Genomic DNA, 144179 nt, shown 5'->3' with positions numbered 1-144179 from the left:
TATACATGAATTAATTATTATCAACACGGTCCTTACTACAAGACTTCTTTTCTCCCTTACCCAATTGATGATCCTCAGTCTCATCCACCATTTACCTTAGACTTCCCTACTAAGTTATCGCACAGGAATATTCTTCACCATCACATCGAAATCATACAAAATGCACATACAGAATTCGCAAGAAATCCATCATCCACGATATAGGTGTTGCAGCTGGAAGCTAGCACCACCCCTCGCAAGCGCAAACACACTCCTTTAAATTAAGGTACTCTTGCTTCTTACAACTTATTTGATTTAATTCTTATTTATTTATTTTAATTCCTTAATCTTTTAATTTGAATAGTTCTAATAAATGGAGAATATTACTCTCGAATATTTTGCTATTATAACAAATACAGTTTCTTTTTAACAAATTCAGTTCAATTTTAAATTAATTAAGAATAAAATAAGATTTATATTTTTCTTTAATTACTGTAACTTAACTAAGGTAATTATTATCCTTTATTTAATTTATAAAAGTTAACTTCAATATTTAATTTTTCACTATTAGTATTTTATCTATTTTCATTGCTTTCAATAATAAAGTAATTTTAATTTCTTTTGTTGGTCAGATGGGGTGGATGAAAGCTTTTACAAATTAATACCAATAAATTCTCTGTAGGTTGTAATAAGTATTTCTTTTTCATGGAAAACAAATTTAAACTCTTAACTTTTTTATATGTTTGTGGTGATGTCATGATTAAATTGAGTTAAATCTAAACATGTCTATTTTGTTTTTAGGCGAAAGAAACATTTCATGATTATTAGGTTCCCTTAGTTGAGGAAACTACAGTAGGTCAAAATCTCGACCTAATTTTTAATTTTTTTATTTGAAACTCACATTATAAGGATTGAGGTGTGCACTAGGTCAATCGGATAAGGTGAGTATAGAAAAGAGCTTTTTGACATCTTAATTGCATGATACAATAAGCTTAGCTGTAGATCATAGATTTTATTAATTTGCACAACTAGAAAAGTAAAAGTGAGAAATCTTTCAAGAAAATTTGAGGAAAAGTGAAAGTGAAAGAAAAGAGATAAAAGGGAGAGTAATAGAGAAATGTAGCAATAAAATAGGATATAGTAAAGGAGCTAAGAATTTATAAAGTAAACATAGGATGATATCATTGAAAAAGTGAAAATAGCCCCTAACATCCATTAACATTGGAACATGCATTTCAAGCACAAAAAATGCCCCCATTAAAGTTTGTGACAATTGTTCATTTACCACAATTAAGCACACACTACAATGAAATTTTTAAGAATTTTCATAAATTATCATAAACATGGTGTTTGAACAGTTAAGATTCTTACATTTTTCTTGAAGACAACAAGTCTGAATCTTATTAAAATGTAAAATCTATCTATTTTTAGATGTAATTATATGGATTAATTATGATTTATTTATAATATTTGATTCAATAGAATCAAAAGATTTAGCTTATGACTGCGTTGGTAGAGATATAGTAATGAAATTGTATTTTGTCCTAAAGAGTCATGACATATCTAAACGAAAATAATATTCTGTAACGACTAGATTCTTTTAATTAGAATAATTATAATAAGCGAAAAAATCTAAATTAGCTTTTTTCTTATATTATTTATTAACATAAATATTAAAGAAGAAGAAATAGAGTTGTATTTTATCCTAAAATATTTTTTATTATTTATGCTATCGTTCATGAATGATAAATCTTTTTTCACATAAGAACTCTTCACGAAAGAGGAAAGAAGAAAGGATTAATTTTCTTTTAAAATTCTATTTTGATTCTCGGTCACTAACTCATCATTATATTAATAACTTATGTTATTAATTATTTTTTTATAGTAATTATTTTTCATTTATAAATTTAAACCAAACAAAATATTATAATTTTATTTCCTTTATTTTTCAACTTTTAGTTATCAGAACCAAACAAAGTATTTTTTTCTCATATATATATATATATATATATATTTACTGATTCTCATATATGATACGACAATCATTATCATCATATCCACTTTCTATTATAAATTTTACTGAAAACTTTGTAGTGATTTAACATTATATCAAGTTACAATGGCCCTTTAAATTTATTAAATGCACACACACACACATATATATCTATGTGTTTGTGTGTGTAGTTCTAAAAAAGATCTAATGATAAGAAAAGTTAAATAACTATAGTTACTTTTACTGGGTATGTATCAATTATCAAATCGTAAGAAAATATAAGTGAATTCCAGTTTATCGATTAAGGTGATCAGCAAATTCTTATTTCATTCAATTACGAGATGAAACGAATTAGAAAATAATAAAAATTGATAGAATTTAAAATTTTTATTTTAGTTTTACATAAAATTAATTTTTATTTCTTAAAAATTATTTTAAAATTTTACAATTTAATTAAATATAAATTTATAAAGGTTTAATATTTTTTAGATAAATCATTTTTACTTTCACCATTATCTATAAAAGTTATATTTATAGTTCGGACTATAAACTATACATTCTATATATTATTATTAATAAGTTGTGTTATTATTAGTGGATAAGTAATATATAATTAATAAAATGTATAAATTTATAATTTTTAATAAAAATTTGAAGAATCTCCCTTCTTTCCCAGTTTGGCCGAGATACTCGTCTCTTCCTTCCTTCCCCCTATCCCCGAGATATTTGCCGGGATATTTGCCCATGATTCTGTCAGTTTTCCCCCTTGTTCATCCTGTAACCATCTGCTCCTTGGAGTAGGATTCCCTCGGGGATTTGCGCGGAGAGACTCATCCCACCCCGGCTGCAGCGGCGCCGCACTAGAATGGATGGTGAGTTTGTATAAAGATTTGAATGCCCCACCCGACTGCACAGGAAGCAAAATAAAGGCTAGCGTTCATACTTGAAGATTGCAAATGTTGATTCTCCATTTCTTAGGTTGAGCCTATTTCTTCTGAACAGAGGCTTTTAGACATCAATGGTCGCCCAAACACACAGACAACCCCCCATCCAAGCCATAAAAGATGAACGCATGTCATAGTCCACAAAGCCCCCCAATTGGTTCCCAAACTGCCTATCCATTGTCTTTGATACCCAACCTGGTGGGAGTGAGTAAATCTGTACCCAAAAGAGGCTCATGTCAATGGCTACTTTAATTGGATGTTCTCCCTCTCTAAGGTGGTGCACAACCAACAAGTGGTTGTAAAAAGTTCATGACCCTCTGTTGAGCACGCTTTGGATATCCACTTCGTATAAAAATCTATAAAAGTAACGACCAAAACTGAGATCTATAATATTTACTCCCCCTATCGGCCTCCATAGGTGTGCTAGTGTATTCCTCATCGATTCAAACTTCACAACCGCTTCTATCAAGAATCTTTTTATAAAACATAGATAATACGACTCTTGTTGTTCAGGGACAAGTTCAGTTAAGTCCCAGCTCCCATCCTCCTCCTCTACGATCGACAACGATGCCACGCCATCCACCATATCCATCGGTCACTCTTTACGTGCCAATTGATATACTATTGAGAGAAACAACAATAACTTGTCTATGGTGAAAAAATAGAGAATAGGGTCATCCAACACTGACTTGGTACTAGACCAAGTCAATTTTTATTGACATTCAATTTACATTTGTAAGTTTCAAAACCTAACCCTCTTAGTAAAAAGGGAGGTAATTAACTCTATTATGTGGAATGAAGGAATCATCAGGGTAGATTCGTTTTTTATTCTAACATTTATTTGAATTGCCATATTTTCTCATCAATTGTTTATTTCAATCAAGGAAAAAATTGTCTTTATTGTTCATTTAAAATGGTATTCAATTTTTTATTTTTTAGTGCTTGCAATTTTTATAGCAAAAGAGTGGTTATACAAAATAATTCTGCACGTGGTGTAATATGGGCTTTTTGCAGCAACTATGGTGGAAGTGAAATTATAAAACTAAATTAATTCGAGAAACAATAATGGAAGTTTAAAAATAAAGCTAAGATTAAGTACTTGACAAAATTGAGTTAAATTGATATCATATCTTGGTGCCTCTCAAATGAGTTTCTAGCAGGTGTAATAAGTATATGATTCCATTCTAGTCGATTCAGACAATGTTCAATAATTGGAATTGTTGCTCATTGTATTTTTTATTTCTTCCAAATGGTGCAACTCCCCAGAATGATAGAGATTGTATAGTTTATAGCTTATATTTTTTTAGATAGTTCATAGCTTACATGTTTGACACCATGGAGATCTAGTTTGTGCATTAAGTATGTTTGTAACATGTTGGTGGAAACAGGAGATTATGATATGATAGACTAGCCTACATGAATTAGCTATTATTTAAATTTATAAGTTGGTAACTAAGAGATCTTATTTGTTTACCTTCTTTTCTTGTGGTATCTCCAGTTAATCCTTTTTTTTTTCTTGCATGCATGATTTTATTATGCGTTACCTTGTGCACGTGAAATACTTACTCCAGAAGATGGATCAGCTGATCTTATCTGGGCACTGAATAATTGCCTACTTGCTCTTTCATTCCACATCAAGGAGTATTATTAGACTTATTTGCGAAAACTAAATGAGATTAATCGTTACAAGACTGAGGAGTACTCATATGATGCAGTTAATAAGTTCAACATTTACCCAGATCAAATTTTTCCTTGGTTGGTGGAATGGATGCCTAATAAAGGAGGTTGTTTATTTGGAAACTTACATGCAGCACATATGGATTTCCAATTTTTTCTCTAGGAAACATGTGGTCTGTTCTAAGCAGTCTTGCAATAGTTGATTAGTCACACGCCATACTTGATTTTATTAAAGCAAACTGGGCAGATTTTGGAGCAGACATGCCATTCAAGATATGTTATCCTACTCTTGAAGGTCATATGTGCCAAATAATCATTTGTAGTGATCCTAAAATCACGTAAGATATCTACTCTCGTATTATTTATTTATGATCTATTTCATCATTATCTTCAACATTTCTCACTATATTTCCTTCTAATATAGGCCTTGGTCTTACCACAATGGTGATTCTTGGCCAACTTTACTATGGCAGGTTAGTTTGTTATGCTTAAATATTCTCTCTGCTACTAATGTTTTGTTCATTGCTCTAGACCCTTTGTAGAAGTTATATTTAGGAATAAGTTTCTTGAGTTGTCATGCTTGGATCCAATAGGATATGGCACCTTATTGATGCTTTATAAAATAAAGTAATAATGAAGGAATGTTGGCAGTGCGGCTTAAGAATTTAAAATTAGACTTTTTATGGCTTACTATTATAGCTATAAAGATGAAAAGGCCAGAAATTGCTGCAAGAGCTGTTGAAGTTGCTGAAAGACACATATTAAGAGATAAGTGGCCTTAATACTATAACATGAAAAGAGGAAGGTTCATTGGGAAACAAGCACGGTTATTCCAAACATGGTCAATTGCTGGATACCTGGTGGCTAAGCTTCTACTTACAGACCCAAGTACAGCCAAGATTCTGATAACTAAAGAGGATTTTAAGCATGTCAATGCCTTCTCTTGCATGATAGGTGCTAACTCTAAGAGAAAACGTTGTCAGAAGAACTCCTAAAAGACTTACGTAATATAAGATTCTAAAGCTGCTTTCATACAAGGATAGGTAACTTCAATTTGTGCCTCAACTTACCTATCTGAACAACTTAAATGTATAAAGGTGATGATAATAGTGGTTTATGTTTCATTTTATTTAGGGGTTAAAGCTTTTGAGTAGTGATTCGGGTATGATAGGATCTTAATGTAAAGATGATTTGTTGATTTAGCATTAGCTTGAAACATCTTCCTATATTGGAGATTAAACAAATTGTTTCCTGTTTACAAACTTTAGATCATATACATAGTAGCATTCTTTTAAAGAGTTCACTGTAAATCAAGAATACCCTTACATTATTTTAACTCCATTTTTCGATTATGACGTTTTTTATATCTTGTAAATCATTTTGGATTTGTTATGGTATTTTTCTGTCTCATAAATCATCACCATGTCATCTAAATTAATGCTTGACAATAGAACTTTTTAATACATTTCCTCTGTTGATTCTAGATCAGTTAAAAAAATTCAACTGGTATGTAAAGCATTGTCTCAGAGAGTGATTAGAGAATGATGACAAGATATTTCTTGCAAACTCATATTTTTATTCATTACATATTTTTGCATTACTACAAACTTGTAAGTTTTTAATTCTTATCATGAGCTCATAAAGGAAACTAAACATATAGCATTCAACAACTTTTGCTTCATCTGGTTCTAGCATTAGCCACAATCCTTCTCTCAAACTGTACCACAAAAAATAAATATATTTCCAACAACAATAGAAATTAACCTCATATATATGTATATATTTTTAATTTGTAAATGAAGACATTACATAGAAAGTTTTAGGTTGTGGGTCAAATTACACTACTCACTGAGAAACTATATTGTAAAAATAGACAGAGTATAGTATAGTATTAGAAGTTAAAATATTTGTATATGTATCTAATTGTCCCATTTGCTTTAATTTCTAAACAAGCTTCATCATTTTCTTAAGAAATTTAATTGCTAAATTTTTCCTATATTTTATAATTTAAAAATATATCACAATTTTAATATTTAAGCTCTTTTGTTTATGTTTTTTGAGAATTGAATTCTAATTGATCTTCCTATATATGAAGGATTGTGATATAAAATTTTATTCAATGAATTCAAGCGAAAAATATAAGTGGTCCAAAAATAAAATTAATGAATATATACCTAATTCAGTATGTAAAGGATTACTAGTAATTACACAAATGGTAAAAATTGAATCAAATGAATAAGATAGATTTAATACCGCTTAATGTAAGTACACGTATATACTTTTGGACATATTTAATTTAGTTTGTACTTTTATATATTTTTTTTATTTAGGGTAAAAGGTAATTTCATTAAAAGTCAAATATGTGATTTGAGTTAGTTCACAGTTTGAAACTTAGGAATCGTTGGAAGAATATGACTCCTTATAACGAATCTATTTTATAATTACTACCTAATTGAGCGTTATGCATTAGGTAAAAAAAAAGGACTTAACTCTATGATGCCTCTAGTCTAATTATTTTCTAACTCTTCTTAGCATTGTATGGAAGGCTTTGTCGTTCCCCTACTTGCTGGAGTGAAGTCAGGAACCAACACCACTTAAGACTAGACTTCATTCAGAAGACCATTCAGAAGGTTGCAATCATCCACAAGAAGTTAGCAACTGCCCAAAGCCATCAAAAGAGCTACGACGATAATCGTAGGCGACCCTTGGAATTTGCTGTAAGAGATCAAGTTTTCCTAAATCTACCCCTACAAAGGCAAGATGCAGTTTGGAAAGAGAGGGAGTTGAGCCCTCGTTATGTGGGACCTTTTTTTATTATCGAAGGCATTGGACCCATGGCATACCGCCTTACTCTATTTTGAGAGTTCGCGGGTCTACATGATGTCTTTAATGTCTCGATGTTTAACAAGTACCACCTTGATCCTTCTCGTGTTATTCCTCGTGATGAGGTGAAGGTACAAGCTAATATGACCTATGAGGAGGTTCCCGTGGAAATCCTCAGGTGGACCGATAAGATCTTACGTAACAAGACAATTCCCATGGTGAAGGTACGATGGCAAAATAATACCCCGGAAGAAGTGACATAGGAGTTGGAGGATGAAATGAGGAAAAAGTATCCAGACTTATTCGAGACAAATTTGGAGACCAAATTTTTTTAAGGTGGGAGGGATGTAACACCCAGCCCATCACTATGCTAAAATAATTTGGAAATCCTACTTATTCGGGCATTTGGCCGTGTTAACCTTAATTAATTTACACAGCTTGATATTTATCGTAATTCATAATTTTGGTTGATTTTTATTTTTATTTAATTTTATTTTAATTAATTTTATGTTATTTCATTTTAAATAATTTTATTTGAACCCATTTAAATTAAATAGAAAAATTGAGAAAAAATCAGAAAACGAGAAATCGGGAAGAAAATCTTGCAAGAAAAATCCCACGAGAAGGCTGAATGCCCTCGTGGGTGCTGGGCACAATACGCGCATGCATGTGCACACAGTGGCCACCGGACTTGCGCACAGCATGCACCTGCCATCTGCACCCATGCAAGCAACGGACATGCGTCTAGCGTGCACTTCCAGTCCACGCGCACGACATGGGGTCAGGACTTGTTTGCGCATCCTATCGCGCAAAGGTAAGCTCTCTTGATGTCACCTCATGCCTAGACAGGCACCGCACACTATGTGCACACTGTCTGTCCTGTAGGCCTACGCGGATAGGCCCTGTGCGCCTTGGGTCTACCGACGAGACGCCTAGCGCGTCGAGGCCCTGCGCATGCACATGCTAGCACCTGTGCACGGCAGGATACTTGTGCGCCTACAGGTTAGCCTGCAGCACACTGGCCAGAGCATTGCCACTTCAGGCTATACACTGTTGCTTCCTTGGGTGGCGCACCGCCACCACCGACGGAGGAGGCCCTCCTTCCTTATTTTTTCATGTTGCATATCTTTTTCTCCTCTCTCTTCACCAAAATTTTTCACTTGGCACGAATCTAAAAGTTTCAATATTCTATAAATTTCCCTCGCCGCTCCCTTACTTTCCACACTTTCATTCATCCATTTTTCAAAGGTTTAGAGAGAGAGAAAAAGATAGTAGTCTAGTGAAAGAAGAAGAAAAAGAAAAGAGAACAGTGAGGGAGAAAACATCAAGATTTTTGTAAGGAATCTAGTATTTTTTTTCGACGTCTTAAAGAGCATTTTTAGATAAACTAATTTAATATGATTGTTATGTTGCATGTTTTGTATGCCTTTGTATTCAGATGAATCAAATTGTTCTTGTTTTTGAGCATGCTATGTGAATTGCAGATATTTGATGAATTTATATGTAATAAATATAACATGTAAGCAGTGAAAGTAAAAAGTATGAAAGAAAAAAAAAGAAAAAAGTAGAATGAAGCCTATATGGTCCGAAGTGTATATGTATTGACATGTATGTTGCATCAGGTGTCTTGTTGGGCTTTTTATCTCTGAGAGGTATCTGTTCTCCTTGCCCTTTGGGGTATCTATTTTCCCCTCTCCTATTTAGTCTTGAAAGATGTAAGAGTACCGCTCCCAATGAAGGACGACATACCCTCTCACGAGAGTGGTGTCACACTATCTGTAGGGATCACCCGTGGCTAAATAATGTCATGACTATAGATATTTGTTAGGGCTATTATGGCTGATACGACTGTGGTCATAGATCGTACCATGGTTTGACAAGTTGGAAATGAGCCTGAACAAATTGTCATATCTAAATTTTGATCTAGTCATTTCACTTGGGTAGTTGGAAATTTGTATCTACCCTCAGAGACGGAAGTTGTAACGACTTTGCAAAGCATGACACAAAAATATGAGCATTTCATGATTTATTTAATTTTCTCTATTATCTTGCATGATGTATATTTGGTTGTCTGTATTAACGTATCGTTTTCTTAACAAATAAATAGTTCTTCATAATGTGAGATAAGTAAATGAGAAAGTTAAAAGGTAAGATAAAATAATTAACTTCGAAATCTTACGATGTTAATTTAATAATATTTTCTTTACTGAACATATGGAACTCACTCTTTTCATGCCCCCCTAGATGAGGAAGATAGTGAGGAACTGCATGCTGACTTACCCTTGGAAGTCTACCAGGATCCCGTGGATCCACAAGCCTGAATGCATGACTGTTCCTGTACTCTGATGAGTCTAGTAACATAGTGAAAGAAGTGACTCTTATTTTTTGTATTTTATAGCCACTTCTAACCTCAGTATATATATGTATTAGAAACTAAATATATTTGTAAGGGATTTGTAATGGTTTTGTTCCGCTGTATAAACTTTTATCATGCACTCGTTATTCTGAATCTGTATCTGACACCCATTTGCCTTAATTAGCATTTGGGATGTCACACTCAGAATTTCTCAAATTATACCTTCTTTTGCCAAGTTGAGCATTCAAAAAAAATCACCTTAAATCCTTATCTATATGTTAGCCTCAATGAAACAACAAGGAATTCTAATGGGATCTCAGTTCTAAAAGCTCAAAAGTAAGCACATAGAAGAAGGAATTATGCACTTTTAATGGAGACCAAGTAACTATAATCAATTAGCCACTTAAACGTGTATTAGGAACAAAAGTACAATTGAAAAATAGAATATAATGAACAAGAAACAATTATAGACTTAAAGTGTAAGGGATCTAATCAATCCCGATGGATATAACCAGAAGGTTTTTCCTAGTTATACGACCCCAATGATGGCTATGCTCTATAACTGGTCAAGTTTTCCTATACAACATTTATGCAAAATTATGGGATGCAAAACAAAAAATTAAATCTGAAGCAAATAGTTTTTGCTCATGGATGTGAGTTAATCTTCCTTTGCTTATGCAACAGAATGGGAAAGTCATATTTGGGAAAATTTTAATTGGGGTTTTCATCAACTAGTGATCCCTGGATTTCATCCAAATGTTCTAGGTCATTATTGTCCCAAAGTAGCCGATGACATGATGATAAGGAAGTTAGGGCTCGCCAACTAGTTGGGCATCTGGCCATCACAGCTAGGTGGCTAGGAAATCACCACAAGTGTTGTTAGTGTCATCAAATCAAAGCCCAAGCCGAAGGACACTTGTTCATCGGTTCAGCTGTTCGCAGGATGGTTGTTTGTAGGCTACCATGCTGTGTCATTTGCAAGCTCACAAGCAAGACATGTGATTCCTTCTTGTTTGTTCGCGACAAGAACACTTGTAGGTTGACACGCACTTTCCCATTGCATGTCTACGAGTTGACAAGCATGCGAGGTGGTATGCCCACGGGTTGACATGCTTGCAGGCTAGGGAATTTTAAAATACCGCAATTATTTTGATATTGTTTAGGGGAAAATAAATTTTATTTTATAATACATTATTTTAAATTCAAACATTGTGGCACCCTAGAACCTGTTAATATTTAATGGCGGTTTTCATGTCCACTGGACAATGTGCGTGGCTCTGCGCGTGTGGTCACTTAGTGACCGATTGATGGACGGGTTATCTAGTCCGTCCATCATGTCTGCCCAGCCAGGTCTGTATGGCCACCATGTGGCATGCACACACACCGTATGTAGGTGGCCAGATGACAACTTGGCTGATCAATAGCCACCGAACGCCCATACAATCTGACAACCCCCGTTTTCCTAAAGAATCTATTTAAAGACCCTCCTCCTTCTTTTTACTTCATACATTTCTTCTTCTTTATTTTCTAGAGAGAATTTAGGAAAAATTTGTAGGATAGTCAAGGGGGATTAAGAGTTCCAATTTCTTCATATGGTTCACGAGTCCCCAAGCAATTTTTTGATCTTTCTCCATTAGGATTTCAAAAAATTTAAAGGTTTCAATAAAAAATTTCTTAATATTTTCTGATACATTCTAAGCAAATTTTTAGATATTTAATTTATCACTATCGATTGGTCTTGATGCATGAAATTGAACATTGTTTATTGATAACTAATATATATTGGTAGCCTTATTTAAAAATGAAAAGGCATGTTTAGATCAAACTTCAATGATACATGATGTTATTTGGCCCTTTGCCTTACCATTTAGTGATGGTGGAGAGGGTTATTCTATTGAGACACAGCACGAGAAGTGACTCGACGATGAAGTCCAGGTATAAAGGCCTATTTAGGTCAAAATAGGTTATTGGACCCCTTTTAGTTCTAAATTCATAATTATTTGTGAATCAGAATCAATAAAGAAAAGAGGAAAAAATTAAAAATTCATTTGACCATTATAACTTGGGGGGTTTTTGTTTCTGTATCTGTATCTGATTTGAATCTGTTGGTGAACCACTCCCTATGAATTATAGTAGTGTTCACATTAAGGAAAGTAGATTCAGGATTGATTGTAGGGGCCATAATGGCGAAGTACGACCGTGGTCATTAGTTCTTATCTGTTGCATAGTCATTAGTTTTATCTCTAAACTATCTGATATTGAAATGAATTTGTTTACCCATTCACAATGGTAGTTGGGGATCTCTTATGCCCTCAGTTGATATAAGTTAAAGCATCTTCGCATAAAGATATGTAAAAGAGTTAAACAAATTAAAGCATTTGACGACATAGTTAGGACAGTTGATTAATTTCCCATGCTTTAATAGTTTTTCGTGAATAGAATATGTTTCTCACTGTTCCATCATGACATTGCCATGCATTTAGTTGGTTTAACTAGTTTTTGTTACATTGCCCCATCGTATCTTTGACTATTTTATGTTGCACTACTCCATTTTTATTTTTTACTATGATTTGAATATCGATGTTTTTGTTTTAATTTGAAAGAAAAGTAAATGTTTTCTCAACATTTCGAATGAACATGTTCTATTACAAGTCTAAGAGGTAAGTCACTGTTTCTATTATAATGACATGTTTTGAAAATAAATAACCTTTAAAACATTTGTAGTGTAATTTAAATACTATTTCCTTTACTGAATTTATTGGAATCACCCAAATCCATGTCCCCTCTTAGATGATGTCGAAAGTGACAATTTGCTCACTAAGTTGCCCATTAAAGCTTGCTTGGATCCATTCTCGGATCTTTAGAAAGATTTTGAGTGCATTATCTATCCACACTGTAATGAGACACCCTTGTAATGGAAGAAGTGGCTCTTCATAAACTTTTGTGTATATATGTATTTTGGCAGCCATCTTCTTGGCCCCGATTGTAAAATTTGAAACTTAAATTTTTGTAAGGGATTATATTTTTTTATGTCTATATATTGATATTTTATGCACTCCTATCTGTTTTGTTATTAGGCATCCTTTACCCCACCAAGTATCGAGATTTCATACCATCATCGTGCACATGCAGCTCGCACGTAGAACAGTGCACGCACTTGCACCACACATTCGTAGTGCGCCCATGATTCCCGCAGGATTTTCTCTGCCATTGTTTCTCCATTTTTTTCTAAAATTAAATTTAGTTATAAAATCACATAAATAAAATGATTTTAAGTAAATCCTTAAAATATGTGGAATTAAAACATCAAATTAAGTAGTTAATGGCCTTAGGAGCTGAATAAAAAGAGTTTTACACAACATTTGAGCACAAAGTGCTGACTACGATAGTTCTTTTGGTTCTCTCTACTAATGGTCTCCTTTAAGTCATTTGTCCTACATTAAAGAAAGGAAGACAATGAGTTGGTTGACTAGTTTCAAGAAAGAGGAAATCTCCTAAGTTTTCTAGAGTTGTTTCCTAAACCATAGCCTCAGTGTAAGGGATTTTTTTACGTAATTGCTCTGATACCATTTGTGACATCCCAAATACTAAATGTAACACAAGGGAGCGAGATATAAAAATAGATTATGACTACTTTAGAAATAGTTTAAATGCTATGAAATAATTTTTTTATAAATCCCTTACTAAATAAAATTTGAGTTCCAAATTTTACATCATTCAGGTCGAAAGTGCCCCACATGAATGGGATGTATGCACAGGTGCACATCCAACCAACTACATGCATGCACATATGTCCAGCTTGCAGGGACACACCAAGGCAGAGATTTTTCCCATGGTTCCCGTGGGATTTTCCCAGTTGTTTTTTCTCCATTTTTCCTAAAAATTAAAATTTAGTTATAAAATCATGTAAATAAAATAATTTTTATGTAAATTCTAAAAATATGTGGAACTGAAACGTAAAATAGGAGTTTTACGCAACCACATTTAAGCATGAAGGTGCTGGGGTGTTGCAGGGACAGACTTGAAGGGCTAAAAGTTGCTTAAAGAAAGGTCTAAACTAGATCCAACTAGGCTTGGAGATCCAAGGCAAGATAAAAGAGTGGGCTTGAGGCCCATTAAGAAATCGATGGGCTCGAAGAATTGCTAAGAGTCCAAGAAGATATGGGTTCAAGGCCTTTTCAGCCAAGGCAGCATTCAACGAAAGAGAAGGCCTAAAAGAGGCTAATTGGCCTTGAATAGAATGATTGACCCATTCTCGGGTCCTCAACATTTCCCCATCTAGACTCCAACCTTGGCCATCTATTGTCTATGGGAACCATAGATTGACCTGACATGTATCCTCTCTCGTTAGAGGAAACATCGATCATCATAGAGAGCGATTCACCAACACTTATTCAAAGGAGGGAGAAATAAAAATCCCTCAGCGATAATAGTTGAATAGAATTTTCCATTCTTTCCACTTTTTTATTTCATGCTCACAACAATTTCATTTTCATTTTCATATTCATACTACTTGTTCAATGCAACCATTTCTAACTCTGAAAGGATTCCATAACTTATCCGGCCTGTAGGCCCCTTTTTAACATATTTTGCCTAAAGGCCCATGTCTGGCCCAAAGACCTATCTTACCCGGACTTGACTTTTGGTTCATTCTCTTGAACCAAGGTCCACTAGAATAACCACCTATCTTATACGGACCAAACCAGCATGCAATTTAAAATCATCATATTTTAATGCGTCATGTTTACTATTTTCATAAATAAACAATACCAAACATTAATCCTTGTAAGAATTCATGCATCATAGTCATACACACTATCATGTATCGTACCTCACGTCCAAAACCCAGTAGGGGTTCAACAATATATTCAGTCAACTTGTCAATTATACTCAGATTTAGCTATTGGGTTATTCTTTAAACCTGGAGCTCCTAAAAACAACCTTCTTTACCATTACTAATGGTAAGACAAAGGGTTAATACCACATGTATCTCAAATCATCATTATAACACATTTATCGTGAAAAAATAAAATACCAAACAAGCATAGAAATCCATTTCAACAAATATCTTGTAACACCCCGCTTGTCACTGTGCTTAATTAATTTAGAAAACCCTGTTTATTCGGTTCTTTAGGCCACATTAAACTCATTTAAATTACTCTGCATATTATTTATCGTAAAACATGAATCTTGTTGATTTTTATTATTTTGATTTTATTTAATCTTATTTTATTTTAATTAATTTAATTTAATTTTAATTTAATTGCATTTATGTTATTTATTTTATTTATGTAAAAAATTGGAAAATTCAGAAAAATGGCAAAACAGGAAAAAAAGAATTCCCATTAGCAAGAAAAGCTGCCCGCAGGGGATACTTGCTCATTGTGCACGCACACACGTCCCATCTGCGCGCACGGTGTAGGGTCTGACTCTATTCGTGTTTTGTTGCACGCAGGTGTGCCGTCCGCACGTCGTCCAGGAAGAAGGCCTGCGTAGATAAGCCCCTGTGTGCCTGGGACTTGCACGCAGTAAGCTTCCGCGTGTGACAACTAACGTCCCTAGGCCCTATACGTGCATAGGCTAGCCCCTGCGTGTGTGGCAAGTGACCTGTGTGCCTGCAGGCAAGCCTGCAGCACGCCAAGCGAGCCACTACCAACTCAAGCATGTGTCGCCATTGCCTCGGGTGACACACTGCCACCACTTCTGGGGGAGGCCTTCTTCCCTTATTTTTTGTGTCGATAATCTTTTTTCTCTCTCTTTTCACTAGATTTTGCCACTTGGTACGAATCCAACGATTCCAAATTTCTGTAAATAGGTTTTCCCTTCCCATTCTTCCCCACACTTCCATTCTTCCATTTTTCAAGACTTAGAGAGAGAAAGAGAGAGAAGGTGGGAAAGAAAAGAAGAATAGTGAAGTAAAAAATATCAAGGCTTTGGTAAGGAATTTAGTATTTATTTTAATATCTTAAGCAGTATTTTAAGATAAAGAAAAATTATTAAATTATGATAATTATGAGTTTGCATTTTTTGCATACTTGTGTGTTTTTAGGTCTTATAAGCTGAATTGTTTTTGTTTTCAAGCATACTATGTGATTTATAAACACTTGATGTTCTGCATGTAAGAAAATTAATATGAACTCGATATTGTTATCTGGAAAGATAAAAGAAACAAAAAAAAAGTTGAATGAAGCATGAACGGTCGCAAGTATGTATCTATATTGACATATAATGCATCAAGTGTCTCGTTAGGTTTTTTATCTATGAGAGGTATCTATTCCCCTAACCCCATCCAGGGTATCTGTGTCCCCCTCACCCATCTTGTCTAAAAAGATATTTTAGATCACCTAAAATTGATCACATTGTAACACAATAACAAATGTGAGGATAAGATTATGAAGAAATTATATTGTGGTGAAGAAATTAATAAAGTGAATTTTATATAAAAAAACTATTTTATTGTTTTCTATCTAAATATTTCATCATAAATATAAATCATAGCATTAAAGAAAGATTGAAAGAAAAGCCAAAAAATCAAGAAAGAAAAAAAAATAGAAGTGTCATAATCTATTTTTAAACTCATGTAATCAAATATTTCAGAGTTTTAACATTATTTTTCATTCTAAAGTATGTAATCTTCAAAAGAATTATTATAAGATTATACTTAAATAATATCTAAATATAGAGAATTCAATAGTTACTAGGAGTCAAAATTTAGAGATCTCTTTCTACATTAGTCTTTAAAATTTAAAAATTAAAGAGATAGAGATCATATTTTCATTATTTTGAACTTATGTAATCAAATATTGTAGAGTTTTAATATTATTTTCGTTATGTTAACTATAAAAAAACTATTATAATAATAGACTTAAAGAATATCTAAATTTAGAGAATTGAATGCTTATTAGAAGTCAAAGTTTAGAGATTTCTTTTCTTCATTAGTCTTTAAAATTTAAAAATTTGATTATTACTTAAGCAATTAAAGAGATAAAAATCTTCTTTTCAAAAAGTAAATATATAATTATATAATTATATTTAAGAAGATGTTATTAGTTTCTACCTTAATTATTAAAAGTAAAAATATTGATTATGCCTCAATTATCAATAACTATTTTGTAATCTCTATTTAATTTAGGGATTTCATTGCCATCTTCAACAGTTCTGATGGTTCCTCCTTTACTTTAAAAGAGGATGTCGGGCTGCAGGAGAAGAGGGAGAGGAAGAAAATTCGCAGCTATCTGAAATCACCTTATCAGACATGGATAAACAAAGGATGTTTTCTTGATTTTAAATAGATGTAACGGTTAACCCTCACGGGAAAGGAATGTAAACACTGCACTTGGATGTACTTATTTTTATTTGGCGATAGAAGTTTATTCTATTTTTTGTGTTAAGAATGTATCTTACGGTACCCCAACTCCCTATGCAGGTATGGGTTGTTACAGCTCTTACCCAATCATTTTGAATAGGAGGATCAAAGCACTCAACTCCTCTACATGATCCACTCGATGGAACAAGAGGTTTAATACTTAATATTTGATATATTTTTCTCTTATTAGTTTACCGATCATGCATATATATCGATGTCATTGATTGATTTGCATTCAATTTTTGTTAAAGGGATATGGTAGATCACCTTCTTACAGCAATGTATGAAATGAAAGGAGATTTTAGTTGCGATCCTAATTATTTCTATGATCTGCTTTCCACCTTCATGGCTGAATCTGAAATCACCTTATCATACATGGATAAAGCTTTGTATTTATACATAATATTTATCTCGATATAGATTTGAGTAGTTATTAACTATATTTGATTAATTGGTGGGTTTTAGTTATTCGGTCTTTTTATCTTAATTTGCAAGGAAAAAGTATCTGATGTGGATTTTCCTATGATTTGTGCACTTTGAATCAAGATTAAAAGAGCCTCCTCAAGGTATATAAGTAAAATTAATCATCATAGCTCAAAACTCTTTAATTGGGAGTATGTGTGTTATTATTGATCTTATAATATATATTTAATAATAAAAATTCTCAAATATAATTTTTGCTAGTAAAAATTCGTACATTTATGTAGTTAAATGATATATCATGATATGTATAGTCTGATTTGAACTCATACTCTTCTAGATATTGTAACAAACCTGGAAATCCAAAAGGAAATATATAATAATTTAATTGCAGAAGCGAAATAAAAGGTTAAGGTTTACATCCCTTACACAATAACTTAAAAGTACTAAACAAACATTACGGAATGAATTCTCTAAAAGAAACACGAGAAATAAGAAAAGTAATGGAAAATAGAAAGTATCTAGCATCTACTCGCAATCTTCTTACGGATTGGGCTCTAAAACCCGATCCTCTTGATCTGAAATGGTTAAATAAAGGATGAGCTACACTAGCCCAGTAAGGATATCACACTATATCACTGGCAAAAAAATAAAGGTTGGTAGAAAATCAAAATAACTAATGGATACATTTAGCAAATTTGTTTATCAATCATAAAATCATTTACCGTTCACTTACCATTGTGAAATTTATGAAAATAACCTATAGAGACAATAATACCATATAGATCATAACTTCATGCACAATCAGCAACATAGAACATATCATAAATTCATATTCATTAATAATAAACCAAATCATAATGGTTTCACGTTTTACCAACCTACTAGTATCCATGGGGGTTCATAGGAGTGTCCCCGCTACATGTGAACCTTTTCCTTAACAATCTCAATTACAGGGCCGTCCCCATACCCCGTCTGGTATGAGCGCCAAATTACCAAGTCTCCATACCCTGTCCGGTATGAGACAGCGTTCACGGTAGGGTTCCCTATGTACCTAGTCCGTCCACCATCTCCCAGAATATCTAGTAAGGTTGTTATTCTATCTGTTTATTTGATCACACCCCTTTCCTGTTTTTCCTTAGTCTCCATTACCAAATCAAACATAATCACATAAATAAATAAACATGTATCCGGTAATACAATCATGTCTTAAATACCAAAATCAAATAGGGGTCAAGTATGGCAGTAATACATGCATTTAAACCATAAAATAGACAAAGTAGATACTATCATACTTTTAGACTGTAAAATAAATCACAGAGAATAATGTCCGGTTCGGGCTCCATTAATGATCCGTAATTAATTATGCATATCTATTTAATTTGTACAAAATATCGTATTATTCTTTATTTAAACTTCAATTCTATGATAGGAAATAGGGTGAGGGGTCCTTACTTGATTTGACGCCGAAAAGCTAAATGGTTTACTGCGCCTACGGGCGGTCTCTAGGTTCCTTGAATTTTTTTTCAGGAACTGTGACCCGCTTGTAGCACCTACAAATTTCCTAAATAAACCAAAAATTAGTCCCAGGGCCTACTCAGCCAATTTTAAAAATCTGGCACGGCGGCGGTCCACCTTGAGTCAGCCGTTTTCAACTATTTTTCAGCTAAATTCGGTCGATTTTTCATCGATTCCTGCGAGCACACACGCTAAAGGGCCTCGGGGGGCCGAAAAAATATGAAAAATTGAAACTCACCTACGGCGGGGCTCTCCAGTGCGGCAGCTCCTCCGACTCACATTGCGGTTGGGTGTTTTGCTTCGGTCAACCTATAGAGAAGAAATTGGTGATCACAATGGTGAAAAAAATACACAAAATGGGAATCGGGAAGGGCCTCATCAGAGGTGATTTGTGAAATTTCCTGCGACGTCGTTGCCGGGCTTTGACGGTATTTTCCAGCCAATTGGCCAGTTCTTTCACTCCAATTTAGCCATGGGTGGGTTTAAAATTGAATTTCGTGTAAAAAGAAAATTTTTTACCGTTTTGGGCAGTCGGAAAGGGTTTCGGTGCGGCGGCGGGTGGCGGCGGTCGGCTCCCCGGCGGCTGGGTTGTCTTCTCCGGCGAGGGTTTCGGGCAGCTAGGGTTAGGGTTTGGGTGCAAATGGGGTTATTTATACCCATTTCCTTTTGATCTAGGCCGTCCATCACTTTTGATTTAGACTGTCCAATCACGATTAAATAGGGGAATGAATCTGGCCATTCATCGCGATCAAATCTGGACCATCCGTGCGCGCAGGAACGGACCTCAGCCATTCGATCACGTGCACGCGGATCGCCCACGTGGCTCCCCTCGCATGGCCTCCCACGTTAGCGCCTCTGCCACTTGGCGCATCCTGGTTTATTGGGGCTACTGACCGTCTAACGTGGTGCATTTTTTCTAAATTATATTTTGACCCCCAGTTTCTGATTTTTCTTTCAAAAATACTCCCAGAACCCAAATTTTCACCCCTTTTTCTCAAAATTGATTTTAATTTAATCCTTTATCAATTTACTCAATATTTTTCATTTAATTAAAATAAAACAAGATATAATAAAATAAATTGAATAATTAAAAAAAGTATATTTATTAATAAAATATAAAAAAAGAAATTTTAGGTGGGTGTTACAGATATGGATAAAAGTACTTAGATATCTACCCAAAAAATAAATAATTATTAATGTAATTAACTATATATGTGTATACTTAATTAATTAAATAATTAGTTTAATAGTTGATGTGTTTATTCTTTTACAAGAGATTATAAGTTCAAGTCAGATTGTATTTTTATGTGTGTCATCATTTGAAAGTTATTTGTATTATTTTGTAATTACTGTATATCACTTGACTAATCTCGAGTCAAACTGTATTTTTATGTGTATTCTTACGTAGAGATTATTTGTATTGTATTATGATTATCCATATCACTTAATTAATAGATGTACCAAGTTTTTGTTTTTTGAAAAATAATTAGCTTATATTAATTGCAGCCTTTGCGCTTGTCAAATGGAAATGTGAGGAATTCGCGAAGGCATTTCATAAAAAGAGTAAGGAAGGGTAAGCTTTTATATGGAATTGACGTCATAAATCAATTAAGAATCTTTATATATTCATGTAATAAATGAACATTATACTTATTTTTTGTTGCAGATATTACTAATATATCTCGTTACTGAGTTTTTTTTTTTTAAATTTCCTTTTTTGAAAAAAAAAGTGCATGGAAGCATTAGATGCAATCAAACATGAATTCTCATTAATGAAGGAAAAAATGAAAATCTTTCTTAAGGTAATATTTTATTTTATATATTCTGTAAAATTTTATTTTCATATATATTTGTTTTCTTTTGGACTTTGTGAAAATTTTAACTGAATTTAAATTTGCATACTTATACAGCATGAGTTTTACTTCATTGGAAATCTGTTTTGCCCGCTGCATAATTATAGCTATTGATAATTATAACGAATTATAACAAAATGATAGTAGTTAAAACTCTTATGTTCTATTTAAAATTTATGAGTTTAATTTCTATTAAAAATATGGAATATTTTATACTGTATAAGTCTGTAAATTTAAATTTAATTAAAATTTTTACGAAATCTATAAGAGAAAAATGTATATATGAAAATAAATTTTATAAAATATATAAAATATAATTTTACCCCAAGAAGGATTTTTATTTTTTCCTTCATTATTGAGAGTTCATGCTTGGTTGCATTCACTTCCTATGCACCTTTACAAAAAAAAATTTTAAAAATTTAAAAAAAAAAACTCAGTAAAAAATATATAAATAATATGTACAATAAAAAATAAATATGAAATTCATTTACTATATTCACTAATTGATCTTATTTATGACGTCATCAATTATGTATGAAAGTTTACCCCTCCTTACTCTTTTCATCACATGCCTTGACAAGTGTGTATATATATATATAAACATATAATTCATACATATGATGGTGTATGAGCAATCATATGTGGCATAGATCATATGTGGCATCAATAGACATGAAATTCATTTGTGATCGATGGTTGTGTTTACTCACTGAGTTTTGTCCCGGCGTCAATCTTCACGTCCTCTGTCAAAGGCTACCGGATAACAGCTTCAATGAAGCTATTGCCTGGTATGTATGTATAACAGCATTAATTATGTGTATGTATAAAAATATATTATAAGATTATACGAATTGTTAATTTATTATTATAATATTCAGCGCAATTAGTATTGCGATATATGTACATACATTATCTATATACACATGCACACACATATATATATTGATAAATTAAGAGGGTTATATATATATGTAGACACACAAACATTATATATTTACATATTTTCCAATTATAAGTATCTTCTTTGAAGTTTCTAACCTTTCCCCTTTGCACCTTCTTGATTCTATCATATTTCTCTATAAATATATATATGTGTATATATAGATACCATCTTCATTTTCATCTTTATTAATTAATAAATTTTTTGTTTCATATTTTAATTTGTTCCCAAAATGTTAAAGTATAAGAGCCAAATTAAAATATGAAGGAATTTGGTTTACAAGTTCACAAACCTGTCTATATATTAATAAATTAAATATATTATATATTTTTAGTAATCCGGATAATATTATAAGAGATAATTATATTTCAATAGTATATTAAACATATTCTTAAATATATTTAATAGAATAAAGTATTAAAATTTTCAACAAGCTATTCACATAACTTAGCTGTAACGACCCAGAACTTAAAAAGAAAATAAATAATAAATTTGAATGCGGGAACGAAATAATAGTGTTAGGATTTACATTCCTTACACAATAATTCAGAGTACCTAATAGGCCTATGGGAATGACCCTTTTAAAAGAACAACGAAAAATCAAAGAAATGAATGAAAAGTAAACAATTGAACATCCTATTCACAACCCTCTTGTGGATAGAGATCTAGATCTTGCTCCTCTTGATCTGAAATAGTTAATGAAAGAGTGAGCTACACTAGCCCAGTAAGAATGTCACACTACTTACCGATACAGAAATGAAGGTTGGTAAAAATTATGAAAACAACTAATGGAGCTCTTAATTTAAGTAAACTCATTTATCATAAATAAAATCATTTATTGTATACTTACCATAGTGAAATTTCTAAAACTGACAGATAGAGGCAATAACACAACCAATATAATAATCTCATATTCAATCATTCGGAATAATAACTTTCTCTTTTACTTGCCTACTGGTATCTATGGGGTCCATAGGGATGTCATACCCTATCCGGTATGAGCACCAAATATACCATCCCTCAATACCCCGTATAGTATGAGGGTGAAACGAGCTGTCCCCATACCCCGTCCGGTATGAGTGTCAAAATACCAATCCTCGATACCCCGTTCGGTATGAGGCAACATTCACGGTAGGGTTCCCTGTGTATTCAGTCCATCCACCATCTCTCAGAATATCCAGTAAGGTTACTATTCACCCATTCACTTAATCAAGAAATTTTTCGTTTACATTTAATTTTCAGATTCCTAATTTAACTATAATCACAGAAAAACAAGTAATACATTCATCAAGAAAATACAACCAAATCATCTTGCCAATTCCAGTGTATTATCGTGCATTCAAAATTGTGGAATCAAACAATCAGTTAAAACATAACAAACAGTAATAAAAATTTGGTTTCGGCTCCATTTGTAACCTGTAATTAATTATGGATATTTTTTAAATTACGCAAAATACTGTATTATTTATAATTAAACTTCAATTTTATAATAGGTAATAAGGTGAGGGATTCTTACTCAAATCGATGTCTGAAATGCTAAGCTTTCAACTGCGCCTACTGGCGATCCTCGGGTTCCATGAATTTTTCTTTAGAGATTAAAACACGCTCCAAATACCTGAAATACCCCCAAAAAACCTAAAATCGGTGTTACAAACCCTTTCTGGCCAATTTTAAAATTCTGGCACGGTGGTGTCGACGTGCTCCGGCGCACTGCTTACAACGGTGATTTACCTCGGGCTTGCCTTTTTTGGCCAGTTTTAACTGATTTAAGCCAGTTTTGTACTCATCTCTACAAGAAAACACGTTAAGGGGCCTCGGTTGGCCAAACAAAGTCAAAAAATAGAAGCTTCCAATGGCAGGGTTTTCTAGTACAGCGGCTCCACCGGCTCATCTTCGTAATTGGGCATTTTTCTTTGGCCAACCTGTGAAAAAAAATGGTGAATACAATAGTGGAAAAATTGCACAAAACGAGAATCAGGAAGGACCTCATCAGAGGAAATTTTTTATTTTTCTCGCAGCGGCGGCAACGGGCTTTACCCGCAGTTTCTGGCTCATCTGCCTATTCTTTTACTCTGATTTGGCCATGGGGGTGTTCAAATTCAAATTTCGAGGGATTGGATGAATTTTTACCTTTGTTTGCGGTCGGAGATGGCTCTAGCACAGCGGCGGGTGACGGTTGGCTCCCTTCTCGGTGACTGATTCTTTTTCTCCACGCGGCGTGCTACGATTCATCGAGGCTGCTGACTGGGCTGTCTTACGTGGTACATTTTTTCTAAATTATATTTTGACCCCTAGTTTCTAATTTTTCTTTCAAAAATACCCTCATAACCCAAGTTTTCACCCCTTTTTCCCAAAATTATTTTCTATTTCATCCTCCACCTATTTTTCTTAATTTTTACATTAAATAAAAATTTATAAATTTAAAAATTATATTTTATACATTAATTTTAAGTATTTTAAAATTAATTCTGGGTATTATAACTCTCCCATCCTTAAAAGAAGTTTAGTCCCTCAAATTTATCTCTCCCTCACTCAATCAAACAGTTAGGGATACTAGGCTCTAAAGTCTTATTCTAGCTCCCATGTGGCCTCTCCCTGTGCGTGATTCTGCCATAGGACCTTAACGAAGGGAATTTCCTAGTTGCGAAGTACTCTACTCTTTCGGTCCACAATACCGACTAGTACCTCCTCGTAGGACGGATCCTCCTTGAGTGAAGGAGACTCGTGGGCCAAGATATGAGAGGAATTCGGGTTTGTACTTGCATTGCATGGACACATGAAACATATTATGGAACCTAGAAAGTTATGGAGGCATTGCCAGTGTGTAGTGACCTTAAGGAAGACCCAATCACCTTTGTCAAATTCCAAATCCCTCCTCCGAGTATCCGCATAACTCTTCTGCATGCTCTAAGTCGTCTGGATGTTCTTCTTGATCCTAACTATTTTAGTTATAGTCTCCTCCACAAGATCTGGACCGAACAATTTTTTATCACCCACCTCTTCCCAATAGATCGGTGATCTGCATGGGTGGCCATACAATGCCTCATACGGAGCCATGCGGATACTTACTTGGTAGCTATTATTGTAGGCAAACTCTATTAGGGGTAAATGATCATACCAATGGCCCCCAAAGCCAAGAAAACAAGCTCAGAGCATATTCTCTAGTGTGTGGATCATCCTTTCTAATTGTCCATCAGTATAAGGGTGGAATGCAGTATTAAGGGACAGTTTCATTCCCATGGCCTGCTGAAAACTAGGCCAGAACCGAAAAGTGCACCTGGGGTCCCTGTTGGACATTACTGTCATTAGCACTCCATGTAACCTGACTATCTCCCGGATATATATTCTTGCTACCTTGTCCAAGGGTTCGGTCATCCTGATGGCTAAGAAGTGGGAAGACTTGGTGAGCCAATCAACGATTACCCAAATGGCATCATGTCCTGAGCGTCCCCTAGGCAATCCTGTTACAAAATTCATTGTGATATTTTCCCACTTCCACTCCAGAATTGGCAACGGCTGAAGTAGCCCACCTGAGCATTGATGCTCTGCCTTGACTTGCTGACATACCAAACACTTAGAAAAAAAGTCAACCACATCTCTTTTCATCCCATTCCACTAAAATCGGGGTCAAAATCGGGGTCGCATACTTTGATACATCTTAGTACTTCTAGGATGCATTGCAAACTTTGAGCTATGGGCCTCTGTCATAATGTCTCTTTTTTAGCTCACTGTCACCTAGAACACACACGATATCCTAAAATCTAAGCAATCCATTGACAAAGACTCAAATTTCTAAATTAACTCCCTATTCTGCATCTTTCTTGAGGGCAGCTAGGGTGAAATTAGCAGATTGGGCTTCCTTTATTTTCTAGATCAACTCAGGTTGAACAGTCAGGTGGGTCAAACATGTGACTCTCTTCAGGTCCTGAAGTTATACCTGTTGTGCGGCCCTGCATTATGAAACCATTAGGTGAGCTAATATACCTGCACTTTTTCTGCTAAGTGCGTCAGCTACCACGTTGTCCTTACCCGGGTGATAAAAAATGTTGCAATCGTACTCTTTGAGGAGTTCTATCCATCATCTCTTATGCATGTTGAGATCCTTTTAAGTGAATATGTGTTTTAACCTCTTATGGTCAGTATAGATCTAAAAGGTCTCCCTATACAAGTAATGGCACTAAGTCATCAAGGCGTGGATAATCGTGGCAAGTTCTAAGTCATAGGTGGGGTAGTTTTTCTCATGACTCTTCAACTGTCTAGACCCATAAGCTATGACCTTTCCATGCTGCATCAGAACACAACCCAACCCCAGGTAGGAGGGAACACTATAAACTGTATATTCTCTGTCCCATTCGGTAAGGCCAACACAGGTGTGGTAGTCAACTGCTTCTTTAGCTCTAAAAAACTCCTTTCACAATCCTCGTTCCACTCAAACTTGAGATTCTTCTTTGTGAGCCGAGTCAAAGGAGTAGCTAGACTAGAAAATCCTTCCACAAATCTGCGGTAATAACTTATCATTCCCAAAAGCTATGAATTTCTTTGACCGAGGTTAATTTTTCCCAACCGAGCACTGCCTCAACTTTTTCAGGATTCACTGACACTCCATCCCTTAATATGATGTGCTCTAGGAAGGTAGTCTGCTTGAGCCAGAACCTACAGTTATTCAACTTTGCAAACAACTTCGTTTCTTTGAGAACCTGCAAAACCTAAGTCAGATGGTGAGCATGTTCTTCTCTGCTTTTTGAATAGACCAAGATGTCATCGATAAATATAATGAGAACTGATCCAGGAATTATCTGAAAACCCTGTTCATCAAATCCATGAAGATGGCTGGTGCGTTGGTTAGTTTAAATGGCATGACCAAGAGCTCATAGTGTCCATACTTGGTTCGAAAGGCTATTTTGGGAATGTTTTCTACCTTGATCTTTACCTGATGGTAACCTGAATGCATATCTATTTTGGAAAAGACCTGGACACCCTGTAACTTATCAAAAAGGTCATCAATCCTGGGGGAGGGGGTACTTGTTCTTGATTGTGGCCCTGTTCAGTCCTTTATAGTCAATACATAACCTTAACATCTCATCCTCCTTCCTTACAAATGTGACTCTGGCATCCCAAAGGGATACACTATGTTGGACGAATTCACTATCCTGCAATTCATTGATATGTTTTCTTAACTCCTCCATCTCAACAAAACTCATGCAGTAAGGCGCAACCGAAATAAGCTGGGTACCTGGTTGAAGATCTATGGTGAATTCAACTTCTCTGTCCACTGGCAATCTAGGTAGTTCATCCGGGAGCACATCCGGGAAGTCTCGGACTACCGGAATCTCTCGAATACAAATTTCTTTCTTAGGTTTAGCTAGTTGGAGAAAACAGCCGAGTTAAAACACTTAATAATAGGAAAAATTTCCATGAGGGAATAATGTTTAAAGAATTTTATTAATTTGACTTTTAGTGACAACCTCTATCGTGCGCTAAAATTGTGTCATTTATTGTCTAATTTTTAGTTGTATTTAAAAGTAGCTTTCATTCAACATTTTCTTTCTCTTTTTCTTAATTGGGCGTAAACGTGTAATCAGATAGTATATAACATAGCCAGAGATGTAATAAGGACTTTTGAAAGATATATAGTTATTCATGAGTCATAGTTTTTTGTTCACTTGTTTAAGAAGAATGGTTTTTATCCATGATTTTTTTTAAAAAGGAAAAAGTAAATGTTATATTGGATGTTATTGTACTGACCTACATTGTTTGCTGAGAAACAATGCTAGAAAGAAACACGGCTAAATTTGTAGTTCTGTCAAATAATAAAGTATGATTTAAATTAAAAAAATTAATTTCATACAAATGAGCGAATCAAGTAATGTAAATTTACTATTTAAAATACAGTATTTAACGACTGATAAGGAAAATTGATACTTCAATGAATGATGAGAGATGATGGGTGATGACTGCAATAAGATGCAACTAACAAAGAGAGAGAAGTTTTGGTGTTTTGCAACAGAGGAGATTGAATTTTCTTTAGATTTTAGAACATAAAGGTAAACTATTTTATTTCTGGTTTCTTTTGTACTTCTTTTTGTCAATATAAAAGTTAAATAATTTTTTTTTCAAATAAAGAAATGGACGGGTTGTGCATAAAATGGATAAGTGGTTTCCTCTATTTGCCGCAAATTTACGTTGCGACATTTTTACTTTTTATGACTATAAATTCGTTGGTAAAATTTTATTGTCTATTGTCTAATTTTTAACAGTAATTAACTGTTCTCAATGGTGCCAATATAATGCCTTCTATAAGTTGAAGTAATTTATTCAGAGAAAAACCATCTTTGTTGTTTATACAACATTAAAATGGATTAAATTAAACTCTTCTTTTTTAAACAAAATAGTTTTTCTCATAAAACTGTTCGCAAGATTAATCAAAACTCAGAACACAAAATTTAAAAATATGCTGGTTCATTAATGCATACAATATTGATAACCTAAGTATTAATCACTAGATTATTAGAAATCTATTATAAATACAAAACTCATTATAACTCTCTGCCACTTCGGTAGCACTGTAAATTCAAAAAAATAAAAAACAATCTCTCTCCTCTCAGCAAAACCATTTTTCTCTTCTCTAATCATTTCGAATAGGATGGATCGAAGCACACAGCTCCTCGACATGATCCACTCAATAGAACAAGATGTTTAATGCTCAATATCTTATTTATTTTTCACTTATCTGTTTACCAATCATATATATATATCAATATTGTTGATTGATTTGCGTTCGATTTTTGTTAAAGAGTATGGTTGATTACTTTTTTGGAATAGCATCTAAAATGAAAGGAGTACCTAATTGCAGTCCTAATTATTTCTCTAATATGCTTTCCACCTTCCTAGTTGAATCTAAAATTACCTTATCAGATATAGCTAAAGCTTTATATGTGTACATAATATCTATCTCGATATAGATCTAAGTAGTTATTAACCACGTTTGATTAGTTAATGGGTTTTAATTATTTAGTCTTCTTCTCTTAATTTGCAGGGACAAAGTATCTGGTGCAAATTTTCCTAACATTTATGAACTTTGTTTCAACATCAAAGGAGCCTCCTGAAGGTATATAATTAATATTAATCATCACAACTCAAAACTCTTTAATTTGGAGTCTTTATGTGTGTTATTATTGATCTTATAATATGTATTTAATAATAAAAATTCTCAAGTACAATTTTTGTTTGTAAAAATTCATACATTTTAATAGTTAAATGATATATCATAAGATGTATAGTTTGATTTGAACTCATACTCTTATAGATAAGGATAAAAGTACATAGGCATCCACCCAATAGATAAATAATTAATAATTTAATTAACAAAATATCTATTAGCCGAATATATATATATATATATTTGACTGGTATATGTGTATACTTAATTAATTAATTAATTAGTTTAATAATTGATGCATTTCTTCTTTTATAAGAGATCATAAGTTCGAGTCAGATTATACTTTCGTCTGTATTATCATTTGAAAGTTACTTATATTGAATTGCAAGTAGTGTATTTTCCATAATTAATCTCGTGTGAAACTATACTTTTGTGTGCATTCTTACTTGAAGATTATTCGTATTGTGTTATGATTGATATATATAACTTAATCAATAGATTTGCACAATTTTTATTTTAAAAAAATAATTAGCTTATTTTAATTGCAGCCTTGCTGCTTGTCGAATGACACTGAAATGTGAGGAATTCATCAAAGCATCTGATGAAGAGAGTAAGAAAGGGTAAGCTTTCATACATAATTGACATCATAAATCAATTAACATATCTCTTTATTGTGTTTTTTTTTCTTTATTTTTTTTAATTTTTTTCTTTAAAAAAAGGTGCGTAGTGGCATTGGATGTAATCAAAAATGAATTCACATTGATGGAGAAAAAAATAAAAATCCTTCTTAAGGTAATATTTTATTTTATATATTTTGTAAAATTTTATTTTCATATATATTTTTTTCTCTTATGGATTTTATGACAATTTTAACTGAATTTAAATTTGTAGAATTATACAGAATGAGTTTTACTTAATTGAAAACCTATTTTATTGACTACATAATTATAGCTATTAACAATTATAATGAATTATAACAATATGGTAGTTGTTAAAACTTTTGTATTTTATTTAAGATTTACGAGTTTAAGTTTCACTAAAGATGTAAAGTTTACATTTTAATAAAAAATAAAACTATTTTTTTTAAATATAAAACATTATTGATTTTGATTTGAAAATCTTTATTATTATTATTATTGTTGTTATTATTATTATTATTATTACTTATTTTCACTGAATGGGGTATGAATGTTGATGCAGTTGGAAACAAGCACCACCCATTGCAAGCGCAAGCCCACTCTTTTAAATTAACACAAATTTGGGAAACTCATGGGTCCTTGTGTAGTGCTTTAGGACTCGTTACCAAATTTGGGATAAACAATGCTAAGGTTCAAGGGTAGTTTAGGATAAGAAAACTTTTGGCTTCTAGAGTTATTTTGAGATACCTATGAGGTTACAAGATAGCTTTGCCAAAAGGTTGTGTGGGGTTTTAAAATTGTTCTCGTGTCTTTGACCTATCTTAAGACAACTATGAGGTTTCCATGTATTAGGTCTTAATAATGCTCTAAAACTGCAGTGCTACATCTAAATCTTAAGGTTTTAGTGTTTTCTTTTTTTTTTAATGTTACGTCACACTAAGAGACAAATTTTTTGTCCTAAAATTTAATGTAGTATAGATTTTATTTTACTTAGTTATATGGCAAATTTTGTACCAAGTATAAATTTTATACTTTGTGAATATTTCTCTGAGTTTAGGTTATTACTTGAGGATGTTTAAGCTTTCATTCTGCATTTTCTTTCCTTTCTTCTTAGTTGGATTCAAAAGTATTAGAAGAATAATACATTGCTTAGCTAGAGATGAGTAAAGACTTCTAAAAGATAGATAAACTGTTCATGAACCTCCTCAGTTTTTGCTTTAGTTACTTGAGCATGATGTTTTTTATTATTAATGAATAATGATTTTTCCTTAAAAAAATCATAGTTGATTCAGTACTAAAAACAAATACTACTAAATTTATACTTCAATCAAATAATAAAGTAGAACCTAATTTGAATGAATTATAATTTTATAATAAATAAATGAATTGAATTATATATATTTATTGTTTAAAATATAGTATTTGACGACAACTTATGAGAATTGATGCTTTAGTGAATAATTAGAGGCAATTGATGGTGACTACAATGAAATGCAACCAACATAAAGATAAAAGCTTTGGTATTTTGCAACAAAGTAGATCATATTTTCTTTAGGTTTTAAGATAAAGTTGAACTATTTTTTTTTAAATTTTTTTTTGGTACTTCTTCTTGTTGATGCAATAGTTAAACAAGTTTTTTTATCAAGTAAAGAAATAGATAGGGTGGGCACGAAATGGACACATGAGTTCCTTTATTCGTCGCATATTACCTAGCAACATTTGAACTTTTGTGACAGTCTGAATCAACCACTAAAATTATATCATCTATAGTCTAATTTCTACCTGTAATAGGACCCTTATTAAAGGTACCAGATACAAATTTTATACTTCATGAATATTTTTCTGAAGTTAGGGTTGTTACTTGAGGATGTTTAGGCTTTCATTCCATATTTTGTTTCTTTTTTTCTTAGTTAGATTAAAAAGTTTAATCGAATAGTACATAACTTAGCAAGAAATGTAGCAAGGTTTATTGAAAGATATATATTTATTCATGAGCCTAAGTTTTTTATTGACTTGCTTGAGCAAAATGACCTTCTTCGTGGAGAAATGAGTGTTACTCCACACATATAGCTTGATAAATTTACACAGAAATAAATGAAAACCTAAGATTCTATCATCCCTATATGGAATTACAAGACATGAGGCTTACAAGATTCTTTACATTATATCGCTATCATATAATTAACTAACTTTACAAAATGATCTCTAACTGTTACTAAAGATTCTTCAAAGTCTTCCTTTGACCTTGAACTTACTCTTGATCTAGACTAATCTGCATTGGGGGGTGTGAATTGTGGTGAGCTTCACGGTCTCAATATGGAAAAGGGGTAGTGGCCATAACAAAGGCATGTACACACTCAATCACTAAATTTTCTAAATCAGTTCATTCAGTAACCATTCAGAATTTCTTATTTCAGTATCATAACTCAGGGCATAATAGTTTCATAAATAGCATAATTCGATATCAGTATCACAATTTAAGCAGTAAACAGTTCAATAGATATCAATTCAGTATTTCAGTATCGTAAACTTCACTCATGACTTCCTATTAGCTTATGTTTTATTAAAAATAGTTTCACCGTGCAATGTTGTTTCCATCGGCATCAATAAAGGCAGTAAGGATCCCATCTACCACGTGAATACGTTACAGTTCAGTTCACAGTTTGTAGTACATAGCATACAGTTATTAGTTCTTATTGTTTTGCCACGTCTGCTTGAAGCCATATCCACGGGTAGGGTTCACCACGATCATACGCCAAAAAGCTACACACACACCCCCTTATGATACTGGTTAAATCGATTTTTCCATCTTTTAAAAATTCTTATGTTATTCCATTACTGATCAGATTCGCCACTAGATGACCTACTCAGACATGCACCTACTTATATATCATATATATATTATGCATCAACAAGCCTATACAACAAGCACAATATATACAATTTATATGCACATTTATTGACTCAAATAAGTATATATATAAACACGCAACACATACAACATAAATATACTTGTATGTTCACACAAGGCATATATGCATTCTATAAGTAGACACATACAAATTGTACACTCATACGTAAACTCGTTGCACAACCTACAATTATACATCTATATATATATGCGTCACACACATTTATAACTCGATAATTAGCATGCATAAAATCTGCATCTACATATAAGTAACTATGAATACACAATTATACATCATACACAACATCTTGTAGGTTTCCAATTGTGCACTTACGAATATGATGAGTTCACAGAACCTGTAGTAAAAAACGTGAACAGTTCCTAAAGTCTATAAACAAGACATCTCAATGGAAAATAAGGTTTCATAAAAACATGGGGGCCTCTGAATGAGACTAACCCAATCCCTTACCTATAGTCGAATTGGATAAAAATGTCAGAATCCTTATTTACTTGAGTCTATACTCTCCTCAAAATCATCACTATCACTTGGTTAATTTCCTCATTCACAAATACATAACTTGCGTATTAAACAATGAAAGATTTTTAGAAACGAACCCAACAAAACTAGTTTTACCTTGGGCACACGATCCCACTCACCGGAGTTGCCACGCGTCACCACGCGTGTGCTCCTAGTTCACCATGCATCGCTGCTGGAGTATCACCCACCGCCTCACGTGCGGCCATCAGAATCGGCACACGCCACCACAACCAGTCACGAACTACTACATTTCAGCTGGAGTTCACCACAGAACCATTCGTGCATCCAACTCTAGCACGGATCTTGTGGAACCAGTCACAGATTGTGAAGTCGCACCTGAGTGTCGCGCGGGTCTCCTTCTCCCACTGCATAGTGTTGCACTATTCATTTTTTGGCTTCTTTTTTTCAATGCAGATGGACCAGTCTCTCAGATCTGGCATATAGTTCTGCACAGCGGATGACCCTTTTCGCTGCACACTAGTCTTCTTCTCTGATTTATTTTTTCTCTCTATATACAGCTCTCTTTCTCTTCATGCATATGATCTCTCCTCTCCGTGGCTCGCTCTCTTCAGTGGAGGGAAGAGGCATATATGCCTCTTCTTCCTCTTCTTCTTCGATGGCTAGAGGTGTACACGCCTCTGGTTGCCATAATTTTGTGTTTCTTTTTCTGTCACCAAAACGGCATCGGTTTGATGCTCTCTAGACAACGTCATTTCACATGCCTATATTTTTCCTTCCTTCATGTCAAATTGGCGTCTTTTTTGGGGTTTCCGAAAATGACATCATTTTGGCTCTTCCTGATTCTAAGAAGCAGGTGGGCTGGGTTTGTTTCTCTCAGGACAAATTTTTACAAAAATGACTTTTACTATTTATGGATGATGACATTTTCTAAAAAAAAAAAGTAAATGTTGTAATCATTGTTATTGTATTGACTTATATTACATAAACTAATACCGTACTATAAAAAAATATGTCTAATTTTGTAGGTCAATGAAATAACAAAGTAGAACTTAACTTGAATGAATTATTTAATCTCATACAGATGAATGAATAAAATTATGTACATTTACTATTAAAAATACAGTGTTTTGACAATTGATCAGGAGAACTGATGCATTAATAAAAAATGAGAGGTGATTGATGGCGACTGCAATGAGATGCAACTAATACAAAGATAGAAGCTTTGATGTCTTATAGTAGAAGAGATCAAATTTTCTTTAGGTCTGAGTACATAAAGATGAACTATTTTATTTCCAACTTCTTATGTATTTATTTTGCCGATATAAAAGTTAAATAATTTTTTTTCCAAAGAAATTGATAGATTGTGCATGAAATGAACAAGTGGGTTCCTTTATCTGCTGTATATTTATTTACTTAGTGACATTTTGACTTTTAGTGACAACCTCTATCACCCGCTAAATTTGTGTCGTTTATTGTCTAATTTTTAGTTGGATTTAAAAGTAACTTTCATTCCACATTTTGTTTCTCTTCTTCTTAATTGGATCTAAAAGTGTAATAAGATAGTATATAACATAGCTAGATATGTAGCCAAGACTTTTGAAAGATATATAGTTGTTCATGAGTCTAAATTTTTTGTTCACTTGCTTAAGCAGAATGGTTTTTATCCATGATTTTTTTAAAAAGGAAATAGTATATGTTGTATTGGATGTTATTGTAGTAACTTACATTGTTTACTGACTTATACAATACTAGAAAAAAAGACGGTTAAATTTGTACTTCAGTCAAATAATAAGATATCATTTAACTTGAATAAATAATTTAATCTCATACAAATGAGTGAATTAAGTAATGTAAATATACTATTTAAAATACAATATTTAATGACTGATAAGGAAAACTAATACTTCAATGAATAACGAGAGGTGATGGTGATGATTTCAATGAGATGCAAGTAACAGAGAAATAGAAGTTTTAGGGTCTTACAACAAAGGAGATTGAATTTTCTTTAGGTTTTAGAACATATAGATAAACTATTTTATTTTTTATTTCTTTTGTACTTCTTTTTGTCAAAATAAAAGTTAATTAATGTTTTTTTTTCAAATAGAAAAATGAACAGGTTGTGCATGAAATTGATACATGGCTTCCTCTTTTTGCTGCAAATTTACTTTGTAACATTTTGACTTTTAGTGACAATATAAATCTGCTGATAAAATTTTATCATCTATTGTCTAATTTTTAATAGCAATTAACCATTCTCAAAGGTACCAATATAATGCCTTTTATCAGTTGAAGTAATTTATTTGGAGAAAACCCATTTTTGTCGTTTATACAATATTATAAATGAATTAAATTAAACTCTTATTTTTTTAAAAGAAAATATTTCTTCTCATAAAACTGTTGGCAAGATTAATCCAAACTCGAAACACGAAATACAAAAATATGTAAGTTTATTAATGCATAGGATATTGATAACCTAAATATCAATCACTAGAAATGACCTAGATTATTAGCAATTTATTATAAATACTAAACTCCTTATAACTCTCCGCCACTTCGATGAGCATTGCAGATTCAAAAATAATAATAATCTCCCATCTCTCAACAAAACCATTTTTCTCTTCTCCAATCGTTTCGAATAGGGTGAATCGAAGCACGCAGTTCCTTGACAAGATCCATCAAATGCAACAAGAGGTTTAGTGTTTAACATCTTATCTATTTTTTTTATATCTATTTACAAATCATGTATATATATCGATATTATTGATTGATTTGCATTTGATTTTTTTTAAAAGGTATGTTAGATCACTTTTTTGGAATAGCATATGAAATGAAAGGAGTACTTGGTTGAGATCTTAATTATTTATCTGATATGCACTCCACCTTTGTAGTTGAATTTGAAATCACCTTATCAAACTTGACTAAAACATTATATGTGTAGATAATATATCTCTCGATATAGATTTGAGTAGTTATTAACCACGTTTGACTAGTTAATGGGTTTTGATTATTTGGTTTTCTTCTCTTAATTTACAGAGACAAAGTGTCTGATACATATTTTTCTAAAATTTATGAACTTTGCTTCAAGATTAAAGGAGTCTCCTCAGGGTATATAATTAATACTAATCATCACATCACAAAACTCTTTAATTTGGGGTATTTATCTGTGTTATTATTGATCTTATAATATATATTTAGTAATAAAAATTCTCAAGTACAAATTTTATTAGTAAAAATTTATACAATTTAGCCAATAAATTATATGTCATGAGATGTATAATCTGATTTGAATTCATACTCTTATAGATAAGGATAAAAGTACATAGATATGCACCCAATAGATAAGTAATTAATAATTTAATTAACCAAATATCTATTAGTAGGATATATATATATGTGTGTGTTTGGTATATGTGTATCCTTAATTAATTATTTAATTAGTTGAATAGTTGATGCATGTCTTCTTTTACAAGAAATCATAAGTTCGAGTCAGATTGTACTTTCAGATATCATCATTTGAAAGTTACTTGTATTGTACTCCAATTAATGTATATCACCTAATTAATCTCGAGTCAAACTGCACTTTTGTGTGTATTCTTACTTGGAGATTATTTGTATTGCGTTATGATTGATGTATAACACTTAATCAATAGATTTACACATTTTTTATTTTAAAAAAAATTAGTTGATATTAATTGCAGCCTTGGTGCTTGTCGAATGACAATGAAATGTGAGGAATTCATCAAGGTATCTAATGAAAAGAGTAAGGAAGGGTAAGCTTTCATACATAATTGACGTAATAAATCAATTAGCAGTCTTTATATATTCATGTAGTAAATAAATTTCGTACTTATTTTTTATTTTAGATATTTTTAATATATTTCTTTATTGAGTTTTTTTTTATTTTTGAAAACTTTTTTTTCAACAAAGGTGCATAGCGGCAGTGGATGCAATCAAAAATGACTTCTTACTTATGAAGGAAAAAATAAACATCCTTCTTGAGGTAATATTTTATTTTACATATTTTGCAAAATTTTATTTTTATATATATTGAAAATCTGTTCTGCCGGCTCATAATTATAGCTATTAACAATTATAATAAATTATAACGATATGGTAGTAGTTAAAATTTTTGTGTTTTATTTAATATTTACAAGTTTAAGTTTCATTGAAGATGTAAAGTTTATATTTTAATAAAAAGTAAAACTCTTTTTTCAAATATTAAATGTTGTAGATTTTTATTTTAAAATCTTTATTATAATAATAATAATAATTATTATTATTATTCACTGAATGGGGTATGTATGGCGATGTAGTTGAAAGCTAGCACCACCCCTTGCAAGTACAAACGCACTCCTTTAAATTAAGGTACTCTTCCTTCTTACAACTTAATTAATTTGATTCTTATTTATTTTTTTTAATTCTTTAATCTTTTAATTTGAATAGTTCTAGTAAATGGAGAATATTACTCTTGAGTATTTTGCTATTGTAACAAATACTGTTTCTTTTTAACTAATTCAGTTTAATTTTAAATTAATTAAAAATAAAATAAGATTTATATTTTTCTTTAATTACTGTAACTTAACTAAAGTAATTATTATCCTTTATTTAATTTATAAAAGTTAACTTCAATATTTAATTTTTCACTATTAGTATTTTATCTATTTTCATCTCTTTCAATAACAATATTATAAAGTAATTATATTTTCTTTTGTTGGGCAGATGGGGTGGATGAAAGCTTCTAAAAATCAATACCAATAAATTCTTTGCAGGTTATAATAAGTATTTCTTTTTCATGGAAAACAAATTAAACTCTAACTTTTTTTTTATGTTGGTGGTGATGTCGTGATTAAATTGAGTTAAATTTAAACATGCCTATTATCTTCAACATTTCTCACTACATTTCCTTCTAATACAGGCCTTGGTCTTACCATAATGGTGGTTCTTGGCCAACTCTGCTATGGTAGGTTAGTTTGTTATGCTTAAATATTCTCTCTGCTGCTAATGTTTGGTTCATTGCTCCAAAGAACCCGTTGTAGAAGTTATATTTAGGTATAAGTTTCCTGAGTTGTCATACCTAAATCTAATAGGATATGGCACCTTGTTTATGTTTTATAAAATAATATAAGATTCCGAAGCTGTTTTCACACAAGGATAGGTAACTTTAATTTGTGGCTCAACTTACCTATCTAAAAAACTTAAATGTATAATGGTGATGATAACAATGATTTACTTTTCATTTTATTTGGGGGTTAAAGCTTTTGAGCATTGATTCGGCTATCTTAGGATCTTAATATAAAGATGATATGTTGATTTAGGATTAGCATTAGCTCAAAACATCTTCTTGGATTGGAGATTAAACAAACTGTTTCTTGTTTATAGACTTTATATCATATACATGGTACTAAAAGAGTGAAAGGCATTCTTTTAAAGAGTTCACTATAAATCGAGAACACCCTTATATTATTTTAACTCTATTGTTTGATTATGATATTTTCTATATCTTGTAAATCACTTTGGATTGGTTATGGTATTTTTCTATCTTGTGAATCATCAATATGCCATCTAAATTAATGCTTAGCAATAGAACTTTTTAACACATTTCCTTGGTTGATTCCAGATCAGTTAAAAAAATTCAACTGGTATGTAAAGCATTATATGAGAGAGTGATTAGAGAGTGATGATAAGATATTTCTTGTAACTCATATTTTTATTCCTTACATATTTTTGTGTTACTACATACTTATAAGTTTTTAGTTCTTACCATCAACTCATAAAGGAAACTAAACATATATCATTCAACAACTTTTGCTTCATTTAGTTCTAGCATTAGCCATAATCCTTCTCTCAAACTGTACCACAAAAAATTTCAAAATATATATATATTTCCAACAACAATAGAAATTAACCTCATATATATGTATATATTTTTAATTTGTAAATGAAGAAATTACATAGAAATTTTAGGTTGTGGGTCAAATTACACTACTTATTGAAAAACTATATTGTAAAAATAGATATAGTATAGTATAGTATTAGAAGTTAAAATATTTGTATATGTATCTCATTGTCCCATTTGCTTTAATTTCTAAACAAGCTTCATCATTTTCTTAAGAAATTTAATTGCTACATTTCTCCCATATTTTATAAATTAACAATATATCACAATTTTAATATTTGAACTCTCTTATTTATGTTCTTTGAGAACAAAATTCTAATTGATCTTCCTATATATAAAGGATTTTGAAATAAAATTTCATTCAATGAATTCAAGCTAAAAATATAAGTGGTTCAAAAATAAAATTAATGAATATATAACTAATTCAACATGTAAAGGATTACTAGTAATTACACAAAAATTAAAAATAGAATCAAGTGAACAACATAGATTTAATACTGCTTAATGTAAGTACACTTATATACTTTTAGACATTTAATTCAGATTGCACTTTTATGTTTTTTTGTTTTATAGGTTAAAGAGGTAATTTCATAGAAAGTCAAATATGTGATTTGAGTTAGTTCGTGGTTTAAAACTGAGGAATCATTGGAAGAATATGACTTCTTATAATGAATCTATTTTATAATTACTACCTAGTTGTGCATTATGCATTAGGGAAAAAAAGAGACCAGTCTAACTCTTGTTTTCCTATTTAATTTCCTTATATTTTCCCTCCTCTTTCCCCTAATTATTTTCTAACTCTTCTTATATTTCTAGATCACCTAAAATTGATCACATTATAACACAATAACAAATGTGAGGATAAAATTATGAAGAAATTATATTGTGGTGAAGAAATTAATATAGCTAATTTTATATTTTAAAAAAGCTATCTTATTGTTTTCTATCTAAATATTGCATCATAAATATAAATCATAGCATTTAAGAAAGAATGAAAGAAAAGCCAAAAGAATCAAGGAAGAAAAAAAAATGGGAGTGTCATAATCTACTTTTAAACTTATGTAATCAAATATTTTAGAGTTTTAACATTATTTTTCATTTTAAAGTATGTAATCTTCAAAAGAATTATTACAAGATTATACTTAAAAATTTCTAAATATAAAGAATTTAATACTTACTAAGAGTCAAAATTTAGAGATTTCTTTCTATATTAGTCTTGAAAATTTAAAATTAAAGAGATAAAAAACTTATTTTTATTATTTTGAACTTATGTAATCAAATATTTTAGAATTTTAATATTATTTTCATTATGTTCTCTATTAAAAAACTATTATAAGATTAGACTTAAAGAATATCTAAATTTAAAGAATTGAATGCTTATTAGAAGTCAAAGTTTAGAGATTTCTTTTCTTCATTTGTCTTTAAAATTTTAAATTTTGATTACTACTTAAGCAATTAAAGAGATAAAAATCTTCTTTTCAAAAAGTAATGTATAATTATATTTAAGAAGATGTTATTAATGTCTACCTTAATTATTAAAAGTAGAAATATTGAATATGCCTCAATTATAAAAAACTATTTTGTAATCTCCATTTAATTTAGGGATTTTTTTGCCATCCTCAATGGTTCCGATGGTTCCTTCTTCACTTTAAAAGAGGACATCGGGTTGCAGGAGAAGAGGGAGAGGAAGAAAAATCACTACTAGTGTAAACTGAGAGGAAGTTTATGTGTGATTTCTTTAATAAGATTAATCAACTAGCGGTGGAATCGGGAGCGGAACAAGTGAGGAGTCCGTCAATCATATTAATGTCGTCATTGAGAACAAAGGTCAATGAAATTTGACTCCACCACTTAAGTAAAATTTATCTTCTAAATTCTTTGAGATATTTTTTGGGAAGAAATGAGTTGATTTGGGAATAGTGAAATTTTCTTGAAATCAGATTAGAACCAAGAGTAAAAACAAAAAAAATGGAGAGTGAGATCTAAGGATAAATAGAAGATCGGATGAAATGATGGAATTATTGTATGGATAGCTATGAGGAGAGGACAGAGGAGATATGCTAGAAACATAGGAGGAAAATTGAGAGGATGGGAACAGGGGGATAGGAAATAAAAAAAGAGGGAAATAGTGCTTGGAATCTTATCTCTGTTTGCAAATTATTATTCTGTTATCTTTTGTATTTAATTCTCTTGATGTCTGTTTGGGAAATGGTGGTATTGGTGAGTAGAGACAAGGAAACGAACTAGAAAGAAATTAAAAATAAATAAATATAAAATTCTAGGAGGCAAATCTAGGTGAGCAGAGACAAAATTCTCTATGAGGGTGAAAGTGATGTTGTTTGGAAGTAGTAATAAGATTAACAATAGAACAAACAAACTCTGGGAGCCGATCTGGGTGAGGAGAGATAGTGTTCTCTATGATGCACGTGTAAGAAAGGATGAATTACACAAACTTTAATTAGATGTTTTCTTGATTTTAAATAGATGTAATGGTTAACCCTCACAGCCGAGGGATGTGAACACTACGCTTGGATGTACTTATTTTAATTTGGAGATAGAAGTTTGTTGTATTTTTCGTGCTAGGAATATAAGTTCTTACGGTACCCTGACTCCCAATGGAGGTATGGGTTGTTACATCTCTTATCCAATCATTTCAAATAGGAGGATCAAAGCACATAACTCCTCTATATGATCCACTCGATTGAACAAGAGGTTTAGTGCTTAACAATTGATCTATTTTTCTTTTATTTATTTACCGATCATGTATATATATTAATGTTGTTGATTGCTTTGCATTAGATTTTTGTTAAAGGATATGGTAGATTACTTTCTTATAGCAATGTATGAAATGAAAGGAGATTTTAGTTGCAGTCCTAATTATTTCTATGATTTGCTTTCCACCTTCGTGGCTGAATCTGAAATCACCTTATCAGACATAGATAAAGCTTTGTATGTGTACATAATATATATCTTGATATAGATTTGAGTAGTTATTAACCATATTTGATTAATTGATGGGTTTTAATTATTTGATCTTCTTCTCTTAATTCGCAAGGACAAATTATCTTATGTGGATTTCCCTAAGATTTATGCACTTTGCATCAAGAATAAAAGAGCCTCCTCAAGGTATATAAGTAATACTAATCATCACAGCTCAAAACTCTTTAATTATGAGTATTTATGTGTGTTATTATTGATCTTATAATATATATTTAGTAATAAAAATTCTCAAGTACAATTTTTGCAAGTAAAAATTCATACATTTTAAGAGTTAAATGATATATCATGAGATGTATAGTCTAATTTGAACTCATACTCTTATAGATAAGGATAAAATTACTTAGATATCTACCAAAAGATAAATAATTATTAATTTAATTAACTAAATATGTGTATACTTAATTAATTAAATAATTAGTATAATAGTTGATGTGTTTCTTCTTTTACAAGAGATTATAAGTTCGAGTCAGATTGTATTTTTATGTGTATCATAATTTGAAAGTTATTTGTATTGTATTGTAATTAGTGTATATCACTTGACTAATCTAGAGTCAAATTGTATTTTTATGTATATTCTTACTTGGAGATTATTTGTATTGTATTATGATTGATGCATATAACTTAATTAATAGATGTACCAAATTTTCGTCTTTTAAAAAATAATTAGCTGATATTAATTGCAGCCTTCGCGCTTGTCAAATGGCATTGAAATTTGAGGAATTTGTCAAGGTATTTGATAAAAAGAGTAAGGAAGGGTAAGCTTTTATATACAATTGACATCATAAATCAATTAACAGTTTTTATATATTCATGTAGTAAATGAATTTTATACTTTCTTTTATTGTAGATATTACTAATATATCTCTTTGCTGAGTTTTTTTTTTAATTTCTTTTTTTGAATAAAAAGTGCATGGAAGCATTAGATGCAATCAAACATGAATTCTCATTAGTGAAGGAAAAAATGAAAATCCTTCTTAAGGTAATATTTTATTTTATATATATTGTAAAATTTTATTTTCATGGCTATCTTTTTTCTTTTGGACTTTGTGAAAATTTTAACTGAATTTAAATTTGCATGTTTATACAGCATGAGTTTTACTTCATTGAAAATCTATTTTGCCCGCTGCATAATTATAGGCATTGATAATTATAAGGAATTATAACAATATGATAGTAGTTAAAACTCTTATGTTCTATTTAAAATTTGTAAGTTTAACATTAATTAAAAATATAGAATATTTTATACTGTATAAGTCTGTAAATTTAAATTCAATTAAATTTTTTACAAAATCTACTGGAGAAAAAGATATATATGAAAATAAATTTCATAAAATATGCAAAATAAAATATTACCTCAAGAAGGATGTAATTATATGGATTAATGATGATTTATTTATAATATTTGATCCAATAGAATCAAAAGTGTAACGGCCTCGGAAATTTAAATGAAATATATGTATTAAAAATCTCAAATGCGGAAGCGTAATAAAAATTTTGATTAACATCCCTTACACAATAACCAAAACGTACTCAAAACATGAAGGAACAAACTAACTAAAAGAGATACTCGAAATAAAAACTATAAATATAACTATAAAGTCTTTAGGCGTCCCCTTCGCCGTCTTCCTGCGGAACGGGCTTGGGAACAACGTCTTCCTGATCTGAAATGGTTAAATAAGGGATGAGCTACACTAACCCAGTAAAGACTTCACACTATCTTACCGCCACGGAAGTAAAAGTGGGTAGAAAACAAAAATGACCTACGGAGCATAATTTATAACGAACTCGTTTATTAACATAAAAATCTTTACTGTCCACTTACCTCGGTAAGATTTATGAAAACAACAGATGAAAATAATAACCTTATAATATCATGAAATCATATACACTTTATAACATAACACATATCATACCTTTACATTTCAATCATCAGAAAACAGATTTCCTCTTTTACCAGCCTACTAGAATCCCTGGGGATCCATAGGGGGTCCCCGCTACACGTGAACCATTAACATTTACAACCTGATTCCAGGACCGTTCCCATACCCCGTCCGGTATGGGCGCCAAAACCATGAACCTCAATACCCCGTCCGGTATGGACGCCAAAACACATAAGGTCTCCATACCCCGTCAAGTATGAGAGATCACGTTCCCGGTAGGGTTCCCTACGGACCCGGTCTGTCCACCATCTCCCAGGATATCTAGTCAGGTTGTCCACATTATCCATTTATCAATTCACATAACCTTTTTGCCTTTTTCCTTGATCTCAATCATCCAATCATACAGAAATGTAAACCAGTAATTGAAACCAAACAAGACAACACAGTATCGGGTTCACCATAATACAAACTATAATAAAAGAAACCATGATTCATGCATACGAGACCATAACATAATTATATCAAACATCATGCTGCATTTAATATTGAAAATTAGATCAAACAATAACAGACCAACACTGTATCAGACTCGGGCTCCATTGGCAACCTTAATCAATTACACATCTATAAAGTCACACAGTATAGTTTAATTATTTATTTAGCTTTAATACCATGATAGGAAATTGGGTGAGGGGTCTTTACTTGTTTCGGGGTATGAATTCGACTCTACAATGTGCCTACAGGCTGTCCCTAATTTTCCTGAATTTTTTTTAGAAAACTGAAACGCACTACTGGTACCTGCAAGTGTCCCAAAAAATCCCAAATCAGACCTAGGGCCCCCTTTCAGACAATATCGGTATTTCGGCAGGGCGGCTCCGCCGTGCTCCGGCGACGGCGCCGCCGAAAGTGGCAGCGATTGGCCTCGGGTTGGCCATTTTTGACCGTTTTCGGTCGAATTCGGCCACACTTGCATCGATCCCTACGATAAAACAACCCTAGGGCCCTCGGTGGGCCAAAAAATCACGAAAAATTGAAACTTACCGGCGACGGTGCTCTCGGGTGCGGCGGCTCCTCCGGCGTGAGTTGCGTTTTGATGTTTGGCTCCGATCAATCTGTAGAGAAAAGAACGGTGATCACAGTGGTATAAAATTTGCATCGAACGGAGGCTGGGAAGGGCCTCATCGGAGACAAAAATAGAGGGGGGGCGCAGCGGCGCCGCTGGACTTCGGCTGGGTTTTTCGGCTGTTTGGCGGTGGTTTGGCTCTGGTTTGGCCATAGGCGGACTCAGCATCGAAAAATGAGCCTGGGGGAGAAAATTTACCTTGATCAGCGGTCAAAAACTTCCCCGGTGCAGCAGCGGGTGGCGGCGGCCGGCTCCTCCGACGTCTGGTTCTTCTTCTCCAACGAGGCACTAGCGGCTAGGGTTTTGTGATCAGGTGTGGGTGGGGTTATTTATACCCTTTGCCTTTTAATCTCAACTGTCCATCAAGATTAAATCTGAACTATTCGATCGCGATTTAATTGGAATTAAATTTGGGCTGTCCATCACAATGCAATCTGGGCCGTCTGTGTGCGCGGGAACGGATCTGGGCCGTCCGATCACACGAACGCGGATCGCCCACGTGGCCCGTCCCCTAATCAGCATTTCCTTGCCACGCGGCGTATCCTGATTGGTCGGGGCTACTGATCGGGCCGCTGACGTGGCTGCTGACGTGGGTTCTGACGTGGCACAACTTTTCTAAATTTTGTTTTGACCCCCAGTTTCCGATTATTTTTTCAAAAACACCCCCAAAATCCAAATTTTCACCCATTTTTTCCAAAATCAATTTCAATTAAATCCAAATAATATTTTTATCCAATTTTATCATTATTATTATTTTTATTTTCATTCAATTAAATTAAATTAAATCAAATTAAATTAATTAAAAATCTAAAAAATTCAAATACAAAAAAAAGAAAATAGAAAATAATAATAATAATAATAAGAATAAGATTAAAATACTTGGGTGTTACAACTCTCCCCCCCTTAAAGAAATTTGGTCCCCCAAATTTGCCTCTTACTCTTGGTCGAACAAATGAGGATACTGGGCTCTAAATTCTGATTCTAGCTCCCTGGTAGCCTCCCTGGGCGTGTGGTTCTGCCACACGACCTTTACAAATGATATTTTTCGGTTGCGGAGTATTCTGCTCTTTCGATCCGTGATACCGACTAGTACTTCTTCATAAGACAAGTCCTCTTGGAGCGGAAGCGGTTCATGAGCCAAGACATGAGAAGGGTCCGGGTTGTACTTACGTAGCATGGATACGTGGAACACGTTGTGGACTCGGGAGAGCTCTGGAGGCAATGCTAGTCTGTAGGCAGCAGTACCAATCCTGTCTAAGATTTCAAAGGGTCCAATATATCGGGGGTTTAATTTTTTCCTCCTGCCAAACCTACTAATTCCCTTGAAAGGAGTGACATTAAGAAACACCCGGTCGCCTTTCTCAAACGCTAGGTCTCTCCTCTGAGTATCTGCATAACTCTTCTGCCTACTCTGAGCTGTCTGAATATTCTTTCTGATTTTAACTATTTTGGACGTGGTCTCCTCTACCAACTTCGGGCCTAACAATCTTCTATCACCCACTTCCTCCCAACAAATCGGTGATCTACACTGGCACCCATATAACACCTCATATAGAGCCATGCCGATGCTTGCTTAGTAGCTATTGTTGTAGGCAAACTCTATCAGGGGAAGATGGTCGTCCCAATGGCCCCCAGAGTCCAGGACACAAGCTCGGAGCATATCCTCAAGCGTACGAATTGTCCTTTCTGATTGTCTATCAGTCTGGGGATTAAAGGCAGTACTAAGAGACAGCTTTGTTCCCATAGCTTGCTGCAAGCTACTCCAAAACTGAGAAGTGAACCTGGGATCCCTGTCGGATACTACTGTCACTGGAACCCCACGCAATCTGACTATCTCCCGGATATACATCCTTGCCAACTTGTCTAATGAATCGGTCTTCCTGATGGCTAGGAAGTGGGAAGACTTGGTAAGTCGATCAACGATTACCCATATGGCATCATGTCCTGAACGTGCCTTGGGTAGCCCTGATACGAATCCATGGTGATAGGTTCCCACTTCCACTTCGGGATCGGTAAAGGCTGAAGTAACCCACCTGGGTGCTGATGCTATGCCTTGACCTGCTAACATACCAAGCATTTAGATATAAAGTCGGCTATGTCTCTCTTCATCCCATGCCACCAAAACCAGGGTCGCATGCTTTGGTACATTTTGGTGCTTCCTGGATGCATGGCAAACTTCAAGCTATGGGACTCCGTCATGATGTCTCTTTTTAACTCAGTATCATTTGGGACACACACCCTATCTTGAAAACGAAGTAATCCATCGGCAGAGATTCGGAATTCTGAGCTCCCTCCCTATTCTGCATCCTTCTTGTGGGCTACCAGGGCGGGGTCAACTGTCTAGGCTTCCCTCATTCTCTGGATTAACTCGGGCTGGACTGTCAGGCAGCCCAAACATGTGACTCTCTTCAGATCATGAAGTCGAACTTGTTACGTGGCCCCAATTGGTTTGCATTCTGAAACCATCAAATGGGTTAAGATACCTGCACTTTTCCTACTGAGAAAATCTGCTACCACATTGCCCTTACCCGGATGGTATAAGATGTCACAATCATAGTTCTTAAGGAGTTCCATCCACCTTCTCTGACGCATGTTGAGATCCTTCTGAGTGAATATGTGTTTCAAACTCTTATGATCGGTATAGATCTGAAAGGTCTCTCCATACAAATAATGGCGCCAGGTTTTCAAGGCGTGAATTATTGCGGCAAGCTCCAAGTCATGGGTGGGATAGTTTTTCTCATGATTCTTTAACTATCTGGACCCGTATGCTATAACCTTTCCATGCTGCATTAGGACACAACCCAGGCCCAGATAGGAGGCATCACTATAAACTGTATATCCTCCTAATCCATTCGGTAAAGCCAGCACGGGTGCAGTGATCAGCCGCTTCTTTAATTCTTAAAAACTTCTTTCGCAGTCTTCATTCCACTCGAACTTGGCATTCTTCTTTGTGAGTCAGGTTAGAGGAGCTACTAGACTGGAGAATCCTTCAACGAACTTGCGGTAATAACCTGCCATTCCCAGGAAGCTACGAATTTTCTTAACTGATGTCAGCTTCTCCCAGCTAAGTACCGCTTCAACCTTTTCGGCGTTCACTGATACCCCTTCCTTCGATATGATATGTCCTAGGAAGGCGGTCTGCTCAAGCCAGAATCCACACTTACTCAACTTCGCATATAACCTCTTGTTTCTAAGGACCTGCAAAACTTGGGCAAGATGGTGAGCATGTTCTTCTCTGCTTTTTGAGTAGACTAAGATATCATCGATGAATACAATGACAAATTGATCCAAGAACTCTCTGAAGACCCTGTTCATCAGATCCATAAAGATTGCCGGGGCATTGGTTAGCCCAAATGGCATGACCAGGAACTTATAGTGTCCGTACCTGGTTCGGAAGGCCGTCTTGGAGATGTCTTCTGTTCTTATCTTCACCTGATGATTACCTGATCGTAGGTCTATTTTAGAGAAGACCTGTGCACCCTGCAGCTGATCAAAGAGGTCACCAATCCGGGGAAGGAGATACTTATTTTTTACCGTAACCTTATTCAATCCTCTGTAATCAATGCACAGTCTCAACGTTCCATCTCCCTTTCTTGCAAAAGTGACTCAAGCACCCTAAGGGGACACACTGTGTCTAATAAAACCACTGTCTTGCAATTCAGTGATATGTTTCCTCAGCTCTTCCGTCTCAATGCAGTTCATGCGGTAAGGAGCAACCGAAATGGGTTGGGTACCTAGCTGTAGGTCTATAGTGAACTCGACTTCTCTGTCCACTGGCAGACCGGGCAGTTCGTCCGGAAACACATCTGGGAAGTCTCGGACTACCGGAATCTCTTGAATACAAATTTCCTTCTTGGACTTGCCTAGTCAGAGAAAACAGCAAGATTAAGGCACTAGAAATTAAGAAAACTTGCCATCAAGGAATAAGTACTGAATAATTTTATTAATTTGTAAATGGCTCCTCGTTAGGAGGATTAAATACAACTTTCTTGTTAAAGCAATCAATGGTGGCGTGATACGCCGCTAGCCAATCCATTCCTAAGATTACATCAAAATCCCCCGTGTCTAACCCTATCAGGTCTACACTCAATTTCCTATTTGCTATCTCCACGGCACAAGCCCTATAGATAGCTTCCCCTAGTAGTGTTTCACCCCCGACAGTAGACACAAACAATAATGAATCGAGTTTGTCAAGTGATACATTAATTTTGGAAGCAAAAGCATGTTAAACAAAAGAGTGCGATGCACCAGTGTCAAATAAAACATGAGCAATATGGTCATAGATAGCATACATACCCTGTACTACATCCGGGTCGGCGTCGGCATCCTGTTGGATAAGGTTGTAAGCTCTACCCTGGATAGGAGGCCTTCCTTGATTCTGGTTCCTCAGGCATTCTCTTGTATAACGCTGGACACTGCCACAAATGCGACAAGTGTTATTGAGGCGGTAGCAGGGTCAGTTCCCGTGATCTCTGCCGTAGTGCTGACAGATCTTCCCACGTGCTGCCCCTGGAGCCTGAGGAGGGGCCTAGATGGCTGGTCTGAGCCTCTTATTTGGTTGGGCAGGCGCAGTAGGTGCTGGATTGCGGAACGGAGCTGAGGGTCGGGAACTCCCTCCTGGCTGAGGACGGGTGTTGAAGCTTCTTTCCACGATCTGTGCCTTTGCTAGGACTGCTAAATATGTCTTGAGCTCCAGTACTAACAAGTGTTGCCTGATCTCTGGGCGGAGACTCGACTGGAATCTCCTGGCCTTTCGGCCCTCATCCATCAATGTCTCCGGGGAGTATCGGCCCAGCTCTAAGAACTTACGAGCATATTCTGGTACTGTCATGTTTCCCTGAACCAGTTGAACAAACTCCGTTTCCTTTAGGTGTCGGATGTGCTCAGGGAGATACTCCACATGGAAGGCCGCTAGGAACTACTCCCAAGTGACTGGTGTAGGCAGGGTGGTCTGCTTGAGCTCCCACCAACATCCTGCTTCCTCTACCAGCATGTAGGAAGCAAGGGCAGCTCTCTGCTCAGGAACTACTTCCAAGTTCCTGAAAGCTCTCTCAGTCTTCGCCAGCCAGTACTGGGCCTCTTCAAAAAAGGATCCCCCTGCAAAGGTGGAGGGGTTCAGTCTCCTGTACCTCTCTATATAGCCCGGGTCGATCAAGGAATGAGCGGGGTCCCGTGGAGGAGGGACTGGACCTGGTAGGGGATAGACTGGGAGGTCCTGTGGTGGCACCTGCTGATATGCTGGGGGCACTGGGTCGTGCTATGGCGGTGACGGGTAGTACCATGGCTGGGGCACCGGGTTGTACTGCAGCAGTGGTGCCGGGTGGTACGGTGGAGGAGCAGGCTCGTGCCGGGGTGGCTCGAGATCAGCCTACTGTAGCGGAGGCTCAACCTGCAGTAGTGGAGGAGGGTCAGATAACTCCCTTCTCTCCTCTCGCCCTTGTTGGGCAGCTATGAATCCTTCCATCATCTCAAATAGCCTGTCTACATCCCCCCGAAGTGAATTATCCTGGGCCGCTCGGTTTAGTAGGGGTCTTCCTCTCCTCATCTCTCTGCACCTGCATTTCATAAGGAATGGTTGAGTAATGGTTTATCGGTGAATATTTCTCTAAGCATTATTGTGTAAGGGATGGCTCCGAGGAATGCAGCTCTGATACCAACTGTAATGGCCCCGGAAATTTAAATGTAATATATGTATTAAAAATCTCAAATACGGAAGTGTAATAAAAATTTTGATTAACATCCCTTACACAATAACCAAAACATACTCAAAACATGAAGGAACAAACTAACTAAAAGAGATACTCGAAATAAAACTATAAATATAACTATAAAGTATTTAGGCGTCCCCTTCGCCGTCTTCCTGCAGAACGGGCTTGGGAACAACGTCTTCCTGATCTGAAATGGTTAAATAAGGGATGAGCTACACTAGCCCAATAAAGACTTCACACTATCTCACCGCAACGGAAGTAAAGGTGGGTAGAAAACAAAAATGTCCAATGGAGCATAATTTATAACGAACTCGTTTATTAACATAAAAACCATTACTGTCCACTTACCTCGGTGAGATCCATAAAAACAACATATGAAAATAATAACCTTATAATATCATGAAATCATACACACTTTATAACATAACACATATCATACCTTTACATTTCAATCATCAGAAAACAGATTTTCTCTTTTACCAGCCTACTAGAATCCCTGGGGATCCATAGGGGGGTCCCCGCTACACGTGAACCATTAACATTTACAACCTGATTCCAGGGCCGTCCCCATACCCCGTCCGGTATGGGCGTCAAAACCATGAACCTCAATACCCCGTCCGGTATGAGGGTGAAACGGGCCGTCCCCATACCCCGTCTGGTATGGGCGCCAAAACACATAAGGTCTCCATACCCCGTCCGATATGAGAGACCATGTTCCCAGTAGGGTTCCCTACGGACCCGGTCTGTCCACCATCTCCCAAGATATCTAGTCAGGCTGTCTACATTATCCATTTATCAATTCACATAACCTTTTTACCTTTTTTCTTGATCTCAATAATCCAATCATACACAACATGTAAACCAGTAATTGACACCAAATAAGACAACACAGTATCGGGTTCACCATAATACAAACCATAATAAAAGAAACCATGATTCATGCATACGAGACCATAACATAATTACATCAAACATCATACTGCATTTAATACTGAAAATTAGATCAAACAATAACAGACCAACATTGTATCAGACTCGGGCTCCATTGGCAATCTTAATGAATTATACATCTATAAAGTCACACAGTACAGTTTAATTATTTATTTAGCTTTAATACCGTGATAGGAAATAGGGTGAGGGGTCCTTACTTGTTTCGGGGTCTGAATTCGACTCTACAGTGTGCCTACAGGCTGTCCCTAATTTTCCTGAATTTTTTTCAGAAAACTAAAATGCACTACCGGTACCTGCACTTGTCCCAAAAAATCTCAAATCAGACCTAGGGCCCCCTTTCGACCAATATCGAAATTTCGGCACGGCGGCTCCGTCGTGCTCCGGTGATTGCGGTGGTGATTCGCCTCGAGTTGGCCATTTTTGGCCGTTTTCGACCGAATTCGGCCACACTTGCATCGGTCCCTACGATAAAACAACCCTAGGACCCTCGGTGGGCCAAAAAATCACGAAAAACTGAAACTTACCGGCGACGGTGCTCTCGGCTGCAGCAGCTCCTCCGGCATGAGTCGCGTTTTGATGTTTGGCTCCGATCAACCTGTAGAGAAAAGAATGGTGATCACAGTGGTATAAAATTTGCATCGAACAGAGGCCGGAAAGGGCCTCATCAGAGGCAAAAATAGAGGGGGGGCGCGGCGGCGCCGCTGAACTTCGGCTGGGTTTTCTGGCCGTTTGGTCGGTGGTTTGCCTCCGGTTTGGCCATAGGCGGACTCAACATCAAAAAATGAGCCAGAAGGCAAAAATTTACCTCGATCAAGGGTCAGAAACTTCCCCGGTGCGGTGGCGGGTGGCGGCGTCTGGTTCTTCTTCTCCGGCGAGGCACTGGCGGCTAGGGTTTTGTGGTCAGGTGTGGGTGGGGTTATTTATAACCTTTGCCTTTTAATCTCAACCGTCTATCTAGATTAATTCTGGATCGTTCGATCGCGATTTAATTGGGATTAAATCTGAGCCGTCCATCGCGATGCAATCTGGGCCGTCCGTGCCTGATTGAATCTGGACCGTCCGTACGCGTGAATTTGGGCCGTCTGTGCGCACGTTTGATCTGGGCCGTCCGTGCGCGCGGGAACGGATCTGGGCCGTCCGATCGCACGCACGCGGATCGCCCACGTGGCCCGTCCCCTGGTCAGCGTTTCCATGCCACGCGCCGTGTCTTGGTTGGCCGGGACTGCTGACCGGGCCGCTGACGTGGCTGCTGACGTGGGTGCTGACGTGGCACAACTTTTCTAAATTGCGTTTTGACCCCCGGTTTTCGATTTTTTTTTCAAAAACACCCCCAGAATCCAAATTTTCACCCATTTTTTCCAAAATCAATTTCAATTAAATCCAAATAATATTTTAACCCAATTTTATCATTATTATTATTTTTATTTTCATTAAATTAAATTAATTAAAAATCTAAAAAATTCAAATACAAAAAAAGGAAAATAGAAAAAAATAATAATAATAAGAAGAATAAGATTAAAATACTTGGGTGTTACAAAAAGATTTAACTTATGACTGCATTGGTAGAGATATAGTAACCAAATTGCATTTGTTTCTAAAGAGTCATGACATATCCAAACGAAAATAATATTTTGTAACGACTAGATTCTTTTAATTAGAACAATTAAGCGAAAAAATTCGAATTAGCATTTTTCTTAAATTATTTATTAACATAAATATTAAAGAACAAGAAATAGACTTGGATTTTATACTAAAATATTTATTATTTATCATTTAAATAGTAATTATGCTATTTTTCATGAATGATAAATCTTTTTCCACACAAGAACTCTTAACAAAAGAGGGAAGAGGAAAGGACTAATTTTCTTTTAAAATTCTATTTTGATTCTCGGTAGCTAACTCATCATTATATTAATAACTAATATTATTAATTATTTTCTTATAGTAATTATTTTTCTTTTATAAATTTAAACCAAACAAAATATTATAATTTTCATTTCCTTTATTTTTCAGCTTTTAGTTATTAGAACCAAAAAACATATTTTTTTCTCATATATATATTTAGTGATTCTCATGTATGATATGACAATCATCATCATCATATCCACTTTCTATTATAAATTCTACTGAAAACTTTATAGTGATTTAGCATTACATCAAGTTACAATAACTCTTTAAATTTATAAAATGCACACACACACATATATATATTTGTGTATTTGTGTGTGTATTTCTCAAAAAGATATGACGATATGAAAAGTTAAATAACTGTAGTTACTTTTATTGGGTATGTATCAATTATCAAATCATAACAAATATAAGTGAACTCCACTTTATTCACTAAGGTGATCAGTAAATTCGTATTTCATTCAATTACAAGATGAAACAAATTATAAAATAATAAAAATTGATAGAATTTAAAATTTTTTTATTTTAATTTTACATAAAATTAATTTTTATTTCTTAAAAATTATTTTTACATTTTACAATTTAATTAAATATAAAGTTATCAATGTTTAGTATTTTTAGATAAATCATTTGTACTTTCACCATTATCTATAAAAGTTGAATTTATAGTTTGGACTATAAACTATACATTCTATATATTATTATTCATAAGTTGTGTTATTATTGTTGGATAAGTAATATATAATTAATAAAATGTATAAATTTATATTTTTTAATAAAAATTTGAAGAATCTCCCTTCTTTCCCACTTTAGCCGAGATACTCGTCTCTTTCTTCCTTCCCCCTATCCTCGAGATACTTGCTGGGATATTCGCCCATGATTCTGTTAGTTTTTTCCCTTGTTCATCCCATAACCATCTGCTCGTCAGAGCGGGATTCCATGGGGGATTTGCACAGAAGGACTCATCCCACCTCTGCTGCACTGGAATGGATGTGGAGTTTGTAAAAAGATTCTGAATGCCCCAACCAATCGCACAGGAATAAGGATAAAGGCTGGCGTTTGTATTTGAAGATTACAAATGTTGATTCCCCATTTCTCAGGTTAAGCCTCTTTCTTCTGAATAGAGGCTTTCAAACATCAATGGCCACCCGATTCCATAAACAATCCCCCATCCCAACCATAGAAGACAACGTGTGTCATGGTCCATAAAGCCCCCCCAACAGGTTTCCAAACTGCCTAGCTATTGTCCTCGATACATCGCCCGACGGGAGTGAGTGAATCTGCACCCAGAAGAGGCTTGTGTGAATAACTTTCTTTAGATATTCTCCCTCCTTAAGGTGGTGCACAACCAACAAGTGGTTATTAAAAGTCCATGGCCCTCTATTGAGCACTCTTTGGATATCCACTTCGTTGAAAAATCTGTACAAGCAATAGCCAAAACAGAGATCTATAACATTTACTGCCCCTATCGGCCTCCACAGGTTTGCCAGTGTATTCTTCATTAGTTCAAACTTCACAACCGCTTCTGTTAGGAATCTTCCCACAAAACAGAGGTCATACAACTCTTGTTGTTTAGGGACAAGTTCAATTAAGTCCCAGCCCCCATCCTCCTCTTCTACGATCGACAACGATGCCACGCCATCCACCATATCCATCGGTCACCCTTTGCATGCCAATCGATAGACTATTGAGAGATATAACAATACTTTGTCTTTGGTGCAAAAGGTCTCACTGCTGGAAACAATACCTCTTGTAGCCAAAAAAAAGCAAATGAAGAAGAGGGTCATCCAACACTGACTTGGTACTAGACCAAGTCAATTCCTATTTATATTGTATTTATATTTGTAAGTTTCAAAACCTAACCCTCTCAATGAAAAAGGGGAGGTAATTAATTCTATTATGTGGAATGAAGGAATCATCAGGGCAGATTCATTTTTTGTTCTAACAGTTGTTTGAATAGCCATATGTGCTCGTCAATTGTTTATTTCAAGCAAGGAAAAAATTGTCTTTATGGTTCAGTTGAAATGGTAGTGGACATTTTGTATTCAATTATTAATTTCTCTAATATGTGGTATAAGAGGTAGTAATCCTCTTTTTAAGGTCTTACTTGGATAAAACTGAAATGTATTGCATCAAGGTCCTTATAATATCAACTAGGAAAACTCATGAGCTGTGACATCCCAAGTGCTAATTAAGGCAAATGGGTATTAGACACAGATTCAGAATAACAAGTGCATGATAAAATTTATGCAGTGGAATCAGATCATAACAAATTCCTTACAAATATATATAATGTTCCAAATACATACATAAACTGAGGCCAGAAGTGGCTAAAAAAAACAAAACCTAACAGTCACTTCTTTCACTATGCCATTGGATTCATCAGAGTATAGGAACAGTCATGCACTCAGACTTGTGGATCAACGAGATCCTCATAGACTTCCAAGGGTAGGTTTTCTTGCGGTTCCTCATTTTCTTCCTTATCTAGGGGGAGCATGGAAATAGTAAATTCCATATGCCCAATAAGGAAAACAGTATTAAATTAATATCTTAAGATTTCAAAAGTTTGTTATTTTATCTTACCGTTTAACTTCCTTGTTTACCTATCTCACCATTATGAAACCATTTATTTGTTAAGAAAGTGATACATTAGCACAGAAAATCAAATATACATCATGCCAGATAATAGAAAAAATTAAATAAATCATGAATGATCATATAAATGACCATATCAGATACAAATAAGGCAATTTGCTCAAGCCCACTTCCGGCTGGCCAAACTATGGTATGATCTATGACCACGGTCGTACCAACCATAGTGGTCCTAACAGATATCTATAGCCATGACATTACTTAGCCATGGGTGACCCCTATAAATAGTGCGATGCTACTCTCATCAATGGGCACGCCGTCATCCACTAAGAGTGATTCTCTTACGTCTTTCCAGACTAGATAAGGGAGGGAGAAACAGATACCCCAAAAGACATAGGGAACAGATACCCCAAAGGGCAAGGAGAACAGATCCCTCTCAGAGATAAAAAGCCTAATGAGACACTTGGTGCAATATGCATGTCAATACAGATACACTTCGGACAATCCAGGCTTCATCCCACTATTCTTTTTTTTTTCTTTTTTACTTTTATTGTTACCAATTACATATTACATTTATTACATGAAAATTCATCAAGTGTCTTCAATTCACATAACATGCTTAAAAACTAGAACAATTCGACTCATTTGAACACAGAGGCACATAAAATAGGCAAATACTAATCATATTAAATTTTTTTATCTAAAAATACTCCTTAAGACATTGAAAAGTAATAGTAGATCCCTTACCAAAACCTCGATGATTTCTTCTTCACCGTTTTCCTTTCTTTCTCTTGTTCTCTCACTAATTTACTCTCTCTCTCTCTTTCTCTCTAAATCTTTAAAAAATAGAAGTGTGGAAAGGAAGGGAAGGGAAAGTTATAAAATTTTAGAACCGTTGGATTTGTGACAAGTGGTAAAATTCGGTGAAGAAAAAGGGGAAAAAGATGCTCAACATGAAAAATGAGGGAGGAGGATCTCCTCCGCCAGCTGCAGTGGTGTGTCGCCCGAGGCAGCGGTAATGCACTGCCCAAGGTGGTAATGCTTCAGTCGGCGCGCTGCAGACTAGCCTATAGGCACATAGGCCTATTTTCGCGCGTGTAGGTGCCAGGCGCACAGGGCCTATCTGCGTAGGCTTGCTACGCGGATGGCATGCGCACAGTGTATGACACCTATCCATGTATGAGGTAACCCAACGCCGTACGTGTGGATGGGAGGTACGCGTTGTGTGCACGTCCCGTGCGTGCATGCTTGCGTGCGGAGGGGACATGCTCGCTGGCATGCAGACAGTGTGCACCTCCCGTGCGTGTGTGTGTGTGGAGGGGACGTGCGCGTTGTGCACACATCCTGTGTGTGCTGGTGTATGGATGGGACGTTTGCACTGTGTGTACACCCACGGCCACTTTACATGCATGCACAGTGCCTAGCACCCGCACGGGTAAACTGCCCTTTCATGGGATTTTTACCGCAGCAATTTTTCCCATTTTGCCATTTTTTGATTTTTTTCTAAATTTTTTTAATTTAAAATACATAAAATAATTTAAAATTATGAATCACAAAAAATATTAAATAGTGTAAATTAATAAAGTTTAAAGCAACCAAATGCTGGAATAAATAGAGTTTCTAAATCATTTTAGCACAATGACGAGCAGGGTGTTACATGGATTCTTGTGTGGTGCTCTATTACTTCTTACCTAATTTGGGATATACAATGTTAAGGTTCAAGGGTAGTTGAGGATAAGGAAACTTTTGGCTTCTAGGGCTATTTTGAGATACCTATGAGGTTATAAGATAGCTTTGCTAAAAGGTTGTGCAGGGTTTTAAAATTTTTCTCGCGTTCTAGAACTATCTTAAGAACAAAATGAGGTTTCGAGCATGTATCAAGTCTTAATAAAGATCTAAAACTGCAGTGTTTCATCTAAATATTAAGGTTTTAGTTGTTTCCTTTTTTTCTTAATGTTATGTTGCACCAAGATACAAATTTTTTGTCCTAAAATTTAATCTAGTATAGATTTTGTTTTACTTAGTTATATGGCAAATTTTGTACCAAGTATAAATTTTATACTTCATGAATATTTCTCTGAGTTTAGGTTTACACTTGAGGATGTTTAAGCTTTCATTTTGCATTTTGTTTCCTTTCTTAGTTGGATTCAAAAGTATAATAAGAATAATGTATAACTTAGTTAGAGATGAGTATGGACTTCTAAAAGATAGATAATTGTTTATGAACTTCCTTAGTTTTTGCTTCACTTATTTGAGCATGATTGTTTTGGTCATTTACTTGAGCATGATGATTTTTATTGTTAATGAATAATGGTTTTATCTTAAAAGAAATAATGTTATATTGGATGCTGTTATATTGACTTCCATTATATAAGTTGATTCAGTATTAAAAATAGATACTACTAAATTTATAGTTCAATCAAATAATAAAATAGAACCTAATTTGAATGAATTATTTAATATTATAATAAATAATTGTATCGAATGATGTATATTTATTGTTTAAACTATAGTATTTGATGACCAATTATGAGAACTGACACTTCAGAGAATAATGAGAGGCGATTGATTGTGACTACAATGAAATGCAACCAACAAAAATAAAAGCTTTGGTATCTTGCAACAAAGTAGATCACATTTTCTTTAGGTTTTAAGACAAAGATAAACTATTTTATTTTTAATTTTTTTTGTACTCCTTTTTGTTGATATAATAGTTAAACAACTATTTTTTTCAAGTAAAGAAATAGATAGGGTGGGCACGAAATAGACACATGAGTTCCTCTATTTCTCGCATATTACCTAGCAACATTTCAACTTTTGTGACAATCTGAATCAACCACTAAAATTATAATGTCTATTATCTAATTTCTACTTGTAATAGGACCCTTATTAAAAGTACTAGATACAAATTTTATACTTGATGAATATTTTTCTAAAGTTTGGTTTGTTACTTGAGGATGTTTAAGCTTTCATTCCGTATTTTGTTTGTTTTCTTCTTAGTTAGATTTAAAAGTTTAATCGAATAGAACATAACTTAGCTAGAAATGTAGTAAGGACTATTGAAAGATATATATTTCTTCATAAGCCTAAGTTTTGTGTTGACTTGCTTGAGCAAAATGGTTTTTATTGTTTATGGATGATGACATTTTCTTAAAAGACAGTAAATGCGTAATCATTGTTATTGTATTGACCTACATTGTATAAATTAACACCGTACTAGAAAGAAATACGACTACTTTTGTAGGTCAATGAAATAACAAAATAGAACTTAACTTGAATGAATTTTTTAATCTCATACAAATTACTGAATCAAATGACGTACATTTACTGTTAAAAATACAGTGTTTTGACAATTGATCAGGAGAACTGATACTTTAATAAATAATGAGAGGTGATCGATGGCGATTGCATTGAGATGCAACTAATACAAAGATAGTAGCTTTGATGTCTTATAATAGAAGAGATCAAATTTTCTTTAGGTTTGAGTACATAAAGATGAACTTTTTTTTTCCAGCTTCTTATGTATTTATTTTGCCGATATAATAGCTAAATATTTTTTTCCAAAGAAATGGATTGATTGTGCATGAAATGGACAAGTGGCTTCTTTAATTTCCAGTATATTTATTTACTTAGCGACATTTTGACTTTTAGTGACAACCTCTTATCACCCGCTACAATTGTGTCATTTATTGTCTAATTTTTAGTTGAATTTAAATGTAACTTCCATTCAACATTTTGTTTCTCTTCTTCTTAATTGGATGTAAAAGAGTAATAAGATAGTATATAACGTAGCTACAGATGTAGCAAAGACTTTTGAAAGATATATAGTTGTTCATGAGTCTCAGGTTTTTTTTTCACTTGCTTAAGCAAAATGGTTTTTATCCATGATTTTTTTTTAAAAGGAAAAATTATATGTTGTATTGGACGTTACTATACTAACTTACATTGTTTACTGACTTCTACAATAGTAGAAAAAAATACGGCTAAATTTGTAGTTTAGTTAAATAATAAGGTATGATTTAACTTGAATAAATAATTTAATCTCATATAAATGAGTGAATTAAGGAACGTAAATTTACTGTTTAAAATACAGTATTTAACATCTGATAAGGAAATTGAATTTTCTTTAGGTTTTAGAATATAAAGATAAACTATTTTATTTGTTGTTTCTTTTATACTTTTTTTTGTCAATATAAAAGTTAAATAATTTTTTTTTCACATAAAAAAATGGACAGGTTGTGCATGAAATGGATACGTGGTTTCTTCTATTTGCCACAAATTTACTTTGTGGCATTTTGACTTTTAGTAACAATATAAATCCGTTGGTAAACTTTCTATTGTCTAATTTTTAGCAGTAATTAACCGTTCTCAAAGGTGTCAATATAATGCCTTTTATCAGTTGAAATAATTTATTTGGAGAAAAACCATCTTTGTAATTTACACAATATTATAAATGGATTAAATTAAACTCCTATTTTTTTTAAAAGAAAATATTTTTTCTCATAAAATTTTTGGCAAGATTAATCCAAACTCGTAACACAAAATACAAAAATATACAAGTTCATTAATGCATAGAATATTGATAACCTAAATATCAATCACTAAAAAAGACCTAGATTATTAGCAATTTATCATAAGTACTAAACTCATTATAACTCTCTGCCACTTCGGTGAGCACTGGAGATTCGAAAACAAAAACAATCTCCCATCTCTCGGCAAAATCATTTTTCTCTTCTCCAATCGTTTCGAATAGGATGGATCGAAGCATGCAGCTCCTCGACATGATCCACTCGATGGAACAAGAGGTTTAGTGCTTAACATCTTATCTATTTTTTTCTTATCTGTTTACTGATCATGTATATATATCGATATCATTGATTGATTTGCATTTGTTTTTTTTCAAAGGGTATGGTAGATCACTTTTTTGGAATAGCATATGAAATGAAAGGAGTACTTGGTTGCAGTCCTAATTATTTCTTTGATATGCTCTCCACCTTCGTAGTTGAATTTGAAATCACCTTATTAGACATGACTAAAGCTTTGTATGTGTATATAATATATATCTCGATATAGATTTGAGTAGTTTATTAACCACGTTTGACTAGTTAATGAGTTTTAATTATTTGGTCTTCTTCTCTTAATTTGCATAGTCAGAGTATCTGATGCAAATTTTTCTAGAATTTATGCACTTTGCTTCAAGATTAAAAGAGCCTCCTCAAGCTATATAATTAATACTAATCATCACAGCTCAAAACTCTTTAATTTGGAGTATTTATGTGTGTTATTATTGATCTTATAATATATATTTAATAATAAAAAATTTCAAGTACAAGTTTTGTTAGTAAAAATTCATACAGTTTAATCAGTAAATGATATGTCATGAGATGTATAATCTAATTTGAATTCATACTCTTAGAGATAAGGATAAAAGTACATAGATATCCATCCAATAGATAAATAATTAATAATTTAATTAACCAAATATCTATTAGCAGGATATATGTATTTGCTTGGTATATGTGTATACATAATTAATTATTTAATTAGTTGAATAGTAGATGCATGTCTTCTTTTACAAGAGATCATAAGTTCGAGTCATATTGTACTTTTGTGTGTCATTATTTGAAAGTTACTTGTATTGTACTGCAATTAGTGTATATCTGTAACATCCCACATTTTCTACAAGACTCAACGTCACTAAAGTATTTATTCATTCTTTCTATATTGACGATTTACACCTTAACACAACTGAGAGTTCACTTGCAACAAGTTACCGCACAGGAATATTCTTCACCATCACATTGAAATCATATGAAATGCACATATAGAACTCGCTAGAAATATATCCACGATGTAGGAAATTTATAATACTCATTTCTAATTCGGGTTTCAAGAGTGAATTGATCTTACCTTCCGTTGGATGATTCAACCATCTTTTAGCTTAGCCTTCACAGAAATCACCCTCCTATTTCTTCTTCTGTCAGCCTTGCGGCTCTGTTAACCTCTCTCCTTCTCTTCCTCTCTGCCACTCCCTCCTATTGTCAGCAACCTCCCTCTCTCTTTGGGTTTCTTATTTTTCTTTTTTTTAGATGTCTTTCCTATTTATAGCAATCCAGATTAAATCAGGGTCATCGAATTGGGAAAAGAAATCCTTACCGTTAAATCATTTTTCTTTCATCGGAATGGTGTCGTTTTAAGGTTTATTAACATGACGTCATTGTTTTTTGCTTCTAGTTATTGTTGTTGTTGTTGTTGTAGTTATTATTATTATTATTATTATTATTTTAAAGTAGATGAGCTGGATTGCTTACCTAGGCCTAGGTGTTACAACATCACCTAATTAATCTTTCGTCAAACTGCACTTTTGTGTGTATACTTACTTGGAGATTATTTCTATTGCATTATGATTGATGCATAACACTTAATCAATAGATTTATTCCATTTTTATTTAAAAAAATAATTAGCTGATATCAATATTTAATTTTTTACTATTAGTATTTTATCTATTTTCATCGCTTTTAATAACAATATTATAAAGTAATTATATTTTCTTTTGTTGGGCAGATGGGGTGGATGAAACCTTCTAAAAATCAATACTAATAAATTCTCTGTAGGTTGTAATAAGTATTCCTTTTTCATGGAAAACAAATTTAAACTCTAACTTTTTTTTATGTTGGTGGTGATGTCGTGATTAAATTGAGTTAAATCTAAACATGCCTATTATATTTTTAGGCAAAAGAAACATTTCATGATTATTAGGTTCCCTTAGTTGAGGGAACTATAGTAGGTCAAAATATCGACCTAATTTTTTATTTTTATATTTGAAGCTCAAACTTATTTTGCAAAGATTGTTACAAACTAAAGGGTATTGTTTCAAAAAATTGTAAATTTTATTGCTGTTGGTTGGGATGAATCATTGATATTTAATAGTTTCATGTAAAAATATCTTGGTGAGAAAGATAGAAGAATTTACGTCAAACACTTACTTTTTATACAAATATGAATTGATGTTTGAGGACACATTATAAAGATTGAGGTGTGCACTAGGTCAATCAGATAAGGTGAGTATAGAAAAGAGCTTTTTGACATGTTAATTGCATGATACAATAAGCTTAGCTGTAGATCATAGATTTTATTAATTTACACAACTAGGAAAGCAAAAATTAGAAATCTTCCAAGAAAATTTGAGGAAAAGTGAAAGTGAAAGTGAAAGAAAACAAATAAAAGGGAGAGCAATAGAGAAATGTAGCAATAAGATAGGATAGAGTAGAGGAGCTTTATCAGAACAAAAAAATGTATTTTTTTCTCATATATATATATTTATGATTCTCATGTATGATATGACAATCATCATCATCATATCCACTTCCTATTATAAATTCTATTGAAAACTTTATAGTGATTTAGCATTACATCAAGTTACAATAGATCTTTAAATTTATTAAACGCACACACACACATATATATATCTGTGTATTTGTGAGTGTATTTCTCTAAAAGTTGTAACGATAAGAAAAGTTAAATAACTGTAGTTTCTTTTATTGGGTATGTATCAATTATCAAATCATAACAAAACTTAAGTGAATTCCACTTTATTCACTAAGGTGATCAGTAAATTCATATTTTATTCAATTACGAGATGAAACAAATTAGAAAATAATAAAAATTGATAGAATTTAAAATTTTTTATTTTAATTTTACATAAAATTAATTTTCATTCCTTAAAAGTTATTTTAACATTTTACAATTTAATTAAATATAAATTTATCAATGTTTAATATTTTTTAGATAAATGTATCGTCTCTTCCTTCCCTCCCCCTATCCCTTAGATACTTGCCAGGATATTTGCCCATGATTCCTCAGTTTTTCCCCATGTTCATCCCATAACCATCTACTCGTTAGAGCGGGATTTCGTCAAATCCACAGAGGGACTCATCCCACCCTTGCTGCAACAGTTTCGCACTGGAATGGATGTGGAGTCTTCATAAAGATTTTGAATGCCCCAACTGACCACACAGGAAGCAGAATAAAGGTTGGCGTTCGTATTGGAAGATTTCAAATTTTGATTCCCCATTTCTCAGTTTGAGCCTCTTTCTTCTGCACAGAGGCTTTCGAACATCAATGGCTGCCCAAACCCGCAAAAAACCTCCCATCCCAGCCATAGAAGACGAACATGTGTCATAGTCCACAAAGCCCTGCAACAGGTTCCAAAACTACCTACCAACTACGATACAAAACCCAGCGGGAGTGAGTTGATTTGTACCCAGAAGAGGCTTGTGTTAATGGCTAATTTCATTGGATGTTCTCCCTCCCTAAGGAGGTGCAAAACCAACAAGCAGTTGTTAAAAGTCCATGGCCCTCTATTAAGCATTCTTTGGAAATCCACTTTGCAAAAAAATCTGTATAAGTAATGGCCAGAGCTAAGATCTACAATATTTACTCCCCCTATCGGCCTCTACAGGTCTGCCAGTGTATTCTTCATCGATTCAAACTTTATAGCCGCTTTCGTCAAGAATTTTCCTACCAAACAGAGGTCATACGACTCTTGCTATTCAGGGACAAGTTTAGTGAAGTCCCAGCCCCCATCCTCCTCCTTTGCAATCGACAACGATGTCACGCCATCCACCATATCCATCGGTCAACTTTACATGCCAATCGACAGATTATTGAGAGAAACAATAATAAGTTATCTATGGTGAAAAAAGGTCTCACTGCTGGAAATAATACCTCTTGCAACTAAACAAAGCAAATGGAGAAGATGGTCATCCAACACTGACTTAGTACTAGACCAAGTCATTTCTTATTTACATTTTATTTACATTTGTAAGTTTCAAAAACTAACCCTCTGAGCAAAAATGGGAGTTAATTAACTCTACTATGTGGAATGAAGGAATCATCAGGGCATATTCATTTTTTGTTATAACAGTTATTTGAATAACCATATGTGGTCGTCAATTATTTATTTCAAGCAAAGAAAAAATTGTTTTTATGGTTCATTTGAAATGGTAATGGACATTTGGTGTTCAATTTTTGATTTATTGGAGCTTGTGACTTTCATACCAAAAGAGTGGTTGTACAGAATAATTCTGCACATGGTCTAATAGGGGCTTTTTGTAGCAACTATGCTGGAAGTGAAATTATAAAACTAAATCAATTTGGGAAACAATAGTGGAAGTTTAAAAATAAAGCAAGGATTAAGTAATTGAGAAGCTTGAGTTAAATTGATATCATATCTTGGTACTTCTCAAGTGAGTTTCTGGCAGGTGTAATAATCACATGATTCTAGTCTGATCAATTCAAAAAATGTTCAATTATTAGTATTATTATTCATTGTATATTTGGTTGCTTTCGAATGGTGCAACTCCTCAAAATGATGGAGATTGTGTAGTTTATAGCTTATATTTTTTAAGATAGTTCATAGCTTACATGTTTGACTCTATGGAGATCTGGTTTGTGCATTAAGTATGTTTGTAACATGTTGGTGGAAACAACAGATTGTGATTTGACTCACTAACCTACATGAATCAGCTATTATTTAAATTTATAAGTTTATAACTAAGAGATCTTATTTGTTTACCTTTTTTTCTTGTGGTATCTTCAGTTAATCCTTTTTCTTTTCTTGCAAGCAATATTTTATTTTACCTTACTCTGTGCACAAGAAATGCTTGCTTTAGAAGATGGATCAGCTGATCTTATCCAGGCACTGAATAATCGCCTACTTGCTCTTTCATTCCACATCAAGGAGTATTATTGGATTGATTTGTGAAAACTTAATGAGATTTATCGTTACAAGACTTAGGAGTACTCATATGATGTAGTTAATAAGTTCAACATTTACCTAGATCAAATTTCTCCTCGGTTGGTGGAATCGATGCCTAGTAAAGGAGGTTATCTAATTGGAAACTTACAGGAAACACATATGGTTTATTGTAAGCAGTCTGGCAACAGCTGATCAGTCACATGACATACTTGATCTTATTAAAGTGAAATGGGCATATTTAGTAGCAGACATGCCATTCAAGATATGTTATCCCCCTCTTGGAGGTCAGGAGTGGCAAATAATCACTGGTAGTGATTCCAAGGACATGTAAGATATCTACTCTTGTATTATTTATTTATGATCTATTTCTTCATTATATTTAATATTTCTCACTACGTTTCCTTCTAATACAGGCCTTGGTCTTACCACAATGGTGGTTCTTGGCCCACTCTACTATGACAGGTTAATTTATTATGCTTAAATATTCTCTCTGCTACTAGTGTTTTATTCATTACTCCAAAGAACCCTTTGTAGAAGTTATATTTAGGTATAAGTTTCTTGAGTTGTCATGCTTGAATCTAATAGGATATGGCACCTTGTGGATGCTTTATAAAATAAAGCAATAGTGAAGGAATGTTGGCAGTGCGGCTTAGGATTTTAGAAATGGACTTTTTGTAGCTTACTATTGCATCCATAAAGATGAAAAGACCAGAAATCCCTGCAAGAGCTATTTAAGTTGTTGAAAGACGCAAATCAAGAGACAAGTGGCCTTAATACTATGACACAAAAGAGGAAAGTTCATCGGGAAGCAAGCACGGTTATTCTAGACATGGTCAATTGTTGGATACCTTGTGGCTAAGCTTCTACTTGCAGACACAAGTGCAGCCAAAATTATGATAACTGAAGAGGATTTTAAGCTTGCCAAAGCCTTTTCTTGCATGATAAGGACTAATCCAAAAAGAAAGCGTGGTCGGAAGAACTCCTAAAAGACTTACGTAATATAAGATTCTAAAGTTGCTTTCACACAAGGATAGGTAACTTCAATTTGTAGCTCAACTTACCTATCTGAACAACTTAAATGTATAAAGGTAACGACAATAGTGGATTATTTTTCATTTTATTTGGGGGTTAAAGCTTTTAAGCATTGATTCGAGTATCATAGGATCTTAATGTAAAGATGATATGTTGATTTAGGATTAACATTAGCTTGAAACATCTTCTTGGATAGAGATTAAACAAATTGTTTCCTGTTTACAGACTTTATATCATATACATAGTATTATAGGAGTGGAAGGCATTCTTTTAAAGAGTTCACTGTAAATCGAGAATATCTTTACATTATTTTAACTCAATTGTTTGATTATGACATTTTCTGTATCTTGTAAATTATTTTGTATTGGTTATGGTATTTTCTTGTCTCGTAAATCATCACCATGCCATTTAAATTAATGCTTGACAATAGAACTTTTTAATACATTTCCTCAGTTGATTCCAAATCAGTTGAGAAAATTCAACTGGTATGTAAGGCATTGTCTGAGAGAGTGATTAGAGAGTGATGATAAGATTTTTCTTGCAAACTCATATTTTTATTCAGTATATATTTTTGGAGTACTACAGACTTGTAAGTTTTTAGTTTTTAGCATCAGCTCATAAAGGAAACTAAACATATAGCATTCAACAACTTTTGCTTCATCTGGTTCTAGAATTAGCCACAATCCTTCACTCAAACTGTACCAAAAAAATATCAAAAACAAAAAAATAAATATATTTCCAACAACAATAGAAATTAACCTCATATATATGTATATATTTTTAATTTGTAAATTAAGAAATTACATAGCAATTTTAGGTTGTGGGTCAAATTACACTATTTGAGAAACTATTTTGTTAAAATAGATACAGTATAGTATAGTATAGTATTAGAAGTTAAAATATTTGTATATGTATCTAATTGTTCCATTTGCTTTAATTTCTAAACAAGATTCATCATTTTCTTAAGAAATTTAATTGCTACATTTCTTCCACATTTTATAATTTAACAATATATCACAATTTTAATATTTAAACTCTCTTATTTATATTTTTTGAGAGCTTAATTCTAATTGATCTTCCTATATATGAAGGATTATGAAACAAAATTTCATTCAATGAATTCAACCTAAAAATATAAGTGATTCAAAAATAAAATTAGATATACCTAATTCAACAAGTAAAGGATTACTAGTAATTACACAAAAAATAAAAATAAAATCATGTGAACAAGATAGATTTAATACTGCTTAATGTAAATACACTTATATACTTTTAGACATATTTAATTTAAATTGTATTTTTATGTTTTTTTATTATCTAGGGTAAAGAGATAATTTCATAGAAAGTCAAATTTGTGATTTGAGTTAGTTCGCGGTCTGAAACTTAGGAATCATTGGAAGAATATCACTTCTTATAATGAATCTACTTTATAATTACTACCTAATTGTGCGTTATGCATTAGGGAAAAAAAAGAGAACTTATCTCTATAATGCCTCCAGTCTAACTCTTGTTTTTTGATTTCATTTTCTTACATTTTTACTTGTCTTTCTCCCAATTAGTTTCTAACTCTTCTTATATTTCTAGATCACCTAAAATTGATCAGATCGTAACACAATAACAAACGTGAGGATAAGATTATGAAGAAATTATATTGTGGTGAAGCAATTAATAGAACTAATTTTATAAAAGAAAAACTATCTTATTATTTTCTATCTAAATATTGCATCATAGCATTAAAGAAAGAATGAAAAAAAAGCCAAAAGCATCAAGAAAGAAAAAAAATAAAAGTGTCATAATCTACTTTTAAACTTATGTAATCAAATATTTTAGAGTTTTAACATTATTTTTCATTCTAAAGTATGTAATCTTTAAAAGAATTATTACAAGGTTATACTTAAAAATTATCTAAATATAGAGAATTCAATACTTACTAGGAGTTAAAGTTTAGAGATTTCTTTCTATATTAGTCTTTAAAATTTAAAAATTAAGGAGATAAAAATCTTATTTTCATTATTTTGAACTTATGTAATAAAATATTTTAGAGTTTTAATATTATTTTCATTATGTTATCTATAAAAAAAACTATTATAAGATTAGACTTAAAGAATATCTAAATTTAGAGAATTGAATGCTTATTAGAACTCAAAGTTTAAAGATTTCTTTTCTTCATTAGTCTTTAAAATTTAAAAATTTGATTACTACTTAAGCGATTAAAGAGTTAAAAATCTTCTTTTCAAAAAGTAAAGATATAATTATATTTAAGAAGATGTTATTAGTTTTTCCTTAATTATTAAAAGTAAAAATATTGATTATGCCTCAATTATCAATAACTATTTTGTATCTCTATTTAATTTAGGGATTTTGTTGCCATCTTCAATGGTTCTAATGGTTGCTTCTTCACTTTAAAAGAGGACGTTGAGTTGCAGGAGAAGAGGGAGAGGAAGAAAATTCATAGCCAGGGTAAACTGAGAGGAAGTTTTTGTGTGATTTCTTCAATCAAATTAATCAGCTAGTGGTGGAGTCAGGAGCAGAATGTAACGGCCCCAGAATTTAAATGAAGATGTATATATTAAAAATCTTAAATGCGGAAGCGTAATAAAAATTTTGATTAACATCCCTTACACAATAGCCAAAAACGTACTCAAATCATGAAAGAATAAGCTAATTAAAAGTGATACTCGAAATAAAAACTATAAATGGAGCTATAAAGTCCTTAGGCGTCTAACTCGCCGTCTTCCTGCGAAACGGGCTCGGGAACCACGTCTTCCTGATATGAAATGGTTAAGTAAGGAATGAGCTACACTAGCCCAGTAAAGACATCACACTATCTCACTGCCACATGAGTAAAGGTTGGTAGAAAACCAAAACAACCAATGGAGTATAATTTATAACAAACTCGTTTATTAACATAAAAACCTTTACTGTCCACTTACCTCTGTGAGATTCATGAAAATAACCTATGAAAACAATAACCTTATAATATCATGAAATCATACACACTTTATAACATAACACATATCATACCTTTACATTTCAATCATCAGAAAACAGATTTCCTCTTTTACCAGCCTACTAGTATCCATGGGGATCCATAGGGGGTCCCCACTACAGTGAACCATTAACATTTATAACCTGATTCCAGGGCCGTCCCCATACCCCGTCCGGTATGGGCGCCAAAACCATGAACCTCAATACCCCGTCCGGTATGAGGGTGAAACGGGCCGTCACCCTTCCCCGTCTGGTATGGGTGCCAAAACACATAAGGTCTCCATACCCTGTCAGGTATGAGAGACCACGTTCCCGGTAGGTTTTCCTACGGACCCGGTCCGTCCACCATCTCCCAGGATATCTAGTCAGGCTATCCACATTATCCACTCATCAATTCACATAACTTTTTTGCCCTTTTCCTTGGTCTCAATCATCCAATCATACACAAACATGTAAACCAGTAATTGATACCAAACAAAACAACACAATATCGGGTTCACCGTAATACCAACCATAATAAAAGAAACCATAATTCATGCATACGAGGCCATAAAATAAATACATCAAATATCATGCTGCATTTAATACTGAAAAATAGATCAAACGACAACTGACCAACAATGTTCCAGATTCGGGCTCCATTGGCAACCTTAATCAATTTCACATCTATAAAGTCACAAAATACCGTTTAATTATTTTTTAAGCTTTAATACCGTGATAGGAGGTAGGGTGAGAGATCCTTACTTGTTTCGGGGTCTGAAATCGACTTTACAGTGTGCCTACGGGCTGTCCCTAATTTCTCTGAATTTTTTCAAAAAAACTGAAATGCACTACCGGTACCTGCACGTGTCCCAAAAAATTCCAATTCAGACCTAGGGCCCCTTTCGGCCAATATCAGAATTTCAGCACGGCGGCTCCACCGTGCTCCGATGACGGTGCCGCCGCCTGCGGCGGCGATCTGCCTCGGGTTGGCTATTTTCGGCCGTTTTTGACCGAATTCGGCCAAACGTGCATTGGTCCCTGTGATAAAACAACCCTAGGGCCCTTGGAGGGCCAAAAAACCATGAAAAACTGAGACTTACCGGCGGCGATGCTCTTGGGTGCGGCGGCTCCTACGGCGTGAGTCGCGTTTTAATGTTTGGCTTCGATCAACCTATAGAGAAAAGAACGGTGATCACAGTGGTATAAAATTTGCATCGAACAGAGGCTGGGAAGGGCCTCATCGGAGGCAAAAACATAGGGGAGTCGCGGCGGGGGCACCGGACTTCGGCGGGGTTTTTCGGCTGGTTAGCCAGTCGTTTGGCTCTGATTTTGTCATAGGCAGATTCAGCATCGAAAAACGAGCCAGGGGGAAAAAATTTACCTCGATTGGTGGTCGAAAACTTCTCCGGTGCGGCGGCGGGTGGCGGCGGCCGGCTCCTCCAGCATCTGGTTCTTCTTCTCCGGCGAGGCACTGGCGGCTAGGGTTTTGTGGTCAGGTGTGGGTGGGGTTATTTATACCCTTTGCCGTTTAATCTCAACCGTCCATCAAGATTAAATCTGGACCGTCCGATCGCGATTTAATTGGGATTAAATATGGGTCGTCCATCGCAATGCGATCTGGGTCGTCCGTGCCTGATTGAATCTGGGCCATCCATACGCGTGAAATTAGTTAGCCCGAATGGCATGACCAGGAACTCATAGTGTCCGTACCTGGTTCGGAAGGCCGTCTTGGGGATGTCTTCTGTTCTTATCTTTACCTGATGGTAACCTGATCGTAGATCTATTTTAGAAAAGACCTGTGCACCCTGCAACTGATCGAAAAGGTCATCAATCCGAGGAAGAGGATATTTGTTCTTAATTGTTACCTTGTTTTTCCCTCTGTAATCAATGCACAGTCTCAACGTTCCATCTCCCTTCCTTGCAAAAGTAACTCCGGCACCCCAAGGGGAAACGTTGTGTCTAATGAAACCACTGTCTTGTAACTCAGTGATATGTTTCCTTAGTTCTTCCATCTCAATGCGGCTCATTCGGTAAGGAGCAACCGAGATGGGTTGGGTACCTGGTTGTAAGTCTATGGTGAACTCGACCTCTCTGTCCACTGGTAGACCGGGCAGTTCATCTGGAAATACGTCTGGAAAGTCTCGGACTACTAGAATCTCTTGGATACAAACTTTTTTCTTGGGTTTACCTAGTTAGAGAAAATACAAGATTAAGGCACTGGGGATTAAGAAAACTTGCCATCAGGGAAAATCAGTACTGAATTATTTTATTAACTTGTAAATGGCTCCTCGTTGGGAGGATTAAATATAACCTTTTTGTTAAAGCAGTCTATGGTGGCGTGATACGCCGCTAGCCAATCCATTCCTAGGATTACATCAAAATCCCCCGTGTCTAACCCTATCAGGTCTACCCTCAGTTTTCTATCTGCTATCTCCACGGCACATGCCCTGTAGATAACCTCTCCTAGCAATGTCTCCCCCCCAGCGGTAGATACAAGCAACAATGAATCAAGTCTATCAGGTGATACACAAATTTTGGAAGCAAGAACATGTGAAACAAAAGAATGTGATGCACCAGTGTCAAACAAAACATGAGCAATGTGGCCAGATATAGTATACATACCATGTACCACGTCCGGGTCTGCGTCGGCATCCGTCTGGGTAAGGTTGTAAACTCTGCCCTGGATTGGAGGCCTTCTTTGATTCTGGTTCCTCGGGCATTCCCTTGCATAGTGCTGGGCATTGCCGCATATGCGACAGGTGTTGCTGAGGCGGTAGCAGGGTCGGTCCCCGTGATCCCTGCCACAATGCTGGCAGATCTTCCCACGTGGTGCCCCTGTAGACTGATGAGGGGCTTGGATGGCGGGTCTGGGCCTCTTACTGGGTTGGACAGGTGCGGTAGGTGGTGGCCTGTGGAGCGGGGCTGAGGGTCGGGAACTCCCCGCTAGCTGAGGGTGGGTGTCGAAGCTCCTTTCTATGATCTGCGCCTTTGCTAGGACTGCTGAATATGTCTCGAGTTCCATTACCAGTAAGTGTTGTCTGATCTCCGGACGGAGACCCCACTGGAATTTCCTGGCCTTTCGGCCCTCATTCATCAATGTCTCCGGGGCATATCGGCCCAGCTCTAGGAACTTACGGGCATACTCCGACACTGTCATGTTTCCCTTGACCAATTGAGCAAACTCCATTTCCTTTAGGTGTCGGATGTGTTTAGGGAGATACTCTGCGTGGAAGGCTGCTAAGAACTGCTCCCAAGTAACTGGTGTAGGCAGGGTGGTCTGCTTGAGCTCCCACCAGCGTACTGCTTCCCCTACCAGCATGTAGGAGGCAGTGGCAGCCCTCTACTCAGGAACTACTCCCAAGGTCTCAAAAGCTCTCTCAGTCTCTGCCAGCCAGTATTGGGCCTCTTCAAAAGAGGATCCCCCTACAAAAGTAGAAGGGTTCAGTCCTCTGTACCTCTCTATGAAGCCGGGGTCGATCAAGGAAGGAGTGGGGTCCCGGGGTAGAGGGACTGGGGCCGGCTGAGGGTGAACTGGGGGGCCTTATGGTGGCACCTGCTGATGTGGTGGGGGCACTGGAATGTGCTGTGGCGGTGCCTGGTAGTACCGTGACTGTGGTACCGGGTCGTACCGCGGCTGTGGTGCCGGGTGGTACTGTGGAGGAGCAGGCTCCTACTGGGGTGGCTCGGGATCAGCCTGCTGTAGCGGGGGCTCAACCTGCAATAGCGGAGGAGGTCCGGGTAACTCCCTTCTCTCCTCTCGCCTTTACTAGGCAGCTACAAGAGCTTCCACCATCTCAAATAGTCTGTCTAAATCCTCCCGAAGCGAATTATCTTGGGCCGTTCAGTTTAGTGGGGGCCTTCCTCTCCTCATTTTCGTGTACTTGCATTCATAAGGAATGGTTGAGTAACGATCTATCGGTGAGTATTTCTCTAAGGCACTATTGTGTAAGGGATGGGTCCGAGAAAACGCGGCTCTGATACCAACTGTAACGGCCCCAGAATTTTAAAATTAAATATGTGTATTAGAAAGGTCAAATGCGGAAGCGTAATAGAAATTTTGATTAACATCCCTTACACTAAAACCAAAAACGTGCTCAAAGTATAAAAGAGCGAACTAACTAAAAGAGAAACTCGAAAATAAAAACTGTAAATATCACTACGGAGTCTTTAGGCGTCCCCTTCACCGTCTTCCTGCGGAACGGGCTCGGGAACAATGTCTTCCTGATCTGAAATGGTTAAATAAGGAATGAGCTACACCAGCCCAGTAAAGATATCACACTATCTCACTGTCACGGAGGTAAAGGTGGGTAGAAAACACAAAAAGACCAATGGAGCATAATTTACAATAAATTCTTTTATCAATAATAAAATCCTTTACTGTCCACTTACCTCGGTGAAGTTCATAAAATAACATACGAAAGCAATAACATTGTCATCATCATGAAATCATATGAACTGTATAACAAAATACTTACCACGCCTTTGCATCTCAATCATTAAACAACATATTTTTCCTCATTTACCAGCCTACTAGTATCCATGGGGATCCATAGGGGTCCCGCTACCCGTGAACCCTTAACACTTGTAATCAGATTCCAGGGCCATCCTCATACCCCGTCCGGTATGGGCGCCAAAACTATAAACCTCAATACCACGTCCGGTATGAGGGTGAAACGGGCCGTCCCCATACCCCGTCCGGTATGGGCGCCAAAACACATAAGGTCTCCATACCCCGTCCGGTATGAGAGACCACAATCCTGGTAGGGTTGCCTACGGACCCGGTCCATCCACCATCTCCCAAGATATCTAGCCAAGCTGACCACATTATACAATTATCAATTTACATTACCTTTTATTCCCTTTTTCCTCAGTCAGCATCATCAAATCACACATAAACCAGCAAACCAGTAATTTATGCCAACACAGAACAACACACAACATCGGGTTCTCAGTCATTCAACCCATAATCAATAAAACAGTGATGTTTGTACACGAAACTATGAAATGGAAACATTAGACATCATACCGCATTTAAAATTGTAAAATAGAACAAACAACAATTGACCGATAAATACACCAGACTCGGGCTCCATTAGCAACCTTAAACAATTTCACACATCTATTGATTCATGAAATACCGTTTTATCATTTATTGAACTTTAATACCGTGATAGGAAATAGGGTGAGGAATCCTTACTTGTTTTCGGGGTCTGAATACGGCTCTACAGTGCGCCTATAGGCTGTCCCTAATTTTTCCTGAATTTTTTTCGGGAAACTGAAACGCACTACTGGTACCTGCACGTGTCCCAAAAAATCCCAAATTAGACCCGGGGCCCCTTTCGGCCAATATCGCAATTTTGGCACGGCGGCTCCGCTGTGCTCCGGCAACGGCGCCGCCGCTTGCGGCAGCGATTTGCCTCGGGTTGGTCGTTTTTGGCCGAATTCGGCCACACTTAATCGGTCCCTGTGATAAAACAACCCTAGGGCCCTCGGGGGGCCCAAAAATTACGAAAAACCGAAGCTTACCGGCGGCGGTACTCTCGGGTGCGGCGGCTCTCCGACAAGGTTCGTGTTTTGGTGATTTGGCTCCGATCAACCTGTAGAGAAAAGAATGGTGATCACAGTGATATAAAAATTGTATCAAACAGAGGCAGGGAAGGGCCTCATCAGAGGCAAAAATCGAGGAGGGGCGTGGCGGCGCCGCTGAGTTTCGGCCGTGTTTTTCGGCCGTTTGGCCAGGAGTTTGACTCCGATTTGGCCACAGGGGAACTCAGCATTGAAAAATGAGCCGGGGGTACAAAATTTACCTCGATCGGCGGTCGAAAAACTCCCCGGTGCGGCGGCGGGTGGCGGCGGCCGGCTCCTCCGGCATCTGGTTCGTCTTCTCCGGCGAGGGCTGGCGGCTAGGGTTTTTGTGGTCAGGTGTGGGGGGTTTATTTATACCCTTTGCCTTTTAATCACAGCCGTCCATCTTGATTTAATCTGGGACATTCGATTGCGATTTAATTTGGATTAAATCTGGGCCGTCCATCGTGATTAAATCTGGGCCGTCCGTGCGCGTGCATCTGGGCCGTCCATGCGCACGCTTGATCTGGGCCGTTCGTGCGCGCGGGGACGCATCTGGGCCGTCCGATCGCGTGCACGTGGATCGCCCACGTGGCCCGTTCTTAGGTCGACATGGCCCGTTCCTAGGTCGACATGGTTGGCCAGGGCTGCTGACTGGGCCGCTGACGGGGCTGCTGACATGGCGCTGACGGGGCACAATTTTTCTAAATTGCATTTTGACCCCCGGTTTCCGATTTTCTTTTCAAAAATACCCCCAGAATCTAAATTTTCACCCCTTTTTCCCAAAATCAATTTCAACTAAATCCAAATAAAATTTTTACCCAATTTTATCATTATTATTATTTTTATTTTTATTAAATTAAATTAAATTAAAAATAATAATAATAAATATTATAAAATTAGTGGGTGTTACATATAACATTTTCAATTGTTCTCAATTAATGTCTTTACTTAATAGTCTAAAAGTAATATTAATTTCTCTAATATGTTGTATAAGAGGTAGTAATACTCTTTTTAAGGTATTTCTTAGATAAAACCAAAATGTATTGCATCATGGTCATGATAACATCAAGAAGGGAAACTCATGGGTACTTGTGTAGTGCTTCATTACTACTCACCTAATTTGGGATAAACAATGTTAAGGTTGAAGTGTAGTTGAGGATAAGGAAACTTTTGGCTTGTAGAGTTATTTTGAGATACCTATGAGATTACAAGATAGCTTTGCCAAAAGGTTGTGTAGGGTTTTAAAACTGTTCTCACATTGTAGACATTTCTTAAGACAACTATGAAGTTTTGAGCTTGTATTAAGTCTTCATAAAGCTCTAAAACTACGGTGTTACATCTAAATCTTAAAGTTTTAATCTTTTCTTTTTTTTCTTGGTGTTGCACTATGATACAAATTTTTTGTCCTAAAATCTAATTTAGTATAGATTTTGTTTTACTTAATTATATGGTAAATTTTGTACCAAGTATAAATTTTATATTTCATGAATATTTTTATGAGTTTAGGTTTATACTTGAGGATGTTTAAGCTTTCATTTTGCAGGATCAGCTGATCTTATCTGGGCACTGAATAATCACCTACTTGCTCTTTCATTCCACACCAAGGAGTATTATTGGATTGATTTGTGAAAACTTAATGAGATTTACCGTTACAAGACTTACGAGTACTCATATGTTGTATTTAATAAGTTCAACATTTACCTAGATGAAATTTCTCCTTGGTTGGTGGAATGGATGCCTAATAAAGGAGGTTATCTAATTGGAAACTTACAGGTAACACATATGGTTTATTGTAAGCAGTCTGGCAACAGCTGATCAGTCACATGCCATACTTGATCTTATTAAAGTGAAATGGGCAGATTTGGTAGCAGACATGCCATTCAAGCTATGTTATCCCCCTCTTAGAAGTCAGGAGTGGCAAATAATCACTGGTAGTGATTCCAAGGACACGTAAGATATCTACTCTTGTATTATTTATTTATGATCTATTTCTTCATTATCTTTAATATTTCTCAGTGTGTTTCCTTCTAATACAGGCCTTGGTCTTACAACAATGGTGGTTCTTGGCCAACTCTACTATGGTAGGTTAGTTTGTTATTCTTAAATATTCTCTCTGCTACTAATGATTTATTCATTGCTCCAAAGAACCCTTTGTAGAAGTTATATTTAGGTATAAGTTTCCTGAGTTGTCATGATTGAATCTAATAGGATATGGCACCTTGTGGATGCTTTATAAAATAAAGCAATAATGAAGGAATGTTGGCAGTGCGGCTAAGGATTTTAAAAATGGACTTTTTGTAGCTTACTATTGCATCCATAAAGATGAAAAGACCAGAAATCCCTACAAGAGCTATTTAAGTTGTTGAAAGACGCAAATCAAGAGACAAATGGCCTTAATACCATGACACAAAAAGAGGAAGGTTCATCGGGAAGCAATCACAGTTATTCTAGACATGGTCAATTGTTGGATACCTTGTGGCTAAGCTTCTACTTGCAGACACAAGTGCAGCCAAAATTATGATAACTAAAGAGGATTTTAAGCTTGCCAAAGCCTTCTCTTGCATGATAAGGACTAATCCGAAAAGAAAGCGTGGTCAGAAGAACTCCTAAAAGACTTACGTAATATAAGATTCTGAAGTTGCTTTCACACATGGGTAGGTAACTTCAATTTGTAGCTCAACTTACCTATCTGAACAACTTAAATGTATAAAGGTAATGACAACAGTGGATTATTTTTCATTTTATTTGGGGGTTAAAGCTTTTGAGCATTGATTCGGGTATCATAGGATCTTAATGTAAAGATGATATGCTGATTTAGGATTAACATTAGCTTGAAACATTTTCTTGGATGGAGATTAAACAAATTGTTTCCTGTTTACAGACTTTATATCATATACATAGTACTATAGGAGTGGAAGGCATTCTTTTAAAGAGTTCATTGTAAATCGAGAATACCTTTACATTATTTTAACTCAATTGTTTGATTATGACATTTTTTGTATCTTGTAAATTATTTTGTATTGGTTATGGTATTTTCTTGTCTCATAAATCATCACCATGCCATTTAAATTAATTCTTGACAATAGAACTTTTTAATACATTTCCTCAGTTGATTCCAGATTAGTTGAGAAAATTCAACTTGTATGTAAGGCATTGTCTGAGAGAGTGATGATAAGATTTTTCTTGCAAACTCATATTTTTATTCAGTATATAATTTGGATTACTACAGACTTGTAGGTTTTTAGTTCTTAGCATCAGCTCATAAAGGAAACTAAACATATAGCATTTAACAACTTTTTCTTTATCCAGTCCTAGCACTAGCCACAATCCTTCACTCAAACTGTACCAAAAAAATATCAAAAACAAAAAAATAAATATATTTCCAACAACAATAGAAATTAACCTCATATATATGTATATATTTTTAATTTGTAAATTAAGAAATTACATAGAAATTTTAGGTTGTGGGTCAAATTACACTAATTGAGAAACTATTTTGTAAAAAAAAAATACAGTATAGTATAGATAGTATTAGAAGTTAAAATATTTGTATATGTATCTAATTGTCCCATTTGCTTTAATTTCTAAACAAGCTTCATCATTTTCTTAAGAAATTTAATTGCTACATTTCTTCCATATTTTATAATTTAACAATATATCACAATTTTAATATTTAAACTCTCTTATTTATTTTTTTGAGAACTTAATTCTAATTGATCTTTCTATATATGAAGGATTATGAAACAAAATTTCATTCAATGAATTCAACCTAAAAATATAAGTGGTTCAAAAATAAAATTAGATATACCTAATAAAACAAGTAAAGGATTACTAATAATTACACAAAAAGTAAAAATAAAATCATGTGAACAAGATAGATTTAATACTGCTTAATGTAAATACACTTATATACTTTTAGACATATTTAATTTAAATTGTACTTTTATGTTTTTTTATTATCTAGGGTAAAGAGATAATTTCATAGAAAGTCAAATTTGTGATTTGAGTTAGTTCGTGGTCTGAAACTTAGGAATCATTGGAAGAATATGACTTCTTATAATGAATCTACTCTATAATTACTACCTAATTGTGCGTTATGCATTAGGAAAAAAAAAAGAGAACTTATCTCTATAATGCGTCTAGTCCAACTCTTGTTTTTTGATTTCGTTTCCTTATGTTTTTCCTCCCAATTATTTTCTAACTCTTCTTATATTTCTATATCACCTAAAATTGATCAGATCGTAACACAATAACAAATGTGAGGATAAGATTATGAAGAAATTATATTGTCGTAAAGAAATTAATAGAACGAATTTTATAAAAGAAAAACTATCTTATTATTTTCTATCTAAATATTGCATCATAGCATTAAAGAAAGAATGAAAAAAAAGCCAAAAGCATCAAGAAAAAAAAAATAAAAGTGTTATAATCTACTTTTAAACTAATCAAATATTTTAGAGTTTTAACATTATTTTTCATTTTAAAGTATGTAATATTTAAAAGAATTATTACAAGGTTATACTAAAAAATTATCGAAATATAGAGAATTCAATACTTACTAGGAGTTAAAATTTAGAGATTTCTTTCTACATTATTCTTTAAAATTTAAAAATTAAAGAGATAAAAATCTTATTTTCATTATTTTGAACTTATGTAATCAAATATTTTAGAATTTTAATATTATTTTCATTATGTTATCTATAAAAAAATTTATTATAAGATTAGACTTAAAGAATATCTAAATTTAGAGAATTGAATGCTTATTAGAACTCAAAGTTTAAAGATTTCTTTTCTTCATTAGTCTTTAAAATTTAAAAATATGATTACTACTTAAGCAATTAAAGAGTTAAAAATCTTCTTTTCAAAAAGTAAATATATAAATATATAATTATATTTAAGAAGATGTTATTAGTTTTTTCCTTAGTTATTAAAAGTAAAAATATTGATTATGCCTCAATTATCAATAACTATTTTGTATCTCTATTTAATTTAGGGATTTTGTTGCCATCTTCAATGGTTCTAATGGTTGCTTCTTCACTTTAAAGGAGGACGTCGAGCTGCAGGAGAAGAGGGAGAGGAAGAAAATTCATAGCTAGGGTAAACTGAGAGGAAGTTTTTGTGTGATTTCTTCAATCAGATTAATCAGCTAGTGGTGGAATCAGGAGCAGAACAAGGGAGGGATCCGTCAATCATATTAACGTCGTCATTGAGAAGAAAGGTAAGTGAAATTTGACTCTCACCACTTAAGTAGGATTTATCTTTTAAATTATTTGAGATATTTTTGGGAAGAAATGAGTTGATATGGGAATAGGGAAATTTTCTTGAAATCAGATTAGAACCAGGAGTAAAAACAAAAAAATGGAGAATGAGATCTAAAGATAAACAGAAGATCATACGAAATGATGGAATTATTGTGTGGACAGCTATGAGGAGAGGACAAAGGAGAAATGCTAGAAACATAGGAGGAAAATTGAAAGGATGAGAATGGGAGAGGGATAGGAAATAAAAAAAAAGGGAAATAGTGCTCAACAAATCCTCTACATGATCCCGTCAATGGAACAAGAGATTTAGTGCTTAACCACTGATCTATTTTTCTCTTATTTGTTTACCGATTATGTATATATATCAATGTCATCGATTGATTTGCATTCAATTTTTTAAAAGGATAGGTAGATCACTTTCTTGCAGCAACGTAAGAAATGAAAGGAGATTCTAGTTGCGGTCCTAATTATTTCTATGATTTACTTTCCACCTTTGTGGCTGAATCTGAAATCATCTTGTCAAACATGGATAAAGCTTTGTATGTGTACATAATATATATCTCGATATAGATTTGAGTAGTTATTAACCATATTTGATTAATTGATCGGTTTTAGTTATTTGGTCTTCTTCTCTTAATTCGTAAGGACAAATTATCTTATGCAGATTTTCCTAAGAGTTATGCACTTTGCGTCAAGATTAAAGGAGCCTCCTCAAAGTATATAAGTAATATTAATCATCATAGCTCAAAATTTTTTAATTTAGAGTATTTATGTGTGTTATTATTGATCTTATAATATATATTTAATAATAAAAATTCTCAAGTACAATTTTTGCAAGTAAAAATTCGTATATTTTAATAGTTCAATGATATATAATGAGATGTATAGTCTGATTTGAACTCATACTCTTATAGATAAGGATAAAAGTACTTAGATATCTACCTAAAAATAAATAATAATTAATTTAATTAATTATATATGTGTATACTTAATTAATTAAATAATTAGTTTAATAGTTAATGTGTTTCTTCTTTTACAAGAGATTATAAGTTCGAGTGAGAATGTATTTTTATGTATGTCATCATTTGAAAGTTATTTGTATTGTATTGTAATTAGTGTATATCACTTGACTAATCTCGAGTCAAAGTGTAGTTTTATGTGTATTCTTGGAGATTATTTGTATTGTGTTATGATTGATGCATATCACTTAATTAATAGATGTACCTAGTTTTTGTTTTTTAAAAAATAATTAGCTGATATTAATTGCAGCCTTCGCACTTGTCAAATGGCATTGAAATGTGAGAAATTCCTCAAGGCATTTGATAAAAAGAGTAAGGAAGAGTAAGCTTTTATATACAATTGACATCATAACTCAATTAACAGTCTCTATATATTTATGTAGTAAATGAATTTTATACTTATTTTTTATTACAGATATTACTAATATATCTCTTTGCTGAGTTTTTTTTTTCTAAATTTCTTTTTTTTGAATAAAAAAGTGCATGGAAGAATTATATGCAATCAAACACGAATTCTCATTAGTGAAGGAAAAAATGAAAATCCTTCTTAAGGTAATATTTTTTTTATATATACTATAAAATTTTATTTTCATGGATATCTTTTTTCTTTTGGACTTTGTGAAAATTTTAATCGAATTTAAATTTGCATACTTTTATAGCAAGAGTTTTACTTCATTGAAAATTTGTTTTGCCTATTGCATAATTATAGGCATTGATAATTATAATTAACTATAACAATATGATAGTAGTTAAAACTCTTATGTTCTATTTAAAATTTATAAGTTTAACATTAGCTAAAAATGTAGAATATTTTATACTGTAATAGTTTGTAAATTTAAATTCAATTAAAATTTTTATGAATTCTATAAGAGAAAAAGATATATGTGAAAATAAATTTTATAAAATATATAAAATAGAATACTACCTAAAGAAATATTTTTATTTTTTCCTTTATTACTGAGAATTCATGTTTGGTTGCATTCATTGCCTACGCACCTTTTTAAAAAAAAAATTAAAAAAATTTTAAGAGAACTCAGTAAAGAAATATATAAATAATATGTACAATAAAAAATAAGTATGAAATTAATTTACTATATTCACTATTTGATTTGGTTTATGACGTCGTTAATTATGTTTGACAGTTTACCCTTCCTTACTCTTTTCATCATATGCCTTGACACATGTATATATATATATATATAAACATATAATTCATAAATGTGATAGCGTATGAGCAATCATATGTGGCACCAATAAGTTTGAAATTCATTTGTGATTGGTGGTCGTGTTTACTCACTTAGTTCTGTCCTGACGGTGACCTTCACGTCCTTCGTCAAAGGCAGCCAGATAAATGCTTCAACGAAGCTGCTGCCCGATACGTACATACAACAACATTAATTATCTGTATCTATAAAAATATATTATATGATTATACAATCATTAATTTATTATAATGATATTTAGCGCAATTAGTATCGTGATATACGTACAAACATTATCTATATACACATGCACACACATATATATATTGATAAATTGAGATGGTTATATATATATATATATGTAGACACACACATTATATATTTATATAATTCTCAATCATAAGTATCTTCTTTGAAGTTTCTAACCTTTCCCCTTTGCACCTTCGAGATTCTATCATATTTATTCATAAATATATATATATAGATACCATCTTCATTTTCATCTTTATTAATTAATAAAATTTTCTTTTCATATTTTAATATGGTCCCAAAATGTTAAAATATAAAAGCCAAATTCAAATATGAAGGAATTAAGTTTACAAGTTCATGAACCAGTTTATATATTAATAAATATTATATATATTATGTAACGGCCCCGGAAATTTAAATGAAATATATGTATTAAAAATGTCAAATGCGGAAGCGTAATAAAAATTTTAATTAGCATCCCTTACACAATAACTAAAACGTACTCAAAACATGAAATTACAAGCTAACTAAGAGAGACACTCAAAATAAAAACTATAAATATAACTATAGAGTCTTTAGGCGTCCCCTTCGCCGTCTTCCTGTGGAACAGGCTCGGGAACAACGTCTCCCAGATCTGAAATGGTTAAATAAGGAATGAGCTACACCAGCCCAGTAAAGACATCACACTATCTCACCGCCACGGAAGTAAAGGTGGGTGTAAAACAAAATGACCAATGGAGCATAATTTATAACAAATTCTTTTATCAATAATAAAATCCTTTACTGTCCACTTACCTCAGCAAGATCCATGAAAACAACATCTGAAAATAATAACCTTACAATATCATGAAATCATATACACTTTATAACACAACATATATCACACTTTTACATTTCAATCATCAGGAAATAGATTTCCTCTTTTACCAGCCTACTAGTATCCCTGGGGATCCATAGGGGGTCCCCTCTACATGTGAACCATTAACATTCACAACCTGATTCCAGGGCCGTCCCCATACCCCGTCCGGTATGGGCGCCAAAACCATGAACCTCAATACCCTGTCCGGTATGAGGGTGAAACGGGCCGTCCCCACACCCCGTCCGGTATGGGCGCCAAAACACATAAGGTCTCCATACCCCGTCCGGTATGAGAGACCACATTTCCGGTAGGGTTCTCTACGGACTCGGTCTGTCCACCATCTCCCAGGATATCTAGTCAGGCTGTCCACATTATCCACTTATCAATTCACATAACCTTTTTGCCCTTTTTCTTGGTTTCAATCATCCAAACACACACAACATGTAAACCAGTAATGGACACCAAACAAGACAACACAGTATCGGGTTAAGCATAATACCAACCATAATAAAAGAAACCATGATTCATGCATACGAGACCATAATATAATTACATCAGACATCATGCTGCATTTAATACTGGAAATTAAATCAAACAATAACAGACCAACCGAGTATCAGACTCGGGCTCCATTGGCAACTTTAATCAATTATACATCTATAAAGTTACACAGTACAGTTTAATTATTTATTTGGCTTCAATATCGTGATAGGAAATAGGGTGAGGGGTCTTTACTTGTTTCGGGGTCTGAATACGGCTCTACAGTGCGCCTACAGGCTGTCCCTAATTTTTCCTGAATTTTTCCTGGGAAATTGAAACGCACTACTGGTACCTGCACGTGTCCCAAAAAATCCCAAATTAGACCTAGGGCCCCTTTCGGCCAATATTGCAATTCCGGCACGACGGCTCCGTCGTGCTCCTGCGACAAGCGGCGGCGATTCGCCTTGGGTTGGCCGTTTTCGGCTGAATTCGGCCACCCTTGCATCGGTCCCTGCGATAAAACAACCCTAGGGTCCTCGGTGGGCCAAAAAATCACGAAAAACTGAAGCTTACCGGCAGCGGTGATCTCGAGTGCGGCGGCTCCTCCGGCGTGAGTCGCGTTTTGATGTTTGGCTCTGATCAACCTGTAGAGAAAAAAATGGTGATCACAGTGGTATAAAATTTGCATCAAACGGAGGCCGGGAAGGGCCTCATCGGAGGCAAAAATCGAGGAGGGGCGCGGCGGTGCTACTGGGTTTCAGCTGGGCTTTTCGGCCGTTTGGCCAGTGGTTTGGCTCCGGTTTGGCCATAGGCAGACTCAGCATCGAAAAATGAGCAGGGAGGAGAAAATTTACCTCAATCGGCGATCGGAAACTTCTCCGGTGCGGCGGTGGGTGGCGGCGGTCGGCTCCTCCGGCGTCTGGTTCTTCTTCTCCGGCGAGGCACTGGTAGCTAGGGTTTTCTGATTAGGTGTGGGTGGGGGTATTTATACCCTTTTCCTTTTAATCTCAGCCGTTCATCAAGATTAAATCTGGACCGTTCGATCGCGATTTAATTGGGATTAAATATGGGCCGTCCATCACGATGCAATCTGGACCGTCCGTGCCTGATTGAATCTGGGCCGTTCGTGCGCACGTTTGATCTGGGCCGTCCGTACGCACGGGAACGGATCTAGGCCGTCCGATCGCGCGCACGCGGATCGCCCACGTGGCCCGTCCCCTGGTCAGTGTTTCCTTGCCACGCGGCGCGTCCTGGTTGGCCGGGGCTGCTGACCGGACCACTGACATGGCTGCTGACGGGGTGCTGACGTGGCACAACTTTTTTAAATTACGTTTTGACCCCCGGTTTGCGATTTTCTTTTCAAAAACACCCCCAGAATCCAAATTTTCACCCCTTTTTCCCAAAATCAATTTCAATTAAACCCAAATAATATTTTTACCCAATTTTATCACTATTATTATTTTTATTTTCATTAAACTAAATTAAATTAAATTAAATAAAAAATCAAACAAATAAATAAAAATAAAAATAAATAAAATAAAAATTTTTATTTTTATTTGGGTGTTACATATTATATATTTTTACTAATCCAGGTAATATTACAAGAGATAATTATATTTCAATAGTATATTAAACATATTCTTAAATATATTAAATAGAATAAAGTATTAAAATTTTCAACAAACTATTCACATAACTTATCAAATTCAATTTCATATGTTTTGAACTTATTTAAATTTACTCATTTTATCTTTTGTTTACTTTCTTAGTTGGATTCAAAAGTATAATAAGAATAAGACATTGCTTAGTTAGAGATGAGTAAGGACTTCTGAAAGATAGATAATTGTCTATGAACCTCCGTTTTTGCTTCACATACTTAGCATGATGGTTTTGGTCATTTACTTGAGCATGATGGTTTTTATTGTTAATTAAGAATGATTTTATCTTAAAAGAAATAATGTTATATTGGATGCTATTGTATTGACTTCCATTGTATAAGTTGATTTAGTATTAAAAACATATACTACTAAATTTATAATTCAATCAAATAATAAAATAGAACCTAATTTGAATGAATTATTTAATATTATAATAAATAAGTGAATCGAATGATGTATATTTATTATTTAAAATATAGTATTTGATGACCAATTATGAGAACTAACACTTCAATGAATAATGAGAGGCGATTGATAGTGACAACAATGAAATGTAACCAACATAAAAATAAAAGTTTTGGTATCTTGTAAAAAAGTAGATCACATTTTCTTTAGGTTTTAAGGCAAAGATGAACTATTTTCTATTTTTTTTTTGTACTCCTTTTTGTTGATACAAAAGTTAAAACAATTTTTTTTTTCAAGTAAAGAAATAGATAAGATGGGCACAAAATTGACACATGAGCTCCTCTATTTGTCGCATATTACCTAGCAACAATTCCACTTTTGTGATAGTCTAAATCAACCACTAAAATTATATCGTCTATTGTCTAATTTTTAGCTGTAAGAGAACCATTTTTAAAGGTACTAAGTACAAATTTTATACTTGATGAATATTTTTCTGAAGTTTGGGTTGTTACTTGAGGATGTTTAAGCCTTCATTCTGTATTTTGTTTCTTTTTTTCTTAGTTAGATTTAAAAGTTTAATCAAATAGTATATAACTTAGCTAGAAATGTAGTACGGACTATTGAAAGATATAAATTTATTCATTAGCCTAAGTTTTTTATTAACTTGCTTGAGCAAAATGGTTTTTACTGTTAATGGAGGATGATTTTTTCATAAAAAATTAAATGTTGTAATGAATGTTATTGTATTGACTTACATTGTATAAAGTAATATTGTACTAATAAGAAATATGACTAATTTTCTAGGTCAATCAAATAACAAAGTAGAACTTAACTTGAATGAATTATTTAATCTCATACAAATGAATAAATAAAATGATGTACATTTACTATTTAAGATACAATATTTGACGATCGATGAGCAGAACTTATGCTTTAATAAATAATGAGAGGTGATTCATGGGGACAACAATGACGTCATAAATCAATTAGCATATCTCTTTTTTGTTTTTTTTTCTAATTTTTCTAATTTCTTTTTTTGTTAAACAAAAGGACCGTAGTGGCAATGGATGCAATCAAAAATGAATTCACATTGCTGAAGGAAAGAATAAAAATCCTTCTTAAGGTAATATTTTATTTTATGTATTTTGTAAAGTTTTAACTAAATTTAAATTTGTAGAATTATACAATATGAGTTTTACTTAATTAAAAATCTATTTTGCCAACTACATAATTATAGCTATTAGCAAGTATAATGAATTATAACAATATAGTAGTAGTTAAAACTTTTGTGTTTTATTTATAATTACGAGTTTAAGTTTCACTGAAGATGTAAAGTTTACATTTTAATAAAAAATAAAACTATTTTTTTAAAATATTAAACATTGTAGATTTTGATTTTAAAATCTTCATTATTATTATTATTATTATTATTCACTGAATGTGGTATGTATGTTGATGCAGTTGGAAACAAGCACCACCCCTCGCAAGTGCAAGCGCACTCCTTTAAATTAACACAAAGTTGGGAAACTCATGGGTCCTTGTGTAGTGCTTCAGCACTGGTTACCTAATTTGGGATAAAAAATGCTAAGGTTCAAGGATAGTTGAGGATAAGGAAACTCTTTGCATCTTGAGTTATTTTGAGTACCTATGAGGTTACATGATAGTTTGGCCAAAAGGTTGTGTAGGGTTTTAAAATTGTTCTCTTGTTCTAGACCTATCTTAAGACAACTATGAGGTTTTGAGCATGTATTAGGTCTTAATAATGCTCTAAAACTACAGTGTTACATTTAAATCTTAAGGTTTTAGTCTTTTTTTTTAAGGTTACCTAGAACTAAGAGACAAATTTTTTGTCCTAAAATTTAATCTAGTATGGATTTTGTTTTACTTAGTTATACGAAAAATTTTATAACAAGTACAAATTTTATACTTAATGAATATTTCTCTGAGTTTAGGTTATTACTTGAGGATGTTTAAGCTTTCATTCTTCATTTTGTTTCCTTTCTTCATAGTTGGATTCAAAAGTATTATAAGAATAATACATAGCTTAGCTAGAGATGAGTAAGGACTTCTGAAAGATAGATAATTGTTCATATACCTCCTTAGTTTTTTCTTCAGTTACTTAACCATGATGGTTTTGGTCACTTACTTGAGCATGATGTTTTTAATTGTTAATGAATAATGATTTTTCCTTAAGAAAATCATAGTTGATTCAGTACTAAAAACAAATACTACTAAATTTACACTTCAATCAAATAATAAAATAGAACCTAATTTGAATGAATTATTTAATTTTGTAAAAAATAAGTGAATTTAGTTATGTATATTTATTGTTTAAAATATAGTATTTGATGACCACTTATGAGAATTGATGCTTCAATGAATAATTAGAGGTGATTGATGGTGACTACAATGAAATGCAACCAACACAAAAATAAAAGCTTTGGTATTTTGCAACAAAGTAGATCACATTTTCTTTAGGTTTTAAGATAAAGATGAATTATTTTATTTTTTTTTTTTTTGGTACTCTTTTTTGTTGATACAATAGTTAAACAACTTTTTTTTTCAAGTAAAGAAATAGATAGGGTGGGCACGAAATGGACACGTGAGTTCCTCTATTCCTTGCATATTACTTAGCAACATTTCAACTTTTGTGACAGTCTGAATCAACCACTAAAATTATATCATCTATTGTCTAATTTCTACCTGTAATAAGACCCTTATTAAAGGTACCAGATACAAATTTTATACTTGATGAATATTTTTCTAAAGTTTGGGTTGTTACTTGAGGATGTTTAAGTTTTCATTCCGTATTTTGTTTCTTTTCTTCTTAGTTAGATTTAAAAGCTTAATCGAATAGTACATAACTTAGATAGAAATGTAGTTAGGACTATTGAAAGATATATATTTATTCATGAGCCTAAATTTTTTGTTGACTTGCTTGAGCAAAATGGTTATTACTGTTTATGGATGATGACATTTTCTTTTAAAAAAGTAAATGTTATAATCGTTGTTATTGTATTGACTTACATTGCATAAACTAACACCCCACTAGAGAGAAATATGACTAATTTTGTAGGTCAATCAAATAACAAAGTAAAACTTAATTTGAATGAATTATTTAATCTCATATAAATGAATGAATCAAATGACGTACATTTGCTGCTAAAATTACAATGATTTGACAATTGATCAGGAGAACTGATGCTCTAATAAATAATGAGATGCGATCGATGACGACTACAACTAGCTGCAACTAATACAAAGATAGAAGCTTTGATGTCTTATAATAGAAGAGATCAAATTTTCTTTAGGTTTGAGTACATAAAGATGAACTATTTTATTTCCAGCTTCTTATGTATTTAGTTTGCCGATATAAAAGTTAAATAATTTTTTTCCAAAGAAATGGATAGATTGTGCATGAAATGGACAAGTGGCTTCCTTTATTTGCAATATATTTATTTACTTAGCAACATTTTGACTTCTAGTGACAACCTCCATCACCCGCTAAAATTGTGTCATTTATTGTTTCATTTTTAGTTGTATCTAAAAGTAACTTTCATTCAACATTTTGTTTCTATTCTTCTTAATTAGATGTAAAAGTGTAATCAGATAGTATATAACATAGCCAGAGAAGTAGCAAAGACTTCTGAAAGATATATAATTAGTCTTAGTTTTTTGTTCACTTGCTTAAGCAAAATGGTTTTTACCAATGATTTTCTTTAAAAGGAAAAAGTGTATGTTGTATTGGATGTTATTGTACTAACTTACATTATTTACTGACTTATACAGTACTATGAAGAAATAAGGCTAAATTTGGAGTTCACAGTCAAATAATAAGGTAGGATACTTGAATAAATAATTCAATCTCGTACAAGTGAGTGAATTAAATAATATAAATTTACTGTCTAAGGTACAATATTTAATGATTGATAATGAAAACTGATACCTCAATGAATAATGAGAGGTGATGGCGATGACTGGAATGAGATGCGAGTAATAGAGAGAGGGAAGTTTTAGTGTCTTGCAACAGAGGAGATTGAATTTTCTTTAGGTTTTAGAACATAGAGATAAACTATTTTATTTTCAGTTTCTATTCTACTTCTTTTTGTCGATATAGAAGTTAAATAATTTTTTTCAAATAAAGAAATGGACAGGTTGTGCTTGAAATGGATATGTGGCTTCCTCCATTTGCCAAAAATTTACTTTGTGGCATTTTGATTTTTAGTGATAATATAAATCTGCTGGTAAACTTTTTTCGTCTATTGTCTAATTTTTAGAAACAACTAATGGTTGTTAAAAGTGCCAATATAATGCCATTTATCAGTTGAAGTAATTTATTTGGATAAAAACCATCTTTGTTGTTTATACAATATTATAAATGGATTAAATTAAACTCCTATTTTTTTAAACAAAATATTTTTTCTCATAAAATTTTTGGCAAGATTAATCCAAACTCAGAAAACGAAATACAAAAATATGAAAGTTCATTCATGCATAGAATTTTGATAACCTAAATATCAATCACTAGAATGACGTAGATTATCAGCAATTTATTACAAATAATAAACTCATTATGACTCTCTACCACTTCAGTTTAGTGCTTAACATCTTATCTATTTTTTTCTTATCTATTTACTAATCATGTATATATATTAATATCATTGATTGATTTGCATTTGATTTTTTTAAAGGGTACGATAGATCACTTTTTTGGAATAGCATATGAAATGAAAGGAGTACTTGGTTGCGGTCCTAATTATTACTCTGATTTGCTCTCCACCTTCGTAGTTGAATATGAAATCACCTTATCAGACATGACTAAAGCTTTGTATGTGCCTATAATATATATCTCGATATAGATCTAAGTAGTTATTAACCACGTTTGACTAGTTAATGGGTTTTAATTATTTGGTCTTCTTCTCTTAATTTGAAGAGACAAAGTATTTGATGTAGATTTTCATAGAATTTGTGCACTTTGCTTCAAGATTAAAGGAGCCTCCTCAAGGTATATAATTAATACTAATCGTCACACCTCAAAATTCTGTAATTTGGAGTATTTATGTGTGTTATTATTGATCTTATAATATATATTTAATAATAAAAATTATCAAGTACAAGTTTTGTTCGTAAAAATTCATACAGTTTAATCAATAAATGATATATCATGAGATGTATATTCTGATTTGAATTCATACTCTTGTAGATAAGAATAAAAGTACATAGATATCCACCCAAAAGATAAATAATTAATAATTTAATTAACCAAATATTTATTAGCAGGATATATATATATTTTTGGTATATGTGTATATTTAATTAATTATTTAATTAGTTGAATAGTTGATGCATTTCTTCTTTTACAAGAAATCATAAGTTCGAGTCAAATTGTACTTTCGTGTGTCATCATTTGAAAGTTACTTGTATTGTACTGCAATTAGTGTATATCTGTAACATTCCACATTTTCTACAAGACTCAGTGTCACTAAAGTATTTATTCATTCTTTCTATGTTGACGATTTACACCTTAACACAACTGAGAGTTCACTTGCAACAAGACTCATTACAAGTATATAGAATATGACATGTCTATTCTTTCAAACATCTATCATCTCATTAGTGTACATCCTTTTGTCCCCTTCATTTCGTAAACATATTAGGCTATATTTTCAACTATCATACAAAAAAAGGGGCTTCCATAGTCGTGTCTAATATCACCTAACAAGCAGTAAATATAACAAACTAACAGAAATGATAATACTAATTATTAATCCACCAAAGTTTAATGTTAGTTCTACATACATTCTAGTTCATGGCGACGCTCCGAAGGTTCTTGAGTTTCTTCCTACTTAACCGTTTCTATAATATAATAAATGAATGAGCTACACAACCTAGTAAAATCAATTTAAACTCAAACCAACAGAATTGAAATAGATGTAGATAAGTTCTCCATTTTTCCTCAAAGACTTCCCTCAACCAAATCATTCTCAAGTCCATCTCATACTCACCCCAACACCTATCATTTCTCCAACTTGGTACCCTTATATAATGAAGATTTATAAAAGCAATTCCCTGCTTCGACTCCAACTTGCAACTTGTCAATTTTGATTTTTTTTTTCTCTCTTGCAGATTCCTTCTGTTTTTCTCTTTTTTCCAACCACTTTCAAGTAATTTCAATCTCCATAACAGATTATGCAAATTAAAAAAAATGACCCACATTTAACATACTTGCATTTTAATCCATTTTGCAGAACTATTCTGCTTACCTGCATTATCCTTTCTCATCCAATATGGAGTTTATATATATATATATAAACAGTATATACAAATCAAAAAGATCACTCAACATAGCGACTTAATTCACCTAATTATTTCTTCACTTTTCTTTTTTATAATTACACCCCTTCTCTCTATTATCCTTTAACTTCACTTCCACTAGATTTCACTCTCGGCTCCACCAATCTATCTCTCTATCTGTATTGGTCACACCAGATTATAACACACGCAGCTTGCACTTAGTATACCCGACACGACCCTTTCGGGTTTTTATTTCTCGGCCACACTTCTTGTCTCATATACATCACACATCTGGGACATTTACTCCCCTTCGGACCCTCTATTATCTGGTCTACTCTGCTGACTAATCACTAGTTAGTTGATACACATCACCACGACCAATACAGGCCATACTCACACCACACAAAAGGAAACAGCATACAGAAAGATGTGGATTAGTCTCAGTTTAATCTTATTTAATATTTACTCTCTAGTTTTTGGTCATTTGTTGTTCTCAGTATACCACACTACTACGCAGTCCATTCACGACTCCGTATTCAACTCTTTTCATACCCATTCATCATTATTACTATTCTATTATCACCCTCATTTGCTGATTTGGTCACTTAATGATATGGGTCACCTGAAAATTCTTCAATTCATCTATGAGCAATAAGTATGCAAAATCACTGTTAAACTCGTACCAGAATCAGTTCCACGACCTCATAAATGGCCACACACACACCACTAGTGAACAGGTTGTAATTTATTGATTTTGATAGTACATTGATTTCAGTTATGCCATTTTATCATTTCCCTTTCTACATTTTCCTTCTAGTTTGTTTCAAACTTCATCTATTGGGTCCTCCCTTCCCCTTCGCTTCTATTTCCCTAGCACCACGGTATGTTATTTATCTTTTAACCTTATTGTTCTCCATATTTCCCTTATTTCTACCCCTTTGTAGGCCCTTAATCACATCAACTACTTATTGATATATGTGTATCCGATCTCGTCGTGTTCCCTTATGAGGTCTACTAGTTGATTTTCACCGATCTGCATAACACAAGTAAGATATATCCTTAAACCCCCAAGCTTAACTCAGATTGGAACTAATACCTGCTATACATGAAGTAATTATTATCAACACGGTCCTTACCGCAAGACTTCTTTTCTCCCTTACCCGATTGATGATCCCCATTCTCATCCACCATTTACCTTAAACTTCCCTACTAAGTTACCACACAGGAATATTCTTCACCATCACACCAAAATCATACAAAATGCACATATAGAACTCGTAAGAAATCCATCATCCACGATATAGGAAATTTATAATATTTATTTCTAATTCAGGTTTCAAGAGTGAATTAATCGTACCTTCCGTTGGATGATTCAACCATCTTTTAGCTTAGCCTTCATAGAAATCACCCTCCTATTTCTTCTTCTGTCAACCTTGTGGTTCTATTCCCTTTCTCCTTCTCTAACCCTCTGCCACTATCTCTTCTTCTATTAGATTGTAATTATGATAAATAAACATTCTTCTTGAGGTAATATTTTATTTTACATATTTTGTAAAATTTTATTTTCATATATATTTAAAATCTGTTTTGCCGGCTCATAATTATAGCTATTGACAATTATAATAAATTATAACAATATGGTAGTAGTTAAAATTTTTGTATTTTATTTAATATATACGAGTTTAAGTTTCACTGAAGATGTAAAGTTTACATTTTAATAAAAAGTAAAACTATTTTTTTCAAATATTAAACATTGTACATTTTGATTTTAAAATCTTTATTATTATTATTATTATTCACTGAATGGGGTATGTATGGTGATGCAGTTGGAAGCTAGCACCATCCCTCGCAAGCGCAAACACACTCCTTTAAATTAAGGTACTCTTGCTTCTTACAACTTATTTGATTTGATTCTTATTTATTTTTTTTAATTCCTTAATCTTTTAATTCAAATAGTTCTAGAAAATGGGGAATATTACTCTCAAATATTTTTCTATTATAACAAATACAGTTTCTTTTTAACAAATTTAGTTCAATTTTAAATTAATTAAGAATAAAATAAAATTTATATATTTTTTTAATTACTGTAACTTAACTAAAGTAATTATTATCCTTTATTTAATTTATAAAAGTTAACTTCAATATTTAATTTTTCACTATAAGTATTTTATCTATTTTCATCGCTTTCAATAACAATATTATAAAGTAATTATGTTTTCTTTTGTTGGGCAGATGGGGTGGGTGAAAGCTTCTAAAAATCAATACCAATAAATTCGCTGTAGGTTGTAATAAGTATTCCTTTTTCATGGAAAACAAATTTAAACTTCTAACTTTTTTTATGTTGGTGGTGATGTCATGATTAAATTGAGTTAAATCTAAACGTGCCTATTTTGTTTTTAGGCGAAAGAAACATTTCATGATTATTAGGTTTCCTTAGTTGAGGGAACTACAGTAGGTCAAAAGCTCGACCTAATGTTTAATTTTTTGATTTGAAACTCAAACTTATTTTACAGAGATAGTTACAAACTAAAGGGTATTGTTACAAAAAATTTTAAATTTTGTTGTTGTTGGTCGGGATGAATCATTGATATTTAATAGTTTCATGTAAAAATATCTTGGTGAGAAAAGATAGAAGAATTTACCTCAAACATTTACTTTCTATACAAATAGGAATTGATGTTTGAGGATACATTATAAGGATTGAGGTATGCACTAGGTCAATCAGATAAGGTGAGTATAGAAAAGAGCTTTTTAACTTGTTAATTGCATGATGCAATAAGCTTAGCTGTAGATAATAGATTTTTTTAATTTGCATAACTAGAAAAGTAAAAGTTAGAAATCTTTCAAGAAAATTTGAGGAAAAGTGAAAGTGAAAGAAAAGAGATAAAAGGGAGAGCAATAGAGAAATGTAGCAATAAGATAAGATAGAGTAGAAGAGCTAACTATTTATAAGGTAAACATAGGATGATATCATTGAAAAAGAGAAAATAGCCACTAACATCCATTAACATGGGAACATGCATTTCAAGCACCAAAAATGCCCCCATTAAAGTTTGTGACAATTGTTCATTTATCACAATTAAGCACACAATACAATGAAGTTTTTAAGAATTTTCATAAATTATCGTAAACATGGTGTTTGAATAGTTAAGATTCTTACATTTTTCTTGAAGACAACAAGTCTGAATCTTATTAAAATGTAAAATTTATCAATTTTTAGATGTAATTATATGGATTAATGATGATTTATTTATAATATTTGATTCAATAGAATCAAAATATTTAGCTTATGACTGCGTTGGTAGAGATATAGTAATGAAATTGTATTTTGTCCTAAAGAGTCATGACATATCCAAACGAAAATAATATTCTGTAACAACTAGATTCTTTTATTTAGGATAATTATAATAAGCGAAAAAATCTGGATTAGCATTTTTCTTATATTATTTATTAACATAAATATTAAAGAACAAGAAATAGACTTGGATTTTATACTAAAATATTTTCTATTAATTATTTTAATATTAATTATGCTATCGTTCATGAATGATAAATCTTTTTTTCACATAAGAACTCTTCACAAAAGAGGAAAAAGGAAAGGATTAATTTTCTTTTAAAATTCTATTTTGATTCTCGATAGCTAACTCATCATTATATTAATAACTGATATTATTAGTTATTTTCTTATAGTAATTATTTTTCATTTATAATTTTAAACCAAACAAAATATTATAATTTTAATTTCCTTTATTTTTCAACTTTTAGTTATTAGAACCAAAAAACGTATTGTTTTTCTCCGATATATATATATTTACTAATTCTCATGTATGATATGACAATTATCATCATCATATGCACTTCCTATTATAAATTATACTGAAAACTTTATAGTGATTTAGCATTACATCAAGTTACAATAACCCTTTAAATTTATCAAATGCACGCACACACATATATATCTGGGTGTTTGTGTTTGTAGTTCTAAAAAAGATCTAACGATAAGAAAAGTTAAATAACTATAGTTACTTTTATTGGGTATGTATCAATTATCAAATCGTAAGAAAATATAAGTGAATTCCAATTTATTGATTAAAGTGATCAGCAAATTCTTATTTCATTCAATTACGAGATGAACGAATTAGAAAATAATAAAAATTGATAGAATTTAAAATTTTTATTTTAATTTTACATAAAATTAATTTTATTTCTTAAAAATTATTTTAAAATTTTACAATTTAATTAAATATAAATTTATCAAAGTTTAATATTTTTTTGATAAATCATTTGTACTTTCATCATTATCTATAAAAGTTGTATTTAAAGTTCAGACTATAAACTATACATTCTATATATTATTATTGATAAGTTGTGTTATTATTAGTTGATAAGTAATATATAATTAATAAAACGTATAAATTTATATTTTTTAATAAAAATTTGAAGAATCTCCCTTATTTCCCGCTTCGGCCGAGATACTCATCTCTTCTTTCCTTCCCCCTATCCCCGAGATACTTGTCAGGATATTCACCCATGATTCTGTCAAATCCCCCCCCATTAATCTCGTAACCATCTGCTTGTCGGAGCATGATTCCGTTAGGGATTTGTGCGGAGGGACTCATCCCACCCCTGCTGTAGCGGCGCCGCACTAGAATGGATGTGGAGTTTACATAACGATTTTGAATGCCCCAACGGACCGCACAGGAAGCAAAATAAAGGCTAGTGTTCATACTTGAAGATTGCAAATGTTGATTCTCCATTGCTCAGGTTGAATCTCTTTCTTGTGAACAGAAGCTTTCAGACATCAATGGCCACCAAATCTGCAGACAACCCCCTGTCCAAGCCATAGAAGATGAATGTGTGTCATAGTCCACAAACCCCCCAACTGGTTCCCAAACTGCCTAGCCATTGTCTCCGATACCCAACCTAACGGGAGTGAGTGAATTTGTAACCAAAAGAGGCTCGTGTCAATGGCTACTTTCATTGGATGTTCTCCCTCCCAAAAGTGGTGAACAACCAACAAGTGGTTGTAAAAAGTCCATGACCTTATGTTCAGCACTCTCTAGATATCCACTTCGTATAAAAATCTGTACAAGTAATGTCCGGAACTGAGATTTACAATATTTACTCCCCTATCTGCCTCCATAGGTCTGCTAGTGTATTCCTCATTGGTTCAAACTTCACAACCACTTTCGTCAAGAATCTTCCTGCAAAACATAGATCATATGACTCTTGTTGTTCAGGGACAAGTTCAATTAAGTCCCAGCTCCCATTCTCCTCCTCTATGATCGACAACGACGCTACGCCATCCACCATATCCATCGGTCACCCTTTACGTGCCAATTTATAGACTATTGAGAGAAACAATAATAACTTGTCTATGGTGAAAAAAGGTCTCACTGTTGGAAATAATAACTCTTACAAACAAACAAAGTAAATGGAGAAGAGGGTCATCCAACACTGACTTGGTACTAGACCAAGTTAATTCCTATTTACATTCAATTTACATTTGTAAGTTTTAAAACCTAACCCTCTTAGTAAAAAGGGGAGGTAATTAACTCTACTATGTGGAATGAAGGAATCATTAAGGTAGATTAATTTTTTTTGCTAATAGTTGTTTGAATTGCCATATTTGCTCATCAATCGTTTATTTCAAGCAAGGAAAAAATTGTCTTTATTGTTCATTTAAAATGGTAATGAACATTTGGTATTCAATTTTTTATTTTTTGGTGCTTGCAACTTTTGTAGCAAAAGAGTGGTTATACAAAATAATTCTGCATATGGTGTAATAGGGGCTTTTTGCAGCAACTATGCTGGAAGTGAAATTATAAAACTAAATTAATTTGGGAAACAATAGTGGAAGTTTGAAAATAAAGCTAGGATTAAGTACTTGACAAGCTTGAGTTAAATTCATATCATATCTTGGTGCCTCTCAAGTGAGTTTCTGGCAGGTGTAATAAGTATATGATTCTAGTCTAGTCGATTCAGAAAATGTTCAACAATTGAAATTGGTAGTCATTGTATTTTGTGTTGCTTTCGAATGGTGCAACTCCCCAGAATGATAGAGATTGTATAGTTTATAACTTATATTTTTTGAGATAGTTCATAGCTTACATGTTTGACACCATGGAGATCTAGTTTGTGCATTAAGTATGCTTGTAACATGTTGGTGGAAATAGTAGATTGTGATATGACACACTAACCTACATGAATAAGCTATTATTTAAATTTATAAGTTAGTAACTAAGAGATCTTATTTGTTTAACTTCTTTTCTTGTGGTATCTCCAGTTAATCCTTATTTTTTTTCTTCCATTCACTATTCTATTCTGCCTTACTTTGTGCACGTGAAATGCTTGCTCCAGAAGATGGATTAGCTTATCTTATCCGGGCACTGAATAACCACCTACTTGCTCGTTCATTCCACATTAGGGAGTATTATTGGATTGATTTACAAGAACTGAATGAGATTTATTGTTGCAAGACTAAGGGGTACTCATATGATGCAGTTAACAAGTTCAACATTTACCTAGTTCAAATTTTTCCTTGGTTGATTGAATGGATTCCTAATAAAGGAGGTTATCTCTTTGGAAACATACAGGCAGCACATATGGATTTCCAATTTTTTTCTCTAGGAAACATGTGGTCTGTTGTAAGCAATCTGGCAAAAGCTGATCAGTCACATGCCATACTTGATCTTATTGAAGCGAAATGGGTAGATTTGGTTGCAGACATGCCATTCAAGATATGTTATCCCGCTCCTGAAGGTTAGGAGTGGCAAATTATCACTGGTAGTGATCATAAAAACACGTATGATATCTACTCTCATATTATTTATTTATGATCTATTTCATCATTATCTTCAACATTTCTCACTATATTTCCTTCTAATATAGGCCTTGGTCTTACCACAATGGTGATTCTTGGCCAACTCTACTATGGAAAGTTAATTTGTTATGCTTAATATTCTCTCTGCTACTAATGTTTTGTTCATTACTCCAGACACTTTGTAGAAGTTATATTTAGGAATAAGTTTCCTGAGTTGTCATGCTTAGATCCAATAGGATATGGCACCTTGTTGATGTTTTATAAAATAAAGTAATAATGATTGAATGTTGGCAGTGCAGCTTAAGAATTTAAAATTAGACTTTTTGCAGCTTATTATTGAAGCCATAAAGATGAAAAGGCTAGAAATTGCTGCAAGAGCTGTTGAAGTTGCTGAAAGACGCATATCAAGAGATAAGTGGCCTTAATACTATGACACGAAAAGAGGAAGGTTCATTGGGAAGCAAACACGGTTATTCCAAACATGGTCAATTGCTGGATACCTGGTGGCTAAGCTTCTACTTGCAGACCCAAGTACAGCCAAAATTCTGATAACTGAATAGGATTTTGAGCATGTCAATGCCTTCTTTTGCATGATAAGTGCTAACCTCAAAAGAAAATGTGGTCAGAAGAACTCCTAAAAGACTTACGTAATATAAGATTCTGAAGTTGCTTTCACACAAGGATAGGTAACTTCAATTTATGGCTCAACTTACCTATCTGAACAATTTAGATGTATAAAGGTGATGATAACAGTGGTTAATGTTTCATTCTATTTAGGGGTTAAAGCTTTTCAGTATTGATTCAGGTATGATAGGATCTTAATGTAAGGATGATATGTTGATTTAGGATTAGCATTAGCTTGAAACATCTTCCTACATTGGAGATTATACAAATTATTTCCTGTTAAAGATCATATACATAGTAGTATTCTTTTAAAGAGTTCACTGTAAATCAAGAATACCCTTATATTATTTTAACTCCATTTTTCAATTATGACATTTTTTGTATCTTGTAAATCATTTTGGATTTGTTATGGTATTTTTCTATCTCATAAATCATCACCATGTCATCTAAATTAATGCTTCACAATAGAACATTTTAATACATTTCCTCTGTTGATTCCAGATCAGTTGAAAAAATTCAACTGGTATGTAAAGCATTGTCTAAGAAAGTTATTAGAGAGTGATGATAAGATATTTCTTGCAAACTCATATTTTTATTCATTACATATTTTTGCATTACAACAAACTTATAAGTTTTTAATTCTTAGCATGAGCTCATAAAGGAAACTAAACATATAGCATTCAACAACTTTTGCTTCATTTGGTTCTAACATTAGGCACAATCCTTCTCTCAAACTGTACCATAAAAAATAAATATATTTCCAACAACAATAGAAATTAACCTCATATATATATTTTTTTTTAATTTATAAATGAAGAAATTACATAGAAATTTTTAGGTTGTGAGTCAAATTACAACACTCATTGAGAAATTATATTGCAAAAATATATATAGTATAGTATAGTATTAAAAGTTAAAATATTTGTATATGTATCTAATTGTCCCATTTGCTTTAATTTCTAAACAAGCTTCATCATTTTCTTAAGAAATTAATTGCCACATTTCTTCCATATTTTAAATTTAACAATATATTACAATTTTAATAATTCAATTCTCGTATTTATGTTTTTTGAGAACTGAATTCTAATTATCTTCATATATATGAAGGATTATGAAATAAAATTTCATTCAATGAATTCAAGCAAAACATATAAGTGGTCTAAAAATAAAATTAATGAATATATACCTAATTCAGGATATAAAGGATTACTGGTAATTACACAAATGGTAAAAATTGAATCAAATGAACAAGATAGATTAAATACCGCTTAATGTAAGTACATGTATATACTTTTGGACATATTTAATTTAGATTGTACTTTTATGTTTTTATGTTATTTAGGGTAAAGAGATAATTTCATTGAAAGTAAAATATGTTATTTGAGTTAGTTCGCAGTCTGAAACTTAGGAATCATCGGAAGAATATGACTCCTTATAACAAATCTATTTTATAATTACTACCTAATTGTGCGTTATGCATTAGGTAAAAAAAAGAAAACTTCCCTCTATAATGCCTCTAGTCTAACTCTTGTTTTCCTATTTCATTTCCTTATGTTTTCCTCCTCTTTCTCCCAATTATTTTCTAACTCTTCTTATATTTCTAGATCACCTAAAATTGATCACATTGTAACACAATAACAAATGTGAGGATAAGATTACCAAGAAATTATATTGTGGTGAAGAAATTAATAGAGCTAATTTTATATAAAAAAAAAATTATCTTATTGTTTTCCATCTAAATATTGCATCATAAATATAAATCATAGCATTAAAGATTGAAAGAAAAGCCAAAAGCATCAAGAAAGAAAAAGACAAAAGAAGTGTCATAATCTATTTTTAAACTTATGTAATCAAATATTTTAGAGTTTTAACATTATTTTTTACTCTAAAGTATGTAATCTTCAAAAGAATTATTAGAAGATTATACTTAAAAAATATCTAAATATAGAGAATTCAATGCTTACTAGGAGTCAAAATTTATAGATTTCTTTCTACATTAGTCTTTAAAATTTAAAAATTAAAGAGATAGAGATCTTATTTTCATTATTTTGAACTTATGTAATCAAATATTGTAGAGTTTTAATATTATTTTCTTTATGTTATCTATAAAAAAACTATTATAAGATTAGACTTAAAGAATATCTAAATTTAGAGAATTGAATGCTTATTAGAAGTTAAAGTTTAGAGATTTCTTTTCTTCATTAGTCTTTAAAATTTAAAAATTTAATTACTACTTAAGTAATTAAAGAGATAAAAATCTTCTTTTCAAAAAGTAAATATATAATTATATAATTAAATTTAAGAAGATGTTATTAGTTTCTACCTTAATTATTAAAAGTAAAAATATTGATTATGCGTTAATTATCAATAACTATTTTGCAATCTCTATTTAATTTAGGGATTTCGTTGCCATCTTTAACGGTTATGATGGTTCCTCTTTCACTTTAAAAGAGGATGTCGGGCTATAAGAGAAGAGGGAGAGAAAGAAAATTCACAACTATCTGAAATCACCTTATCAGACATGGATTAAGAAGGATGTTTTCTTTATTTTAGATAGATGTAACGGGTAACTGTCACTGGCAAGGAATGTGAACACTACACTTGAACATACTTATTTTTATTTGTGTTAAGAATATAAGTTCTTACAGTACCTCGACTCCTTATGCAGGCATGGATTGTTACAGTTCTTATCTAATCATTTCAAATAGGAGGATCGAAGCACTCAGCTCCTCTACATGATCCACTCAATGGAACAAGAGGTTTAATGCTTAATATCTTATATATTTTGGTTAGTACATAATATATATCGATGTATATATATCAATGTATATATATCGATGTCGTTGATTGATTCGCATTCGATTTTTGTTAAAGGGATATGGTAGATCACTTTCTTGCAGCAGTGTATGAAATGAAAGGAGATTTTGGTTGCGGTCCTAATATTTCTATGATCTGCTTTCCACCTTCATGGCTGAATCGGAAATCACCTTATCAGGCATGAATAAACCTTTGTATTTGTACATAATATATATCTGGATATAGATTTGAGTAGTTATTAACCATATTTGATTAATTGATGAGTTTTAGTTATTTGGTCTTCTTATCTTAATTTGCAAGGAAAAAATATCTGATGTAGATTTTCCTATGATTTGTGCACTTTGCATCTAGATTAAAAGAGCCTCCTCAAGGTATATAAGTAATACTAATCATCACAGCTCAAAACTCTTTAATTTGGAATATTTATGTGTGTTATTATTGATCTTATAATATATATTTAATAATAAAAATTCTCAAATATAATTTTTGCTTTTAGAAATTCGTACATTTTAATAGTTAAATGCTATATCATGATATGTATAGTTTGATTTGAACTCATACTCTTATAGATAAGGATAAAAGTACTTAGATATCTACCAAAAAGATAAATAATTATTAATTTAATTAACTATATATATGTATACTTAATTAATTAAATAATTAGTTTAATAGTCAATGTGTTTATTCTTTTACAAGAGATTATAAGCTTGAGTCAGATTATATTTTTATGTGTGTCATCATTTGAAAGTTATTTGTATTGTATTGTAATTACTATATATAACTTGACTAATCTCGAGTCAAACTATATTTTTATGTGTATTCTTACTTGGAGATTATTTGTATTGTGTTATGATTGATGATAGATGTACCCAGTTTTTATTTTTAAAAAAATAATTAGCTGATATTAATTGCAACCTTTACGCTTGTCATGGCATTGAAATGTAAGGAATTCGCGAAGACATTTCATAAAAAGAGTAAGGAAGGGTAAGCTTTTATATGTAATTGATGTCATAAATTAATTAGTAGTCTTTATATATTCATGTAATAAATGAACATTATACTTATTTTTTATTACAGATATTACTAATATATCTCTTTACTGAGTTTTTTTTTTTTTTTTTAATTTCCTTTTTTGAGGAAAAAAAAGTGCATGGAAGCATTAGATGCAATCAAACATGAATTCTCATTAGTGAAGGAAAAAATGAAAATCCTTCTTACGGTAATATTTTATTTTATATATTCTGTAAAATTTTATTTTCATATATATCTTTTTTTTTTTGGACTTGGTGAAAATTTTAATTAAATTTAAATTTGCATACTTATACAACATGAGTTTTCCTTCATTGAAAATCTGTTTTTCCCGTTGCATAATTATAGCTATTGATAATTATAATAAATTATAATAATATGATAATAGTTAAAATTCTTATGTTCTATTTAAAATTTATGAGTTTAATTTCTATTAAAAATGTAGAATATTTTATACTGTATAAGTCTGTAAATTTAAATTCAATTAAAATTTTTACGAAATCTATAGGAGAAAAACGTATATATGAAAATAAATTTTATAAAATATATAAAATAGAATATTACTCGAGAAAGGATTTTTATTTTTTCCTTCATTACTGAGAATTCATATTTGGTTGCATTCACTGCCTATGCACCTTTATAAAAAAAAAATTAAAAAATTTTTAAGAAAAACTCAGTAAAGAAATATATAAATAATATGTACAATAAAAAATAAGTATAAAATTTATTTACTATATTCACTAATTGATCTAATTTATGATGTTTGAATAGTTAAGTTTCTCACATTTTTCTTGAAGACAACAAGTCTTAATCTTATAAAATGTAAAACTTTTCACTTTTTATATTTAATTATATGGATTAATGATGATTTATTTACAATATTTGATTCAATAAAATCAAAAGATTTAACTTATTACTGTGTTAGTAGAGATATATTAATCAAATTGCATTTTGTCTTAAAGAGTCATGACATATCCAAATGAAAATAATATTCTGTAATGACTAGATTCTTTTAATTAGAACAATTATAATAAGCAAAAAAATCCGAATTAGTATTTTTCTTAAATTATTTATTAACATAAATACTAAAGAACAAGAAATAGACTTGGATTTTATATTAAAATATTTATTATTAATTATTTCAATAGTAATTACGCTATCATTCATGAAGGATAAATCTTTTTTTCACATAAGAACTCTTAACAAAAGAGGAAAGAGGAAAGGATTAATTTTCTTTTTAAATTCTATCTTGAATCTCGGTAGCTAACTCATCATTATATTAATAACGGATATTATTTATTATTTATTATTTCTTATAGTAATTATTTTTCATTTATAAATTTAACCCAAAAAAAATATTATAATTTTCATTTCCTTTATTTTTCAACTTTGAGTTATCATAACCAAAAAATATATTTTTTTCTCATATATATATATATTTAGTGATTCTCATGTATGATATGACAATCATCATCATCATATCCGCTTCCTATTATAAATTCCACTGAAAACTTTATAGTGATTTAGCATTATATCAAGTTACAATAGCTCTTTAAATTTATTAAACACACACACACACACATATATATATATCTGTGTGTTTGTGTGTGTATTTCTAAAAAAGATCTAACAATAAGAAAAGTTAAATAACTGTAGTTACTTTTATTGGGTATGTATCAATTATCGAATCATAAGAAAATATAAGTGAATTCCAATTTATTCACTAAGATGATTAGCAAATTCGTATTTCATTCAATTACGAGATGAAACAAATTATAAAATAATAAAAATTGATAGAATTTAAAATTTTTTATTTTAATTTTACATAAAATTAATTTTCATTTCTTAAAAATTATTTGAACATTTTATAATTTAATTAAATATAAATTTATCAATTGTTAATTTTTTTAGATAAATCATTTGTACTTTCACCATAATCTATAAATGTTGTATTTATAGTTCGGACTATCAACTATACATTCTATATATTATTATTGATAAGTTGTGTTATTATTAGTGGATAAGTAACAAATAATTAATAAAATGTATAAATTTATATTTTTTAATAAAAATTTGAAGAATCTCCCTTCTTTCCCGCTTCGGCCGAGATACTCGTCTCTTCCTTCCTTTCCCCTATCATTGAGATACTTGCTGGGATATTCGCTCATGATTCCGTCAGTTTTTCCTCTTGTTCATCCCGTAATCATCTACTCATCAAAGTGGAATTCCGTCAGGGATTTGCATGGAGGGACTCATCCCACCCCCGCTGCAGCGATGCTGTATTGGAACAGATGTGGAGTTTGTATAAAGATTTCGAATGCCCCAACCAACTGCACAAGAAGCAGAATAAAGGTAGGCGTTCGTACTTGAAGATTGCAAATGTTGATTCCCCATTTCTCAGGTTGAGACTCTTTTTCTGAATAGAGGCTTTCGGACATCAATGGTCGCCCGAACCCATAGACAACCTTCCATCCCAGCCATAGAAGATGAACGTGTGTCATAGTCAACAAAGCCCCCCAACAGGTTCCCAACTGCCTAGCCATTGTCTCTGATACAAAATTCGGTGCGAGTGAGTGAATATTTATCCATAAAAAGCTCGTGTCAATGGCTACTTTCAATTGATGTTCTCCCTCCCTAAGGCAGTGCACAACCAACAAGTGGTTGTTAAAAGTCCATGGACCTCTATTGAGCACTCTTTGGAAATCCACTTCACAAAAAAATTTGTATAAGTAATGGCCAGAACTGAGATCTACAATATTTGCTCCTCTTAACTTCCATAGGTCTGCCAATGTATTCTTCATCGGTTTAAACTTTACAACCACTTTCGTCAAGAATCTTCCTACCAAATAGAGGTCATATAACTCTTGTTGTTCACGAATAAGTTCAGTTAAGTCCCAACCCCCATCCTCCTCCTCTGCAATCGATAACGACGCTATGTCATCGACCATATCCAACAGTCACCTTTACGTGCCAATCGACAGACTATTGAGAGAAACAACAATAACTTGTCTATGGTGTAAAAAGGTCTCACTGCTGAAAACAAAACCTCTTGCAACTAAACAAAGCAAATGGAGAAGAGGGTCATCCAACACTGACTTTGTACTAGACCAAGTCATTTCCTATTTACATTCTATTTACACTTGTAAGTTTTAAAACCTAACCATCTCAGTAAAAAGGGTGGGTAATTAACTCTATTATGTGGAATAAAGGAATCATCTGGGTAGATTCATTTTTTGTCATAACAGTTATTTAAATAGCCATATATGTTCATCAATTATTTATTTTAGGCAAAGAAAAAATTGCCTTTATGGTTCATTTAAAATGATAATGGACATTTGGTATTCAATTTTTGATTTATTAGAGCTTGTGACTTTTGTAGCAAAACAGTAGTCATACAGAATAATTCTGCACATGGTGTAATAGGCGCTTTTTGTGGCAACTATGCTGGAAGTGAAATTATAAAACTAAATCAATTTGGAAAAAGATAGTGGAAGTTTGAAAATAAAGCAAGGATTAAGTACTTGACAAGCTTGAGTTAAATTGATATCATATTTTGGTGCCTTTCAAGTGAGTTTCTAGCAGTGTAATAAGTACATGATTCCAGTCTGGTCGATTCAGAAAATGTTCAACTATTAGAATTGTTACTCATTATATTTGTGGTTACTTTCGAATGGTCAACTCCCTAAAATGATGGGAATTTTATAGCTTATAGCTTATATTTTATGAGATAGTTCATAGCTTACATGTTTGACACTATGGAGATCTGGTTTGTGCATTAAGTATGTTTGTAACATGTTGGTGGAAACAACAGATTATGATTTGACTCACTAGCCTACATGAATAAGCTATTATTTGAATTTATAAGTTGGTAACTAAGAGATCTTATTTGTTTACTTTCTTTTTTTGTGATATCTCCAGTTAATCTTTTTTTTTTCTTGCAGGCATTGTTTTTTCATGCCTTACTCTATGCACATGAAATGCTTGCTCCAGAAGATGGATCTGCTGATCTTATCTGGGCACTGAATAATCGCTTACTAGCTCCTTCATTCAACATCAGGGAGTGTTATTGGATTTATTTGCAAAAATTGAATGAGATTTATCATTTCAAGACTTAGGAGTACTCATATGATGTAGTTAATAAGTTCAACATTTACCCAGATCAAATTTTTCCTTGGTTAGTGGAATGGATGCCTAATTAAGGAGGTTATCTAATTGGAAACTTACAGGTAGCACATATGGATTTCTAATTTTTTTCCTCTCAGAAACATTTGGTCTGTTGTAAGTAGTCTAGCAACAACTGATCAGTCACATGCCATACTTGATCTTATTGAAGCGAAATGGGCAGATTTGGTAGTAGACATGCCATTCAAGATATGTTATAACACTCTTGAAGGTCAAGAGTGGCAAATAATCTCTGGTAATGATCCTAAGAACACGTAAGATATATACTCTCGTATTATTTATTTATGATCTATTTCTTCATTATCTTCAAAATTTCTCACTACATTTCCTTCTAATACAGGCCTTGGTCTTACCACAATGTGGTTATTGGAAAACTCTGCTATGGTAGGTTAGTTTGTTATGCTTAAATATTCTCTCTGCTGCTAATGTTTTATTTATTACTCCAAAGAACCCTTTGTAGAAGTTATATTTAGGTATAAGTTTCCTGAGTTGTCATGCTTGAATCTAATAGGATATGGCACCTTGTTGATGTTTTATCAAATAGTAATAATGAGGGAATGTTGGCAGTGCGGCTTAAGATTTTAAAAATGGATTTTTTGTAGCTTACTATTGCAGCCATAAAGATGAAAAGACCATAAATCACTACAAGAGCTATTGAAGTTGTTGAAAGATGCATATCAAGAGACAAGTGGCCTTAATACTATGACACGAAAAGAGGAATGTTCATCAGGAAGCAAGCACGGTTATTCAAGACATGGTCAATTGCTGGATACCTTGTGGCTAAGCTTCTACTTGCAGACCCAAGTGCAGCCAAAATTTTGATAACTGAAGAGGATTATGATCTTGTTAATGCCTTTTTTTGTATGATAAGTGCTAACCCTAAGAGAAAGCATACTCGAAAGAACTCTCAAAAGCTATACATAGTGTAAGATTCTAAAGCTGCTTTCACACAAGGACAGGTAACTACAATTTGTGGCTCAACTTACCTATCTAAACAACATAAATGTGTAAGTGTCATGATAAGAATGGTTTATTTTCATTTTATTTGGGGGTTAAAGCTTTTGAGCAGTGATTTGAGTGTCATAGTATCTTAATGTAAAGATGCTAATCCTTAACATTAGCTTGAAACATCTTCTTGGATTGGAGATTAAACAAATTGTTTCCTGTTTATAGACTTTATATCATATATATAGTATTATAGGAGTGAAAGGAATTCTTTTAAAGAGTTCACTGTAAATCAAGAGTACCTTTACATTATTGTAACTCCATTATTCGATTATGATATTTTCTATACCTTGTCAATCATTTTGTATTGGTTATGGTATTTTTCTTTCTTGTAAATCATCACCTTGCCATCTAAATTAATGTTTGACAATAGAACTTTTTAATACATTTTTTCGGTTGATTCTAGATCAGTTGAAAAAATTCAACTAATACGTAAAGAATTGTCTGAGAGAGTGATTAGAGAGTGATGATAAGATATTTCTTGCAAACTCATATTTTTATTCATTACATATTTTTGTATTACTACAAACTTGTAAGTTTTTAGTTCTTAGCATCAGGTCATAAAGGAAACTAAATATATAGCATTCAATAACTTTTGCTTCATCTCGTTCTAGCATTAGCCACAATCCTTCTCTCAAACTGTACCACAAAAAATATCAAAAATAAAAAAATAAATATATTTCCAACAACAATAGAAATTAACCTCATATATATGAATATATTTTTAATTTGTAAATGAAGAAATTACATAAAATTTTAGGTTGTGGGTCAAATTACACTACTCATTGAAAAACTATATTGTAAAAATGGATATAGTATAGTATTGTATTAGAAGTTAAAATATTTGTATATGTATCTCATTGTCCCATTTGCTTTAATTTCTAAAGAAGCTTCATCATTTTCTTAAGAAATTTAATTGCTACATTTCTCCCATATTTTATAATTTTGAAATATATCATAATTTTAATATTTAAACTCTCTTATTTATATTTTTTGAAAACTGAATTCTAATTGATCTTCCTACATATGAAGGATTATGAAATAAAATTTCATTCAATGAATTCAAGCTAAAAATATAAGTGGTTCAAAAATAAAATTAATGAATAAATACCTAATTCAACATGTAAAAGATTACTGGTAATTACACAAAAAGTAAAAATAGAATCAAGTGAACAAAATAGATTTAATAGTACTTAATGTAAGTACACTTATATACTTTTAGAAATATTTAATTTAGATTGTCCTTTTATGCTTTTCTGTTATTTAAGGTAACGAGGTAATTTTATAGAAAGTCAAATATGTGATTTGAGTTAGTTCGCAGTCAGAAACTTAGGAATCATTAGAAGAATATGACTTTTTATTATGAATCTACTTTATAATTACTACCTAATTGTGTGTTATGCATTAGGAAAAAAAAAGAGAGAACTTACCTCTATAATGCCTCTACTCTAACTATTGTTTTCCTATTTCAGTTCCTTATGTTTTTCCTCCTCTTTCTCCCAATTATTTTCTAAATCACCTAAAATTTATCACATCGTAGCACAATAACAAATGTGAGGACAAGATTATGAAGAAATCATATTGTGGTGAAGAAATTAATTTACCTAATTTTATTAAAAAAAAAACTATCTTATTGTTTTCTATCTAAATATTACATCATAAATATAAATCATAGCATTAAAGAACGATTGAAAGAAAAGCCAAATGCATTAAGAAAGAAAAAAAAAATAGAAGTGTCATAACCTACTTTTAAACTTATGTAATCAAATATTTTAGAGTTTTAACATTATTTTTATTCTAAAGTATGTAACCTTTAAAAGAATTATTACAAGATTATACTTAAAAAATATCTAAATATAGAGAATTCAATACTCACTAGGAGTAAAAATTTAAAGATTTCTTTCTATATTAGTCTTTAAATTTTAAAATTTAAAGAGATAGAAATCTTATTTTCATTATTTTGAACTTATGTAATAAAATATTTTAGAGTTTTAATATTATTTTCATTATGTTATCTATAAAACAAACAATTATAGGATTAGACTTAAAGAATATCTAAATTTAGAAAATTGAATGCTTATTAGAAGTCAAAGTTTAGAGATTTTTTTTCTTCATTAGTCTTTAAGATTTAAAAATTTGATTACTACTTAAGTAATTAAAGGGATAAAAATCTTCTTTTTAAAATGTAAATAGATAAATATATAATTATATTTAAAAAAACGATATAAGTTTCTACCTTAATTATTAAAAGTAAAAATATTGATTATGCCTCAATTATAAAAAACTATTTTGTAATCTTTATTTAATTTAGGGATTTTGTTGCCATCCTCAACGGTTATGATGGTTCCTTCTTCACTTTAAAAGAGGACATCAGGCTACAGGAGAAGACGGAGAGGAAGAAAATTCGCAGCTAGGGTAAACCGAGAGGAAGTTTTTGTGCGATTTTTTCAATCAGATTAATCAGCTAGCAGTGGAATTGGGTGCGTAACAAGGGAGGAATTCGTTAATCACATTAACGTCGTCACTGAGAACAAAGGCAAGTGAAATTTTACTCTCACCACTTAAATAGAATTTATCTTCTAAATTCTTCGAGGTTTTTTTGGGAAGAAATGAGTTGATTTGGGAATAGGGAAATTTTCTTGAAATCGGATTAGAATCAGGAGTAAAAATAAAAAAAATGGAGAGTGAGATCTAAGGATGAAAAAAAGATCGAATGAAATGAAGGAATTATTATGTGGACAGCTATGAGGAGAGGACAAAGGAGATATGCTAGAAACATAGGAGGAAAACTTAAAGGATGAGAACGGGAGAGGGATAGGAAATAAAAAAAGAGAGAAATAGTGGTCTGAATCTGATGTCTGTTTGCGAATAATTATTCTATTATCTTTTATATTTAATTCTCTTGATGTTTGTTTGGAAAATGATGGTACTAGTGAGCAAAGACAAGGAAATGAACTCGAAATAGATTAAAAACAAAATAAATATAAAGTTATAGGAGGCAAATCTAGGTGAGCAGAGATAATATTCTCTGTGAGGGTGAAAGTGATGTTGTTTAGAAGTAGGAATGGGATTAAAAATAGAACAAACAAACTCTCAGAGTTGATTTAGGTGAGGAAATACAGTGTTCTCTGTGATGCACATATAGGAAAGGATGAATTACACAAACTTTAATTAGATATTTTATTGATTTTAGATAGACGTAATGGTTAACCCTCACTGTCAAGGAATGTGAACACTATGCTTGGACATACTTATTTTTATTTGGAGATAGAAGTTTATTGTATTTTTTGCACTATGAATAGAAGTTCTTACAGTACCTCGACTCCCTATGGAGGTATGGGTTGTTACAACTCTTATCCAATCATTTCAAATAGGAGGATTGAAGCACACAGCTCCTCTACATGATCCACTCGATGGAACAAGAGGTTTAGTGCTTAAAATCTTATCTATTTTTCTCTTATTTTTTTTACCGATCATGTATATATATATATCAATGTCGTTGATTGATTTGTATTCAATTTTTGTTAAAGGATATGGTAGATCACTTTCTTGTAGCAATGTATGAAATGAAAGGAGATTCGAGTTGCGGTCCTAATTGTTTCTATGATTTGCTTTCCACATTCTTGGCTGAATCTGAAATCACCTTATCAGACATGGATAAAGCTTTGTATGTGTACATAATATATATCTCGATATAGATTTGAGTAGTTATTAACCCCATATTTGAGTAATTGATGGGTTTTAGTTATTTGGTCTTCTTTTTTGTTAATTTGTAGGGACAAAGTATCTGATGCGAATTTTCCTAAGAACCCTTTGGAGTAATGAAAAAAAGTTTAATCGAATAGTACATAACTTAGCTAGAAATGTACTAAGGACTATTGAAAGATATATATTTATTCGTGAGCGTAAGTTTCTTGTTGACTTGCTTGAGCAAAATGGTTTTTACTGTTAATGGATGATGATTTTTTCTTTAAAAAAGTAAATGTTGTAATGAATGTTATTGTATTGACTTACATTGTATAAACTAATACCATACTAGTAAGAAATACAACTAATTTTGTAGGTCAATCAAATAATAAAGTAGAACTTAACTTGAATGAATTATTTAATCTTATACAAATGAATAAATAAAATGACGTACATTTACTGTTTAAAATACAGTATTTGACGATTGATGAGCAGAACTGACGCTTTAATAAATAATGAGAGGGGATTGATGGTGATGTAGTGAGCATTGCAGATTCGAAAAAAAATCTCTTTTCTCTCAGTAAAACCATTTTTCTCTTCTCCAATAATTTCGAATAGGATGGATCGAAGCATGCAGCTCCTCGACATGATCCACTCGATGGAACAAGAGGTTTAGTGATTAACATCTTATCTATATTTTTCTTATATGTTTACCGATCATTTATATATATATCGATATCGTTGATTGATTTGCATTCGATTTTTGTTAAAGAGTATGGTAGATCCCTTTTTTTGGAATAGCATAAATGAAAGGAGTACCTGGTTGCGGTCCTAATTATTTCTTTGATCTACTCTCCACCTTTGTTGTTGAATGTGAAATCACCTTATCAGACACGACTAATGCTTTATATGTGTACATAATATATATCTCAATATAGATCTGAGTAGTTATTAACCACATTTGACTAGTTAATGGGTTTTAATTATTTGGTCTTCTTCTCTTAATTTGCAGGGACAAAGTATTTGATGCAGATTTTCCAAAAAATTTCGAATTTTGTTTCAAGATTACAGGAACCTCCTCAAGGAATATAATTAATACTAATTATCAAAGCTTTAAACTCTTTAATTTGTAGTATTTATGTGTGTTATTATTGATCTTATAATATGTATTTAATAATAAAAATTCTCAAGTACTAGTTTTGCTAGTCAAAATTCATACAGTTTAATCATTAAATGATATGTCGTGAGATGTATAATTTGATTTGAATTCATACTTTTATAGATAAGGATAAAAGTACATAGATATCCACCCAATAGATAAATAATTAATAATTTAATTAACTAAATATCTAATAGCAGGATATATATATTTGTTTGGTATACGTGTAGACTTAATTAATTATTTAATTAGTTGAATAGTTGATGCATTTCTTCATTTACAAGAGATCATAAGTTCGAATTAGATTCTATTTTCATGTGTGTCATCATTTTAAAGTTACTTGTATTGTACTGCAATTAGTGTATATCACCTAATTAATCTCAAATCAAACTGTACTTTTATGTGTATTCTTACTTGGAGATTATTTGTATTATTTTATGATTGATGTATATCACTTAATTAATATATTTTTGCATTTTTTATTTTAAAAAATAATTAGCTGATATTAATCGCAGCCTTGGCGCTTGTCGAATGGCATTGAAATGTGAAGAATTCATCAAGGCATCTGATGAAAAGAGTAAGGAAGGGAAAGCTTTCATACATAATTGACGTCATAAATTAATTAGCAGTCTTTATATATTCATGTAGTAAATGAATTTTGTACTTATTTTTTATTTTAGATAATACTAATATATCTCTTGATTAAGTTTTCTTTTTTAATTTTTTTAATTTCTTTTTTTTTAAACAAAGGCGCATAGCGGCATTAGATGCAATCAAAAATGACTTCTTACTTATGAAGAAAAAAATAAACATCATTCTTGAGATAATATTTTATTTTATATATTTTGTAAAATTTTATTTTCATATATATCTTTTTCTCTTATGGATTTCATAAAATTTTAACTGAATTTAAATTTGCTGACTTATAAAGTATGAGTTTTATTTTATTGAAAATCTGTTTTACCGTCTCATAATTATAGCTACTAACAATTATAATGAATTATAACAATATGGTAGTAGTTAATGTAACGGCCCCGGAAATTTAGAATGAAATATGTGTATTAAAAATGTCAAATGCGGAAGCGTAATAAAAATTTGATTTACATCCGCTACACAAAAATAAAAAGCGTGCTCAAAATATAAAAGAACAAACTAACTACAAGAGATACTCGAAAATAAGAACTATAAATATAACTACGGAGTCTTTAGGCGTCCCCTTCGCCGTCTTCTTGCGGAACGGGTTCGGAAACAATGTCTTCCTGATCTGAAATAGTTAATAAGGAATGAGCTACACTAGCCCAGTAAAGACATCACACTATCTCACCGCCACGGAGGTAAAGGTGGGTAGAAAACACAAAAAAAACCAATGGAGCATAATTTATAATAAACTCGTTTATTAACATAAAAACCCTTACTGTCCACTTACCTCGGTGAGATCCATAAAACAACATATGAAAGCAATAACATTATCATCATCATGAAATCATATGAACTGTATAACATAATACTTACCACGCCTTTGCATTTCAATCATTAAACAACACATTTTTCTCATTTACCAGCCTACTAGTATCCATGGGGATCCATAGAGGTCCCGCTACCCGTGAACCCTTAACATTTATAACCTGATTCCAGAGCCGTCCCCATACCCTATCCGGTATGGGCACCAAAACCATGAACCTCAATACCCCGTCCGGTATGAGGGTGAAACGGGTCGTCCCCATACCCCGTCCAGTATGGGCACCAAAACACAGAAGGTCTCCATACCCCGTCCGGTATGAGAGACCATGTTCCCGGTAGGGTTCCCTACAGACCTGGTCCGTCCACCATCTCCCAGGATATCTAGTCAGGCTGTCCACATTATCCACTTATCAATTTACATAACCTTTTTGCCCTTTTTCTTGGTTTCAATCATCCAAACACACACAACATGTAAACCAGTAATGGACACCAAACTAGAACACACAGTATCGGGTTAAGCATAATACCAACCATAATAGAAGAAAGCATGATTCATGCATACGAGACCATAATATAATTACATCAAACATCATGCTGCATTTAATACTGGAAATTAAATCAAACCCAGTATCAGACTCGAGCTCCATTGGCAACCTTAATCAATTATATATCTATAAAGTCACACAGTATAGTTTAATTATTTATTTAGCTTTAATACCGTGATAGGAAGTAGGGTGAGGGGTCCTTACTTGTTTAAGGGTCTGACTACGGCTCTACAGTGCACCAACAGACTGTCCATAATTTTTCTTGAATTTTCTTTCCAGGAAACTGAAACGCACTACTGGTACCTGCACGTGTACCAAAAAATCCCAAATTAGACCTAGGGCCCTTTTCGGCCAATATCGCAATTCCGGCACGGCAGCTCCGCTGTGCTCCGGCGACAGCGCCGCCGCAAGCGGCGGCGATTCACCTCGGGTTGGCCGTTTTCAGTCGAATTCGGCCACGCTTGCATCGATCCCTGCGATAGAACAACCCTAGGGCCCTCGGTGGGCCGAAAAATCCCAAAAAACTGAAACTTACCGGCGGCAGTGCTCTCGGGTGCGGCAGCTCCCCCGGTGTGAGTCGCGTTTTGATGTTTGGCTCTGATCAACCTGTAGAGAAAAGAACGGTGATCACAATGGTATAAAATTTGCATCAAACGGAGGCCGGGAAGGGCCTCATCGGAGGCAAAAACCGAGGAGGGGCGCGGCGGCGCTGCTGGATTTCGACTGGGTTTTTCGGCCGTTTGGCCGGTGCTTTGGCTCCGATTTGGCCATAGGCGAACTCAGCGTCGAAAAACGAGCAAGGGGGAGAAAATTTACCTCGATCGGTGGTCGAAAACTTCCCCGGTGCGACGGCGGGTGGCGGCGTCTGGCTCTTCTTCTCCGGCGAGCACTGGCGGCTAGGGTTTCTTTGGTCAGGTGTGGGTGGGGGTATTTATACCCTTTGCCTTTTAATCTCAACCGTCCATCAAGATTAAATCTGGGTCGTCCGTGCGCACATTTGATCTGGGCCGTCCGTGCGCGCGGGAACGGATCTGGACCGTCCGATTGCCCTCACGCGGATCGCCCACGTGGCCCGTCCCCTGGTCAGCGTTTTCTTGCCACGCGGCGCATCCTGGTTGGCTGGGGCTGCTGACCGGGCCGCTGACGTGGCTGCTGACGTGGCACAACTTTTCTAAATTGTGTTTTGACCCCCAGTTTCTGATTTTCCTTTCAAAAACACTCCCATAATTCAAATTTCCACCCGTTTTTCCCAAAATCAATTTCAATTAAATCCAAATAATATTTTTACCCAATTTTATCATTATTTTTATTTTTATTTTCATTAAATTAAATCTAATTAAATTAAATAAAAAATCAAATAAAAGTCCAATAATTACAAAATAAAATAAATTGAAAAATAATAATAATAATAATAATAATACACTTGGGGTGTTATAACTAAATTTTGTGTTTTATTTATGATTTATGAGTTTAAGTTTCGCTGAAGATGTAAAGTTTATATTTTAATAAAAAGTAAAACTATTTTTTGAAAATATTAAACATTGTAGATTTTGATTGTTAAATATTTATTATTATTATTATTATTATGATTCTTAACTGGATAGGGTATGTATGGTCATGAAATTGGAAGCAAGCACCACCCATCGCATTAGTTCCTTAGCACTATAACCAATTTTTCATGTGTCCTACTCCGCCACTAGGTTCCATGGGATCCCAACTAGTTAAGGGGTTAAGAAGTGGATTGCATAAGAATAGAACCACTGACAGGTTCCAGCTTCTGAGCTGCAAATGACAACATGCTGAAAATTTTTAGGGGAATAACTATTGAAGGAAATGGAGCATGGTTTGTGGATAGTGCTAAGGAACTAAATTGAATAATGGGGGAAACACATTCTGGAATTCAGGGATGTTAAACAATTGAAACAGTATAAGAAGATTTCAACATCTAATGGTACAGTTGGACCAGGTACTACTAACTTTCAAAAGGCCATTGTAGATTCTATTGAGGATGAAATATGTGACCTATTACGTGATTCTGTGGTTTATTAATCTGGAAGTCCTATTTGAACAATTGCTACCAATGATCCCACCAGTTCTAATGTGTTGAATTATGATTAGGCCTTTATCCATGACTTTACACCTTCTAGCGTTGCCTTTCTTTTGAAGGGATAGTATGACATTGTTTGGAATTTGATCCTTCATACCCTTCAGTTGCAGGTAATGTGAAATTTTATGAGCAGGATCACATTTGCTTTCTATTCTAGCAATTAATCATTTGCATCTAGCAATTTGGACTAAATTACTTTTTTGCTTGTTTCTGCAAATTAAGACGTGCAACAGATGCATGTGATATGAATCTTTCTTTTTATTGTTCATATCTCAACTGGGTTTTCCAAATAAATCCCTCTATTGATTAGGTGTTTTTTTATTATGAAAAACCATCGTATAAAAGAAATATATTTTTTCAAATAAGCATCCATCTAATTGCTCATAAGTAGTCCACATAGTTAAACCTTTGTCAATGAGCTCACTTTCAAATCTGGCAAGATAATTCCATAAATTGCTTAGTAACTAGTTTTTATGTGTGGTCTAATGTACACAGGACAACATGTGCCTTTCCTATAATATTTTTGCAGGACTATGATTATGTTAATGAATATTCTTTATATGTAACCATATTGTGAATAAAATTGACTACTTGTTTTATAGTTGCGAGAATGTGACTGTTGGCACCTACGAAACCCATGCAGTGATGTAATTTAGAAAATGCTTTGAGTACTAGGTAAATATGCATATGAGTGATCCTTGGTGGGGCCATGACCATTTGATAAATTATATCCTAGCCTCTTGATTACCTCAAACATAATTGATTCGTATTTTGCTTTTGACTTTCTTTGTAGAGCTGAGAAAAAATGGACTATTACAGCCCTTATCAGGGGTTAATGCCTGCTAGTTTCATGGTGCGAACTGTTCCCTTTGATGGTGATGATTCTGCTACAGAAGAAGCCTTGGATCCTGACTTTACAGAGGCAGCAATTGGCCGTGTTGCACCAGTTGATTCTAGTATGGGAAAAACTTTATATCATGCCAAAAGTTGTTCAGAAGATGACACATGCCTTGTAGTTTATCATGATGAATATTTACTTTTTTTTTCCTTTTTTATAATTTCTTTTACCTCTACTTCTTTTGTAGGTTTATGGTGGATTATTTTATTGTGTGCATATAGATAGTGCTCTAGTGATCTATCTGTTCAAGAGAGAGTTGACGTGCAAATTGGAATTAAAATGATGTTGAAGCTTTGTCATGCTTATGGTTTTGACATGTTTCTTACATTACTGGTGACTGATAGTTCTTGCATGATTGGAATTCATGGTCATCCGCTCGAAATCTAGGAAATTAGTTCTCCTCGTATTGAAATAATATTTTTTAATTTAGAATACGGAATTATTATGTGGAATGAAGGAATCATCAAGATAGATTCATTTTTTTTTTCTAATAGTTGCTTGAATAGCCATATGTACTCATCAATTGTTTATTTCAAGCAAGGAAAAATTTGCCTTAATGGTTCATTTGAAATGGTAATAAATATTTGGTATTCAATTTTTAAATTTTTGGAGCTTGCAACTTTTGTAGCGAAAGAGTGGAGGTACAGAATAATTATGCACATGTTGTAATAGGAGCTTGTTACAGCAACTATGCTGGAAGTGAAATTATAAAATTAAATCAATTTGGGAAATAATAGTGGAAGTTTGAAAATAAAGTTTGGATTAAGTACTTGACAAGCTTGAGTTAAAATGATATAATATTTGGGGCTTCTCAAGTGAGTTTCTGGCATGTGTAATAAGTATATGATTCTAGTCCAATCGATTCAAAAAATGTTGAACTATTAGAATTGTTACCCATTGTATTTTTAGTTGCTTCTGAATGGTGCAACTCCCCAGAATGATAGAGATTGTATAGCTTATAGCTTATATTTTTTGAGATAGTTCCTAGCTTACATGTTTAACACCATGGAGATCTTGTTTGTGTATTAAGTATGTTTGTAACATGTTGATGGAAACAACAAATTATGATCTAACTTAGTAGGCTACATGAATCGACTATTATTTAAATTTATAAGTTGGTAACTAAGAGATCTTATTTGTTTACCTTCTTTTCTTGTGGTATCTCCAGTTAATCCTTTTTTTTTTCTTACAAGCGCTATTTTATTATGCCTTACTCTGCGCACATGCAATGCTTGATCCAGAAGATGGATTAGTTGATCTTATCCAACCACTGAATAATCGCCTACTTGCTCTTTCATTCCACATCAAGGAGTATTATTAGATTGATTTGTGATTAATGCATGAGATTTATCATTACAAGACTGAGGAGTACTCAAATGATGCAGTTAATAAGTTCAACATTTACCCAGATCAAATTTCTCCTTGGTTGGTGAAATGGATGCCTAATAAAGAAGATTACTTAATTGGAGACTTACAGACAGCACATATGGATTTCCAATTTTCTTCTCTAGGAAACATGTGGTATGTTGTAAGCAGTCTGGCAATAGTTGATCAGTCACATGCCATACTTGATGTTATTGAAGTGAAATGGGCAGATTTGGTAGCAGACATGCCATTCAAGATATGTTATCTCGCTCTTGAAGTTCAAAGTGCCAAATAATCACTGGTAGTGATCCTAAGAACACGTAAGATATCTACTCTCGTATTATTTATTTATGATTTATTTCTTCATTATCTTCAACATTTATCACTACATTTCCTTCTGATGCTGGCCCTGGTCTTACCACAATGGTGGTTCTTGGCAAACTCTGCTTTGGCAGGTTAGTTTGTTATGCTTAAATATTCTCTCTGCTGTTAATAATTTGTTCATTACTCCAAAGAACCCTTTGTAGAAGTTATATTTAGGTAGACGTTTTTTGAGTTGTCATGCTTTAATCCAATAGGATATGGCACCTTGTTTATGTTTTATAAAATAAAGCAACAATGAAGGAATGTTGGCAGTGCGGCTTAAGATTTTAAAAATGGACTTTTTACAGCTTACTATTGCAGCCATAAAGATGAAAAGACCAGACATCACTGCAAGAGCTGTTGAAGTTGCTGAAAGACGCATATCAAGGGACAAGTGGCCTTAATACTATGACACGAATAGAGGAAGGTTCATCAGGAAGCAAGCATGGTTATTCCAGACATGGTCAATTGTTGGATACCTTATGGCTAAGCTTCCATTTGCAGACCCAAGTGCAGCCAAAATTCTGATAACTGAAGAGGATTATGAGCTTGTCAATGTCTTCTCTTGTATGATAAGTGCTAACCCCAAGAGAAAGCATACTCGAAAGAATTCCCAAAAGCTATGCATAATGTAAGATTCTGAAGCTGCTTTCACACAAGGATAGGTCACTTCAATTTGTGGCTCAACTTACCTATCTAAACAACTTAAATGTATAATGGTGATGATAACAATGGTTTATTTTTCATTTTATTTGGGGGTTAAAGCTTCTGAGCAGTGATTCGGGTATCATAAGATCTTAATGTAAAGATGATATGTTGATTTAGGGTTAGCATTAGCATTAGCTTGAAATATTTTCTTGGACTGGAGATTAAACAAATTGTTTTCTGTTTACAGACTTTAAATCATATACACAGTACTATAGGAGTGAAATGCATTCTTTTAAAGAGTTTACTGTAAATCGAGAATACTCTTACATTATTTTAACTCTATTGTTCAATTATGATATTTTTTGTATCTTGTAAATCATTTTGGATTGGTTATGGTATTTTTCTATCTCCTAAATCATCACCATGCCATCTAAATTAATGCTTGGCAATAGAACTTTTTAACATATTTCCTGGGTTGATTCCAGATCAGTCGCAAAAATTCAACTAGTTTGTAAAACATTGTCTGAGAGAATAATTAGAGAGTGATGATAAGATATTTCTTGTAAACTCATATTTTTATTCATTACATATTTTTGCATTATTACAGACTTGCGAGTTTTTAGTTCTTAGCATCAGCTCATAAAGGAAACTGAACATATAGCATTCAATAACTTTTGTGTCATCTAGTTCTAACATTAGTCGCTGTCCTTCTCTCAAACTGTTCAACAAAAAATATCAAAAATAAAAAAATAAATATATTTCCAACAACAATAGAAATTAACCTCATATATATGTAAACATTACATAGAAATTTTTAGGTTGTGGGTCAAATTACAAGACTCATTGAGAAATTATATTGTAAAAATATATATAGTATAGTATAGTATTAAAAGTTAAAATATTTGTATATGTATCTAATTGTCCCATTTGCTTTAATTTCTAAACAAGCTTCATCATTTTCTTAAGAAATTAATTGCTACATTTCTTCCATATTTTAGAATTTAACAATATATTACAATTTTAATAATTAAATTCTCTTATTTATGTTTTTTGAGAATTGAATTCTAATTGATCTTCCTATAAATGAAGGATTATGAAATAAAATTTCATTCAATGAATTGAAGCTAAAAATATAAGTGATTCGAAAATAAAATTTATGAATATATTCAGCATGTAAAGGACTACTAGTAATTACACAAAAAGTGAAAATTGAATCGAATGAACAAGATAGATTTAATACCACTTAATGTAAGTACATGTATATACCTTTGGACATATTTAATTTAGATTGTACTTTTATGTTTTTCTGTTATTTAGGGTAAAGAAATAATTTCATAGAAAGTCAAATATGTATTTTGAGTTAATTCGCGATTTGAAACTTAGGAATCGTTGGAAGACTATGACTCCTTATAACGAATCTACTTTATAATTACTACCTAATTGTGCATTATATATTAGGAAAAAAAAAAAGAGAACTTACCTCTATAATGCTTCTAGTCTAACTCTTGTTTTTCTATTTCATTTCCTTATGTTTTTCCTCCTCTTTCTACCAATTATTTTTTAACTCTTCTTATATTTCCTGATCTGTAACGGCCCCGGAAATTTAAATGAAATGTATGTATTAAAAATATCAAATGCAGAAGCGTAATAAAAATTTTGATTAACATCCCTTACACAATAACCGAAACGTACTCAAAACATGAAGGAACAAACTAACTAAAAGAGATACTCGAAATAAGAACTATAAATATAACTATGAAGTCTTTAGGCGTCCCCTTCGCCGTCTTCCTACGGAACGGGCTCGGAACAACGTCTTCCTGATCTGAAATGGTTAAATAAGGAATGAGCTACACCAGCCCAGTAAAGACGTCACACTATCTCACCGCCACGGAAGTAAAGGTGGGTAGAAAACAAAAATGACCAATGGAGCATAATTTATAACAAACTCGTTTATTAACGTAAAAATCTTTACTGTCCACTTACCTCGGTGAGATCCATGAAAACAACATATGAAAGCAATAACATTATCATCGTCATAAAATCATATAAACTTTATAACATTACACTTACCACACCTTTGCATTCCAATCATTAAACAACATATTTTCCTCTTTTACCAGCCTACTAGTATCCATGGGGATCCATAGGGGGTTCCCGCTACCCGTGAACCATTAACATTTCAACCTGCTTCCAGGGCTGTCCCCATACCCCGTCCGGTATGGGCGCCAAAACCATGAACCTCAATACCCTGTCCGGTATGAGGGTGAAACGGGCCGTCCCCATACCCCGTCCGGTATGGGCGCCAAAACACATAAGGTCTCCATACCCCGTCTGGTATGAGAGACCATATTTTCGGTAGGGTTCCCTACGGACCCGGTCCGTCCACCATCTCCCAGGATATCTAGTCAGGCTGTCCATATTTTCTATTTATCAATTAACATAACCTTTTTGCCTTTTTCCTTAATCTCAATCATCCAATCATACACAACATGTAAACCAATAATTGACACCAAACAAGACAACACAGTATCGGGTTCACCATAATACAAATCATAATAAAAGAAGTCATGATTCATGCATACGAGACCATAACATAATTACATCGAACATCATGCTGCATTTAATACTAAAAATTAGATCAAACAATAACAGACCAACACTGTATCAGACTCGGGCTCCATTGGCAACCTTAATCAATTATACATCTATTAAGTCTCAAAGTACAGTTTAATTATTTATTTAGGTTTAATACCGTGATAGGAAATAGGGTGAGAGATCCTTACTTGTTTCGGGGTCTGAAATCAACTCTACAGTGCGCGTACGGGCTGTCCCTAATTTCCCTGATTTTTTTCCAGAAAACTGAAACGCACTACCAGTACCTGCACGTGTCCCAAAAAATCCCAAATCAGACCTAGGGCCCCTTTTGGCCAATATCAGAATTTCGACACGGCGGCTCTGCCGTGCTCCAATGACTGCATCGCCGCCTGCGGCGGCGATCTGCCTCGGGTTGGCCATTTTTGGCCAAGTTCGGCCAAACTTGCATCAGTCGATAAAACAACCTCAGGGCCCTCGATGGGCCAAAAAATCACGAAAAACTGGGACTTACCGGCGGCGGTACTCTTGGGTGCGGCGGCTCCTCCGGCGTGAGTCGCGTTTTGATGTTTGGCTCCGATCAACCTGTAGAGAAAAGAACGGTGATCACAGTGGTATAAAATTTGCATCGAACGGAGGCCGAGAAGGGCCTCATCGGAGGCAAAAATAGAGGGGAGTCGCGGTGGCAGCGCCGAACTTCGGCTGGTGGTTTGGTTTTGGTTTGGCCATAGACGGACTCAGCATCGAAAAACAAGCCAGGGTGAGAAAATTTACCTCGATCTGCGGTCGAAAACTTCTCCGGTGCGGCGGTGGGTGGCGGCGGTCGGCTTCTCCGGCGTCTGGTTCTTCTTCTCCGGCGAGGCACTGGCGGTTAGGGTTTTGTGGTTAGGTGTGGGTGGGGTTATTTATACCCTTTGCCTTTTAATCTCAACCGTCCATCAAGATTAAATCTGGACCGTCCGATCGCATTTTAATTGGGATTAAATCTGGGTTGTCCGTACCTGATTGAATTTGGACCGTCCATACGCGTGAATCTGGGCCGTCCGTGCGCACGTTTGATCTGGGCCGTCCATGCGCGCTGGAACGGATCTGGGCCGTCCGATCGCGCGCACGCGAATCGCCTACGTGGCCCATCCCATGTCAGCGTTTCCTTGCCATGCGTTGTGTCCTGGTTGGCCAGGGCTGCTGACCAGGCTGCTGACGTGGCTGTTGACATGGCACAACTTTTTTAAATTGCGTTTTGACCTCCGGTTTTCGAGTTTCTTTTCAAAAACACCCCCAGAATCCAAATTTTCACCCCTTTTTTCCAAAATCAATTTCAATTAAATCCAAATAATATTTTTACCTAATTTTATCATTATTATTATTTTTATTTTCATTAAATTAAATTAAATTAAACTAAATTAAATAAAATAAAAATCTAAAAAAATTCAAATATAAAAAAAAAGAAAAATAAGTAAAAATAAAAATAATAAGAATAAAATTAAAAAAAAATACTTGGGCGTTACATGATCACCTAAAATTGATCACATTGTAACACAATAACAAATGTGAGGATAAGATTATTAAGAAATTATATTGTGGTGAAGAAGTTAATAGAGCTATTTTTTAAAAAAAAAAAACTATCTTATTATTTTCTATCTAAAGATTGCATCATAAATATAAATCAAAGCATTAAACAAAGATTGAAAGAAATGCCGAAAGCATCAAGAAAGAAAAAAAAATAGAGTGTCATAATCTATTTTTAAATTTATGTAATCAAATATTTTAGAGTTTTAATATTATTTTTCATTCTAAAGTATCTAATCTTTAAAGGAATTATTACAAGTTATACTTAAAAAGTATCTAAATATAGAGAATTCAATACTTACTAGGAGTCAAAATTTAGAGATTTATTTCTATATTAGTCTTTAAAATTTAAAAATTAAAGAGATAGAAATCTTATTTTTATTAATTTGAACTTATGTAATCAAATATTTTATATTTTTAACCTTGTTTTCATTATGTTATCTATGAAATAACTATCATAAGAATAAACTTAAAGAATATCTAAATGCTTATTAGAAATCAAATTTTAGAGATTTATTTTCTTCATTAATCTTTAAAATTTAAATATTCGATTCGACTTAAACAATTAAAGAAATAAAAATCTTCTTTTCAAAAAGTAAATATATAAATATGTAATTATATTTAAGCAGATGTTATTAGTTTCTGCCTTAATTATTAAAAGTAAAAATATTAATTATGCCTCAATTATCCAAAACTATATTGAAATCTCTATTTAACTTAGGGATTTCGCTGCCATCCTCAACGGTTATGATAGTTCTTCCTTCACTTTAAAAGAGGATGTCGGGCTGTAGGGGAAGAGGGAAATGAAGAAACTTCATAGCCAGGGTAAACTGAGAGGAAGTTTTTATGCGATTTCTTCAATCAGATTAATCAGCTAGCGCTGGAATTGGGAGCAGAACAAGGGAGGAATCCGTAAATCAAATTAACGTCGTCACTGAGAACAAAGGTTAGTGAAATTTGACTCTCACTGCTTGAGTAGAATTTATCTTCTAAATTCTTTAAGATGTTTTTTGGAAGAAATGTATTGATATGGGAATAGGGACATTTTTTTGAAATTAGATTAGAACCAGGAGTAAAAACAAAAAAAATAGAGAGTGAGATCTAAGGATAAACACAAGATCGGACGAAATGATGGAATTATCTTATGGACAGCTATGAGGAAAGGATATAGCATATATGCTAAAAACATAGGAGGAAAATTGAAAGGATGAGAACAAGAGAGGGATAGAAAATAAAAAAAGAGAGAAAAATAGTGGTCTGAATCTGATGTCTGTTTGGAAATTATTATTCTGTTATCTTTTGTATTTAATTCTCTCGATGTCTGTTTCAGAAATGGTGGTATTGGTGAGTAGAGACAGGGAAATAAACTTAAAAGGGATCAAAAATAAAATAAATTTAAAATTCTTGGAGGCAAATCTAGGTGAGCAAAGATAGTATTCTCTGTGAGGCTGAAAGTAATGCTGTTTGGAAGTAGGAATGGGATTAAAAATAGAACAAACAAACTCTGGGAGCTGATCTGGGTGAGTAGAGACAGTGTTCTCTGTGATGCACGTGTAAGAAAAGATGATTTACACAAACTTTAATTAGATGTTTTCTTGAATTTAAATAGATGGGTTAACCCTCAATAGAGAGTAAATAAGTTAGTAATATGTATAATAAAAAATAAGTGCTACATTAATATGAATGAAGGCTTAGCCTTCCTTACTCCTTGACATATATATATATATATAAACATATAATTCATACATATGATGGTTTATGAGCAACCATAAGTTGCTTTTTGTTGATTTTACTATTTGCTAGCTAAGGTGAATGCATGTCGGACCCGCTGGTTAAGTTGTCTGGTGGGAAATTTAACAATTGGAAAACCATATAATTAAGGAAATCAATGGAAGCCACCTTAATTAATGTTGTCCCACTCTTTTATGAAAAGAAAAAAAATATATTTTGAGAAAATATGTAAATATGACCCAATTTTAAACCCTAAATAAAAATATTATATTTCACTTACTAATAATTTATAGTATTTTTATTAGCAAAATAAACATATAAAAGATTATGTTATATTAAGATCAATATAAAATTTAAAAATTAGGACCAAATTATGAATTTGAGAGTTACAACTAAAATCAATAAAGTGGAATGAATGCTAAATAGTATGATTAATGTGTTTGATATTAATAATTATCTTATAGAAGACACCATAATTGGAAATAAAATATTTTGTTGAATAAATATAATTAATTTAATACAATGTATATATTGATTACTTTTAAAAGTGAAGGAATTTGATTTTCTATATCTCCTCTGCTAGCTTTCCATTGAAAAAATAGGTGAATATACATCAGTCAAAAAACCCATTTTTTAGGCTGGTATCTCTCTATTTACCGTTGTAGAATTTATCTATGAAAAAAGAGATCAGTACTCTAATGCTGATATCTATCTATTTACAGCTGGATAAGCTATCTATGGACAATGGGATAACTACAAATATATGAGCTATATACAAAGTAATAGTTTGCTTAGATATGGTAACATATATACATATATATATATATAGTAGAGGTAAGTGGAGGATTAAGGCAGTAGATCCGAACATCTCATATGAAAAGGATCGAAGGTGACCCCCAAACATGTGAAGACAGCTCCGGCTTTTATATAATTCCCAATTATAAGTATCTTCTTTGAAGTTCCTAACATTTTTCCTTTGCACCTTCTTGATTCTATCATATTTCAGCATAAAAATATATATGTATATGTAGATACCATCTTCATTTTCATCTTTGTTAATTAATAGAATCTTCTTTTCATATTTTAATATGGTCCACAAATGTTAAAGTATAAGAGCCAAATTCAAATATGAAGGAATTTGGTTTAAAAGTTCATGGACTTGTTTATATATTAATAAATTATATATATTATATATTTTTACTAATCTAGATAATATTACAAGAGATAATTATATTTTAATAGTATATTAAACATATTTTTAAATATATTAAATAGAATAAAATATTAAAATTTTCAACAAGCTATTTGCATAACTTATCAAACTCAATTTTATATATTTTGAACATATTTAAATTTATTCATTTATGTATTTTTTTAAAAGATTTGTGACCTTCTCCTCCTTGCACAGGTTTTATGCATTTAATTTAGTATAAATTTTTGTTTTACTTAGTTATATGGTAAATTTTGTACCAAGTGTAAATTTTATACTTCATGAATATTTTTCTGAGTTTAGGTTACTACTTAAGGTTGTTTAAGTTTTCATTTTGCATTTTGTTTTTTTTTTTCTTAGTTGGATTCAAAAGTATAATAAGAATAATACGTGGCTTATTTCTCTGTCAGTTCCTGTTTGATTTATTTTACAGTTTAAATGCATTATGGTATCTGGTTTATTTATTCTATGGTTTTGAATGCATGAATCATTGTTTACTTCACTACTGCTTGATTTTGTGAATCTAAGATATGCTTGCCTTGTTGGATGCACGTTGCTTGTTTAAGTATTCATGTTTGAATGGGTAACGGAGACTAAGGAAAAATAAGAAAGGGGTGTGAATTGATAACTAGATAAGATGACAGCCTCACTAGTTATCCTGGGAGATGGTGGACGGACCGGATCCATAGGAAACCCTACCGGGAACGTTCTCTATACCAGACGGGGTATGGAGACTTTATTGTATGGCGCCCATACCGAATGGGGTATGGGGACGGCCCCTGGAAATTAAGTTTGTTAAGGGAATGGTTCACGTGCAGCGGGGACCCCTATGGGTCCCCATAGATACTAGTAGGCTGATGAAAAGGGGGCAACTATTGTTTGATGATTGAAATATAAAAATATGACATGTGCTATGTTACAGATTATGTATGAATTCATGATATCTATGATGTTATTATTTCCATGGGTTATTTTTTATAAATCTCACTGAAGTAAGTGGATGGTAAATGGTTTGATTATTGATAAATGAATTTGCTTAAAATTTGTGCTCCATTGGTTGTTTTTGGTTTTCTACCAACCTTTACTTCTGTGACAGTGATATAGTGTGACGTCCTTACTGGGCTAGTGTAGCTCATTCCTTACTTAACCATTTCAGATCAGGAGGGCTTGGTTCCCGAGCCCAATCCACAAGAAGACGGCGAATAGATGCCTAGATGTCTTATAGTTTTTTTTATAGTCTTTCATTTCTAGTATTTCCTTTAGATGACTTATTCTTTGATATTGTTAGTACGTTTAAGCTATTGTGTAAGGGATATTAATCAAAACCTTTTATTTCGCTTCCGCACACAGATTTTTTTTTATATATTCCCTTTTGAATTTCCAGGGCCGTTACAGTTGGTATCAGAGCCAAGTTCCTCGGACTCGTCCCTTACACAATGATACTTAAAGAAATACCAAACCAATGAATCATTACTCAACCTTTTCTTGTGAAATGCAAGTACGGAGAGATGAGAAGAGGAAGACCCCCACTAAACTAAGCAGCCTGGGATGGTTCACTTCGAGAAGACATTGACAAGATATTTGAGATGCTGGAGAGACTTATTACTGCCCAGTAGGGCCGAGAGGAGAAAAGGGAGCTGCCTGATCCTCCCCTGCTGCCACAGATTGAGCCACCACTACAGCGAGAGGATCCCGAGCCACCCCGGTAAGAGTCTGCTCCTCCACAGTACCACCCGGTACCACCGCCACAGTATAATTCGATGCCCCAGCCACAGTACTACCCGACACCGCCACAGTATAATTCGGTGCCCCCACCATATCAGCAAGTACCACCACAGGGTCCCTAAGTCTATCCTCAGCTTTGCCGAGTCCCTCTTCCGCAGGACCCAGCTCCTTCCATGATTGACCCAGGTTATGTAGAGAGGTACAGGAGACTGAACCCATCCACTTTTGCAAGGGAATCCTCATTTGAAGATGCCCAGTATTAGTTGACGGAGACGAAGAAGGCCTTCAAGACCCTAGGAGTGACTCCCGAGCAGAGGGTCACCCTTGCTACTAATATGCTGGTGGGAGAAGCAGACCGTTGGTGGGAACTCAAGCAGACCACCCTGCCTGTTCCAGTCACTTAGAAACAGTTCTTAGCAGCCTTCCATGCAGAGTAACTCTCAGAGCACATCCAACATCTTAAGGAGATGGAGTTTGTCCAGTTAGTCCAGGGGAACATGACGGTGTCAGAATATGCCTGTAAGTTCTTGGGTTGGGCCGATACTCCCCTGAGACGTTGACGGATGAGGGCAGGAAGGCTAGGAGGTTTCAGTGGGGCCTCCGCCCAGAGATCAAGCAACACCTATTTGTACTGGAGCTCAAGACATACTCAACCGTTCTGGACAAGACACAATTAGTGGAGAGGAGCCTCCACACACTCCCTCAGTCAGCAGGGAGGCACAGTTACACTATTTGTAACCATCTTGCTCATGTTTTGTTTGATACTAGTGCATCGCATTCATTTGTTTCACCTATTTTTGCATCCAAAATTAATGTATTACCTGATAAACTTGATTCAATGTTATTTGTATATACTACTGGGAGTGTAACACTATTAGGAGAAGTTATCTACAGGGCGTGTGCTGTAGAGATAGCAAATAGGAAACTGAGTGTAGACCTAATAGAATTAGGCACGAGGGATTTTGATGTAATTTTAGGGATGGATTGGCTAGCGGCATATCACACCACCGTAGATTGCTTTAGCAAAAAGGTTGTATTTAATCCTCCTAATGAGGAGCCATTTACAAATTAATAAAATCATTTAGTATTTATTCCTTGATGGCAAGTTTTCTTATTTGTCGAGTACCTTAACCTTGATATTTTCTCTAGCTAGGCAAACCCAAGAAAGAGAATTGTATTCAAGAGATTTCAATAGTCTGAGACTTCCCAGATGTGTTTCTGGATGAACTACCCGGACTGCCAGTGGACAGGGAAGTCGAGTTCACCATAGATCTACAGCCAGGCACCTAGCCTTTTTCAGTTGCTCCTTACGGCATGAGCCGCATTGAGATGGAGGAGCTCAGACAAAGTGTGTCTCCTTAGGGTGCTGGAGTCACTTTTGCCAGGAAGGGAGACAGAATGTTGAGACTATGTATTACTTACAGAGGATTGAACACGGTCATAATCAAGAACAAGTATCCCCTTCCCAAGATTGATGAGCTCTTCGATCAGTTACAGGATGCGCAGGTCTTCTCCAAAATAGACCTACGATCAAACTACCATCAGGTGAAAATAAGGACAGAAGACATCGCCAAGACGGCCTTTCGAACCAGGTACGGACACTATGAGTTCCTGGTCATGCCATTTGGGCTAACCAACGCCCCAACCATCTTCATGGATCTGATGAATAGGGTCTTCAGACAATTCTTAGATCAATTTATTATCGTGTTCATCGATGACATCATGGTCTACTCAAAAAGCAGAGAGGAACATGCTCACCATCTAGCCCAGGTTTTGCAGGTTCTCAGAAGAAAGAAACTATATGCAAAGTTGAGTAAGTTTGGATTCTGGCTTGAGCAGACCACCTTCCTAGGGCACATCATCAAAGGATGGAGTTTTAGTGAATCCTAAAAAGGTTGAAGCGGTGCTCGGCTGGAAGAAATTGACATCAGTTAAAGAAATTCGTAGCTTCCTAGGAATGGCTGGCTATTACCGCAGGTTCGTTGAAGGATTTTCTAGTCTAATGGCTCCCCTAACCCGACTCATAAAGAAGAATGCCAAGTTTGAGTGGAATGAGGACTGTGAAAGAAGTTTTTTAGAACTAAAGAAGCGGCTGACTATTTCACCTGTGCTGGCCTTACCAAGTTGATCGGGGGATATACAGTTTACAGTGATGCCTCCTATCTAGGCTTGGGTTATGTTCTTATGCAGGATGGGAAGGTCATAGCTTATGGGTCTAGACAGTTAAAGAGTCATGAAAAAATTATCCCACCCATGACTTGGAGCTTGCCGCAATCATACACACCTTGAAGACCTGGCGCCATTACTTATATGGAGAGACCTTTCAGATCTATACCGATCACAAGAGTTTGAAACACATATTCACTCAGAAGGATCTCAACATGAGTCAGAGAAGATGGATAGAACTTCTTAAAGACTATGATTGTGATATCTTGTACCATTCGGGTAAGGGCAACGTGTTAGCCGATGCACTCAGTAGAAAAAGTACAGGTATCTTAGCCCATTTGATGGTATCAGAATGCAGGCAAATTGGGGCTACACAACAGGTTTGACTTCAGGACTTGAAGAGAGCCACATGTTTGAGTCATTTGACCGTCCAGTCTGAGTTAATCTAGAGAATAAGGGAAACTCAGTCAGCTGATCCTGCCCTAGTAGCCCTCAAGAATAATATAGAACCGGGAGTTAGTTCAGAATTCTGAGTCTCTACCGATGGGTTACTCCGATTTCAGGACAGGGTGTGTGTTCCAAATGTCTGTGAGTTGAAGAAAGACATCATGATAGAGGCCCATAGCTCAAAGTTTGTCATGCATCTTTGAAGTACCAAAATGTACCAAAGCATGCAAACCCGATTTAAGTGGAATGGGATAAAAAGGGACATAACTGACTTTGTGTCTAAATGCTTGATATGTCAGTAGGTCAAGGCAGAGCATCAGCGCCCAGGCGGGCTACTTCAGCCTTTACTGATTCTGGAATGGAAGTGGGAACATATCACCATGGACTTTGTAGTAGGGTTACCTAATGCACACTCAGGACATGACACCATTTGGGTAATTATTGACCGGCTCACCAAGTCTTCCCACTTCTTAGCCATCAGGATGACCGATCCCTTGGACAAGTTGGCAAGAATGTATATCTGAGAAATAGTCAGATTGCATGGAGTCCCAGTAACCAGTGGTGTTCGACAGGGACCCTAGGTTCACTTCTCGATTTTGGAGTAGCTTTCAGCAAGCCGTAGGAACGAAGCTGTCCCTCAGTACTGCCTTCCAACCTCAAACTGATGGACAATCAGAAAGGACAATCCGTACACTTGAGGATATGCTTCGAGCTTGTGTCCTTGACTCTGGGGGCCATTGGGACAACATCTGCCCCTAATAGAATTTTCCTACAACAACAGCTACTAAACGAGCATTGGCATGGCTCCGTATTAGGCATTATATGGGCATCCATGTAGATCGTCGATTTGTTGGGAAGAAGTGGGTGATAGAAAATTGTTCGGTCTGGAGCTGGTAGAGGAGACCACATCCAAGATAGTTAAGATAAGGAGGAACATTCAGACGACTCAGAGCAGGCAGAAGAGTTACGCGGACACCCGGAGGAGAGATTTAGGGTTTGAGAAACGCGACTGAGTGTTCCTTAAGGTCACTTCTTTCAAGGGAATTAGTAGGTTTGGCAGGAAGGAAAAACTAAACCCCCGATTTATTGGACCATTTGAAGTCTTAGATAGGATTGGTACCGCCGCCTACAGACTAGTATTACCTCCAGAGCTTTCCAAGGTCCATGATGTGTTCCATGTGTCTATGCTACGCAAGTACAACCCGGACCCCTCTCATGTCTTGGCCCACGAACCTCTCCCACTCCAGGAGGACTTATCCTACGAGGAAGTACCAGTCGGCATTACGGATCGAAAGAGTAGATTACTCCGCAATCAGAAAATATCCTTTGTAAAGGTCGTATGGTAGAACCACACACCAAGGGAGGCTACATGGGAGCTAGAATCAGACTTTAGAGCCCAATACCCCCATTTGTTCGATCAAGAGTAAGAGGCAAATTTGAGGGATCAAATTTCTTTAAGGGGGGGAGAGTCGTAACACCCCAACCCTTTTTTTTTAATTTTAATTTTTTTTTTGTAATTATTATATGAATATAATGATTAATTTATGTAATAATATATTGAATTTAATTTACTTTAATTTATTTTAATGGAAATAATAATAATAATAGTAATAAAAAGGGGTAAAAATTGTTTAGGGATTTAATTGAAAACAATTTTTGAAAAAAAGGGTGAAAATTTGGGTTCTGGGGTATTTTTGAAAGAAAAATCAGAAATCAGGGGTCAAAATATAATTTAAAAAAATTGTGCCACGTCAGTTACCTGGTCAGCAGCCCCGGCCAACCAGGACGCGCCAGGTGGCAAAGCCACTAATGCGGGAGGCCAAGCAGAAGGGAGCCACGTGGGCAATCCGTGTGCGCGCTATCGAACGGCTAAGATCCGTTCCCGCGCACACGGACGGCCCAGATCAAAAATACGCACAGACGGCCCAGATTGCATCGCGCACGGACGGCCCAGATTGAATCGTGATGAATGACCCAGATTCATTTCCTATTTAATCACGATCGAACGGTCTAGATTAAATGCGATGGACGGCTCAGATCAAAACTGGATGGTTATAAATAATCTCATCCGCACCCAAACCCTAACCCTAGCTGCCAAAGCCCCTCGCCGGAGAAGAATAGCCCAGCCATCGGGGAGCCGACCGCCGCCACCCGTCGCCGTACTGGAGCAATTTCTGGCCACCAAACGAGGTAAAATTTCTACCCTTTGCTCAGAATTCGATTTCTAAACCCACCTATGGCAAAATTAGAGCAAAAACACAGGCCAATTGGCTGGAAAATGCTGCCGAAGCCCAGTGACGCCGCCGTGAGTTGTCTAAATTTTTGCCTCCGATGAGGCCCTTCTCGATTCCCATTCGATGTAATTTTTCCACCATTGTGACCATCGTTCCCTCATCTACAGGTTGACTGGAGCAAAACACCAAATCGCAATGCGAGCCAGAGGAGCCGCCGCACCGGAGAGCCCTACCGCCGGTAAGTTTTAGTTTTCTGTGTTTTTTTAGCTCACTGAGGGCCCTAGGGGTGTTTTCTCACAGGAACCAATGCAAGTTTGGCTGAATCTGGCCGAAAACAGCCAACCCGAGGCGGATCGCCACTGTGAGCGGCGGCACCGACGCCGGAGCACGGCGGAGCCACCGTGCAAGAATTTCAAAATTGGCCGAGTAGACCTTGGGTCTGATTTTTGGGTTATTTGGGACATGTGTACATACTGTAAGCGCGTTTCAATTCCCAAAAAAAAATTCAGGAAACCCAGGGATCGTCCGTAGGCGCAGTGAAAATCTAGTTTTCGACATCAGATCAAGTAAGGACCCGTCATCTTATTTCCTATCATGAGATTGAAGTTTGAATAAATGATAAAACTGTATTTTGTACAAATTGAGTAGATATGCATAATAATAGAGACCGAATCGGACATATTTCTCTGTCAGTTCCTGTTTGATTTATTTTATAGTTTAAATGCATTATGGTATCTGGTTTATTTATTCTATGGTTTTGAATCCATGAATCACTGTTTACTTCACTATTGCTTGATTTTGTGAATCTAAGATATGCTTGCCTTGTTGGATGCACGTTGCTTGTTGAAGTATTCATGTTTGAATGGGTAACGGAAACTAAGGAAAAAATCATAAAGGGGTGTGAATTAATAACTGGATAAGATGACAGCCTCACTAGATATCTTAGGAGATGGTGGACGGACCGGGTCCATAGAGAACTCTACCGGGAACGTTCTCTCATATCAGACGGGGTATGGAGACTTTATTGTTTGGCACTCATATCGGACGAGGTATGGGGACGACCCTGGAAACTAAGTTTGTTAAAGAAATGGTTCACGTGTAGCGGGGACCCCTATGGATCGCCATGGATACTAGTAGGCTAATGAAATGGGGGCAACTGTAGTTTGATGATTGAAATATAAAAGTATGACATGTGCTATGTTACAGATTATGTATGAATTCATGATATCTATGATGTTATTGTTTTCATGGGTTGTTTTTTATAAATCTCACTGAGGTAAGTGGACGGTAAATGGTTTGATTATTGATAAATGAATCTGTTTAAAATTTGTGCTCCATTTGTTGTTTTTAGTTTTCTACCAACCTTTACTTCTGTGACAGTAATATAGTGTGATATCCTTACTGGACTAGTGTAGCTCATTCCTTACTTAACCATTTCAGATCAGGAGGACTTGGTTCCCGAGCCCGATCCACAAGAAGATGGTGAGTAGATGCCTAGATGTCTTATAGTTTTCTTTACAGTCTTTCACTTCTAGTATTTTCTTTAGAGGACTTATTCTTTGATATTATTAGTACGTTTAAGCTATTGTGTAAAGGATATTAATTAGAACCTTTTATTTTACTTCTGCACACATATCTTTTTTTATATATTCCCTTTTGAATTTTTGGGGTCGTTACATGGATAATATATTCTTAAATATATTAAATAGAATAAAGTATTAAAATTTTCAGCAAGCTATTCGCATAACTTATCAAACTCAATTTTATATGTTTCAAAGTCATTTAAATTTATTCATTTATTTATTCTTTAAAAAGATTTGTGACCTTCTCTTTTTTGCACAAGTCTTATGCATCTGAAGTCATAGTGGCCATAGAATACTTACACATGATGGGGATAGTTTACCGTGATTTGAAGCTCGAAAATGCATTATTAAGATTTGACGGCCTCAATATTATCGACTGACTTCGATCTCTTACGAAAAGATGATAATTCCACATCAACAATCCATATAATTTCTTATCAAAATGAATCATCAATCACAAAAACAAGTTGTTATCCTGATGATCAACCCAACTTTTCTAATTCATCATGCATTCCACCCAATTATATCACACTTGCAATAGCCTCCTGCTTACACCCTAGCTAACATAAATAGAAAAAAGTCAACACATCACACTATTGTGGAAATCATCATAGAGTTAATCAATGTCCAATCAATGTCTTTTATTGGGACCCACGAGTACTTAGCACCAGAAATTTTGTCTGGTGAAAGGCATAGAAACACAGTTGATTGGTGGACACTAGGGATATTCATATTTAAAATGTTATATGGGATGACATCGTGTAAGGGAGTTGACTAGGAGTTGCCCCTGGCGAATATTGTGGCCTGAGCACTTGAGTTTCCCAAAGAAACTATGCTTTTGGAGCCAGTAAAGGATTTGATCACACGACTATTAATCAAGGACCCCACTAGGCAAATAGGGTCCACAATGGGTGCAATGGCAATCAAACGACACCAATTTTTTAATGGCCTTACTTTCCCACTTTTGAGATGTATAAAATAACCATTTGTTCCTTCTCCTATATCTTGTAAGGAGTTTGTTTCATTTGATAGTACTATAGAGAGTTCAATAGAGTATTACTAGGAAGTAAAAAATTTATTTTTTATTTTACATGATATATGCCTTTTTTTATGTATATCAAAATTTAATAGCTAAATAGAAGTGATATTTAAGTAATTTGTACATTGGGGCAAGAAATTTTAATGAAATTCATGTTGAAAGGTTCAATATTTATAAAATATATATAATTAAAGATTTACTGGATCAATTTTTCTAAAGAATGATTTAACATTTTCAATTGTTCTCAATATTTAATAGTCTAAAAGTAATATTAATTTCTCTAATATGTGGTATAAGAGGTAGTAATACTCTTTTTAAGGTATTACTTGGATAAAACTGAAATATATTGCATCAAGGTCCTGATAACATCAAGTAGGAAAACTCATGGGTCCTTGTGTAGTGCTTCATTACTGCTTACCTAATTTGGGATAAACAATATTAAGGTTCAAGGGTAGTTGAGGATAACGAAACTTTTGGCTTGTAGAGCTATTTTGAGATGCCTATGAGGTTACAAGATAGCTTTACCAAAATGTTGTGTAGGGTTTTAAAATTGTTCTCATATTCTAGACCTATCTTAAGACAGCTATGAGATTTTGAGCATCTATTAGGTCTTAATAAAGCTCTAAAACTGCAGTGTTACATCTAAATCTTAAGGTTTTAGTCTTTTCTTTTTTTCTTAATGTTTCACTAAGATACAATTTTTTTGTCCTAAAATTTAATTTAGTAAAGATTTTGTTTTACTTGGTTATATGGTAAATTTTGTACCAAGTATAAATTTCATACTTCATGAATTTTTTTCTGAGTTTAGGTTTATACTTAAGGATGTTTAAGCTTTCATTTTGCATTTTATTTCCTATCTTAGTTGGATTCAAATGTATAATAAGAATAATACATAGCTTAGCTAGAGATGAACAAGGGCTTCTGAAAGATAGATATTGTTCATGAACCTCCTCAGTTTTTGCTTCACTTGAGCATGATGATTTTTATTGTTAATGAATAATGATTTTATCTTAAAAGAAACAATGTTATATTGGATGTTATTGTATTGACTTCCATTGTACAAGTTGATTCAGTATTAAAAACAGATACTACTAAATTTATAGTTTAATCAAATAATAAAATAAAACGTAATTCGAATGAATTACTTAATATTATAATAAATAAGTGAATTTAATAACATATATTTATTATTTAAAATATAGTATTTGATGACCAATTATAAGAATTGACACTTTAGTGAATAATGAGAGGTGATTGATGGTGACTACAATGAAATGCAACCAACACAAAAATAAAAGCTTTGGTATCTTGCAACAAAGTATGTCACATTTTCTTTAGGTTTTAAGACAAAGATGAACTATTTTATTTATTTATTTATTTTTGGCACTCTTTTTTGTTGATACAAAAGTTAAACAATTTTTTTTTTCAAGTAAAGAAATAGATAAGGTGGGCACAAAATGGACACATGAGTTCTTCTATTTGTCGCATATTACCTAGCAACATTTCAATTTTTGTGAGAGTTTGAATCAACCACTAAAATTATATCGTCTATTGTCTAACTTCTAGTTGTAATAGGACTATTTTTAAAGGTACCAGGTACAAATTTTATACTTGATGAATATTTTCTAAAGTTTAGGTAATTACTTGAGGATGTTTAAGCTTTCATTCCGTATTTTGTTTCTTTTCTTCTTAGTTAAATTTAAAATTTTAATCGAATAATATATAACTTAGCTAGAAATGTACTAAGGACAATTGAAAGATATATATGTATTCATGAACCTAAGTTTTTTGTTGACTTTCTTGAGCAAAATGGTTTTTACTATTAATGGATGTTATTGTATTGACTTACTTTGTATAAACTAATATCGTACTAGAAAGATATATGACTAATTTTGTAGGTCAATCAAATAACAAAGTAGGACTCATAGTGGAAGTTTGAAAATAAAGCAAGGATTAAGTACTTGACAAGCTTGAGTTAAATATCATATCTTGGTGCCTCTCAAGTGATTTTCTGACAGGTGTAATAAGTATATGATTCCAGTCTGGTCAATTCAGAAAATGTTCAACTATTAGAATTTTACTCATTGTAGCTTCCGAATAGTGTAACTCCCCATAATGATGGAGATTGTATTGTTTATAGCTTATATTTTTTGAGATAATTCATAGCTTAAATGTTTGACACTATAGAGATCTAGTTTGTGCATTAAGTATGTTTGTAACATTGTTTTGAAACAACAGATTATAATTTGACTCAGTAGCCTACATGAATCGGCTATTATTTAAATTTATAAGTTGGTAACTAAGAGATTTTATTTGTTTACATTTTTTTTTTGTGGTATCTCTAGTTAATCCTTTTTTTTCCTTGCAAGCACTATTTTATTCTGCCTTACTCTGTGCACGCAAAATGCTTGCTCCAGAAGATGGATCAACTGATCTTATCCAGGCACTGAATAATTACCTACTTGCTCTTTCATTCCACATAAGGGAGTATTATTGGATTGATTTGTGAAAACTGAATGATATTTATCGTTACAAGACTTAGGAGTACTCAAATGATGCAGTTAATAAGTTCAACATTTACCCAGACCAAATTTCTCCCTGGTTGGTGGAATGGATGCCTAATAAAGAAGATTATCTAATTGGAGATTTACAGACAACACATATGGATTTCTAATTTTCTTCTCTAGGAAACATGTGGTATGTTGTAAGTAGTGTGGCAACAGTGATCAGTCACATACCATACTTGATGTTATTGAAGTGAAATGGGCAGATTTGGTAGCAAACATGCCATTCAAAATATGTTATCCTGTTCTTGAAGTTCATAGTGCCAAATAATCACTGGTAGTGATCCTAAGAACACGTAAGATACTCTCGTATTATTTATTTATGATTTATTTCTTCATTATCTTCAACATTTCTCACTACATTTCCTTCTGATGCTAGCCCTGGTCTTACCACAATGGTTGTTCTTGGCAAACTCTATTATGGCAGGTTAGTTTGTTATGCTTAAATATTCTCTCTGCTCCTAATAATTTGTTCATTACTCCAAAGAACCCTTTATAGAAGTTATATTTAGGTAGACGTTTCCTGAGTTGTCATGCTTGAATCCAATAGAATATGGCACCTTGTTTATGTTTTATAAAATAAAGCAATAATGAAGGAATGTTGGCAGTGCGGCTTAAGATTTTAAAAATGGACTTTTTACAGCTTACTATTGCAGCCATAAAGATGAAAAGACCAGAAATCACTGCAAGAGCTGTTGAAGTTGTTGAAAGGCGAATATCAAGAGACAAGTGGCCTTAATACTATGAGACGAAAAGAGGAAGGTTCATCAGGAAGCAAACACGGTTATTCCAGACATGGTCAATTGTTGGATACCTTGTCGCTAAGCTTCTACTTGCAGACCCAAATGCAGCCAAAATACTGATAGCTGAAGAGGATTTTGAGCTTATCTTGCCTTTTCTTGCATGATAAGTGCTAACTCCAAGAGAAAGCGTGGTCAGAAAAACTCCTAAAAACTTACGTAATATAAGATTCTGAAGCTGCTTTCACACAAATGAAGACATATCAAAAATAAAAAAATAAATATATTTCCAACAACAATAGAAATTAACCTCATAAATATGTATATATTTTCAATTTGTAAATGAAGAAATTACATAGAAATTTTTAGGTTGTGGGTCAAATTACACTACTCATTGAGAAACTATATTGTAAAAATAGATATAGTATAGTATAGTATTAGTAGTTAAAATATTTGTATATGTATCTAATTGTCCCATTTGCTTTAATTTCTAAACAAGCTTCATCATTTTCTTAAGAAATTTAATTGCTATATTTCTCCCATATTTTATAATTTAAAAATATATCACAATTTTAATATTTAAACTCTCTTATTTATGTTTTTTAAGAGCTGAATTCTAATTGATCTTCTTATATATGAAGGATTATGAAATAAAATTTCATTCAATGAATTCAAGCTAAAAATCTAAGTGGTTCAAAAATAAAATATAGAATATATTCAGCATGCAAAGGATTACTAGTAAATACATAAAAAGTAAAAATTAAATCGAATGAACAAGATAGATTTAATATCACTTAATGTAAGTACACGTATATACTTTTTGACATATTTAATTTAGATTGTACTTTTCTATTTTTATGTTATTTAGAGTAAAGAGGTAATTTCATAGAAAGTCAAATTTGTAATTTGAGTTAGTTCGCAGTCTGAAACTTAGGAATCGTAGGAAGAATATGACTGTTTATAATGAATCTGCTTTATAATTACTACCTAATTGTACGTTATGCATTATGAAAAAAAAAAGAGAACTTACCTCTATAATGCTTCCAGTTTAACTCTTGTTTTCCTATTTCATTTCCTTATGTTTTTCCTCCTCTTTCTACCAATTATTTTCTAACTCTTCTTTTATTTCCTGATCACCTAAAATTGATCACTCTGTAACACAATAACAAATATGAGGATAAGATTATGAAGAAATTATATTGTGGTGAAGAAATTAATAGAGCTAATTTTATAAAAAAAAGAACTATCTTATTATTTTCTATCTAAATATTGCATCATAAATATAAATCATAACATTAAAGAAAGATTGAAAAAATGCCAAAAGCATCAAAAAAGAAGAAAAAAATATAAGTGTCATAATCTATTTTTAAATTTATGTAATCAAATATTTTAGAGTTGTTATATTATTTTTCATTCTAAAGTATGTAATCTTTAAAAGAATTATTGCAAGATTCTACTTAAAAAGTATCTAAATATAGAGAATTCAATGCTTACTAGGAGTCAAAATTTAGAGATTTCTTTCTACATAAGTCTTTAAAATTTTAAAATTAAAGAGACAGAAATCTTATTTTTATTATTTTGAACTTATGTAATCAAATATTTTAGATTTTTAAAATTATTTTCATTATGTTATTTGTAAAACAACTATCATAAGAATAAACTTAAAGAATATCTAAATTTAGAGAATTGAATACTTATTAGAAGTCAAATTTTAGAGATTTTTTTTCTTCAGTAGTCTTTAAAATTTAAATATTTGATTACGACTTAAGCAATTAAAGAGATAAAAATCTTGTTTTTAAAAAGTAAATATATTAATAATAAATTATATTTAAGCAGATATTATTAGTTTCTACCTTAATTATTAAAAGTAAAAATATTGATTATGCCTCAATTATCCAAAACTATAGTGAAATCTTTATTTAATTTAGGGATTTCGCTGCCATCCTCAACGGTTCTGATGGTTCCTCCTTCACTTTAAAAGAAGATGTTGGGTTGCACGGGAAGAGGGAGAGGAAGAAAATTCGTAGTCAGGGTAAACCAAGATGAAGTTTTTATGTGATTTCTTTAATCAGATTAATCAACTAGCAGTGGAATCGAAAGTGGAACAAGGGAGGAATCTGTCAATCAAATTAACATCGTCACCGAGAACAAAGGTAAGTGAAATTTGACTCTCACTGCTTGAGTAGAATTTATCTTTTAAATTCTTTGAAGTATTTTTGGGTAGAAATGTATTGATCTTGGAATAAGGACATTTTCTTGAAATTATATTAGAACCAGGAGTAAAAAAAAAAAAAATGAAGAGTGAGATTTGGAGATAAACAGAAGATCAAACGAAATGATGGAATTATCTTGTGGACAACTATGAAAAGAGGACAGAGGAGATATGCTAAAACCATAAGAGAAAATTTTAAAGGATGAGAACGAGAGAGGGATAGGAAATTAAAAAAATAGGGAAATAGTGGTCTGAATTTGATGTCTGTTTGGGAATTATTATTCTGTTATCTTTTGTATTTAATTCTCTTGATGTCTATTTGGGAAATGGTGGTATTGGTGAGAAAAGATAGGGAAACAAACTGGAAAAGGATTAAAAACAAAATAAATGTAAAATTTTGGGAGGCAAATCTAGGTGAGTAGAGATAGTATTTTTTGTGAGGGTGAAAGTGATGTTGTTTGGAAGTAGGAATGGGATTAACAATAGAACAAACAAACTCTGGGAGCTGATCTTATTGAGCAGAGACAATGTTCTGTGTGATGCACGTATAAGAAAGGATGAATTACACAAACTCTAATTAGATGATTTCTTGATTTTAGATAGATGTAATGGTTAACCCTCACTGGAGAGGGATGTGAACACTGTGCTTGAACGTACTTATTTTTATTTGGAGATAGAAGTTTATTGTATTTTTGCGCTGGGAAAATAAATTCTTAGGTACCCCGACTTCTTATCACCGTATGGGTTGTTACAGCTCTTATC

At 33.4% G+C, this 144179-nt stretch overlaps 1 protein-coding gene and 5 pseudogenes across 1 annotated transcript; 5 read left to right on the top strand and 1 right to left on the bottom strand.

Annotated features, from left to right (window-relative positions):
* Positions 1–54738: 54738 nt before the first annotated feature.
* On the bottom strand, positions 54739–55197 carry LOC148240142 (uncharacterized). Its single transcript, XM_088212082.1, has one exon. The coding sequence runs from the start codon at positions 55195–55197 to the stop codon at positions 54739–54741; it is 459 nt and encodes a 152-aa protein (XP_088068208.1).
* Positions 55198–65796: 10599 nt separating this feature from the next.
* LOC148240140 (protein kinase PINOID-like) lies at positions 65797–137925 on the top strand (annotated as a pseudogene).
* On the top strand, positions 99210–100353 carry LOC110810518 (alkaline/neutral invertase E, chloroplastic pseudogene; annotated as a pseudogene).
* LOC148240141 (alkaline/neutral invertase E, chloroplastic-like) lies at positions 106352–109296 on the top strand (annotated as a pseudogene).
* On the top strand, positions 119137–122029 carry LOC110808761 (alkaline/neutral invertase E, chloroplastic-like; annotated as a pseudogene).
* Positions 137926–139144: 1219 nt separating the features above from the next.
* Positions 139145–141372, top strand: LOC148240139 (neutral/alkaline invertase 3, chloroplastic-like; annotated as a pseudogene).
* Positions 141373–144179: the final 2807 nt, after the last annotated feature.

The sequence above is a fragment of the Carica papaya genome, chromosome 9, assembly GCF_054855325.1.
Source record: "Carica papaya isolate Zhongbai chromosome 9, ASM5485532v1, whole genome shotgun sequence".
Classification (NCBI taxonomy): Eukaryota; Viridiplantae; Streptophyta; class Magnoliopsida; order Brassicales; family Caricaceae; genus Carica; species Carica papaya.
The sequence above is the reverse complement of the archived record's forward strand: the minus strand, read 5'-3'. Positions and strand labels throughout refer to the sequence as shown.

Coding starts and splice junctions, on each gene's coding strand:
- LOC148240142 (XM_088212082.1), bottom strand. CDS start 55,197: ATGGATATGGTGGATGGCGTGGCATCGTTGTCGATCGTAGAAGAGGAG.